This window comes from Vulpes vulpes, chromosome 13 (genome assembly GCF_048418805.1).
Source record: "Vulpes vulpes isolate BD-2025 chromosome 13, VulVul3, whole genome shotgun sequence".
Lineage (NCBI taxonomy): Eukaryota > Metazoa > Chordata > Mammalia > Carnivora > Canidae > Vulpes > Vulpes vulpes.
Window position 1 is genome coordinate 34,955,857 of NC_132792.1, and position 105,725 is coordinate 35,061,581.

General features: G+C 37.4%; 1 protein-coding gene and 2 pseudogenes across 5 annotated transcripts; 2 read left to right on the plus strand and 1 right to left on the minus strand.

Moving 5' to 3' along the window:
• Positions 1-28,468: 28,468 nt before the first annotated feature.
• On the plus strand, positions 28,469-29,035 carry LOC112916928 (large ribosomal subunit protein eL20 pseudogene; annotated as a pseudogene).
• A 9,961-nt stretch (positions 29,036-38,996) lies between these two features.
• On the plus strand, positions 38,997-91,349 carry RNF19A (ring finger protein 19A, RBR E3 ubiquitin protein ligase). 5 transcript variants are annotated; one of them, XM_072734174.1, is made up of 12 exons: positions 39,046-39,332; positions 48,091-48,288; positions 63,571-63,740; positions 64,153-64,920; positions 75,210-75,418; positions 79,411-79,555; positions 80,515-80,677; positions 83,277-83,391; positions 83,885-84,046; positions 86,478-86,691; positions 87,893-88,036; positions 89,162-91,349. In XM_072734174.1, the coding sequence occupies exons 4-12, from the start codon at positions 64,247-64,249 to the stop codon at positions 89,850-89,852; spliced, it is 2,517 nt and encodes an 838-aa protein (XP_072590275.1). In that variant the 5' UTR covers positions 39,046-39,332; positions 48,091-48,288; positions 63,571-63,740; positions 64,153-64,246; the 3' UTR covers positions 89,853-91,349. The 5 variants fall into 5 exon arrangements, with proteins under 5 accessions (XP_025850556.1, XP_072590274.1, XP_072590275.1 ...); XM_072734176.1 differs by lacking the exon at positions 39,046-39,332 and adding an exon at positions 42,701-42,833; XM_072734173.1 differs by lacking the exon at positions 63,571-63,740 and having other exon boundaries at positions 39,008-39,332.
• LOC112917181 (U4 spliceosomal RNA) lies at positions 88,523-88,653 on the minus strand (annotated as a pseudogene).
• Positions 91,350-105,725: the final 14,376 nt, after the last annotated feature.

Consider the following 105,725-nt stretch of genomic DNA (forward strand, 5'->3'; position numbering starts at 1 on the left):
TACAGAAACCAACTGATGCACAGCAAAACATAATGATTTCTGGAGTAAGAGATGTAGAAGGAGGAAGTAACCCTATGGCCATTATCTTGGGATCTTGAGTTTGATTTTTGATGGAAATTTAAACCAGAGATCACTAACAGGAGAATGGGAAAACAACCCCATTTCAAGAGTGCAAGCAACTTTCAATTTCATAAGCAAGGAGATGTAAAGGGCAGTCAGGACCAACTACATAATTTGTAGAGCCCAGTGCAAAATAAAAATGTGGGACCATTGTTCATAAAGTCATAAGACATCCAAAATGATGACAGCAAAGCATTGAGACAAACATCCCTTCTAAGCATGGGACCCTGAGGTTGCAGGCCCATGAAAGTGGCCATGAGGCCATTTAATCATTCAAATGTGGAGCACCGTCCCTCTTCTAATGTGAACATGGTTGAGGTATGACTCCAAAGAGCTGAACTGCTCCATTGAACAATATGACTTTCATGAAAGCAGGAATGTGAGCAGTTGGGTTACCACCAAATCACCAGAGTGCAGAGCACGTGCTCAATCAATATTTCTTGGGGAGAAAAGGAATAAATGAACATGAAATTATTGGTATGCAATAAGCAGCTACATCATTACAGACTTTACTTATGTTTGCTTTTGGGTTTTCTGTGTAGGAAACTGACCTGTAAGTGTGGTTAAACCATTGCCTGTGCTTACAGAAACATGAATATTCCTTAGGAAGCATTTACTCAAGAAAACCAAAGAATTGTTTCCATCAACGTGTTTGAGAGAATCTGAGGACAGTTGGTGCCTGGGGTTGAGATAACCAAGTGTAGCCCACTTGGGGTTTGCGCCTTTCTGATCACTAATGAAAGGGGCCCAGAGCCATTCATTTTCCTCAACTGTTAGAAGCCTTGGGAACATGTTTTAGAACATGAGCAATACACCCGTGTGCTTAAGACCAAGAGCACTGAAGTCAGACTAGCTTCATTGTTATCTGCTACTTGACCTTGAACAAGTCACTTAGCCTTTCCATTGCCTCAGTTTCCTTATCTATAAAAGGAAGGGATAACACAATATCTACCTCACCAGGCTGTTTAGAGGATCAAATGAATTACATGTGCCAAGCCCTTAGAACAGTGTCTGGAACATGTTGAGTACTATACAAGTATTTGCTGCTTATTATAACACTCTTTGGAAGACACCATGGTCTGAGACCATCATGAGGTACCTTTAAGCACCTTCCCAAGACAGTAAATATTGATGATGGGAATAGGAATGGAAGAGGAGGAATAGGCAATTATATGAACACTAACTCCCTCCCCATCCTTACTTAGCAAATTGCTGAAAACAGCCAGGGAAGAAGGGTTCTTTAGGGAGGGAGGCAGACAACAAGCACAAGAAATTTAGGGCACCAGGGCTATCGTGTGATTTGACTTGTAAATTTAGGTTGGAAGCAGAGCTGCACAGTGGAGTCCACACACCTCGACAGTTATGACCAAGGGTCTTGGGGTCAGACTGAGTTCAAGTCCCAGCTCACCTATGGGGTCAAAGCCAATTTGGTGGTATAACTAGAACCCCGCCCTGAGTGATAAGCCTTCCTCTGAAAGGCAAACACTGAACTAGAACTTGGCATTCTATGTTTTTTTAAGTTCTCACAGAAGACCGAACCTCTGTTTGGGAAACCAAAAGGACTACCAGCCCAACTGGCCATTACATGCAAAGCAAGAGAAGTCTTTCTTTTCTGAGCCTCACAAGGCTCAGGCTGGACTTAACTTCCAATTCACCACCTTTGCCAGGAGCCCTTGTCAGGGCATAAGCTTAACACAAATACTCAAAGCACAGTTACCAAATCAGTTACTATTTTAGTGTAAAAATAATAATAATAATAATAAAACTTGGAAGAAAAATGTCATTTAATTAAAAAAAAATGACAAAGTCCATGAATTTTACATACATTTTGCAACTATTGAAGACCAACGAGACTGAATCTGAAGGCTCTGGCCAGTCATACTTTTTAAGAGAGTTAGGATCCTAGCAGAAAACAAAACATTTCTTAGAAATGTTAAGAAAGTATTTGTCAAACAGAAATTGGAATTGAAAAATGGGGGGTCACTTCCACCAATCATAGATGAAGTTTAAAAAAATAGTAAGAAAAACAATTTTCCCGTGACATCTTTAAGCAAAAAAAAAAAAAAAAAAAACATGAAAGTAATTTGCAACAGTTGTACAGTAAATTATCTCTGTGGTTTTAAAGTGGGAAAAAAGTAGATATATTAAAATATCTTCTATATGTAATTTAGATACAATTTACAATTTAGATGCAAGTTATAATTAAGTCAATAGTAAGACATGTGAAATCTTTGCATTAGGAAAGTAGAAATGATTTAAGATTTTCATAATTACCACCAATTGTATCTATTTTCCTGACATATTCTCCAGATTCCTGTCAAGAATCTTCCCAAGACCAAAGATTTCTTTCCCTGCAGTATGGATAGATGAGTGCTAGCCTGGGTTAGCGTCCAAGGGGTTTAGACTGTATTGAGCCACCAACCAGCTGGACCATTCCTGCCTGGAATGATCTTCCTCTCATTCTCCTTTGGCAAACACCCGCTCATTTTTCGAGACTCAGCCCAAATGCCAGCTCCTCTGGGAAGCCTTTAAGGACTCCCCCAGAGAGTCTCTGGGTTCTCATGCATTTTGCTCATATATCTTTTATGGGTTTTTAGCTGTTTCATAGTTGTGTTTGTTTTCCTACACCTGGTACAATACGTGACTAAATGAATGATTAAATTATGAACAAGCTGTGTGACCTCGGCAGTTCATATAACCTCTCTGGTACTGCATTTTCTTCATCTGCAAAAGAAAGACATCGGGCTATTCCTCAAGGTCTCATCTGGTTTGAATGCCCCCTGAATACAGATTTAGTCACCAACATTCTGCCCAGCCCTTTCCAGGGGTAGGTGGTCAGAGCTGCCTCTGAGATTCTGCTATATCTCCTTTGTACCCTCTCCATTCATCTGATTTGGCTATGACTTTTCCACATATCCTGGCTATGACTTTTCCACAGGCCCTTGCACACACCTACTTGTCGATACTGGATTAAGACACAGAGCCTAGAGACAGACTGTCTGAGTTCAAACACTGGCTCTAGCACCAACTAGCTATATGGCTCTCAGAATGTTATTTAACCTCTCAATTCCCTAATTCTAAAATAGGGATGATAATAAAAACAATGACTCTACTCCCTAGTATGTCTACAACAGGCTCTGACCAATCCAGCCTCAAACAATGTGCACAGCTTTACTGAATACGGGATGCCTCTCCTACCCCCTTCTCCTTCCATTGCTGAGTCTGTTGCAACCATTGACTGTTCTTTTTTTGAGAATGGCTCAAATAAGGGCTTAATAAAAGATGCCCTCTCCCTAAAAACTTTAAATAAGGCCTTGGGAGTGGGGCGATTCAGGTAGTTGAAGTCCAGTCCTGAGAAGGCTCGCCTTAAGACAGGTTTCCGAGCTCGGTTGATTTCACCTTGACAATGAGTGACCAGGCTTTGGAACCTACTCCTCCTGGTTTGTGAACAGAATATATGTCTACTGTTTATCAGAAAATAATATCGTGTGGTTTCTCAAGATTTATAATTCTCTGATCATATGTGTAACTTAAGAAACTGTTATTTTTAATAACAGTATTTAGCGTTCGATAACATGTCATACATTTTCCTGTAAATTACCTCATAAGATTCTCACAAGCCTCAACCGAGATGGGTAGGGCAATCTTATCTGTCCCATTAAAAGAGTCATCACTAAAAAATAAAATAAAATAAAATAAAATAAAATAAAATAAAATAAATAGTCATCACTAATTTGTTGTATCTGGAAGCATCTAACTCATGCGATTTGGGGCAATTCTTTGGAAATTCACATAAATATTAATGAACTGGTAGTGTTCCCTGGGAAAGTAAGAGAATAACTCAGATTTTCTTCATCAATTTCCTGGAATCTAATTGTAAATGTTGGATGATGTGAGAGTCTGAGGATAATAACTTATAGTAAATGGATCTGTAGCTTAGAAATTGCTGCTGTCACAGATAATATATTACTTCACTTATTCCAAGAATAAAGTAAGTGACTTTTGTAATTCACAGAGCAAAGTAGAAATAGAGGCATACCAAGCACACAGATTAGTTGTAAAATAACAAAGTAGAATCCCTCTGAAATACAAAGCTATTAGCTCTGTAGACCATCTTTCCTATATGGAGATGAGCAAGGTTTGGTCACAAATTACAATTCTACTTGAATTGACAGACTACATGGTGCAGAAAGAATAATTTTCATCCAGCAATTCACAATTGTAGTCCCAAGCCTCTCTCACTATCCATTAAATTAATATGCCCTTGACTTTTAAGAGAATGCTTAACAATAATTAAAGCTGATGCCTTAAAAATGTAGGTTTGGGTATAGACATAGGCCTATAGACTAGATATTAATATATAAAAGCTGGATCTTCTGTCTTCGATTCTAGACAAGTATTCATTCACTGGCAATCTCACTTGATAAGTCCAAAGGAAAAGAATTGTGTCAACTCATCACTAAATGCAATTCCTGTGAAGCTTTCTTATTCCTGAGAGCAAGTGAGGTAAGCAATCTTTGTTTATTGAACAGATTGATGGAGTAATGTTTTGGAAAATTTATAGGAGTAAGCAGATGGGAAATGGGAGAAAAGCCTCATGGGTAAGAAAACTCATGAGTTTTCACTGTGTAACTATAAAATATAAAGGAAAATTCTTTGGGGAACCTCATGGATCACTTGATTCAACAACAGTGATTTATCTTCCATTCAGCAAGGGTTCTAAACTTTGGGAGTACAGGGAGTTTTATGACATATGGCTCTCAGCACCAGCTGTGACAGGAAGAAAAAGGGCTGTTGATAGAATAATTCTGACTAAGATAATGAGATCCTTAGCTGGCTGCATCTAATAGCCTCACAGGAAATTTTAAGATGGAAGTCAGCCAACAAGCCCATCTTCATTTGCCCTTTCCTTTGAGTTGGCACAAACAGTAGACATTTATTTCTCTGAAAAATTAATTCCTTTAAAAAAATTTAATGGAGTCCTTTCACATGATAGTCCAGCCTATATTTCAAACTAGATAAAAGCTTCAAAATAACTTTCTGTCTTGCTGGCTTATTCCATCTCATCCTTGGCCTCATTATGTTATCCTGGGTGCTATGTCATGACTACTGAAGGTAGAGAGACTGATCATATTGGAGCCATTTGAGATGGGAGAGCAGGAGAGAAATAGCCCACAAGGAGCTCTGTATCCATGTAGAGAAGGATCTTGTACAGCAGGCTAAGAGTAAGCAATACAAACCACAGATGCTTTCTTTAATTAGGTTGTTATAGGTTGAATCTTTGTGTCCTCCCCTCTCCCCCAATTCTGTATGTTAAAATCCTAAACCCCAACATAATGGTATCAGAAGGCGGTGCCTTTAGGAGGTGGTCCAAGTCCTCATGAATGGGATTAGTGCCCTTATAAAGGAGGCCAAGAAAGCTCCGTCACCTCTTCTGCCATATGCAATTATGGGGAAAAGACAGTCCTCAATGAGGAAACAGGCTCTCACCAGGCACTCAATCTGCTGGCACTATGATCTTGGACTTCCAGCCTCCAGAACTTTGAGAAATTAATGTATGTTGTTCATAAACCATTCAGTTTATAGCACTTTTGTTATAGCAGCCTAAATGGACAAAGACAAGGACTATGGCATGATCAGACCTATGCTTCAAAAAAAAATCACTCTGGTGGCAATATGGAGGACAGATCACAAGAGAAAGACAATGGACTTTGTTATATCACTTGGAAAATTCTATAAAAAGGCTGAGGGGAGAAATGCTGAGAACCTGACCTAAGACAATGACTCTGGAGACAGACAAAAAAAAAAAAAAAAATATATATATATATATATATATATATATATATATATATATAGTCATCAGATCCTGTTCATTTTCCCTCTGAAATCGCTCCACCTTTAATCAAATTGTCCCAGTAATGTCCTTTATAGCATTTTGTTTTCCTGCAGTACAAGATGCAGTTCAGAATCATGAATTGCATTTGGTTGTTATGGCTCTTTAGTCACTTTTAATCCAGAACAGTTCATCAGCTTTTCATTATCTTTCATGATATCGACATTTTTTTCTAAAGTACAGGTCAGTTCTTTAATAGATTGCTTCTTAATTTTTATTTGTCTGATGTTTTCTCATGATTAGATTCAGGCTGTGCATTTCCAGCTGGAATACCACATGAGCAATGTCATGTCCTTCACAGGGTCACATCTGGAGGCCACATGACGTCTGGCTGCTCCTAACTGGTTATGTTCATTTTGATCACCCAGTCTGGTTTCTCCACTGTGTAGTTACTATTTCCCCCTCTGTAGCCAATAAGCAATCTGTGGGGAAATACTTTAAGACCATACAAATGTTCTACTCTTCAGCAAACTTTCCTCCCCAGACTGAACATTCTCGGATGGTGCTTGCTCAGATCAATATTTACTGTGATGGCTACAGTGTGGTGATTTTTCCAGCACTTCCGTTTTTAGCTGGACATATTACTGCCAGAAATAAGAGGCCCTATATCCCAGTCTAGCTGTGATTTTGTGACTAAATTCTCATTGTAGGTGGGACTTCCAAGAAGCATCCTTAAAAGCACAGGGGTGAGGGGCCAGTGCTCACTCCACCTCCACTTCCTGATGCCTCAAGGTTGAAGGTCTGTCAGTTTAGACCATCTTGGACCTTGCAAATAAAATTCTCAAATAAAGGATACCAGAGCAGAAAGATAGAGACTTGTGTCCCTGTTGACACCATGAAGCTTCTGCACCAGCCTCAGACTGTTTATGTACAGACTTGTACCTGGTTTAAGCCACTATTTTGGGGAATCTCTGTTACAGATGAACAAACATTTCTAGCTAGATACATATATAGCAGTTGAATCCTTGAGAAAGTATGGGCAGCTTCCTAAGAAGTACAAGGTGGAAGAAGAGAGAAGACCCTAAGGGCACCTGGGTGGCTCAGTCAGTTAAGTGTCTGACTCGATCTCAGCTTGGGTCCTGATTCCAGGGTTGTAAGTTCAGGCCCCATGTGGAACCTACCTCAAAGAAAAGAAGGAGGAGGAGGAGGAGGAGGAGGAGGAGGAGGAGGAGGAGGAGGAGGAGAGAGAAGAAAAAGGAAGAGCCTAAGAGATTAGGGCGCTGGGAAACACTGAAAATTACTGAGTAGAAGAGTAGCCATTGTAGAAGTTTGTGAAAAATCAAACACCAGGACAGAGTGGTACCTCCAAAATCAAGGAAAGAAAGAGTTTGCAGGGAAGATGGAATGAACAATTCAAATATCATAAGAATGTCAAATAAAGTAAAAACTGAAGAGCCTCCATTGAACTGGCCATAAGAAGCCTTTGGTCACCGACCAAAAGGAATTTTATTAAAATGGAGGGAGGGAAACCTAGACTTAACAGGAAGATGAAATATGAGCATACTTTTAGTTAACTTTTCCATAAAGCTTGCTAGAAAACAAAAGGAATAGGACCAGGCTGTAACTAACCCTTAAACTAAAATACTGAAGACAAAGACAAATTTGCCTTGATCACCCTGGTCTCGAGCAATTCATGCACACTTGGCATAAAACAAGAAGTAAATAAATATTATCTGAATGCAAACTACACAGAAAAAGTTTCTTATCTCAGACACCTTTGAGAGCAAGATGTATGGCAGAGGGGTTTTATTTTTTTAGGATATATATTTACACTACATATTTTTTCAGGTTTATTGTATTAGGCATATGGCTTTATGAGATTTGAAAAACATACACAATGAGTCACATATTAACCACAACAAAATTTTAAAGTTCCCTGTGTCCCCTGCTCTGCCAGCCAGTTTTTGGCAACCACTGATGTAATTTCTATCTCCATAAACTGACTTTTTCAGGATATCATGTAATAGACTCAAACAGGAGCCTTTCGGGCTGGGTTATTTCAGTTAGTATAATATACTGCTTTTGAGATTCATCTATGCTTTTGCATGTATTAGTAGTTTATTCCTTTTTATTGGTGAATAGTAACCCATTTTATAAATGTATCACAATTTGTCCATTTATTTCTCAGTTGATGGATATCAGGTTATTGCTGTTTAGGGCATTTATAAATAGAATGCTATAAACATCTGTGTACAGATCTTCATGTGAACATATATTTCTGTTTATTTTGGTAAATTCTTGGGAGTGGGATTTCCAGGTATAAGTTTAACTATAAGAAACTGCCAAATTTTTCCAAAGTAGTGGCATCATTTTGCATAAATGCAACATGAGAGGTCTTGTTGCTTTGCATCATCCCTAGCGCTTCATACTGTCAGTTTTTAAAAGTTTTAAAATTTTTTAAATTTTGACATCTCATTTTGGTTTTAGTTTACATTTCCCATCACATTTGTATTCTGCTAGTTACACTGAGCATCTTTTCATATGTTAATTTGTCATCTATACCTCTTCTTTGGTGAAGTGCCTTTTCAAAACTTTTGCTAATTTTATTTTTTTGCAACTTTTATTGAGATATAACTGACATATAATATTGTGTAAATTTAAGGAACATGTTGATTTAATGCACTTCCATAATTTGAAAGGATTACCACCATAGTGTTAGCTGACACTTCGACCACCTCACATAATTACCATTTCTTTTTTGTGGTAAGAATATTTTAGATCGGGCAGTCCGGGTGGCTCAGCGGTTTAGCGCCGTCTTCAGTCCAGGGCGTGATCCTGGAGACCCGGGATTGAGTCGCACGACAGGCTCCTTGCATGGAGCCTGCTTCTCCCTCTGCCTGTGTCTCTGTCTCTGTCTCTCTCCTTTCTGTGTTTCTCATGAATAAATAAACTAAATCTTAAAAAAAAAAAAAAAAAAGAATATTTTAGATCTACTCCCTTAACAATTTTTAAGTATATATAATATAGTATTGTTAATGATAATCGCCATATTGTACGTTAGATCCCCAGAACTTGTTCATCTTGTAACGGAAGTTTGTACCCTTTGAACAATATCTCCTCATGTCCTTTACTCCCCCAACCCCTGGTAACCACCATTCTACTCACTCATTCTATGACTTCTGCCCTTTTAGATTCTATACATATATGATAACATACATAATGTTTGTCTTTCTCCGATTTATTTCACTTATCATAATGCCCTCAAGGTTCATCCATGTTATTGCAAATGAAAAAATTTTCTTCTTTCTCACTGATGAATAATATCACATTGTTTATATATACCACATCTTCTTTATCCATTCATCCATTGATAGATACCTCAGTTGTTTCCATATCTTGGCTATTGTAAATAACATTACAATGAACATGGGAATGCAGATGTCCTTTTAGGATTCTGATTTCATTTCCTTTGTATATATATATATATACCCACAGATAAGACTGTAAGAATTATATGATAATTTAATTTTTAATTGTTTAAGGAGATTCTATATTTTCCATAGTGGCTAAACCAATTTACATTCCCACCAATAGTGCACAAGTGTTACCTTTTCTCTGCATTCTCACCAACACTTGTTATCTCTTATCTTTTTGATAATAGCCAGTATAACAGGTATGAGATAATGTATCATTGTGGTTTTGATTTGCCTTTCCCTGATGAATAGTAATGCTGAGCACCTTTTCATGTTCATCACAGCATTATTGTTTTCTTCATGTACCCATTGGCCATTTGTACACTCTCTTTGGAAAATCATCTAATTGTTTCCTCTGCCCATTTTTTAATTGGATTTTTTGGCTTTGTTTTTTGGTTTGGTTCAGTTGTTGTTCTTGTTTATTGTTGTTGTTTGTTATTGAGTTGTATGAGTTCCTCTTATATGTATGTGATATTAACCCCTTATCAGATATATGATTTGAAAATATTTTTCCCATTCAGTAGGTTGCCTTTTCATTTTGTTAATTATTTATTTTGCTGTGCAGAAGGTTTTTAGTTTGAGGTAGTCTCATTTGTTAATTTTTGCTTTTGTTGCTTCTGCAAATTTTGGTGTCCTATCCAAAAAAATCATTGCCTAGACCAATGTCAAGGAGCTGTTCCCCTATGTTTTCTTGTAGAAGTTTTATGGCTTCAGGTTTTGTGTTTAAGTCTTAAATTCATTTTGAGTTAAGTTTTGTGAGTTGAGACTGCTGTTGGATTCAGTTTGCAGATATCTGTTGAGAATTTTTGCATTTATGTTCATCAGAGATATTGGCCTATAGTTTTTTTTTCTTGTAACATTTTGCTAATTTTAAAAATTAGGTTCCATGTTGGTTGTTTTTTTTTTCCCTTTGTGTTATGAAAGTATATGTTCTGGATTCAAATATGTTAACAGATATATGTTTTTCAAATATTTTTTCCAAGTCTGTGGTTTGCCTTTTCATTTTCTTAATGTTTTTGAAAAGCAAAAGTTTTAGATTTTAACAAAGTCCTTATTTATCAACTTTTTCTTTTATGGTTCATGCTTTTGTTTCCTATCTAAGAAATCTTTTTCTAATTCAAAGTCTATGTTTTCTTTCAGAAAGTTTATAGTTTTGTATTTTGCAGTTAGGTCTATGATACACTTAGAGGAAGATTTTATGTCTGTGGAGAGGACAGAAGATTTAAACATATATATAACGAGGGAGAGGGAGAGATGGGAGGTATGTAATATACCAGAAAGATGGCAAAGAGAGGTCAGAGATTAGAAAAAGGAGTTTACAATGACAGAAATGAATCCATTCTCCCGCTAAAACAGAAAGGAAGAATGTTAAAACAAAGTTTGTAAGTGAAAGCATGGGGAGTTGAGAAGTTGTCTACATCTTAATTTCCATTTTCTTGGAGAAAGAGACAAGATCATCTGTTTAAAGGAGAGACATGGGGCTCCATAATAGGTTGGAGAAGAACTGCTAAGATCTGCAACATATGTTATGAAGAATGGAGAAGAGACCAGTGACAAATAAGAGAGAACCAGTGTTAACAGGTTAAGAGTGCTGAAGGTCAGCACAAGGAAGGAATTGCAGAAGAAAGAGGAGGAATTCCCTGAGAAACTGTTGAGAAGTTGGAGTTCTGGTTAGACAGAAAAGGAAATGAGTCCACCAGAGATTGATGGAATGAGACAAAAAGGAAAGGTTGCAGGAACTAGAGGTCTGCGTGAGGTTGAAGAGAAGAACGCAAACCCAATAATGATGTTGTGCTTTTTGTTTGTGGGATCAAATTACAATATCCTGTATATCAGTTATGATGCATCTTATTGTAAGTAAATCTGACCCAAAAGAAAATTACTTGAATAATGGAAGTATAGATTCCTCCTCCCCTCCAATTTCTCACATAACAAGAAGCCTAAGGGTAGGAAGCTCTGGGAATGTTTAGGTAAGGGGCACAACAATATTAGAATTCCAGGGCGATAGTTCCGCCATGTCTTGGCTTACCCTCATGATTGCAAAATGACTACCAGAGCTCCAAGCATTGCATCTTTTCATGGCCACATTAAAAGGTTAAGAAGGAAGAAAAGTGTTTACCCTCACATGTCTCTCTCTTATCATGGAGGAAAATCCTTCCTAGACATTTTCCCCCTGCTAGATTTGCCTCAGTGCCCATTGGCCAGGCCTGAGTCATATACCATACTACATGTCAGGCTGGAAAGACAAGGAACAGAGTTTCCAGTTTTGATAATAGGTGATGGTTTTGCCAACTAGGTTAAAGGTCTTTTGAGTATTAAACTAGTAGTGTCTGTCCTCTCGTGCTTCTAGAAAAGTACCTTAGGAGGACAAAAACCTACAGTCATGAAAAGGACCTCAGATACAGTTCCTAGCCTTCAAGAGTGGCTATACCTTAGTCACTTGCCATGTACATAGTTTCAATCATCTATCGATGGTTTCCAGGGGGAAAATTTTTCAAAGGTGAATAAAAAGCTGCCTGCTTTTAGGGAGCTTACAGTCTAGATAGGAACAGAAATTCATTATCACAATATACAGCATATAATAGAACTTAAAGGTGGCATATATAGGAGCAATGAAGGAGGCAACTAATTCCAGCTTGACATAGTCATCAGAGGATATATGGTTTGAGTTGACCTTTGGCAGATGATCAGAATTTCACCCAGGAAAAGAACATTCTAGACTAAGAAAACAGAAAGCAGAAAAAGTGAAGATTCAGAAGTCATAAAGGACAGGATTTATTCTTGAAACATCTCCTTTTACATGTGGCAGTAGGGTTTTAGAGGCAAGTGTGAGGCAATAGAGTTGCAGAGGTGGGCAGGGAGCCTCATTGTAGAAGGCAGAATAAAACAGCAAGGAAGATGGACTTCATTCTGTACTCAATGGAGAGCTATCATAGGTTCTTGAGGCAAGTGAATAATAAATCAGTTTTGAAAGAATCTGACTAGAGGCTATGGGTAGAGGGAAGAGTTTAGAGACAGGGATTAGTTAGAAGATTTTGCCATGGTGATGGCTAAAGAGTATGAACATCAGTATGGGTCGTGGCAGTAAGCAGGGAAAAAAGAGGATGAACATAAGAGCCATTTCACAGAGCGGTGAAGGGAAAGGGCTTTGAAAATATTACTACCATAAAAGTCTTGACTTTGCAAAATATTACCCGTAAACCAGCCTTTGCAGAAGTAAATCATGGAGTAACTCCTGCTGTTATTGGTGTTATTGGTGTGATTTTTCCCCAATGCCAATCAGAGTAGCCTTCTGCTATGGTCAGTCCATGATCATCAGAATTTACTATTATTCCTTAAAATATCCATCTAATAAAAAAAGCTACCATTTATTAAGTATCTGCAATGTGTCAGTCACTGTACTGGTGTTTTGTGTATTTTTCCTGCAGATATTCACACCAATCCAGTAAGGAATAATTTTCTTATTTGTCAGGTGTGGAAAATGAAGCCCATTGGAGGGAAATGAATTGCCAGGCATCTCTCAAGACTTCCAAAGTCCAAGGCACCTAGCCCAATGGAGATTATGATGAAAATGCCCCAAATCCTTTGAACTTTTACTAATACCATTTGTCTTTTCAGAACAGTTAAATTTCTACTATATTTTCCCTTTATTTTAAAAAATATCTTCCTTCTATCTAATCTCTTGGCTTTTCTTTATTAATGCATATCCAAATACATTGGAAATATCCCTGAAAAAGTAATTTCAGCATTAGACCTTTCACTTGATTTCCCTGACTTCGTTCCACAGTTATATATTAGATGATGCCTCTAAATTGCCTCCAAAATGTGAACCACAATCCTTTGCATTTCAGGTTCATTGTTTTAAATGATTATTTGTGGTCAGTTCGGGGAGTTGGCTGGTAGGCAACAGATCTATTTCAAACACACTGCCATCTTTCTCTGCTTCAGTGTTTGGATAACACATTTGAACATTTATTGCATTTTGTCTTTATTTTATTTTAAAAAGTATTTTTAATAAATAAAATTAAAAAAATAAAATGCTAAATTAATAAAATTCAATAAATAAAAAGTATTTTATTTAAAAAGTATAAAGTAAAAGTGTTACTAATAGGAATAAGAAGCATTGGTCTTATAAACTTAATACAACCATAACTATGAGAATGGTTACAAATTTTCAGGTTCACCAAATGTGTTTTAGACTTCAATTGGTTAATTTTTATTTGGTTGTAATGGAAAAATACAAGATCAAGAATGTGAGTAAAATGCCAGAACCTCATTACCAAAGATTATATCTAAGAAGTTATATATATAGGTATAAATACAAATTTTATGTCTCTCTATAGATAGAGACATAGATATAGTTATAGACACACATAATTTAAATTTATACTCTGGAATAAAAGTCTCTCTTCAAACATATAATTCTATTGTCTAGCTTTGACATATTTAATTTTAATTCACATTTCCACAAACTCATATGTAAAAAGGAGACTATTTACTTTCTTACATTCGAAGTTTTCCACTGTAGTGGTCTTATTTAAATTGCCTCACATTTCTTCCTAACATGTACCTTAAATCTTTTCAGTCTAAACAGAAATCTTTTTTTTTAATGTATATTTTTTTACTGGAGTTCGATTTGCCAACATATAGTATAACATCCAGTGCTCATCCCGTCAAGTGCCCCCCTCAGTGCCTGTCACCCAGTCACCCCATTCTCCCCACCCAACTCCCTTTCCACTACCCCTTGTTCGTTTTCCAGAGTTAGGAGTCTCTCATGTTTTGTCACCCTCTCTGATTTTTCCCACTCATTTTCCTCTCCTTTCTCTTATAATCCCTTTCACTATTTTTTATATTCCCTGTATTAGTGAAACCATATAATGATTGTCCTTGTCTGATTGACTTACTTCACTCAGCATAATACCCTCCAGTTCCATTCACATCAAAGCAAATGGTGGGTATTAGTCCTTTCTAATGGCTGAGTAATATCCCATTGTATATATAGACCACATCTTCTTTTTCCATTCATCTTTCGATGGACACCAAGGCTCCTTCATAGTTTGTCTATTAAGGACATTGCTGCTATAAACATTGGGGGGCAGGTGTCTCGGCTTTTCACTGCATCTGTATCTTTGGGGTAAATGCAATTGCTGGGTTGTAGGGTAGCTCTATTTTTAACTCTTTGAGGAAATAACAAATGCTGGAGAGGATATGGAGAAAGGGGAACCCTCTTGCACTGTTGGTGGGAATGTGAACTGGTACAGCCAATCTAAACAGAAATCTAAATAAATAAATAAATAAATAAATAAATAAATAAATAAATAAAATAAACAGAAATCTAATGCTGTGTTGTTCTATGTTTATCTCTCACTTTCCTCTCTGTTCTGAACTGCAGCCCTCAGCCTTTCAGCGCTTTCCCTCAGCTATCTCTGCTTACCTTTCTCCTAAAATGTTGCCTAAGTGTCTAGATCATTTTTGTTCCTCAAGTAATCCTGAATGTCTCTAAGCAAACAGATTAGGAATGGAGTCAATGCAGAGTAGTAGGGATTTGAAATAAAAATAACTCATGTGTTGGCAGGTGCCCCTCTTTTTCTTAGCATTTCATTACATGTGGGTTATTTCTTGCTCATACTCCATAAACCATAAGAACTATTAAAATTCTTCTACTTGGCACAGTCCTGAGAAATCTGTGATAAGCACCAAATGTGATATTAACAAATACAATTTAGTGAATCATGAATACAGAGGACCTAAATTCCAATCTAATGTCTGCCTTTTGGATAATAATAAATGGAGCAATAGAGAGGAAAACAAATCTAAATTCACAAAAAGTCTGAATTAGATATTTTAAGAAGCTGCATCATTATACTACTTTTGCATACCAAGAATGAATGATTTGAACAGCTAAGGAGGGTTTTCTAATTTAGAAGCCCTATTTACCTTAGTGATAATAACCCTTTGGGCAGTTAATAGGATCTATTTACATATAAATAGCAAATGCATGTATCTCCTTAAAAAAGATTTCTTCTTTTAAGTAGGCTAACATCCTAGCCACCAATAACACACAATCACAGTCTCATCTTGGAAACTGATCTGCTCCTTTAAATAGCATTGACAGTTATTGCAAGGATGGTTCCATTAGAGATTTACATTTTATTTTAGTTTCCATAATTAGGGTTATATCCCTGACAAAGTTAGAGAGAGTTAGAAAGGGATACACTAGTTTTACAATTAAAAGAGCATGTGTGATTTCAATTGGGAGGGACCTGTCTAACATTTTAGGCTGTGGCAACCTTCAATCCAACACTCTTAATTTAGCATGAATAATGAAGTGGTAGTTTTGTTATAATATAAAGTGTATGGGCTTTGGAATTTGAGAAACCAAAGGAGATTATACAGAGAAGTTTATATTAAGAATCTGCAGATTTGAAATAGTTAAGTGGTGCCCCTTCCCCCAAGTACTGTTAGGGATAAAGTAAAGGGAAGGCAAAATGCCATGCAAAATCCACAAGATTTAGAGTAAAAAGACTTTAGTGTTTATCTGGCACATGGAACTTCTCTGACCCTGTTTTCCAGCTACAAAATGATACTACAGTACTAACCTCAGAACATTATTTTGAGTATTAAGTTCAATCACATGTAAAAAAATGTTTTGTAAACCATTCAATGCTCGATTAAAAATGGAAAAACATTTAATTTGCATTTTACTGCTTTTGAAATAGAACTGTTCCTGCCTTGGCCTGGGAGAAAAAATTCCTCTAACACTTGGCATCTTTTGAAAAGCTAATAATAAACTCTTCCACCAGTATTTGACTCGTAATTATTTTGTACATTTGTGAAGGGAAAGGAGCATGATAAAAAAAAAAAGTAGTGATTTTAGACAAACTGTCAAAACATCCTTACAACAGTGACAACCTTTTGGTCAGGAAAGCATGCCCATGCAGATGCAATGTGGAGTGTAAAGCGGTTTTTCACTGAAACATCATTAACAGCTCATAGCTATGTTGTTAACAATGAAATATGCATTACATATAGTTTAACATGAACTAAGGTTTTCCAAAGATAGTTGAGTAGTAGGATTCTAGGAGATAAGAAAGAACTGAAGAGAATTGTCCTATTCCCCTCAAAATTTTTCTGATTTGTACATGAATGAAAATCAAGGTAATGGACTAATTCTAGATAGTGACAGGTAACACCGCCAACGATTTGTTATTGTTAGCAGGACTGAATCAGATGGTGTTGGCGATGAAGATGCAAGGTCATGAAGAGTCATTGCCAAAACGGGCAGCATGGCAACCCAAAGTCCTGAGCTAGGCAGTGTCAGGAGGGGAAAAAAAAACTAAAATTCTTACAGAAAAGCAGAATAGCTAGTTGGCAGAGAGGAAAATGGAAGATGTGAAACAAGGACAAAGAGAGAATAGGAAACCAAACAGCTACTGGGAGAGAGGGAAAGTAAGAGACAGAATGGGAGAGAATCTGTCCAACCATGCATACTTTCTTCAGCTGGGTTCTGTATAATGTCTTAAAATAAACCTCCTTTCCTTTACTTGTGCTTGGCTCCAGTGTGTTTGGTTCCCCAGAACCAAAGGATATTTTAGTAAGACATTCACTGATTGGACTAGAGCCAAAAGTATAAAAGTAAACAAGAAAGACATCTGAACAAATTGCATTTCCAAAACATATATTAAAGCTCACGTGACACTAAAAGTCTTTCACTGCTTATTTAATTTTGTATAACAGCTTTATTGAGATGTAATTGACATACTATAAAGTTCACCCTTTATATATCTAATTGCCAGCTTACTTAAAAAAATTTTTTTTTCATTCCATCACACCTCCAGATCCAGTGTCCAAGTCTACAAGTAGCCTTAATAACAAAGACAGAATAGAATGGCTAGTACAAGCAAGCACGTTGTGGCAATAAAAAGTGACAGTTGACAGCCCAGCAGCATAGGAGAAACAGAAAAACTATAAATAGGAGAACAATAATTCCAAGGGGGAAAAAAGAGCAATCTGGGGCCATGTAGAGTGTTTTCCTTAGGCCCTTTTAGTTCCAAGGAACAGCTCAAGTTACAGCTAATATTAGGGGAAGGAGTTATAAGGAATGAAGAAAACAGGGATCTCAGCCCCACAGGGCCTCGTGGGAACCACGAAAGGCCAGATCACCAAGCCTCTGGAAAAACAGGCACTGTCACAGAGCCAAACCTCAGGAAGACTGGAACCAGGACATCATCAAGACTCCAAGGTTACCCCAGGACTTTAGCATCAGGAGCTCGCACATCATCACCTCAGTGATCAGTTATTTATGTGACTCAGCTGTCCCCTCGGGCTGCGGCTGGCAGTATCTGACTTCCTCATCCTCTCTTTGGGATGTGCGAACGACCAGTTCTTGACCTATTTCAACCCACAGACTCATTTTATTTGGCCAGCATGGTGCCTCCACGTTGTTGAGAATTTCTTTGGGTGGGATGTGAACTTGGGAGTCGCTGGAACCTTACCCCTCCCCCTGACCTTCGCCACACCCTCTTCCCTCGCTCTGCTGGTGACACCTGCGGTGGTGACTCCCGAGCTCTCTTTTCTACCGCACAGTTTCAGCTTACCATCCTATCTGGTTCCTCATAACGTTTGCTCTTTCTCCCGCCATCGACTCTCTCTCATTCTCTCTCTCTATCCTTTTAGCTCTCTCTGCTAACTAGCAATTCCCAGTTCCAATTCCCAACAGGGGGGATGCCCAAGAGGCTCAGTGGTTGAGCAGCTACCTTTGGCTCAGGTCCTGATCCCAAGGTCCTGGGATGGAGTCCTGGGTTGGGCTCCCTGTAAGGAGCCTGCTTCTCCCTCTGCCTATGTCTCTGTGTTTCTCATGAATAAACAAATAAAATCTTAAAAAAAGAAAATACTCCTAAGGGAGAATCTGGACCACGTCACCTTTTTTTTTTTTTTTTTTAAGATATCATTTATTTATTCATGAGAGACACAGAGAGAGAGGCAGAGACACACAGGCAGAGGGAGAAGCAGACTCCATGCAGGGAGCCCGATGTGGGACTCGATCCTGGGTCTCCAGGACCATGCCCTGGGCCGAAGGCAGGTGCTAAACTGCTGAGCCACCCAGGGATCCCCATATGTCACCCATTTTTGGTTAGATTTTCCCCACTGGTCCATACTGTAGAATTCTGGCCAGCTTAGAGCATGGCTGCTTTAGGTCAGGTGTCCAACTCCAAGTCATCAGCTGTGGCTGAGGAGCTGCAAGGCCTTTGCAGAACAGAACACAGCCCTCTGGAGCTACTGCCTCAGCAAGATCTGTAAGCAGTGTAACTAGTTACCTTTAGAAGGTACTGAGGGAAAAGGTGGCCATCGCAATTGTTCAGTGCAGTAGGTCGAAATGACCTGATTCTGTGAGCTTTAAAAAACCTGAGAGAAAAATTAAGCTCCATCTAGCCTCCCCCAAATAATTAAAGTCTATGATGCTAGCATGGAGTCTGTAAGAAAGGTTAAATTGTGCTCACTTTATTTAAGAAGCAGTGATGTGTATTGTATACTTTGGAATAATTTACAATGAAAATTAGAAGAGAAAAATAATGGAAGGTATTTAATACGTACTCAGATAATTGAGAAACTTTGAATATTAAAAAATAAAACTCTCATTTTCCTTTGAAATAGAAATTAGTCTTAGAAAGCTGTTAGGAACAGAAGCCCTGAAAGTTTTTTAATCCCGACTCTGATACATACGAGCCAGAAAATTCTTTAGTAATTCAGTGCCTCAATTTCCTCATCTGTATGAGGATAATAATAATACCTACCTCATAGGGTTGTCAGATTAATGAAATAATCCCCCCCAAAAAACCCCTTAGAACATGTAGTTGGTGCATAGAGAGTGCTAAAAAATGTTATCGTTGCTTTTGTTAGTATATAAATAAGCAGGCTGTGTACTAATACATTAATCAGGTTTTTATAATAGTTGATAATGATTGAGATTTCCTCTTTGTACATATATATTCTCTTTTCTTTGATATTATGTACTAGCTCTGTCACACAAATCATGTACTGCGTTTCCATATGAACCAAACTGCTTCCATCAGATTGCTGTACCATCTAACAATAGTGTTTTGTTTAGGGAGGGTCTGAGTTTATTTTAACCCTGGTCTATCCATTTGCTGCTTTTGGTGCCTGGACTGAAAGGCAACTGATACAAGGCAATCTTCAGAGCAGGATCCAATGCAGACAGTTGTCAATTTGAAAGTAAACACCTCTGAAAAACAACAAAGGCTATAGCTGATGCCAGAGCATTTATCTAAAGACAGTCTCTTTGGAGTCTCTGGCCAGTTCTGAGATGACTTCCTGCCTGGAAACAAGACAGGAAAGTGCTGGAACGGGTGTATGCCAAAAGGGCTGGGGCCTGAAAGCAGTAGGGCTCAGTTAGTGAAACCATTAGAGTTAGCTAGGGAGCTTTAGAAAACACATCAGTGCTGTCCCGCCTTAGACCAATTAAATTCTAAACCTCTGAGCAGGGGGCAGGAGCAGGAAGAGAGCAAGCGGTTATATTTTTTAAAGCTCCCCAAATGCTTATAATATGTAGCTAGGGTTGACAACCCCATTCCAGGGCTTCCTCTAATTTGCTTCTGCCACTGGGCCGGGCCTCCTCGGAAGAAAGGCTTCCAGGAAAGAATAGGAGAAAGTGGAGGACATCGTCCATGAATCTGCTCCTCATAGCAGCCTCCTTGGGCATTGGCCAGGGCTTTTCCCCTGCTCAGCACTTTGCAGAAACCAAGTGGGAAGAAAAAAGAGGATTATGATTGGCGTTGCCTGCCCTTACAGCGCTCTCAAAACAGCTGGGGAGTCAATATTAGCCCATGAGGAATGACAGCAGAACTGTGCAACGTTATGCTGCAGCTGAGATGAAAAGGACATGCTCTGAGAGGTCCCCCAAGGTGGGCTAGGGGTCGACATGGAGGAGATGGCACTTCCTGAGGGTATGTAAGGCCTGGGCACAACAGGAGCGTGAGGAAGGCAGTTATGAGAACAGTGCCCAGAAGGAGCAGAGTCCAGGAAAAGGCATGGGAGGGAGAGTGACACGACAATGCTAGGGTGCAGGATGTCTCTGGGGAGCAGCAGGAAGTCCACTTGGATAACTTAGAGTAGAGCCAAATTATGGGGGGGCTAATGTACTCATCTGAGTAATGTAAACATCATATAGTAGGGAGTAGGAAGATCTGTGGGGGTCTTGAGTAGTGATTTTGCTTGCCAATAACCTAGTCTAGTGTTGGAGAAGACCAGAGATGGCACGGCTGGGTAATATGGATTGTTACAACAATCCCAATGTGAAAGACAAATAAATAAAGGCCTCTGTGGTCACTGTAGAAACATGAAGGAAAGGAATCAATCCTAGAAATAGGTTTACATTCCTTTTATGTGTGCTTATTTTGACTTTGATTTTTTATCAGACTATACAATATGTGCATGTTATAAAATTTGAGAACAGAGAAGTAAAAAGGAGAACAATTTCATGCATAATCTCTCTAAACACAAGTAACCACTGCTTTGATATTTCTTCCCAGTTTTTCATGTATTTCAATGCAGTTGTTATCTCACTGTCTAAGCAATGTCTAAGCATGTAATAGTGTGGGAATTCTCCCACTTCATTAATAGCTTTGAGCTTTAATTTTGTAGCTGTGTGGCCTTCACTGGTATGGGTACACACTGTGATTTACTTGTAGGACAACAACTTACGAATTGCTTCTATTCTTCCTTGTGTTAAAATAGTGCTGGGTAGAAGTACATCTCAGGCATTAATCGTTGTCCATCTTGATGGTACATCTACCGAGTAAATTTCCAGATGAGCCATTACTGAATAAAGAATTTTCAAAAATTTAAAGCTCTTTCTACTTACTGAGAATTTACTTTCCAAAAGTACTGAACTAATTTGCACTCCTGCCAACTGAGTATAGCAATGCTGGTTTCACTCTAATTATGTTTGCTAATTTGCTAAAGTAAAAAACAAAACAAATTTGGTTTTTTGTTATTGTTTATGAGGATTTACTTTTTATGTGCTATCATTAGCCACTTGTACTTCCTCACTAATAAATGGTCTGCTCATTTTCCCCCATCACAGAATGTTAAGAAGAAACAAATTTTAAGACTTAGCAATATACAGAGGATGAAAAAGAGAAGATTAAAAGTTGTCACGTTCTTCGCAAAAATAAACATGACAAAGCAGAAAAAGAAACATATAAATGAAATCAAAGGTTAAATCTAGAAAAAAGTTGCAAGAATATGGAAGAAAAGGAGCTAGTTTCCATAAAATATAAGGTGCATATACCAATCAATAGGTCAGGAATCTAATAGAAAAATAGACAAAGAACGTGAACAAATAGTTTCAGGAAAGGAAATACAAGTGAATATTAGCACAGATACTCAACCTCACAATAAAATATGTAAGTTAGAATGAAAATGAGATAGCATTTTCACTTAACAGATTTGCAAAGACCAAAATGTTTAATAATAGACTTTGTCAAAGAGATTGTTGGAAAACGGCATTCATCCACTGTTGATAGACTTAATTTATGAGATCACTTTGAAAGATAAGTGAACAATAGATGTAAATATGGAAAATTAGACCTATCCTTTGACCCAATGATTCAACTTTGAGTAATTTATTGTACAGATAATTCACAATCTGAATAAAGCAATAAATAACTCATTGCAAATTTGTTTGTAGGAGTATAATATTGGAAACAACATAAGGGATATCAATAGGGGATCATTTAAGTAATGTAGGCTGTCTCTATAGAGTTGAATATTATACATCTATTAAAAAGAACAGTGTAGGGGATCCCTGGGTGGCGCAGCGGTTTGGCGCCTGCCTTTGGCCCAGGGTGCGATCCTGGAGACCCGGGATCGAATCCCACGTCGGGCTCCCGGTGCATGGAGCCTGCTTCTCCCTCTGCCTGTGTCTCTGCCTCTCTCTCTCTCTGTGTGACTATCATAAATAATAAAAATTTTAAAAAAAAAAAGAACAGTGTATCTTTGTAGGTACTCATATTGCATTTCTCCAAGTTACATTGTTCCTTTTGAATTCTGTATCATACATCTGCAATGGGAAACTCTAACTCAAGTGTATGATGATGACTTTTCTACATTGTGTGAAATCGGGGTTCAAAAGGGCAGCTGCTTGGATTCTCTCCCAGTTGTGATTTGGATACAGCTGCATCAGTTAGAGTTCTCCCCTGGATGGTAAGTGCAAGATGACAGGAGCTATGTACATTGACTTCCCTGTTGAATCACCAGCTTCTAGCCCAGATGGGAGGGGCTTAATAAGTATGTCTCAGATGACCTGACATATTCTAACCTAAAGAATAGAAAAATGGAAGGGCCATAGAGAGAAACAGATTAATGTGAAAGGAAGACTCAGAGACATTTGAGTCTTCACAAATGCACTCAAAGCATTTAGGAGTGAAAAGAAGGTTCCCTGCAAAAATGTTGCAAGGGAATCAGCCTTCAGAAAGACTGGCACAGAGCCAGCTTGCCCCTCCTGCACCAGCACTGAGTATCTACAGCGGTGTCAAAGCCGGCTGGGAGAGATGCAGCTGGAGAGGCAGGCGGAGCAGGTTGCCATGGGCCTCTAACACCACGTAAGGATGTAAGAACGAGAGAAGGAAAGGGAGAGACCAAACATATTGTTCCGACTATTTTGGCTTCAATGGACAGACATGTAAACCAAAGAGGGAGTTTATTGGCTTGAGTAACTGGAAAGTCCAGAGATTTGACAATATCATCAGGATATTATTTCTCTTTTTCCACCTCCACATCTACTCTTCTGTGCTGGCTTCATTCTCTTGCAGACTCTTTCCACATGCTGGCTTCTGGCAACTCCAGTTTTACAATGAACAAACAAGTGGTCCCAGCAGTTCCTAATAGTTCCAGTAAAAACCTTAGAACTGATTCTTACTGGACAGCTTAGGTCACATGCCCATCCCTGAATTAATCACTGTCTGAAACACTAATAGGCCATACAAAGGTCATATGATCCCCCCTAAGAATGGTGGTAGTTAACATCACTCTAATCTTATGACCCAAGAGTGAGGGGAGGGGGTGCTCATCCAAAGAAATTGGGATGCTATTTCCAAAAAAAAAGATGCTGAACAGATAAAAGCAATAATAGCACGCCACTCTAAGCAAAAACAAAAGATCAAATGAAGACTGTTCCCTTCTTTAAAAATAAAAATTGGAAAGGATTTTTTGAAGGAGAAAATGTTAAGATATAGATGAGGGGGGAAGATTACAGGAGCAAACTCTGGAAGAAATGGGAAGGAATGGTGTTCAAATGGAAAGACTGGTGGTGGAGAGTAATTATGAATTCCTAAGGCTAATCCCGCCCCCCTTACTCCTCTTATGTGGCCTCCTCTGCCCATTCCACATACACAAAATTAGGATCCCTTAACAGGACCATTTGAATTTGACTTGAACATACTCAGTAACAGATAGTTCATGACTACGGAAGGTAGTTTTATCATCCGTCATAAAGGCTTACCTCCCTAAAATGTCTGCTTGTCAGTGAGCTGAAACCTGATTCTCAGCCTTTCCTCTGGATTAACAAACCTTCAAACTTCTCCTCCCATCAGACAATCCTTGACGTGTTGGAGGACACATTCCTGCCTCAGTTTTTTCTCTTTTGGCCAAGCACAACCAGTTCTTTTGATCATATATCAGATGACATGGTTTCTAGATTTTTCTATGGCCTAATTGTCTCTCTCTGGATTCATGCTGCTTTCTATGTGTCTATCTTTAGAAGGTGCTTAGATAGAAGCCTCCAGAAGAAGCCTTACCACTGCTGAGTTCAATGGGACCATTGCTTCCCTTTAGCTGGACACTATATTTTGCTGATGCAATTGAAGATTTCATTGTTTTTTGTTTTTGTTTTTGTTTTTTGTTTTTGCAATGCTATATTACAACTCACTCATGTTGAGCTTGTTACCAACAAAATCCCCAGGTCTTTATTCTCATGAATGGCTGTGAAGTTAGTTTTTTTGTAATTATGCAAGTGGTACTCTTTTGAGCCAACAAAATAGAACTTTATAATTTTTTTCTGTTAAATTTTTTCTTGTTGTTTCCTTTTGGCTCCATCCTCTTACTTGCCCTGCCAAAATGTGACCTTTTATAACCAGGTGGTATAAGTCCTGTAGATCTTGCTGCAAAAGAAGGGAGCCCTCTGGTATTCCATTTACCCAACTGGTTCTTGGCTTTTGCATGGGCCAGTGCTCAGGCCTATTTCTGAATAATCTGGTTTCTGTTCCTTGCTAATGTCTTGGTCATATGTCATACTACTAATAACTAGGCAGCCTTCTAGACTATGGCTGTTGTGTATGTATGTGCACGTGTGTATCAGATGATAAGCTTTGACCTGTGGTTTCAGGTCAGTTACTGCCAAACTTTGCCCCTACTTTAGCCTCATGCCTGCTGTTCCAAATGAGCAGACACTGGTGCCAGTAAGCTGTTCCACCCCTCTCCCATGGCCAATGAAAGATCAGCCAGGACAGCTTCAGAGGCATTTGGAATTGGTCAAATTTAGTCTGTGCTTTACAGCAGGGCTGTCAGAGCTCTAACTCTCACCATGTAGCCAAACGGTCTGATGAGCTTTTGACCCAAGTCCCAGATTCCAGATGACCCCCACCCCACATCCTTACTGGAACTAAAAAGCCTCCATACTTCAAGCCATGTCATCTAGGATCTTGATTCCCTTATGACTCCCTCATCTGGTTCACAGAAGACCCTTTTCATGGGGCTATTCATCTGGTTCCAGAATCTGGAAGGGGCTCTCTGATCTAAGATTTGCGTACCCACTTACTATCTTAAGATGTTCATACCCAGAAGCTTCTACACATAGCCCTGGGCCCCTTGGACTAAATCCTTTGCATATAGACACACTACAAAGTGAACTGAAATTTACTTTGTCGCTTTGACTTGATTTTAACTACTGATCTCTCCTGATAGGAGCTAGCTCCTTTGCTTCAATTCACCTCCACTGCTTTCTCAGCCCCCAAGGCTGCTCTCCTATTAGCTTGAGGCTGCTTCTATACCAGGATGTCCTAGGTACTTGAGGCTCTGGGAAAGTGCCAATTATGATCATTAAAGAAAATGTGCAACTAGGATATGGAGGATGTGGTCAAAAGTGGAGCCTCTTCCCAGACCCAGAAAAGGAAGGTATGTTGGGCCAGGGGAAGATACCCACTGCCCTTGCATCCTGTCTCTTGTAATACGTGCACTCTTAAAGAAGGACTGGGATCTGAGATGCTCTCTATAGTGTAGGACCCATACCTCAAATATTTGAAGGGCCTACCTCTTTGGCAGGATTTAATTCTCAGTTTTCCCACAAATTTCTACAATAGCACACTGTCAGATTGTGTCAATAGCCATAAAAAGATAATATATTAGTGCTTCTTGGTCTACATATTCTGTATCCCTGAAGAAGAAATGCTGGCCTGAACAGCAATGTTGAAATAAAATCATCAATGATGTTCTCATCACCTTTCCAAACTTGTTTTGTGGGATGCCCTTTTTAAAAAATAGTATTTTAGGGGTGCCTGGGTGCTGGCTCAGTTGGTTAAGTGTCTGCCTTCAACTCAGGTCAGGATGTCAGGACCCCACATTGGGCTCCCTGTTCCATGGGGAGCCTCCTTCTTCATTTCTCCCTCTCCCTGCCATTCCCCCTGTTTGTTCTCTCTCTCTCTCTCTGTCAAATAAATACATGAAATATTTTTAAAATCCCACACAAATAAAGTCATATTTTAAAAAGAGAAGCCAGATATTTTCCTAAGGAGAAATTTTTGACACCCTCTCTCTGAAAAAATAAGGCATTGGAATTGAAAGACTGTACACTCAGGATTTTCCAGGTTATGATCACAGTAAAGTAGTGAGTGACATCACCTACGGGAGAGAGGTTTTCATGAATTGATGTAGTAAACAGTGTATGAGAAGTAATTACTAAATCTAACAGGAAATTTTTATAAGAATTCCTAAATACTGAAATACTTTTCCTACGAATCCAAAATTAGTGGATAAGAAAGGGAAAATAATTTTTCTTGTATTTGTTAGCCAATCTAAGATTAAAAACTGAAAAACCAAGCCTATGTGGGTGGGGCTTTTTTTGTAGCAAAATAGAAAGTACCTGGAAGGCAATCCAAATAAAATCATTTAAAAAGAAGGGATCCTGACATATCTCCTGAGGAACTATTCATTAGAATGTTTAGACCAGATCCAAGAATGTTACTGGCTCCTATGCTGATTATCTTGGGACAGAACACAGATTTCAAGAAGAAAAAAACATAAGATAACACTCAAAGAAACTGCCAATTCTGAATTTGAAGATATTAACAAATGTACTCAGCATTCCTTTCATCAGAGAAAATAAAAATATAGCTTTGTATTTAATACAGACTGTCTAAAGGATTTAATATAATATCATTTTCTTCAGAATAAAAAGTATTAAAAACCATAAGGAGTAAGGTGTTGTAAGAGGGGAAAAGGGACTGAGTAAATAAGATTGGCTCTTCCTCTGAAATAAGAGGAAAGATAGAAACAAAGAAGCAGCAGACAGGGATGATATAGAGAAAGGGAAGACAAAGAGGTTGATGCCCCCCAAAGGACTGAAATGTTTCCAGCAAAGCAGAATGGGTGGGAAGCTATCTTTGTTTTTTCCCTCACTAAATGGATCTGTCAGGGCAGAGATTGGATCTGTTTTGTCTTCTACCTTACTGCCCATTGTCTAGCACAGCAGGTGGCATATTGTTGATTCTCAATTTGTATTTGTTGAATAAAATGAATGAGAGAGCAAGGACTTTAAGAACTTAGAAGGACAGGAAATTCTGGGAATAGCTATGTTAGAAATCAGTAAGAAATGAACAATGGGGTTGCAAATTTGAGGTTAGCTGGTATGCAAAGTTCAGTAGCAAGAATGGAAAAGCAGACAGATTGGAATTGGTGTGACCAAGAGAGTGGGATGGAAAAAGAGTGAGAGGGTTCAATATGCATGCAAGAGTGATGGAAGCCAAGTTGGAAATGGGGTCAGAGATGAAGACCTACTGGAAGCAGCAATAGACTGTCAAGGTCACATGATGACAAGCACTTCTGAGGGCTTTAGGCAGTGAGCCCTTGTAAAAAAAACAGTGTAGCATATAATTGTCACAGGCTAAGTAAGCATCCAACTCAAAGTTTTACTCTCACTTCTGTGAGTGTTCAGACATGGACTGTGTCTGATTTGTTTTCCCTCATCACCCAGTAAGGTGTTTTTTAAAAAAAATTGTATTTAAATTCAATTTAATTAATATATAGTGTATTATTAGCTTCAGGGGTGGAATTTAGAGATTCATCAGTTGCATATAACACCCAATGCTCATTCCATCAAGTGTCCTCCTTAATGCCCATCACCTACTTAGCTAATCTCCTCACCATCACTCCTCCAGTGGCCTTCAGTTTGTTTGCCTATAGCTAAGAGTCTCTTATGGTTTGTTTCCCTCTCTGTCTTACTTTCTTTCCTTCTCTTCTCCTATGCTCATCAGTTTTGTTTCTTTTTTTTTTTTTTTTTAAGATTTTATTTATTTATTCATGAGAGACACAGAGAAAGAGAGAGGCAGAGACACAGGCAGAGGGAGGAGAAGCAGGCTCCATGCAGGGAGCCCGACATGGGACTCAATCCCGGGTCTCCAGGATTATGTCCTGGGCTGAAGGCAGCACTAAACCGCTGAGCCACCCAGGCTGCCCATCAGTTTTGTTTCTTAAACTCCACATATGAGTGAAATCATATGATATTTGTCTTTTTCTGATTGACTTATTTCACTTTGCATAATATCCTCTAGTTCCAGCCACACTTCATTGCAAATAGCAAGATTTCATTCTTTTGGATGGCTAAGTAATATTCCATTGTATTTATATATATGCCACATTTTCTTTATCTGTTCGTCTGGCAATGAATGTCTGTCACTCCATATGTTAATCAAATGAATAAAAAAAACGGAGGAAAGAAGAAAGGAAATTAAAGACATGATTGACATGTGTCATGTCTATTAAAATTATGAGCTATTCTAGTCCTTCCTTGGGTGGCAGGGAGAGCAGAGAAAGCTCCCTGAAGGCCTCGGGCACACACAAGGCATTGGGGAGCTGCCCGCCCACTCCAAATCCCACACTCTGACCCTCTATCGAATGCAAATCTTTGCACCTAATTATGTTGTCATCACATCCTGCTTCTGGCACTTTGTGTCTCAGCTGATGAAGTCTTCAGGGGGAAATTGTCAACCGTGGACAGGGATTGGAGAAATCTCCTTTGTGAGTAAAGAAGGTCAGCATCCCGCTGTGCTATGACTCCCACAGGGACTCGTACAACACAGACTGGTTGCTGACCACTGCAGGCGCTGTCACCCAGTGCTGCTGAGATGTGGGCACTGGCACCACACTAGGCCCACTCAATCCAGATCATGAAAATGAAAGAGACTGTAGCCAGCAAGTGCTGCCTACCAGCAGTCAAGCAGTTCTAGGACTTCAAGATCAAGTTCCTGCTGCCTCACCAGGTCCTGCATCACCAGTACAAGCCAACATCACCACCAAAAGGTCCAATACCCTCTATTAGATGCAGAACCTCCCTGTCCCCAGGTCACCCTAAATAAAGCCTTGGGAAAACCAGGGTGCTCAGAAAAAATTTTTAATTATGAGCTATCCTAACTTTTCTCTCTGTATCATTATATATATATATATATATATATATATATATATATATATATTTGCATATGTGTATATAATACTCACAAATACACCATCATAAACAGCCACAGATATTTTCTGCGATATTGGGGTTGATAACAACAATTGGAAAAATCTGTCAGTTAGTTATGTTCTATCTTCTGTGCTGTAGGATGGAGACAAGATCTGGTAAACACTGGGCTTGGGGACTCCAGAGACAGGCTGGAGATTTGGAGCTGCAGAGGGCAGCAAAGTAGAACCAAATTCCTGGGTATAGGCATCTTGTCCAGAGGGTTACTGAAAGGAAATGACCTAGAGATGACACATTTTGACCAGAATCAAAGACCATGGAACAGGCAGCCCCGGTGGCTTAGTGGTTTAGCGCTGCGTTCAGCCCAGGGCGTGATCCTGGAGACCCGGGATTGAGTCCCACGTCTGGTTCTCTGCATGGAGCTTGCTTCTCCCTCTGCCTGTGTCTCTGCCCCTCTGTCTCTCAGTCTCTCTCTCTCTCTCTCTAATAAATAAATAAAATCTTAAAAAAAAAAAAAAAAACCATGGAACTTGTCAAGCAAACAGAGAGACAAATAAGCAAATAGCATATAGGAAATCAAAATCCAGAATGATTGTGTGTTTGCTTCTTTGGGAGACCCGAAAATCAAACCCACTGCTAAGACCCTCTAGTTTTAAGTTCTCTGTTTTGATAGCAAACATATTTTCTTTTCTAGGATTTTCCATTCAAAATATGAATATTTTGAATTAGTTTTCTTATCACCTCTTTGAAATGTCATTTTACAAGGTTCTTTCTATTGTATTTGTTTAAAAATTTTTATGACATTATGCAAATACATATATTCATATATTTAGGTTTCTCAGGTTGGAAATTCTTCACTTGTGAAAAATCAGTGCAAAGGTACATTAGAAGCCTAATTAAAGGAAAACAGTGCTCATGGTTAGATAAGAGTGAGATGGGAGTGGGCCTGGAAGGACAAGAGAATGAAAGGAATGTCCTCTCTCCTCCAGACTTCCTGTGCAAGTCTTCTAAATGTAATATTTTAAGGGAATCCATTGTTCATTTTAAAGAAAAAGAAAAACTACACTTGTTTTCCTATTGGGTCTATAAATCAGTAAAACAGTAAGGTGGAAACAAAAGAAATACTTCTTGGCAACTGACCATCTACTTTAGTCATCTGTCCTTGAATTTGATTGTGCTGCAGATTTGTCCTTCTGAAAATAGAATGATGTCTCAAGTATTGGTTCTAAATCCTCAAATACTTACTCCCAAATTGTTTCTCTTCTATTCAACACTGAAATACAAAGATCATTTAAAAGAGTTCCTGTGATGTACAAAACCAGCATTGTACAAAATCTGGATCGGGCACTCTCCTATTCTTGGTAAAAAATCAATTATAATACAACTTTAGCATGTGGGGATCTTTATTTGAACAAAACCATCTCAAAATAACAGTATTGTAGTAATTATTCAGTTTTCCCCTTATGTCCTTGAGATATATTGTTTAAAAGTTTAAATTTTATCACAGGATATAAAACCCCTAAAAACAATTTGAAATTGAAAAAAGATTACTAGCCCTGAGACTTCAGACATTTTCTCCCTTGCTTAGTTATTCAACTGTTTAAAAATCTTATTCTTTTTGATCACTGATAGGAATGTTGGCATGGCACAGTCATTTTGGCTTCAAACTTGTGGTGTGTTGTATTAAAAAAAAAAAAAAGCCAAAAAAACCACACAACTCCCAAGTGTGAATTTCAGCAAGGTAACAAATTCTCCCCTCAGCCCCAAATATCAGTTGATGTATTCAAGGCACTACATGTCATCTCTTGTCCACCTTTTTACATCACACAGACTTCTAATTAGTCATTTTGGATTCTGACCACATTTGCCAGGAAATGACTGTTTAAATATGTCTTCTCACACATTTCTGATGGGATTCCCCTGGCAAAGGTAGATGAGATGTTTAAAATCAGAACCATACTATGAACAGATTGCTGATCATTGCTGATGAGTTTCCTGACTAGCATACATGGAGCTAAAGTGACAATACTATTGAACAGAAGGGACAGCAAAAAAAAGGGGAGGGAGTAGGATGGCACCTGCAAAAATAGGCTATCCACTGCCAGCAGGGGTTAATTTGTGCCTACTTGCCTTTCCCACTGTTTTCTCCCTCCTTAAATGTTTTGTATGTTCTAACTTTTCAGTGAGAGGCTCTGCCAAAAATATTAAACACAACTTGACACACTTAAAGCCGCTGGATCCAATATCCACTCATCTTAAAATAACACTATTGATAATAGCTCATTTTACTGAGCTATTACTAAGTGCCAGGTGCTTATTTACTTTGTCTAAATCTCACAGAAACTCTAAGAAGGTGGCACTTTTATGACCCTCATTATGAAGATGAGGAGACAGGCACATACAGGGACCTTGATTTATGGATGTTCATCTCTTTCTATTAGTAATTTTAGATCTTTTACTAGAATAGCTCTAACAATCCAAATACACGTGTATTTTTTTTTCACCCACTGAATACTAACACCTACAGGTATAATCAGAGTAAAGGACAGCCACAAGACAAGTTCCAGTATTTTTCAAATTTTAAACAAGTGTCTTCAGCAATTCTGCTTCTAGGTGTTTACTCTAGAGAAACTCTCCCATGTGTGCAAAAAGAGACATGTATAAGAAAGCTCATTTATATGGCAGTTAAAATGAATAAACTAGGTTTCCATGTATCAACATGGGTAGATCTTGACAACAACGCTGAGTAAAAAAGGAGGCTGCAGTAGAATGATACATTGGTACAGTATCATTTATGTAAAAATGTTGTTTAGTAAAAACTATGTTTAGAACACGAAACAACAAAATATGTTATTTGCAAATATGTACTTATATCATAAAAGGCTAAATATATGAACCAGAAGGGTAAAACTTTCAGGATAACAGTTACCTCGGGAGGAGAGAAATGGGACTGGGGAGTGGGAGGTACAAAGGAGGTTTCAACTCTATAATGCTTCATTTCTTTTGCTTTTAAAAATAATACAAATATGAAAAAATTGTTAACATTTGTTCTTTCAGGAGCTACAAGGGTTTGTTCCCTTATTTTCTGAAAGTTTTGTGTTTTAAGAAAGATAGATGGGTATATTCATGGTGATAAGGGGCAGAAACTGTTCATTCAGCATGATCTCCGTAAATTTAGGGTGACATTTTTTTGAAGCAGATTTAACTAGATGCCCAATTTATCCATAAAATAACTCAGTATACTTTCCATAGAATATCTAGTTTTGAGTCTCATAAGTTTCAGTCCAACCCCGCAAATAAACTAGTTGTACAATGTATTTCTCAGTAACTTCATTAAGGTGAATTTCTTCATGTGACTTTATGTTATCTGAAAACCACAGGGAGCTGGCCTTCCCCTCTGTTGACTCCTGCAATATCATTGAGGCCAACAGTAAGAATAATTGTCTGGAGACTGTTACAGGCCACATCTGGCCAAAGATGACTTCTCATGGGTCATCATTATTAACTGGACTGCACATTCTCAAATCTGATTCCCTGACCTGCCCCCTTCCTCTCCCTTTCATCATGTCCAACAGCATAAGATTTCATTACGAAGATAACGACCCCTGCATGCTATCTAATTAGGTTTCTGCAGTGAGTGTTCCTCATTCCATTATTTGGTATAAGGTTCTAGGTCATATTTAAAAATATTACAGCTTGAAAATTAATCTGTTTGTTTGCTTGCTTTTGTTTGAATCTTTTCACTTTCTAGATAATGAGGTAGTTGAAGAATGCTAAATCCAGCATTACTTAAATGCTATTCATTTTGTTAGTACTATATTTTGAAGTGAGGAAATTATTCATTGTATACATTTTAAAATAATCCCTTTCAGTTACATAACTAGCAGTCAGTACCAGTTTGTTTGTGGGTATGTGTTCATACACATTTTTTTTATACCTGCCTTGTTTCAAAAAGGTTAAGAGGCAAGTTACAGATAGATACACATACACTCTGAAGTTAGTGAAGAAATGGCAACAGTCACTCTTCACTTAAGTAGGTAAAGTGTATCCTGTTCAATCTTTTATATAGGCCAGAAGGAGGCCACATATACAGCTCTAAACTTCCTCATAGCCAAGAGAAATACTGTCAGTTCCACAATTAGGTATCCAGAAGACAAAACAATTGAGGATAATAAACAAGGGAAACAAGGAGAAAACAACTATACCAGGTGCTAAAACCAAAGAAAAACATTTTCCAGATACTGTCAGAGAACGTAAATACAGCAACAATTTTCATGGTGCTTTCTTATAAATCCCTTGATTTAAGTCCTAAGTATTACATCAAAATAAATTCATTAAGGAAATCTGAAAGGAAGGAGCTGTGGCATGGGATTGGAGACTGGGAGGGTAGGAAGGGGGTGGGCTGACACAGTCCAAGGGCTAAAGGGTTGAACTGTTGGTATTGATGTGAGGCTCATTACCAGACTGATGATATACTGTGTCTAACCCAGGACCTTTTGAGAGTGAAAGGTGTGCTATTAATAAAGTCCCACAACACGTATAATCCAGGACTCCCCAAATTAGGACATATGGTCATTCTAAGTCCTTGCTTATCACCCACTGACATCCTGCTTTCAGTGCTACCCACAACTGTGGACCCTGTCAGCCAAACCACCCTGTCCAATATGGAATGAGTCTAATCATCTCTAGTTTTAGGGGGCTTTGGGGATTTCTAGCCCAGGTAACCAACTCAGGGTAGGCTAACTCATGAATCAAATAGTGAAGGTAATTAAGAAAGACTAGAATAAGCAATGAGTAATGGTGACCTAAGATCCAGTCTCCATCAAGAGAAGGTTAAAGGAGATATCACTTCTGATAATGGGTGGGAGGGAGAATGAACAAGACTGTAGGTAATTGGATGGGTCTCATGAAGAGGAATGAGATGCCCTTCCTTCCTAAAGAGCCTGCTTAAAGGCTTAAACTGCTTAAAGTTGGGATATTATCATAATGGCTGAAGCACTTAAGCTGTAGGTCTCAAATGTGTGGTATGAATTACCTGGAGAGTTTGTTAACAACTAGATTCCAGGACCCCAACCTCACAGATGATGATTCTGTAAGTCTGAGATGGAACCCAGGAATCTGTTTTAACAAGTGCTCCAGGTGATGCTGGCAATGATGGTTCCAGCCTACACTTTGAGAAATACCACCCTAAAGGCTGATTAATAGCTCTTTGAGGAGTCTAATCTTCCCACAAGAAAGAATACATTGGGCTGGCTTTGGGGAGGATATGGTGCCATTTCACCCTGGTGGCAGGTGGTGAGTGAGAGATGGAGCAGGAGAATAGGTGGATCAGAGCAACTCAGCTGTCAGCCACCTGAAGGATTTTTCTATTGAGGGGCCTAGATTCTCAATTTGGAAGAGAAAAGTCTCCATATTCCTTATATGGTCCTAACAATGAAGAGAACCAGCAGGGATGTGGATGACCCCATTTAAAAAATCCTAGCTGGATTAACTCACACTCTAGCCAGCTTCCCTTTACCTAGTAATAGCAGCTAATGTTTATTGATAGTTTACTATATGCCAAGCCTAAGAGCTGTATCTGCTTTTACTCATTTAGTCCTGAGAACAGCCCAGTGGGGTAGGTACTATTTCCCCCCCCCCTGTTTTATGAGGGGTTCTGTGGAGGAGAGCACACCAATGGGACGCCGTGCATAGTGTGGTCTATGTCAGTGGCACCCCTTGTGATAAATGCAGGGCAAAACCCTCAAACCTTGCACACTGGGCCCAACACTGGGTGTCATGAGAGTTCCATAATTTTCCTAAGGTCCCACAGCTAGAACCCAAGTTCTGAAACCTCATACATAAGATAAAGGAGAGACGTGTAGAAGAAGAAATGTCTATGACCCTACCAGGTAGGGAACTGAAGCAACTTGAGATCAATACACTTATCCACATCGATACAGGTAAAAGTGAGAAGTCAGGAAGTAGCACATTCCAGTGAATCAATTGTGGCAACTGAGAATCTCCCAAGTCTTCCTGGATGAGGTCCCAAGATTGCCTCACCAAGCCATAGTAAATGATGGTGAAGAATATAGCCCCCAAGCTCCCATTTTTGCTTTCATTTTTTTTCCAGTGAAACAACACTTAGGCCAAGTTTCTTGCCTCCAATGTCCTATTTTATAACATGTTGTTTCTATGACACCTTTGTATTAGAATGATTTTTTACATGTCTGTTTCCCTGTTAAATTTACAAGCTTCTTGCTAAGACAATGCTTTACCACATTTGTGTCTCTTAATGCCCAGAGAAGACCGCCAGTCCCCCTTGCTCTCTCCCTTATGTGTTAGGCATTAAGCTACCTGCCTTCAAAATTTAGTGGGGGAAGACCTACAAATAATAATGAAGTGCTTTACATAAAAAAATTTGGAGGTAAGCACAGAGAAGATAAATTTGACATAGCCTCAAATCTGATTCCCTGACCTGCCCCCTTCCTCTCCCTTTCATCATGTCCAACAGCGTAAGATTTCATTACGAAGATAACGACCCCTGCATGCTATCTAATTAGGTTTCTGCAGTGAGTGTTCCTCATTCCATTATTTGGTATAAGGGTCATACCTTGCAGGTATAGCCAGCAAGGCTCAGCATGTACAAAGAAAAGTAAATTCTCATGCTGTCTACTCTGCCTAGAATGCCCTCTTCCTTTCTCTGCCTGGATCAATCTAGCAACCTTCACTGATTCTTGCAAGGGGAGGGTGGTAGAAAAAGGAGAGAAAGGGAGAAAGGAGAAAGGATTCTCGGTATTGTAGTTTAATGTGGCTGAAAGTTTCACTTTCACCACCGGAGGGGGGCTATGTTTGGGGTGTAAAAAAGCTATGAGCTGTATGGCCCGACTACCTTGCCTGATGGTCCAAATCCCAGCTCTGCCATTTACCAGCTATGTAACTTTGGGCAAATTACCCTCTCAAGCCTCAGATCCTAATTTGTTAATGGGGTAAAAACAGTACCTATCTTTTGGGACTCTTATAATAATTAAATGGCTTAATATCTATAAAGCATTTAGAGCAGTAGATCTACATGTTACCTGTCAGGTAACATGTATTCAGTAAAGAGTAGCTGTTATTGTAACCCCATTGTTCTCTTTCTCTCATTCCCTGTTTTTACTCCATTCCAAGCAAGTCTTACCAATTCTTCCTCTAAAACAAATACCAAAACCATCCTCCTCTGTCTTCACCATAATGCAAAGAACTGATTCCTTTCCTAACTGATCTCCCTGCTTCCACTCTTACTCTGCCACAATCTGATCCCCAGAGCAACCAGAGTGATCCTTTCCAGAGGTAAGTCAGTTGTGTCACTCCACTTAAAATACTATTGTGTCTAACCGTATATTATACCAACCATTTAGAATTCTCCTTTTCATGACCTCAAAATGTCTTAAATAATCGGGCTTCCTTCTATCTCTCTACTCCCATGTGGTACTCTTACTATGCTTCAGCCTCTAGCTATCTTGAACGTGGCCCGTTTGTCTTGTGAGGACCTTTGCATCTACTGTTCCGTCTGCCTTCCCCACCTCTTGTTCGCCTCCTTCTTGTCCTGTAGAAACCAGCTCAAATGTCAGAGGAATAGACTTTGAGATACCAAACTAAAGTCACAGCCTCCTGGTTTCTGTATGTTACACAGGTAAATTTATTTCCCTTATTTCTTCATTGTTTTTCTGCTTCCCCCAACTGTGCCACTTCACCCCTTTACTTGCTGTAAGCTCTATGAGATCAGATATAAGGGCTCTTTTTCATTGTTGTATTCGCAGTTTCTGGGAAACCCTCCCCCCCTACACACGCATACTAGGCACTCAATAAATTTTTATTGAATTAATTCTGAATGAATTAGAATAGGGAAAGATGGGAGAATGCTGCCAAAAATCAAGGCACCTGGGGCCAATTATTATGCTTTTGCAGTAACCTGGTGAGAAATGATGAGGCCCCAGTTGTGGTTTTCAACCATGGCTATGCATTGGAATCACCTGGAGAGTTTCTTTTTTAAATCCTGATGCCAGAGTGCCATCCTCAGAGATTCTGACTTAATTGGTGGAGGCAGCCTGGACATCAGGATTTTTTTTTTTTTTTAAAGCTCCTCAGGGAATTGTGATGCAAAGTGGAAATCACTGCCCCAAAGGCAGAGGGGGATACAGAAGAGAATAAGGTTAATTATGAATTGGAAGTGACTGAACAAGGGGGTGGCTGGGAAGAATCCTACATATCTGGCTTGGGCCTGGGTGAATGAGAGACACAAGTTTTGAGGAAAAGAGAAGTTCTGTTTTGGAGAGGCTGAGTTGGAGGTACCTGTGGGGATCCAAGTGGAGCTGTTCAATAGATATTTGGCTATATATATATATATATATATATATATATATATATATCAATATTGCCTTAGTGAAGAGTAGGAAATCCCTCCAGTTTTCAAGAAGACAAGCATCTCTGGAAAATACGACAATTATACAGAGTATAAGACCATTTCCACTTTGCAGAGCCTCTTTCCTCAAAACTTCTTTCCACACCAATGCACCATCTGTTCTGAAATGTTCAACATGTTGATATATTCTTAAGGATTATATTATGTATGAGTACTATTCCATAAATCCATTTATACTATTCTTGTACTACTTGTGCAAAGTATCCCATTGATTAAATTGTAGGCAGCCTTCAAATAGTACTTAAAGGAGTATCTAACAGCTTTAAACTTCCAATAAATGAAAATGAACATACTCATCATTATTTCCTTTAAGATTTGTGGTAAAAACAAAAACAAAAACAAAAACAAAAACAAACCTTGGACCTAAACTGCTTAGCTTGTTTAGTTTTCTAATTGGTAAACATTTACTGGGTCACCAAAAATACCAAGTACCGTCTGATAGGCCATGGCTCCTTGGTTTGTTTCTAATTTAGACACACTAAAACAAGGATCGATAGTGATATAGTCAAGTAACAGATGGTGAATGGACATTCTGTCCAGCGTCCATCACGTTGTTTCTCAGTACTCCAAAGAAGAATGACTCTAACTTTTGAAATCGACTATGAAGGAAAGGACCAGGTCTGTAGTGAATGGTTTATTCAACTAAAAAGAACTGATACTAAGCCATATGCAGGTTTAAAATAAAAAGAAAAAATCGAAGTGGGGTGTGTGTGCTGTGACTGGCATAAAGGGTAAGAGGGGATGGGACAGAGAAGGCCGGATTAAAATAACTGAGAATGTATCAGTAAGTACTGAAGTACGAAGTCCGAATACTTGAGTGACTGTGAAATCCAGAGATGTGGGAGCAGCGAGGGGCGAGCGGCAGCTGCCCTCGGCGCCCTCACACGGGTGTTCCGCTGTGGCCACCGCCGCCGGCAGCCCCCACGAAGAGCTGGGGAAGACGTTTCCACGCGGAGAGCCGCAGAAACTCGCAGCAATGTCCCGGCCTTGCTGTCCCCCGGGCTGCCCTCTAACAGGTGCACCGTGAGAGCACAAAGGAACGAATCCTGAACTGCGCGCGCAATACCAGGGCCGCGGAGCTCAGGTCCAGCATCTACCAGCACGTCGACAGGACTCCAGCCACGCCATCCAGCCTCGGAGGCGACGCCTGCGCCACAGCCCCGCCCGCCCGGGGCGAAGCGCCACGGCCGAGGGGCAGAGGGCGGCCGACTGGCCGTCGCCGGGGACGAGCGGGAAGGCCGCCCCCCAGCCGCCCGGCCGCAGGGCGAACGCGTTAAGCCGGCCCCGGCGAACGTGCGTGAGCGCACCGCCGGGTCCCAGCGCCGCCCGCGGCTGGCCGGGTGGGCGTGACGCCATGACGCACGGCACGCGGGCGGCGCAGCGCGGCGGGGCGGGGCGCAGCGGGCCGGGGCCGGAGCCGGAGGAAGGAGTGGGAGGTGGAGGCGGGGACAGCGGGGGCTGAAGGAGGGGGAGAATGGCAGTTGGGGCGCTGGTTCCCGGGAACAGCCGTCAAGACAGAACTGCGGAGGAGGAGTTCGGGAAAGCGGCCGTCGGGACCCCTGTTCTGCGTTCCCCCCGCCCCAGCTGAGAGGCGTCTGGGCGGCTCTGAGGAACCCTCCTCGGTACCTCCTTCGGCCTCCGCCGCCGCCGCCGCCGAGGGATGGGCCTGCTCACCCGCACTCTGGCGCCCGCCGCCGCCCCGAGGAGTTGAAGGTACTGGCGGCTCGGAGGAGGTCGCGCCTGGGCGCGGGAGGGCCGGGGCGGCTCCCGTTTCCGACTCCGGGCGCCCGGGCACGACTGCTGCCCTCGCGCCCCTCCCCGGGACGGAAATGGATTCAGAAATCCCCCGGGAAAGGCGCCCCCTCTCGGGCTCAGCCGCGGGAGCGGGGCCAGTCCTGGGGTCGGCCGCGGGCTGGTTGCGCGTCCCCCGCCCGGCCGCGGCGCTGGCGCCCCCCTGGTGGCGCAGGCTGAGGCTGAGCGTGGGATCCGCCCCGCGCTCTGCCCTCCCGGCCGGGCAGTCGGTCTGTGGAGTCGGCGCCCGACCCAGCCGTGCTGCGACGGGCGGAGGGCGCTCCCCTGCAGGACTGCCCGGGCCGCCGGAGCCGCCGACTCGGGGGAGGAGCGCATTCCTGACGGGTGAAATCGGCTGTAACGGGACCGATTTCCGGGCCTCGCTGCGAATCCAGAGCTGGGGCGAGAGCCGCCGACCCCGGCGGCAGGAGGCTCCCGGGAGGGGCGGCTGGTACCGGGAAGGTTCACCCGCGGAACTGCCAACCCTTTCAAAGGCAGAAATTACACATGTGGAAAAATGGTGTTTCCTTGAGTTAAAGTGTGTGTTAATAAGGGGTCTCCCGGGATTGTCGCCCTCTTACTAAACCTTCAGGGAGTACCCGGCAAGGAACGCCACTGTTTTTAATTTCTAGTTTTCTGTGTCATCTGGGTTTCCCTCTCGTTGCTCTTTCCCCCCATTTCCGTTAAGGGGAAGAAGAAAAAGAAATTGAGGGTTCATTAACCCCGCGACAAGGGTAGTAAATAAAAGAGGAGAGAAAGGGGCTAAGGCTATATATGGGAGAAAGAAAGGTCGCAAGTTTTCCCATTGGTCATTAAAGGTGGAAATACGCGAACGATGCTTTATTCGGGTTAATATTTACTCAAAACGTTGCAGAATGTTCTGTTGGGTTTACGTCGGAAAGGACAGCGTTTCCGTGCTGCTGCGATTTTCAGACCCGGGTGTTGACTAGAACTGCTAGTAAATAAATAGTAGAGGCATAAAGCAGTCTTTCACCACGGTTGCCTTAGAATGTTTGCGATCTCTTTCTGTTCCACCTTTTTTTTTTTTATATATAAGAACATGGCTGTCTTACTCATTTTTTAAAAAAAATATTTTAACCTAGATTCCTTGACTCTTGGCTATGTGAAGGATGACGGTATGCTTTATTTTCATTTTCAGTTTGCCAATTAACCATCTTAACAGGCAGCTTTCCACTTGTTTATAATTCAAGCTATTACCGTATTTGCCTTTTTGTGCTTCTTTAACACCCAACTGACTGAAATGAATTAAAACGTAAACACTTCTCTCTCAGTGGAAAATGGTGAGGATCTATTGTTAACTCTTACTTTCAAATGTTCTTCCCTCACTACTTGGAATTCCATGATAAAGATTTGGAATTAAGGCTTGGGACTTAATCAAATTATGTAATAACAGCAACAAACCTTTTTTCTTTAATATTCTTTCTTATTATTGTATACAATGTAACTGAAGTTTAAATTTCATGCCTCCATGGAAACTATTTTGATGTCATCACAAAGTGTCTTAGGGGAAAAAAATTACACTTGGCAACTAATGGTAAAGTGTTTTTTCCAATATTGTTGACTTCCAGGAGGATTCCAGTAAGATTAACTTTTAAAACGGCAGCATGTTTTAGGAGTTGAAACACAACCCAAGTCTCCAGACAGTAGCTACTTAAAATTTTGTTTCATTTGGGGAAGGCCTGGATTGATCATCAATTAGTTTATATAAGGAAGAGTCCCTTTTACTATCATCTAACCAGTGTTAAAATTTCTTTTTAAAATTTTCATGGTGATTTGTAGAATTTGGGGTGCCTCTTTACTTGACTGAAAGAAACCATATATAATGGTTTTTTCTATGTAATGTACGAGACTAAGATTAGTATCTTTTTAAAGACACTTTAGCATCTTAATGGAAAAGAAATGCATTTCATAAATTTGAAGTAGGAAAAGTAATAAAGTAATATTTTTGCAGTTGTGAATGTAAGACACCGGGGCCATTCTCTTTAATGGGATCAGATTGAAAGATACTATTTGTTCTTCGTGGGGTTGGTAGATAGAATTAAATATAGGTGATTTGAAGCAAACTTTTTAAACATTTGAATCTCAGGTATTTTGGCAGATTCCTATTTTATCTTAGACAATTTAGATTCATCACAGAAATTCTTTGGTTTGTAATCATCTCCCACCCTCCCAGCTTTGCATTGCTTTGCTTTTTTAATCTGAAGGGCACTGAGGATTGGAAAATGCAGCTTTCTGAGTTTATCAAGGGGGAGGAGGGAGAACAAATAATTGTGATAACGCGTTAAAGTTCCTAGTCTAGTGCTGGGCACAGAGTAAGCTGGGAATAAATTTTGTTATATTTACATCTGAATTGCCTCTTTATATTCTCTCTTTAGGTTATAAAGGAGATTTTAGGAAATTATTTGTTTTCCTGATGCTACTAACAAGTGACGATTGTAAAATGCAGACTGACTTTGCACTAAGCTTTATGCTCTTTAATTGCTTGAGGCCCATATGAAAAATAGGCCATTTTGGGTTGAAGACCAAAGAAAAGTTGAATTATAAACTTAATACTTTCATTGTATTGGCCTTGTTAGCACTAATAGTTTAATGATTGAAAGGACTCATGATCATATAACCCAAAAATAGGCCATTTGGGGTTGAAGACCAAAGAAAAGTTGAATTATAAACTTAATACTTTCATTGTATTGGGCTTGTTAGCACTAGTAGTTTAATGATTGAAAGGACTCATGATCATATAAGAAGTACTTTAGCTTGAAGATTTTGGTTTGACTTCTTTTTAGCAAAATGCTGATCTGATTACTTACGGAGAATAGCTATATTTTTGTTAGGCAAAAATATTTTTTCCAGTCAGGAGTAGTATTTTTTTTCTGCCTTTTTTTTTTTTTTTTTTGTAACAATTTTTTGTTTGCTGGTAGATGTATAACATTGAAACAACTATGTTTATAACCACACCTGCACAGTTAAAGACTGAGGAATAATATTACTTTGCTTAACACATCTGTATTTCAGATGGTGGTAGACTTCAAAAAAGGCAATGAAATCATTTTGGGTGTTTAAAACTTGGGTACTTCATTTGTTTCTCAATAGCTATCGTATGTCAGTAATACTTGCTCTATGAGGGGGGGAATTTACCACCTTTCGATAAAGTTTTGTTGGTATCACTTTCTTTGTAGCTGTCCATAAAACCTGAACATTTAGTTTATTGGTAAGTTTTTTTTTTTTTAAGATTTTATTTATTTATTCATAAGAGAGACAGAGAGTGAGGCAGACACAGGCAGAGGGAGAAGCAGGCTCCATGCAGGGAGCCTGATGTGTGGGACTCTATTCCAGGACCCCAGGATCACGCCCTGGGCCGAAGGCAGGTGCCCAACTGCTGAGCCACCCAGGGTTCCCCTATTGGTAAGTTTCTTGAAAGCAATCCCGTTAGCCTTAAAAACATATATTCTTGACCTATTGATGTTACCTAGTATTTTATTTTAAAAATCATTTGCTAAAGAAATACTACTAGTTAATTTGTTTTAGAAGTCCTATTTGGAATAGTTTTCTTATGTGAAAGCTTCAGTAGGACAAAACTGAGGCTTTGTTTTAGTTCTTAAGTTTGTGCATTGAAGTATGAAGCAAAACCCTACAGAAATCACCAAGTTTAAGCCCAAAAGAAACTTCAAAACCTCAGTCTTGGGTCCGAAAATTGGAATTGGCTGCCTAATATTATATATACTTTACATTTTCAACCTCTTTCCTTCTTTGGAGACCCTTGAAAGTCTAAATAGCCCTGCTGTAATGTGAATAGCAGGCGAGTTGCCAGTTGAAGAGACAGTGTGGGAGAGGTGAGCCATACAGAGGGAACAAACTGGGATGCCTGGGGTAGCTCAGCGGTTGAGCATCTGCCTTTGGCTTAGGGCGTGATCCCAAAGTTCTGGGATCAAGTCCTGCAGCCTGCTTCCTGCCTGGAGCCTACTTCTCCCTCTGCCTATGTCTCTGCCTTTCTCTGTCTCTCATGAATAAATAAATGAAATCTTTAAAAAAGGGGGGGATGGGGGATCCCTGGGTGGCTCAGCGGTTTTGCGCCTGCCTTTGGCCCAGGGCACGATCCTGGAGTCCCGGGATGGAGTCCCGCGTCGGGCTTCCAGCATGGAGCCTGCTTTTCCCTCTCCTCTGCCTGTGTCTCTGCCTCTCTCTCTCTATGTCTATCATAAATAAATAAAAATAAAATTTAAAAAAGGGGGGGGAGCAAACTAGTTAGAAGGAGGGATCAAAAAACCAGGAAAAGCTATTGGGAATGTGATTAGGCTTCCAGATAAACACTATGTAGCATAATAATGTATCACAAAAATAGATACCAATTAATATTAGTTCTTTATATTTTATGATTTCTAAGTCAAGTATTGGCATTTGCTCCCCCAAACGATATTCTAAAATTATCCTTATGCATTACCATAAATGCGATAATATATGTGAAATGTGCATTAGAAGTGTAGGAGATAATTTAAATTACAATGATAGAGACCAATGTGTTCACTGTTAAGGTCTCAGCACTTAGTATATAAAGATTGACAGTAATATGTCCTAACTGAATAAAGTATGTATACTGTAAGGTATCTATTTCATCACTTTCTCTACAACAGCGCTGTCTGATAGAGTCTAATGTGAGTCATAAAAGTAGTTTGAGATTTTTTTATTGGCTAAATTAAAGTGAAAAGAAACAGGTGAAACTAATTTCATAATACAACCCAGTGTATCCAAAATATTATCATTTTAACATGGGTTAATGAATGACTTTATATTCTTTTATTCATACTAAGTCTTTGATCCAGTGTGTGTTTACACTGGACAGTGTGACTCTAGGGGCATTTTGCATGAAATATATATTTCTTTCCACAGAAATTCTGTTAAATTAGATGCATTAGATATTTAACTATAGATTCCTGGGAAACATCAACCTAAAGACCAGTTTGAAAAATCACTAATCAAGAGACAGATTGGGTCTCTTAAATTAATCACAGAGATAAAGAGTGAAATGAAAAGGCTATAGATCTGGAACTGTTCGAGTCATGCTCAGGTACACCTGCTTGAATACCCATTTACTTTTCTCAGAATGTTGCACTAACTTTATTTGGCTGTGGAACTTATCCTAGTGACACTAGTGTTCTAATTTAACCTCTGCATTTTATAAATGAGAAAACTATAGTCTGGAGCTACTCAGTCCAATGTATCATCACTAGCCACATGAGGCTATTTAAGTTTAAATTAGTTAACATTTAAAAACATTCAAGTTTCAGTTCCTCAGTTGCACCAGTCACATTTCAGACGCTCTATAGCCATATGTGGCTACTGGCTACCGTACTGGACAGTGCAGGTCTAGAATATTTCCATCATTTCAGAAAGTGCTGTTGGATAGTGCTGGTCTAAAGACACAGCTAATGTGGTACAAAGTTTCAGACCACTTTCTCTTGTCTTCTCGGGCTGAAATTTCATTAATGACCTGGTTTCTGAATGATCATGTTATTCTTTTTGTTTACAAATCTCCATTTGCTTCCCACAGATAAATTTCAAATTTTCATGGCATTGAAAGCCTTCCACAATCTAACCTTTAGTGTCTCACCATTGTCCTACAAAAGAATCCATACTAAGTCAGTTGATCTATTTAGTAAATACATTAAAAAAACATCGATAGTTTTGCCCCCATGACTTTTCCTATGCCTTTGTCTCTGCCTGGAATACTCTTTTCCACTTTCTCTCTTTATCTAAGGTCCTCTCTTCTTTCAAGACCTGACTCCTGTCTTATCTCCACAAATCATTCCAGGTTGGCGATTATAAATAAAGTGCTAAAAATTTTTCTAAGTGAGATATTAACAAGTTCCAGACATTAGGATGGGAACGTATATTTTGAGGGCCACTGTTCAACCTACTACATGATTCCAGAAAGTTTTGATAAGAACATTAGTAAAGTGTATTATGTTTATGTAAAAAGCCAAAGGATATTATTCATCCATAATAAGGTTCTTAATTTTTTTTTTTTAATTAAAGGGTGTTCCTTGCTATAGGGAGACGTCTTTTTGATTTGGCTATATTTGACTATGTTTAACTATTTATCAGGTAACCACTACCATGCTTGATTTGGATGAAAGAATTAGTCATTGTGGTATACATAATGTATCTTGTGATGATAGGCTTTTCTAAATGGTTGTTTTATTTTCTGCCTTCACACCCACTTATCAGTCCACAATTTTACAAATGCCTATTTAAGAAGTGTTGGTTGCTCATAAACAGAAATTGAAGGGTAGATTAGTTCACGCACTATTTATGTAGGTCAGAGATTTAAAATCTGGTGCTGCAATGGAACTAGTCACTTTTCCAGACATTTTATATTACAAGAGCCTTTTGTATTGATTTCTTTTCATTGTAACTGATTCCAATGTGTGAGGTAACAGGACTTCCCTATGCAGTAGTCTCACGGGAACTTTTGTTTTTATACTTAGACTTGCTATGACAAGTTACTAATAATGAAAAAAATTTCTTCTGTAACAATCTTGTCTGAGTTGTTCAGAGTGTTTCAAGACATACTTTAGTACTAATCCAATGAAACATTTATTTTATGGGCAGAGAAAAAGAGTGAAGCACAGTCATTCTGGGAGAATTGTAAAGCCAAGAGGTCTTATATCCTGACTTTCAGTTCAGCTTAGCAATTCCGGTTCAGTGACATATGTGCTTCTGTATTTGGTCTCAAAAGACATGTCAATCAGTTAGGAGAAGACTATCGGAAAGGCAAAGATTATACTTATTCCACTGGATTTACTAAAACAAAAGAGTATACTAACATTTTAGAGAATTTGGAGCTATTTTGAAAACAAAAATTATTTATCTCAGAAAAATCTTAATTATCCACTTTTAACCCTAGAGTATGCTATATATTAAAACTATGCAGTATATTTAAATTGTCTTTTAGAACTAATGGACTTTTTTTTAAAATTTTTATTTATTTATGATAGTCACAGAGAGAGAGAGAGAGAGAGAGAGAGAGAGAGGCAGAGACATAGGCAGAGGGAGAAGCAGGCTCCATGCACCGGGAGCCCGACGTGGGATTCGATCCTGGGTCTCCAGGATCGCGCCCTGGGCCAAAGGCAGGCGCTAAACCGCTGCGCCACCCAGGGATCCCTGGACTTTTGACATTACCTGGTCCAGTCACTTCAACTTTCAGATGAGGAAATTGAAATTCAAAAAAGTAGGCAGACCTGGCTAAGTTTTCAGACAAGGTTAGAATTTCCCTTCTATTACTCTGTAGCAATGAGTATTTTAACCAGTTCAAAACTCTTTTGACAACTAGATCTTTTTTTTTTTAATAACCTATTTTAAAACTTTCTTTTTTTAACTTTTTAATGCCTCCAAGCATTCCATCATGCCTGGCATTTTTAGTGTTTCTGGGCACTTCGTCCTGCCCAGGATATCCTAACTATTTCCTATTGGTTTGCCCTTCTGAACAAAGAGGGTCTGAAATAAGCCAGCTAAAATGTTTTAATTTTTTTTTATTGGAAAAATAGAATGAATAGTACTTTCTCCTTGTGCAACAGCTTGCTTTTTTTAATCGATTAATTAATATTATTTGTAATGAGTATTATTAAAACCACAAAGTACTATTCCATTCTACCTCCTAAACAAGAATAGGCTTCAATAGGTAAATGTGGCAGGTGTATGTTTGTGAAGCTGTTTAAGAACTCTCTTTGGAGAGGCTTTGTGGAATGTGGGAACAGTTTACTCTGAACTTTCAGTTTCTTTTTCTGTGAAATTGTAGAAACTAATTAAAGGACAGAGCTTAAAGTAGCATAGTTGAGTCTTTCTAAAAAACTTGCTGAAAACTGAAACTTGCGTATGCTAATAATCTGTTTGAATTACCCCCATTTATAAGTAGTTGAATCAAAATTATCTAATTTTTAATATTAGAACACTGAGGTAGGTTTGTAGCTGTATAAACATGAGACTAAAAACATTATTTATATTTACCTTAAAGAAATTAATGTACTATAATGATGCATTCCAAACTTCCAAATGGCTAACTTTTCTGATTACATTAGATGAGCCCTTTCTGAGCCAGCAGTTTATTTTTAACCTTAAAGTGTGACATTCCAAATTTTATTCTGTAGGTGGTTTAGTTACATTTGTGCCATCTAGATATTTATAATAGTTTGGCTAATATTTGTTAAGTGGTTAATATGTACCATAGCCTATGCTGCATTTTTTTGTATATGTTATTTCACTTAATCCTAATAATCTTGTGGACTGTAGATATTATCATTACTCCTATTTTATAGTTGAAGAAACTGTCTTAGTAATTTAACCCAATTATCACACAGCTAGACAATAAGTGTTAGAGGCTGAACTTGAACTCGGACTGTGACTCCAAAGTCCATACTTTACTCTCTGGATAAAAAGTTGCTGTCATTACCCCACATTTGTGTAGTATTTAAAAATCCCTGCCACCTCCACCCCAGGTATTCTAAATTTTTATTTCATTTCCCCCCACTGAGGTAGCTTAAGATAGTTGTTTCTGAAACAACCCCAAAATCTCAAGAGCACAATAAAAGTTTATTGCCCACTCACACAAAGAACCATGTGGATGACTCAACTCCGGTATGCACATTTCTTCTGTTTTGTAACTCAGCTGCCCCTATGGCCTGCTTGGAGTTACCACTAGGATTACTACATTCATCAAGCCAGTGACGGATGATTTAGGGACCAGTTCTGGAAGGGGCATACATCATTGCATTGGTCAGGACAAGACACATGACTACTGTAGCAGCAAGTGGAATGGAAAATGTGGTCCTCCTATGTGCTTGGGAGGAAAATGAAAATGAAACAGGTAAGTATATATTATCTTCTCTGCCACAGTTATGTTTTTCCCTGTTTTACAGATGATACAAACGGGTTGTTACTGAACCAAAGCCACAAAACCACTTGATAGCAATAAATAGAACCCAGATTTCCGTAGAGCTGCATATAATATGCTCATGTTTCTGAAGAGACATTCAAATAATATAAAGGCATTTAGATTGTATTTCTAGCATCATTGCTAATTCTTTCTCAGTGGACATCAAATATTTTACCTCTTTGTCCATTACATTTTAAATAGAGATAGTCATTGACTTTTTGAAGAATGATAAAAACATTTTCCAGTGGTAATTGCCATTTTAGGTGAAGATGACATAATAGCATTAAAAATATCTTCAATATACATCTTTATAATCAGTTGTCCTGTGCATATATAATATTGATTACCTTTATTTGTATTATTTTATTTTTTAAATGTGATTATTTTAGGCCATATACATACCTCATGTTTATTCTTGCATTATGAACCTGAGACATTTGTTTTAGGGATGAAAGTGATTTTTTAACCTTCCCCCAAACTTAACTCTTTTGGAAAGAACTGTAACTTCAAATCTTAATGGGGGATATAAGTGTGTTTTAACTGAGCTACCAATTAACACAGATACAAATAAAATACTAACATAAATTACTGAGGGCAGAAAATTTACAGAAACTGATGTTAACTTTTACTGGCAAATTATATTCCAATATCTCAGCAGTAGCTGTTAACCTTGTGTTATACTTTAGACTCCTTGGAGAATCTCTTGAAAGCTATGGATTCTGTCCCTAGAACACTTATTCATGATTTAGGATACCATTTTAGAGATTTTTGTGGATTTCTTTGAAGTCTATCCATGTATTAGCTGTTATTTTTAAGCATTTTTATGCTACTCCAAAAATTTATTACTGTGGCTATTATATTTTTAACAGATTGTGTAGGGGATCTCTGGGTGGCTCAGCGGTTTGGCGCCTGCCTTTGGTCCAGGGTGCAATCCTGGAGTCCTGGGATTGGGTCCCACGTTGGGCTCCTGGTGTATGGAGCCTGCTTCTCCCTCCTCCTGTGTCTCTGCCTCTCTCTATCTCTCTCTGTGTCTATCACAAATAAATAAATAAATAAATCTTTAAAAAAAAAAAAGAAATATTTACTAGTTCAGAGTTTTTATGAGAGAGTCTGTCTTACTATCATTTGGACAGTAAGAATTATGCCCAGAGCCTGCGCTGCTATGATAGCTAAATTTGGCAGCTATATTGGGGGATAGATTTATTGAAGAAAATATAGTATTTTCAGATTTGAGGTTGGCAAAATGAATTATATAACTTAAAAACTTTAAACATTTAAATAATCTTTTCAATAATACCAAACCTTATTATAATAAACTTCAGTGATTTATCTCTGTTTAGAGAAAGCCATATATGAAAATCCAAAAAAATTAAATGCCTCAGACTTCTCTTAATGAGATAATTCACGTTTACAAAAGCTCTATTTACTTTGGGCCAAAATTAGCTTATGTATGGACACATCATTTTTACTGCATCACTTTTAGTTGTGGCCTGATGAAAAGATGGTTTATGATAATTCTAGTTTTTAGTAGTCAGTTACTACATTAAATTGTATCTAGCCATACTTAAATTTGATAGGCTATTGTTTGCAACTCTCTGTATAGGAGATAGTATGGAAAGATATTTCTTTTCTCACTGCCTTGGGAACTTTTTTTTTTTTTTTAAGATTTTTATTTCTTTATCAGAGAGCGCACACACGCACAAGCAGGGAGAGGTGCACGCACAAGCAGGGAGAGGGAGAAGCAGACTCCCTGCTGAGCAAGGAGCCTAACGTGGGGTTTGATCCCAGGACCCTGGGATCATGACCTGAGCGGAGGACAACGCTTAACCACTTGAGCCACCCACGTGTCCCAGAAATCTTTATTTAATATTGGAGGAAGTGCAGAGCTAAATTTACCCCATTGTTTATTTACCAGTATTGATTCCTAAAGTTATGCACAGTGACCCAAATGAATGTTCTCTATACGAGATTGTTTGGTCAGATAACCAGTGATTCCTTTTTGTATAACTTAAATTGTCAGCTATTCATGGTGTCAGAAAACCATTCTTAACAATGAAAAACAGTTGCCATCAAGGGTATATATAGTCTTTTAAAAAGAAAGCTTTATTTTGGGGCAGCGCAGGTGACTCAGTGGTTTAGCACCGCCTTCAGCCCCGGGCATGATCCTGGAGACCTAGATCGAGTCCCACATTGATAAAAATAAAGCTTTATTTATTTTTTTTTAAGATTTTATTTTATTTTATTTATTCATGAGAGTCACAGAGAGAGAGGCAGAGACGTAGGCAGAGAGAGAAGCAGGCTCCATGCAGGGAGCCTGAAGTGGGACCCAATCCTGGGACTCCAGGATCAAGCCCTGGGCCGGAGGCAGGCGCTAAACCTCTGAGCCACCCAGGGATCCCCCTTTATTTTATTTTTAAAGATTTTATTTATTTATTCAAGAGACACAGAGAGAGGCAGAGACATCGGCAGAGAGAGAAACAGGCTCAATGTAGGGAGCCTAATATGGGACTTGATCCTGGAACCCCAGGATCATGCCTGAGGCCAAAGGCAGGCACTCAGCCACTGAGGCACCCAGGTGTGCCTAAAAAGAAAGCTTTAAAATGGATTTTGATTAGTATTCGTTTAGATTATGGAACTACCATATATACCCAAATATGAAATTAATTTTTCTTTAAAAATTATGCTTATGAAGAAAAGGGCATCATGTTATTATAATTTAAGTCCTTGCAAAGTCACCCATATCATTCTTTGGAAAGACATGGTCTAAAATGTCTTTGTTCAGTTTTTTAGATGTACTAGAATGAAGATTCCACAGAATAGGAGCCTTGCCTATTTCTTTTTTGGTACTATGTATCTACCACCTAGTAGAATATCTGGCACCTGATACACATTGGTTATATTTATTGAAAGACTAAATGAATTAATACTTATACAAGTTACCTTATAGTAAAAGACAAAAAGTTTAGCATATTTAGTTATTCCTAGAAGCCATTACAGTTCCAAGTATTGGATAATGCAAAAATACCTTTTAACGATCAGTTTTTAAAAGCAGTACAGTAACTCTATTTTAGAGATAATGTATACTTTATGTTAGGCTAAGCTTTCCTATGACAACATCACATGCAGATTCAAGAATACTATATCTCAGAACTTAGTTGAAGATATCCTTTTGAAAACTGCCAGGTGTTTAAAAAAATTTTTTTATACAGCTTTCCTCTTGAGGAAAAGTCGATGCAGCACAAGGCAACTGGAAAGCAGGCAGAAAACCAGGGTCTTACTGGTTTGAGTTGTCAAGGAGTAGAGTTTGGGAGTGAGAATGGCTGGAAATTGATAAATTCCAGAAAGGAGGGAGTTACAGGATGATAGCCTTAAAATCTATGAAAAAACTCCCCATCCTCTCCCAGAATACCTAGATGACCCTTGAATTGTTGATGGAAGATACCGTAATAGCTGTAAGACTGAAGATGCTAACTACAAATGTTACAGGTATCTTTAGCAAGGGGAGACAGAATTTGGTTTTTGATTCCTGCCAAATTAAAGGGGCTTAGTAAACAATTGGTTCTTCAAGACTCATTCTAAAAAAGTGTAACCAGGCCTCCAGAAGTCCAACTTAATTAGCCATTGATTTAACTGCCTGATATAATGCAAATCCTCACTCTTCTGGAGATAAGAGACTCTGAAAGTCTCTACAACATATATCATGCACGATATCCATTATAATAAGCAGTTACTAGAATCAGGAAAATATGACCTAATGTCAACACCATCTCCCTCAAATGGTAGCAAGCCCTAATATTAGCAGAATTCACAGACTTTAAAGCAACTATAATATTTTCAATGACTTAAAGGAAGAAGCATGATAATGACTCAACAAATGGATAATCTCAGTGGAGAAGTGGAAACTATAAAAAAGGATAGACATTCTAGAACTAAAAAGTCCAATATCTGAAGTGAAAATTTCACTGACTGGATTTAACAGATTGGGGATGATAGAGGTAGAAGTTGGTGAACTTGAAGACCAATAAAAATTTGTCAGTCTAAAGAATGGAGAAGAAGCTTTACAAAAAATGAACAGAGCCAATGGGAACAGTATTGAACTAACATATGAATGGAGAGATGAAACGGTAAAAAATATTTGACGAAGTAATTGCTAGAAAATTTACTTATACGATTTAAATAAATTTCAAATCCAAGAAGTTAAGTGAATCCCAAGCAGGATAAATATAAGGAAAACCACATCTAGGCACATCTTAAACTACTGAACATCAAAGGTAGAAAGCAAAAATGGAATGCAGCCAAAGGGGAAAAAAAAGACTCACAATGCAGAGGAATTAAAATATCAATGAAGGATGACTTATCAGAAATGATGGAGGTTAGGAAACAATAGAATGACCTATTTAAAGTTCCAAAAGGATAAAGCTGTCAACCTGGAATTTTAAATTCAGAAATATCCATAAAACATGAAGGTAATAAAAATGTTTTATCTGAACATTTTTCAGATAAAAATTAGAGAATTCATTGCAAGGAGACCTGCATACCAAGAAATGCTGTAGGACACTCTTCAGACTGAAGAGAAATGACCTCAGGTGAAATTTGGATCCTGGATTAAGAAGGAATGAATACCAAAATGGTAGATGTATTGATAAATAGATTTCGTCCTCTGAAAAGATTTTGTAAGCATTAAAAAAAGATTTACAGAAGAGCTTGGTAGATGGGGCTAAATACAAATTTTCACCCTCTTCAAAATATTACAAAATTAGAGAGCAAATGTTAGTAAGTAAATATTGAATGTTTAAAATCAAAGAGGAACATTAATGTTCTGGTGTGAAAATGGACCAAAAATATGAACAGATAAATAATTGAAGACATAAAGACAGTGTGAACAAATGTTTGCTTTATTTACTAATCAAATAAATGGAAATTGAAGTACTTACTGTTTTTTGCCACTCTGAAAAAGCTATTGAAATAATGTAGAATGTTGGTAAAGAATTCAGGGAAATAAGCACCTTTCTGACTGGTGGGAGTACAAATTGAAACAAAACGGTTTGGTAGTTTATTTCAAGAGTTTATTTTAGAAGTCCATACCATCTAGATAGTAAGAATTCATACACCAAAATGTAGCTTATTTAAATAGAGATTGTGGGTGAAAAAGAGATCATTATTCAACAACTGGTGTTGAGGTAACTGACTAGCTATTTAGATAACATCAAATTTTGATCTCACCTATTCCTAACATTAAAATGAATTGAAATGGATGAAAGATTTAAGCAAAAAGATAAACTATAGAAGTAACAGAAAACATTAAGAGAATTTTTAAAATATACTCTTGGAGTAAGCAATATTCTTCCAAGACAGGTATAGAGCCCAAGACTCATAAAGAGAAAGATAAGTGATTTTGAACTCATTAAGAAAATTTGAAATACCTGTATTGGAAAATTGCCATACAATCAAGTACAATTTTTTAAAGTTTTGACACATAAAAGCAAGTGTTCTTTATATATAAGTAAGTTTACACATCAGTAAGGAATATACCAACAGTGGGATATGAGCATGTGGTTAGGCCACAGAAAGTGAAATACAAATGACTTGTAAACATGTGAGAAATACTAAAAATATCTTTGCCACCAAAGCAAATATCCCTCTTTGTCTCCTGGTCTCACATATAATACCAAATATATAGCTATTTAAATTAAAAAGTTTTTTATTCCTTATTTTCTCCCAACTTTACAACCTAAATATATATTGCTACGAAGAAGCTTAATAGCCTGTTATGCTTTTTAATACAGAATACAATATTTAAAATAGAAAGTTTTGTTTATCTTCTTTCTTGACTCTTCCCCTTGAATGTAAGATAGCTCAGGCTTCACTAGCAACCAAAATTAGTGAGCACTAGATGGGGCTCTTGTTTATTTCCTCCTCACTTAAAAACAAACAAACAAAAAATGACTTTGTACTTGACTGTTCTTTTCAACAACGCTAGTCATGTTGTTCCGTGCTACTTTTATTACATGCAAGTTTTTAGAGATGCTGAACATCTGGGTGTCAGACATTGAAAAGAAAAAAATTGAAATTAGAAGTTGTAGATACTTTTTGCTCTTATACTTATAGACCATCAACACAAAATCATTGGATTTTCTCTATATTTTAACCTTCTGAGAAGTAACAGAAGAAGCCTAATTTTAGCTGAATAACAGAGGCAAAAACAGATCAAGAGTATAATGGAATTTTCTCTTGGGAAGTGATTGTCTGTAAACTTTTTTTGCCCAGCCTTCTGCATTTCCAGAATACTCTCTCATTCATTTTAAATCATTTAGCATGTGGGTGACAGTTGGGTGCTATTGAAGTGTTTGTGGTTAGGAGATGTTTACAATTGGGAGAAATCTTAAATCTATAGTTCTTGAGGTGACATGGTGTCAGGATACTTAACATGTTTTTTTTTTCTCCTCTAGCACTCCTGGGATAAAGGTTCTTATCTTTTCACAGTGTAAAAAGCTGAATATAGTAAGATTGTATTCCTTAATAAGGATTGTACAGTGATAGCAAACCAAAAGTAAAAATATAAACAGAATCCTCTCAGTTCCTCATTTTCACTTATGTGTGTTCTACATCATAATTTAACCAGAGTTTATTGGGAATCTGCTATAAATTACACATTGTTAGGCACCTGGATACAAAGTTTGTCTTATATTTCATCTCAGCTAACATTTAATATAGTGCTGTTTTGTTAGGTATTTAGCACATGTCAGCTTCACTTTGTTCCCCTAATATCTGTCTGAATAGTATGGTATGGTATCATCCATATTTTGTAGTTAGAGATCACAGACTCAGTGATATTCTTTATACAGGGATTTTGTAACTTAATGTAGCTAAACCAGGTCTTGACTCCCAAATTCTCCTCTTTTTTTTTACATCCAGTATTGGATTTCTTTTTTTATTTGCCCCTTCAGATCCTCTCTTAACCCTTCTCTGCCTTGCTCTGAGCCCCAGAGGTAGTTGACTTGAACTGCCTCATTTGGTCTCCTTTGTTGGACTTAAGCAGTGTGAGGCATTGGCAGGGTATTGGAGAGCGACAGAGAGAAGCTGGATGTTATTCTTCCAGTTGCTATTGCACAGCTTCTCTTCAGTAATTGCTCCCTCCTGCCCCTTCATTCCAAAGGGTGGCAGTGGGTTCCTGAGTACTTTGCCATCCCTGTTTGGTTCCTTTAACCCTGCCCACACTTTTTAAAATGTGCTCCTCAGTTACCTCTTTGAGAATACTTTGGTTTTTGCCAGGACCCTGACTGACACATACCACTTTTCTTAAACAATAGATATAGTACTATTTGTATGGATTTGAGCCTTCTGACTGTTCTTGTGTATCCTGTGTTTATAAATTGAGTGTTTAAAATCTGGTACATATTTTCATTTAAAACAGTATTGTAATTGTTGATCAAATGCTTCAGCTAGAATGCTCAATTTCTGTAATTTTTACAAAGTATTAAAAATAGTGTGTCAAATTAGATGTATTTAATGAGTCAGCACAAAGTTACCAGTACTTTTACTAAATTTTTAGTCTACAAAGTTTTGACACATATTAGTAGAAATACCTTTGTTTTTGGCCATTCCTATTTCATAATTCCTTAAATATTCTCAAGAGGTAGAAAAAAGTAGGGGCACCTCAGTTAAGCAAGCATCCAACTCTTGATCTCAGCTCAGGTCACGATGTCAAGGTTGTGAGATTGAGCCCCGTGGCTGGTACTGCACTGGGTGTGAAGGCTGCTTTAAGATTCTCTTTCTCTCTCTCTTCCCCCTTTCCTTCCCCTCCTCCCCCCAAAAAAGGTAGAAAAAGGTAAGAACCAAGAGATCTTGATATTAAGGGATATGAACACTGAACTGAAGGTTAACACTGAAGGTTAGATGAGCAGATGTGAGTCTGTCCTTCTCAATACCAGACTTAAGTGCTGTTCTTGAAGTCCATTGAAGGTCAGGAATTGGGCTCCTTTGCCAGCAATAAAACTAATTTCCCTAACCATTTTCTTTAGGGGCATGAGTGTGTAGCAGCAATTTGCAGTCTTGGTTACTTGTTGGAGTTACGCTAGACTGAGAAAGAGGGAAAGGAGAGACCTTTCTCATAGCTTAATTAACAAGTGACTGGAATACGTTGTGACATTGGTGTGACAATGATTATAATTGTAGATACTTAGTTGAAAATACATACTTTAGGATCTGCTTGTGTTTTATTTTCTATTTCAGTAACTAAACTCTTCTAGTATCTCTGATTACATCCCTGCTTTTATTTTGGGCATTCCCACTAAACCAATGACCATAACATTATGGAGCCCAACCCTCATTACTTTATATTATCAATGCATTACATACAGCCTGACAAATCCTTGTGCTAGGACATCAGTTTATTTTTTATTTTTTTTAATAATAAATTTATTTTTTATTGGTGTTCAATTGCCAACATACAGAATAACACCCAGTGCTTGTCCCGTGAAGTGCCCCCCTCAGTGCCCGTCACCCATTCACCCCCACCCCCCGCCCTCCTCCCCTTCCACCACCCCTAGTTCATTTCCCAGAGTTAGGAGTCTTTATGTTCTGTCTCCCTTTCTGATATTTCCTACCCATTTCTTCTCCCTTCCCTTCTATTCTTATATTCCCCAAATGAATGAGAACATACAATGTTTGTCCTTCTCCGATTGACTCATTTCACTCAGCATGATACCCTCCAGTTCCATCCACGTCGAAGCAAATGGTGGGTATTTGTCGTTTCTAATGGCTGAGTAATATTCCATTTTATACATAAACCACATCTTCTTTACCCATTCATCTTTCTATGGACACCAAGGTTCCTTCCACAGTTTGGCTATTGTGGACATTGCTGCTATAAACATCGGAGTGCAGGTGTCCCAGCGTTTCATTGCATCTGTATCTTTGGGGTAAATCCCCAACAGTGCAATTGCTGGGTCGTAGGGCAGGTCTATTTTTAACTCTTTGAGGAACCTCCACACAGTTTTCCAGAGTGGCTGCACCAGTTCACATTCCCACCAACAGTGTAAGAGGGTTCCCTTTTCTCCGCATCCTCTCCAACATTTGTTGTTTCCTGCCTTATTAATTTGCCCCATTCTCACTGGTGTGAGGTGGTATCTCATTGTGGTTTTGATGTGTATTTCCCTGATGGCAAGTGATGCAGAGCATTTTCTCATGTGCGTGTTGGCCATGTCTATGTCTTCCTCTGTGAGATTTCTGTTCATGTCTTTTGCCCATTTCATGATTGGATTGTTTGTTTCTATGATGTTGAGTTTAATAAGTTCTTTATAGATCTTGGAAACTAGCCCTTTATCTGATACGTCATTTGCAAATATCTTCTCCCATTCTGTAGGTTGTCTTTGAGTTTTGTTGACTGTATCCTTTGCTGTGCAAAAGCTTCTTATCTTGATGAAGTCCCAATAGTTCATTTTTGCTTTTGTTTCTTTTGCCTTCGTGGATGTATCTTGTAAGACGTTACTGTGGCCGAGTTCAAAAAGGGTGTTGCTCTCCCTCTGCCTGTGTCTCTGCCTCTCTCTCTCTCTCTCTCTGTGACTATCATAAATAAATAAAAATTAAAAAAAAAAATAGGGATCCCTGGGTGGCGCAGTGGTTTGGCGCTTGCCTTTGGCCCAGGGCGCGATCCTGGAGACCTGGGATCGAATCCCACATCAGGCTCCGGGTGCATGGAGCCTGCTTCTCCCTCTGCCTGTGTCTCTGCCTCTCTCTCTCTCTCTCTCTGTGACTATCATAAATAAATAAAAATTAAAAAAAAAAAAAAAGGGTGTTGCCTGTGCTCTCCTCTAGGATTTTGATGGAATCTTGTAGGACATCAATTTAAAGAGCTTCCAAGATTGGGGATTATTACAAATTGGAGATAATTCAAATTGTCACTAATACATTTACTGCCTTTCATCATCTCTTCCTTCTCTGAAATGATATGTACATTCTATCATATAAATATCTAAGCTTTTGTGTATAATATCATCTTAATACAGTGGACTGATATTTCTTTTTGTGGCGCTGGTGGCGCAGCAGTTTGGCACCGCTTGCAGCCTGGAATGTGATCCTGGAGACCCAGGATCGAGTCCCACATCGGGCTCCCTGCATGGAGCCTGCTTCTCCCTCTGCCTGTGTCTCTGCCTCTCTCTGTGTCTATGAATAAATAAATAAAATGTTTAAAAAATAAAAAAAATAAAAAAAATAAAAGTTGAATACATATGTTCCTAGGAGGTATGACAGTGGAATAACAAGACTGATACTTTCTTGTGGCTAAGGAATAGTATCACTTCAGTAACAGTGTGTCATTTTAAGAAATACTCATTTGGCATTTGTTCATTATGTTTTATGTTCATGACACCATCTTGGCTCTATTGTATTAAAGAAATCACAAATATTCAAGTTCTACCTTAAAAACCTTATTAAAAAATTAAAGATAATTGGGAAAAAAGTGAACAAAATGAAGTTTCATCTGAGTTATAAAAGTTGAGTATAGTTTGGTTAGGAGGAGAGAAAAGGAGTGGCATTTCAGACAGGAGGAATGGCTTGAGTGAGATAATGGAGTTGAAGGATAGTTAAGACTAGCCCTAGATGATGTGCAAGATGTTATTGTCTTATTTTCTGAGATAATTTTTGAAATGCTGATAGTGACTAGAGAAGTTGTTTTATGAAGATAACTGTAGGCAGATGATGGTACTGAGGCTGAGGTATCAGAACACCTGAATTTGACTCCTAATCCTATCATTTACTAACCTCGCAATATTTACTCTCTCTGAACTTCAGCTTTCCTATCAAATAAGATTAATAATACCTATTTTAGAGTAGTGAGGTTTGAATTAAGGCACAGATAAAAAGGACTTCTAAACTCTAATATATAGTGGTATTATTATATGCAATATTTTTCCATTCTTTTTCCAACCTGTAGCCCAGACATTTTTTTTTTAAAATTTTTTTTTTCAGACATTTGTTTTAAAACTCAAATAGTAGGGGCAGCCCAGGTGGCTCAGCAGTTTAGTGCAGCCTTCAGCCCAGGGCCTGATCCTGGAGACCGGGAATCGAGTCCCCGCATCAGGCTCCCTGTATGGAGCCTGCTTCTTCCTCTCCCTGTGTCTCTGCCTCTCTCTCTCTGTGTCTCTCATGAATAAATAAATAAAATCTTAAAAAAAAAAAACCCTCAAATAATATTTTTATCTTAATGGTGTGAACATTTCTGAGGCAGAACATAATACAAATTCATATAGTTGATAATTGATAGTTTACTTCAAAAAAGTTGAGGTCAGAAAGAATAGTACTATATTAAATCATGCAAATAATAGATTTTTATTTTTCACTGGAGAATGAAGTCAACTTTTTCTAAAAATAAGTTCTTGAATCATTGAAAGTTTTTTTTTTTTAATTTCACACATTTTGTCATCTGTTCAAATTGGCAGAATTTCTGTAGTACTTTTTTTTTTTAAGCGGTTTAGGATGTAGTCTCAGAAATCCTAAGTTAGCCAAAGTTCCCTTGATTGAGACATTCCTAATACTCTTCAGTTACATGCCTTATAGATAGTTCCATGGATTATTTTTGCAGAAGGGTAGTCATTAAATTATGTGGATTTTTAAGTCTTTCATCATCCCTATGCCATAGGTTATGAGATACCTCACCGTAATCCTTTTAGTTTGACAATGACTAATAAGCTGAGTTGTTTTTGTTGGAACTTTTATTTTTTGTACCTAGAGTAATGAAAAAACAAGGAGCCTTGTTTCAGAGGCAAAGCCCATGTATTTTTTTTAAGTGAGAGTGTTTTAAGTCTCCTTAGTATTAGTGGTTCTTAATCAGAGTCTGCCACTAAATGACTGACCTAAATATAAAACACACAAACTCTGGAACCCATCCTTATTATGATTGGTTAGCTTTAGGGCAAAATATGTTTCTTGTTAATTGTGGAGTTCAATTAGTTTTTGTTTTTTTAAGTCTAGTAGATGCTTATGATACAGTTTTAAACTCTGCAGAAGGCAGAAAGTCAATACTAGATTGTATTCCCCAAGGTAGCCATTGTCAATGATTTAACATTTTTCCTGAAATTGCATATGTATATGTAAGCCTGAGTAGATATGTTTTTTTCCATAAATGCCTTCATACACACTATTTTGCAGTTATTTTCTCAGCATTATGTAGAGAGTGCTTTCCATATCATTACACATAAATTGTGGTTGGTTTATTTATTTTTACCAGTCCCCTGTTAGACACTTAGTTATTTTCAGGTTGTGTGTGTGTTTTTTGGTCTTGTTTGTTTCCATCAAATAGGCTGCAGTGAATTTCCTTGCACGTTGTCTTTGCACACCTGTGTCCTTATATTTTCTGAAGGATAAGTTTTACACGTAGAATTGCTGGCTAAAGAATATTTCCATTTTGGGGTACCTGGGTGGCTCAGTGGTTGACTGTCTGCCTTGGGCTTAGGTCGTGATCCTGGGGTCCTGGGATTGAGTCCTGCATCAGGCTCCCCTCATGGAGCCTGCTTCTCTCTTAGCCTAGGTCTCTGCCTCTCAGCGTCTCTCATGAATAAATAAATAAAATCATTAAAAAAAATTTTCCATTTTATATTTAATAGATAATGCCAAATTGGTTTCCCCAAATAATGCTGATTTATACTCCCAACAGTATATGAGATGTATGTTTCCGTACACTCTCACCAACCCTTCACAATCTTTGCAATCTAATATGCACAAAGAGGGTATATAATGTCTGAATTTTCATTTCTTTAGTTGTGATTGTTGTTAAAAACTGTATCCCTGTTAAAAACTGTATCCTATCTTTCTCATTTTTGTAATTCTTTTCTCCAAACATTGTCCTTGTATCTTATGTGTGAAAGCAGTTTGTATAGTAGGGAAATCTGTTCGTTGTTATACATGTTTTTATAATTTATCATTGTCTTTCTGTGTTATAGGTTTGGTGCGGTTTTTTTTTTTTTTTTTTAAGATTTTATTTATTCATGAGAAACAGAGAGAGGCAGAGAGAGAAGCAGGCTTCTTGCAGGGATCTCGATGCGGGACTTGATCCCCTGGGATCATGTCCTGAACCAAAGGCAGACACTCAACCACTGAGCCACCCAGGTGCCCCAGTGTGTTATTTTTTACAGTAGAGAAATATTAAAGTTTTAGTTTTCAGATTTATCTTTACTTTGAGGCATATTTGTATATATGCACAATATTTTAGGAGTATTTCCTAAATAGGATGTCACAGTTTGCCCATGTTATCCTACTTTAAGTATTAAGAGTAAGTATTAAGAGTACTTCTAGAGGAGCCTGGGTGGCTCAGTTGGTGGAGCATCTGACTCTTGATTTTGGCTCAGGTCATGGGAATCAAGCCCCATGTCAGGCGCTATGCTCAGCTGGGAGTCTGCTTGAGATTCTTTCTCCCTTTCCTTCTGTCCCTCACCCCCCACCTCTGGGCATGTGTGCATGATCTCTCTCTCTCTCTCTCTCTTTAATCTTTTTCTTTTTCTTTCTTTCTTTCTTTTTTTTTTTTTTAAGTACTTCACTCTCACAGGGTTCTCCTTTAGAGAAAAAAAAATATATGGCGATCTTAAAGTGTGTAGTTTGAAAAATTTCCCAGGTGATACTGTCAAAGTACCATTAGTTTACTACTTTAAGTGACAAATTCTTTTTTTTTTAATATTTTATTTATTTATTCATGAGAGACACAGAAAGAGACAGAGACATAGGCAGAGGGAGGAGAAGCAGGCTCCATGCAGGAGCCCGATGTGGGACTCGATACCGAAACTCTGGATCACGGCCTGAGCTGAAGGCAGACGCTCAACTGCTGAGCCACCCAGGTGTCCCGACAAATTCTTATGATAAGTTCCCCAAAATAGATTCCCTCTGTAGTTCCCATCTATGATAAATATATTGCACTGTAGAGTAAAGAAGCTATTTTAAGTTGCAAGATAAAATAAAAACATGGAAGAAAATATGCAGAAAATTTTAGTAAAACCTGTTACACCCTATATTTTCCTCAGACTTAACAGAGACTGTTGCAAATAATGGAAAAATATAAACTGATGTTTACCTGAGTGAAATGTTTTTCTAGATTTTGTTTGGGAAATCAGTATGACATTCTCAAGGATATGTGTAGATACCAGCTCAAGAAGCTTTTTTTTTTTTTGTGATATAACAATCATTCAGTAAAGTGTATTAAACATGAGTTTGTAGGTCAGCGATTTATCACAAAGTGAACATACCTTTGTAACTACTACATATGTCCAAGTGCCCTTTGTGCATCCCCACAAAAGTTAGCTATACTTCTTACTTCTATCATCATAGATTAGTTCTGCCTGGTTTTAACTTTATTTAAATAGAGTTATACATACAGTGTGCCGTCTTCTGTGTGAGATTCGTTCTTGTTTTGTGTGAAGCAGTATTTTGTTTATTTTCATTGATTTCTAGTATACTAGAATGTGAATTTATACAATTCTGTTGTTGGAAGAGTGTGGGTTGCATCTAGTATTTTGGTTTGTTAGACCTAATGCTGCTATTAATATTGTTATGTATCTCTTTTGGTGCATGTATGCATTCATTTCTCTTAGCAGTTACTTCTAGTAGTGTAATTGGGTGATGGAGTATCTATGTGTTCAAATTTGGTAAATACTGTTAAACAGTTTTCCAAAGTAGTCATGTCATTTTATGCTCTGACCGGCAATCCATATCTTTGCTAATACCTAGAAATATCGGTCTGAATTTTAGCCATCCTGCTGGGTGTGTATCTCAACATGGCTTTAATGTATACCCCTCTGATGAAAACATTATTGAGCACTTTTTCATATCCTTTGTTAAGTGCCTGTTAAATCCTTTGCCCATTTTGATTGTTTTGTCTTACTGATTTGTCAATGTTCTTTCCGTATTCTGGGTACTTGGTCCTTTATTAGTTAGTAATATGTAGCAAATGTATTGTTCCACTCCCTTAATACTGTCTGGTGAGTTTATTATACTCCAATTTGTCAGTCTTTTCTTTTATGGTTAGTACTTTTGTATATTTAAGAAATCTTTCACAGAAATATTCTCTTCTTTTGACTTCTGGAAGCTTCATGATTTTACTTTTAGTACATAAATCTGTGAACCAGTTGGAATTGACTTTATACATGAGGTGAGCTTTAGGTTAAGTTCCTTTTCTCAGATGGTAACCAGTTAAATAGTATTATGCTGTTTGTTTTGTTTTTGAAAAAGCCATTCTTCGTGCTCAGTAATATCACCTTTGACCTAACTCAAGTATCCGCATATATGTGGGACTTTTTTCTGGACTGTATCCTGCTCCACTGGTCTTTGTATCCAGCCTTGTGATATATCATTATGTTGTATTAATTCCTGTAACTTGACAAGTCATCACATCTGTCAAAGTAAGAGCTCACACACACTTTGCTCTTAACGATTGTATAAGCTATACTTAATAATCCTTCATATTTGCATGTATATTTATTGTCAGTTAAAAAAAGAACTCTTAAAAGCAGCAGGGAATCATTGAGGTCTCAGTGAAAATGATCAAAATTTTTTATGAGATTTTAATAAGGTCAGCTCAAATCTAGAGTTTTTTTAAATTAAGATTAAGGAATATCCTTGTTTTAGTGCTCACTGTATATATACTCTTACATTCTCATGTAGTCTAAGTAAATTGGTCTTATTAAAAAAAAAAACCCACCTAATTAAAGAACATACTGGTTTGAAGTTGCATAGTAAGGTTTAAGTTTATTTTAAATACATGCAGATTAAGAATACAATAAAATGATCTTGGTGTTGTGTTTTGTTTTTCAGACCATCTATGATAATAGTCTTCTGTGAGTCAAGCTTTTTCAAGAATTCTCTGAAAGAACCAAGTAGGATTTTCTTACATCATGGCTTAATCTGAATGCAAGAGCAAGAAATAGGTTTTATCTCTAAATATAATGAAGGGCTGTGTATAAACACGGATCCTGACTCAATTCTAATGAGCATTTTAGACATGAGTTTACATCGGCAAATGGGTTCAGATCGTGATCTTCAGTCTTCTGCTTCATCTGTAAGCTTGCCTTCAGTGAAAAAGGCACCCAAAAAAAGAAGAATTTCAATAGGCTCTCTGTTTCGGAGGAAAAAGGATAACAAACGTAAATCCAGGGAGCTAAATGGCGGGGTGGATGGAATTGCAAGCATTGAAAGTATACATTCTGAAATGTGTACTGATAAGAACTCCATTTTCTCTACAAATACCTCTTCTGACAATGGATTAACTTCTATCAGCAAACAAATTGGAGACTTTATAGAGTGCCCTTTGTGCCTTTTGCGGCATTCTAAAGACAGATTTCCTGAGATAATGACTTGTCATCATAGATCTTGTGTGGATTGCTTACGACAATATCTAAGGATAGAAATTTCTGAAAGTAGAGTTAATATCAGTTGCCCAGAATGTACTGAACGGTTTAATCCCCATGATATTCGCTTGATATTAAGTGATGATGTCTTGATGGAAAAATATGAAGAATTTATGCTTAGACGGTGGCTTGTTGCAGATCCTGATTGTAGGTGGTGTCCAGCTCCAGACTGTGGGTAAGATTTTGTTTGGTTTTTCTTGAGTTAATATTTTTTCTGTGGATAGAAAAAGAACTAGCTATTAGAAGAAAAATCTTAACGTGTCAGGTGATTCAGTCATCATTCATTCGGTAGACAAACATACATTGAGTGCATACTACATGCCTGGCACAGTGTTAGATACTAATGGCAAGAATATTATCTTATTCATTTCTATATTGTGTCTCATCACATACTCAATTAAGGACATTTTCTCAAGAAAAAGTAAGATGGTAAGAGTACAGGATCTAGTTGTGGGCAAAACTGATTTTCCCTATTCATTTGGAAAATTGTTATTTTGGTGTAGCAGATGAAATGATTAGGGGTTTGTTTGGTTTTGGTTTTGAAGGGTTTTGGTTGTATAAACTCAGATGACCTTTTCAAAAGACCCCTTAATGTGTACCACACAGTATCATGTGTACATGTTGGTATGACCTAAGTATTGCTAAGTCTCCGGATTTAAAATAATTTTGCTTATGTATTTGATTATTATGTTAACAGCATCTTTTGTTTGTAGAGCATTTGCTGTGTAGGGTTGTCATAACTAGGAATAAACAGTCCTATGCTTTTCAAGAATAACAAAAGCTGAATGTTATTTAGCATACTATTAGAGGCTGTGTATAAATAAGACTTGGGGAAAACCCACAACTTCCAAGATTAACTGGATATAATCAGAAACGGATGGAATATGACGTTAATTTCTCAGATGAAGTTTCAGGATTCATTGTCTGAATCAAAACTATTATTAAAAGCTTGTTGAGTAGCAAATTTTCAGATTGTATCTGGTCTATGTTCTTTAATTTTATGTGAGAAAATTAATAATATGTTTCCAGCCTTTGCAAATCCCAGTTTTCCCAGGTATAACTAGCACTTACCTATCCACCAAGGATTTCAGTGTAAATAAAGCATTTAAAAATATTAACTGATAATTTAACATTTTTATGAATTCATTAGTTGTGTGAAGGACTCAGAAATACTATTCATTATCACGTTTGAACTGTGTTCTCAATGCATGGAGCTTGTACTAGAACATAAATAATAAACTCTCAAGAAGATGATGAGAAGAAAATAGGGATAATGAGCAATACCTTTAAATAACTTGAATAGGAGACAGTATTCTGTAAGAACAGCTTGGGTACAGTTGTATCACTCTTTGTCCCATGGACCCTTGCACATTTTCACTGGTGCAAGCGTACACACAGGAAATTTTATATTAACACTTCTTGCAAATCATTATAGCAAATATTCCTTTAGTGGGAGTTCAGATAGTGAGGAATATGCCTATATATTGTGTTTTGTCTGGAGAAAGAGTGTGGTTTTTTATCTTTATGGAACCCCAGGATAAATAGTGCATCACAAGTTCCTTCAAGCATTTAATAGTTTTGAAAGAAAAAGTTTGAAAATGATGGAATGAATTAAAAGGCTTAAGTGTCATAACCTATGGCCCTGAAAATAAATAATGAGAAAATAAATCCTGGACACAAATATTCTGATCACTAAATATTTTCTTGAACTGTGTTGATTGCTCATGTGGTCCTAATGGGTATCAACTGTATCAGCCTAATAGAACACAGTAGCTGACACGGACTTTTGTTTGTATAAGAACTTGGTTTTAGGGGAAATATAATAAGCCAACTGGGAAAGGATTGATTTTTCAATGTACAGAATTGTGAACAGTAGTTATTAGAGGGGAAAAAAATTAGGTTTTCCTTACACATAACACACCAAAACAAAACAGATTATAAAGGAAAGTTTTATAAATAAAAGGGACAAAACTAAACGAAAATAGATGTGTAAGATTAGCTCACCTACTGCCATATTATTAAAATTGAATACACACTGCCCTGTAACTTAGAAGATCCACTCCTTGTGAAATACCTTGAAGAAACAAACTCTTGTGTGCCAGGAGGCATCTAGTTAGGAGACATGTTTAAGAATATTCATAGTAGGGGCACCTAAGTGGCACATCCAACTCTTGGTTTCAGCTCATGTAGTGATCTCAGTGTCCTGAGATCAAGCCCTGGCTCTGCTCTGCTCTTAATGGGAAGTGTGCTTGAGATTGTCTCTCCCTCTCATGCTGCCCTTCCCGCTCATGCAGTCTCTCTCTCTAAAATAAATAAATGTTTTTTTAAAAAAAGTTCATAATAGCAAACAAGGAAAAAATATTCATTAATAGTAAGATGGATGAATATATTTAGTTTCATGGTTACTTACTGAGAGGATGTGAACTTGAAGGAGCAATCAAGGGGCTTCTAAAGCCACTGATAAATGAGGTAAAACCATAGGTTCTGACTTGCTGGAGATAGTTTCAGTTTATGCTTATGGTGCTGCTGTAATTTTTAATAGCTTTACCCTTCTCACGTGTTCCAGTTTAGGTTGTTAATTATATGATCACCTTACTGATACTTTTCTTAGTTTGTGCGGTAGATACAGGGGTATTTGTTCATAAATCTTTTTTGTATATGTGACATTTTTCAGTAAAATTTAAAATGTTTCAGAAAGTCATACTTTGGGTTATTTTTGCCTATTTTCTTCTTATTGAGACTTTATTGTTAAAAAGTAAAATGGTTTAGGGCACCTGGGTGGCTTGATGGGTTAAGCATCTGACTTGATATCTGCTAAGGTCATAATCTGAGGATCATGGGATTGAGCCCTGCACTCGGCTGTACTTGTATGGAGTCTGCTTGTCCCTCTCCCTCTGCTCCTCCCCTGGCGCGTGCTCGCTCTCTCTCAAAAAATAAATAAATCTTTAAAAAGAAAAAAGTGAAATGGCTTAATACTCTAAATATTTTGGAGACTATAACTTAAAGGTTAACTCAAGTATAAAATGTTATAATAGAAACACCTACAGATCCTGTTATTATTGAAAATAACCACTTGATTGTTTAACAAAGAATTAGCCTTGATTAATTTGACTATAAATTAACTGTTGGTTTTGTTTGTGGTTGTCAGTAGTCTTACCCACAAAGGACAAAACATGTTAACATACTTTTATTTATGTATTTGATTTATATTGTCTCTCTAGATTAAGAGCATCTTTTATATACTTGATTACATTGTAGGCTTTATGGTTGCATTATGTAGAAACCGTCATCCAGTAACATAATTTTTTTTTTTTTAAGATTTTCTTTATTTATTTGACAGAGCGAGAGAGCTCTAGTACAAGCCTGGGGAGCGGCAGGCAGAGGGAGAGGGAGAAACAGGCTCCCCGCTGAGCAGAGAGCTTGACAGGGGCTAAATTCCAGGACCCTGGGATCATGACCTGAGCCAAAGGCAGTTGCTTAACCAGTTGAGCCACCAGGCAACCCAGTAATATAAAATTTATATGTGTATATGTGTACTTTGAAAATATGGAATACTACATATGCCTTCATTAAAAGGTTTAAATTTTACTTAGCATGAGCACATACAGACCTGATTTTGAAACTCTGTCCTATCATTGTTATAAGGATTGGGATAGATCTAGTAATTTTATTACTAGCATAATTCCTAGCACACAGCAAATTTTTTATAACTCTCATTTATCATTCCTTGTGTCCATTTCTTAAGTTTCAATCAAATATTTAATGCACCTGTATGCCAGGTACTAGAAATTTAATGAGGAACAGAAGACAAAACTCTCTGCCCTCTTGGAACTTATTAAAATCTTTGGATCCATAGAAAGACATTTTTCATTTAGAATTCATTTATTATTTAAATCTGACATAAGTAATATTGGTAAATATCTGATTGTTTGGCAGCGGGTAATAGAAATACTTAGCCAGTTAGAATCATTGGCATGTATGTAGTATTTAAGCCGTTTTGTTGTACAACACACTTGAAAGGCTTTTTTCTAGAAATGCTATATGTGAAATGATTTTTTTTTGTATTTGATACTTATCAATATGACCATTTTCTGTGTCTGACACTAATTTTACTTAAACATGTAGTTTAATACACTTTGAGAAATGTTGCCCTTAGCTTAGAGTAGAAAGAAAAGGATTTCTGACTTAATATTCTTTCCACTCTCTTGAGGGCCACGACAAATTAAGCTTTTTTAAAAGGCAGTGTGTTGAAAAAAAAAAAAAAGGGCAGTATGTTGGAAAAGTCCTCTTGAGAAGGAGCCCAACCTGTGTGCTATGATTTAACCAGGGTGAATTTAGCTAGACTGCTTCTAAAACATGCAGTTTACACAGGTTCAGAGAAGAATCTGGCTAGGGAGAAGTGTTGGAGTGAAAGACACATAGGAAGGTAAGTATAAAACCTGTCTTGAGTAAAAATACCTGATTACCTTCTACCCAGGAAGCCCACTTTATACATTGTAGGCAGATAGCAAAAAAGTGGGCATTTAGTTTTTATCATCACTTGTTTCAATTGGCCAGGCCACCATTCTACCAGCACACATTATCCTTGTTATCTCATGTGAGTGTTTCTGACTTTGCTGGGGAGCTTTGAATATATAAAAACATTTATTATACTAGAATAATGTCTGTGAGCCTCTCAAGGGCAAAAAAGAAAAAAGTATTTGATTTTTCTTTGTAAATGCTGGTTAACCTCATGTTCAATAGAGTTGTTGAATGAATCAATCTGATTGTATGCCACTAACATAAGTCATATATCTTAGAAACTGTCAAGCCATTTTATTTTACTTTTTTTTCTCAGTATGCCATTTTAAAGTAATGTGATCTTTTTAAAGCAGTGTAATCAGGTTTGTATAGTGTCAAACTGGCTGACATTTAAATGACTCTAATAATTTATTAAGGTGGAGGATACTATTCATAATAGATTTTTAAAAAATGGGTCCATAGGCTTACAAACTAAATAATATATATTTTAAAAATATAGTTAATCTCTGTATAACTCTTATTTCCATCCTACAAAGAAGGGTTTTAGCCATAACTTGACCATCTTTTGACATGCTGGAAATGTTTTGTGTAGGCTGACCTTTTAGAAATTTTATACAGAAAACAGATCCAACCTGTGGTTTTCTCCAGAGGAAACAAATACATGTGACTTAGAAAACAGCAGGTTTTGTGTATAGGGAGCCATAAAGAGTAAACTGTGGGGCAGCCCAGGTGGCTCAGCGGTTTAGCGCCACCCTCAGCCCAGGGCCTGATCCCGGAGTCCCCGGATCAAGTCCCACATTAGGCTCCCCTGTGTGGAGCCTGCTTCTCCCTCTGTCTGTGTCTCTGTCTCTCTCTCTCTCCTCTCTCTCTCTGTCTCTCGTGAATAAATAAATAAAATCTTTAAAAATAAATATTTTTTAAAAAAGAGTAAACTGTGTTTCAGGGAATTTGCAATTCGTAACTAGTGATAAATTGTATTTGTTAGATATTCCTAAAAGTATTCTGAGAGTTTGAGCTTAGAGTTTGAAGATAGCTTGAGCTGAGAGTTTGTTCTTTGTAGTTTATTCTTCCTAACCATAAAATTGATCTAGATATATTTTAATGCTGTGTAATTCAGTATATACTGCTGTTACACCAGGCATTGTTAATTGATACTAAAATTTTTGGTGGTTTTAAGGGAATCAAAAATAACATTCCCTAAAACCCTCATTCAGAACCAGGTTGATATGACAAGAGACATGTCAGCTTTCTCTTACTGATTAGTTTACTAAAGAATGTGGCTTTAGATATGCAGGCAGAATGGCTTGCTGACACTGTCCCTAAATGAGACTGACTTCTCCAAATAGTCTAGGCAATTCTCGATAACTGTAGGCCTCACCTGTAGCATGTAGCGGAAAGCACTGAAGAAGGCATCCTCTGTAGAAAGCAGCTCCTGAAAGAGGGAACAGGAGGTGAGCCTCACATATCTAGACCTCCCAAACATTTTAAGCGAGTGAATCCTTTTCCATCAAATAATAGCAACTTCTAGCAAGTAGAAACATAAGCCTATTGATTTTGATACAAAATTTGACTTTCCTCCGTAACTGGATCAAATAGTTTGGGTATTTGTGATTATATTTTCTTTGTTCTCTAAAAGTTGTGTTAAAGCTTTACTTTTGGGGGGAAAAAGTACCTTTGACTCCTGGGTAATCTTTCTTCATTCTTTTTTCTCATTTTTTAATTAAAATTTTTATTGGGGACTGGTATGTCTTTCTTAGGATTGGATTTCATGTTAGATATAGTTTGACCTTTTTACTTGTTCCTTCATAAGGAATTTGCTGTAGACCCTAGCTGGTATCCCTCCTTCCTCTGTTATCAGTAGTGTAATTTGTAGAACTTTACTACTATGAAACTCTCCCAGGAAATAGACGTCATGGTGAAATGAATTCTGAAAATAATGCATACTATAAAATGATCATTAGTATGTTAAAAATTCTTTTCGAAAATCCTATAATTAAAAAAGAAAAAAAATGAAAAAGTACTTTAGTTTTGCTTAGCATTCTTATAACTTGACCATTGAGTACTTTCTTAGTATAGACGTCCTTTTGGCAATCCAGTGAACAGAAAATATTTCTGGAAGGACTGCCTATTTCAGTCCTTATGTCTTATAAATCTTAACCACTTTCTTCCTGTCCCTCCACTCCTGCTAAATAGGTAGGTTTAAACAGTTTTAAGTAGATAGAAATGGAAAAATAGAGATGAAAAGTAAGACTTGAGTTAAATAATGGATCTTAAAAGGACGTGGAGCCATCTCTTAAACCAAGATTTTGATACTGTTCAAGCCAAAGATGTTAGGTTAGCTAGTATTACTCAGTTGTCTCTGACCTACTGAGTGTTCTTTTCCCATATAACACTTAATGCACTGGCACAGAGAGACTCCTGAAATTTTTCTTTAAAGGGAGCATTTTATATTTAATTTAGTTTTACCATTTGCTTTCTATTTGACAGCTGTTTTCCAATGGAAAATGTTTGGCCCACACACAATGAAAATCATCTTCAAAAGGCCTAACATTCTGTTTTCAAAATACATGAATGCAAGTTAGTTATATTATAGAATAGAATATGCCTAGCAAAGTTATTAGGATTGAATGTTTACGAACATAAACATTTACATAGCACTCAATAACTGTTAGCATAGGGAAAAACTGATAGACGAACCTTCTTTCCCCTGCCTTTTTCTCTCTCCACAACATACACACACGGTTTTATTTAAATATCACAACTCCTTTTGTTATTATATCCTAATTTCTGCAATGCATCAAACCTACATTTATTTTCAACAAATGCTAAATGACCAGATGTTAAATTAATATTCCTCTGAGGCCAAAGTCAAATATCACTAATTAAGGTGTGATGAACTTATAGGATACAAAAGTAATTGTAAAATTTTAAGAAGTAATTTTTAAAAATAATTTAAAAAATAATCAAATGTTAAATGCTTGGTGTTGTCATGCAGGAATGCTAGTCTATATGTCAGCTTTTTAGTTTGCTCCAAATAATTATACTGCATATTTTTAAAATTCCAAGTAAGTATTCCCTATTTATAAGCAGTTATTCTCTACAAGCTTAAGTCCCTAGACTCAAAACTGTAAGGGATTTTTATCTTAAAGCAATAAGTGAGGCTCTTTTGAAGTTTGATTATTGAGAATAAAATATGTTTTGAGACCTCAGGTTTTTCTCCATACTCTTTTATCTTTTCATGGATATTGTACCAGGTTGTGGAAATTCTTTTGTCATGAGATTTTAAAATGGCAAAGTTGACATTTTGCTTTTCATTCTTGTCAAAATGTGAAGAATTTCCTAATAGGACTTTTTCTTAAAAGACTCACAGCTTAAAATCATTAATTAAAAATTAAGTCAATTCTAAGATGAAATCAGAGAGGGAGACAAACCATAAGAGACTTTTAATCATAGGAAACCACCCGAGGGTCGCTGGAAGGGCGGTGGATGGGGGGGTAGGTAACTGGGTGATGGCCTTAAGGAGGGCACGTGATATAATGAGCACTGGTATATAAGACTGATGAAGCACTGAGCTCTACCTCTGAAATTAATAATACATTATATGCTAATTGGCTGGCTTTAAAATTTTTTTAAAAGGAAAAAAAATTAAGTCCCGTTTTTAAGTTTTGTTTAGTGATATGGTAATATACTAAACAACCTTCTATAAAGGTTAGAATCATGACATAACGTAATTTCTAAGGTTATTTCTACCTTGTATATTTTTATTAAATATGTATTCAGAAAATCTCTATTATTATTAAATTTAGTTATAGCACTCTCAATGTTCATAGTAAGTGTAAATCTATGTCCCTGTTGAATGTTTTGAAAGTTTGTATCTAAATTTGGCTTTCACAGTTCTCACTAATATTGCTGCAATTTATTCTTCCAACACAGTGCACATTTATACTTCAGTTTTCCAGTAAAGTTTCACCATATAAAGCAGTAAGATTTTTATTCTGTATCTAGAATGCCTACCAATGTTTATTTATTTTTTTAAGATTTATTTCAGAGAGAGAGAGTGTGTGTCATACAGACTCCACAGTGAGCCCAGAGCCCAACAAACCCAATGCAGAGCTCTATCTCATGTCCCTGAAATGACCTGAGCCAAAACTGACAGTCGGACACTTGACTGCTCTACTCAGGCACCCTCCATATGTTATTTATGTTGATATAGAAAGGATAGTAACTTTATGTCATATGGTCATTAATCAAGCACAGGTACAGAGGTACTGGCACTGTTATTGAAATGATGAATTGCTTGTTTGGCATTCTAAAGATTAAGGCTAAAGCTGAAGCTGATTTTGGCTGAACACTGAGGTTAAGCCAAACTTTGTTGAATGCCTGTTTTATGTTTTGGGAAGACTTACTTGTAGGGAGATTATGCAATTTACATGAAACTATACAGAGAATAAGTGGTAGAAGTGGAATTTTGACCAGGTTGCCTAAACTTTTCTTCTGCCTTAATAAATTGTGACTGACCTTAAAAAATAGTTGATCTTAGCATCATTGTCCCCTGCACACAAACAGATTTCCCCTCTTCTTCCCTCCTTCCTTCCTTCAAGAAAAGCTAGGATAGAAAAGAGTTTTAGAAGATAGTGTCATTTCCTTTTCAGTGAAATTACTATTTTAAAGACTGTTTAGGATTATAATTTGATAGAAAATGGAAGTGTAGAGTTTTTGAGGACTTTTTTTTTTTATTGATAACTGTAGTGAATAAGCCCTCAGGGAAATTAAACGTTCCTAAATAACCCCTTGTTGATATATCATTTGCCTTTAATTTAATCATGCTTGAACATATTTGTGATAGCAGTGGTAATTGGAGAATTGGTCTATGAAAAATAAAATGGAATTTAAGATGTAAAATTTAAGTTTAAAAGATACTAAGGGAGCAACACGGCTAAAAGTGGAGGAACTTCCTGACTTAAAATTTTATAATTTTACAGATTATCTTAAAATTTAATAAAAATATTGGTTACAGTTACCATTTAAATTTTATTGCCAATAACAAGAGGAACCCTGAAAGCTCATCTAAATTTCCAGGCAAAAGGAAATGTTTGATACTTACAAAAGCTTCTTGTACGTAGATAAGACTTACTTGTGTCTCTTTTAAAGAAGATCAGGGCAGCCTGGGTGGCTCAGTGGTTTAGTGCTGCCTTCAGCCCAGGGCGTTATCCTGGGGCCCAGGGTGTTATCCTGGGGACCTGGGGTTGAGCCCCACGTCGGGTTTCCTGCATGGAGCCTGCTTCTCCCTCTTCCTATACCTCTACCACCCCCCCATGAATAAATAAATAAAATATTTTTTTTAAAAAAAGGATCATAGTCCCCTAGACATTTATTAATTATAAGTTTTATTTATCACGAAATTTTATTAATTTATCACAAAGTTTATGAATTTTTTGCCGTTAACTAATAGAGGTAGCTGATTCACAGTGATATTTTTAAGTAGGTAACGTTTTAATCTTTGTGATTTTAAAAGTAATAGGTAATTATAAAAATCAGAAATGTATAAATATATAAAGAAGAGAATTAGAACTCTAGTACCAGCAAAAGTACTATTAAGATTTTTGGTGTAAATCCTTTCTAGTTTTTTCTGGCTGCACATAATACTAATTTAATATAACTTTATATAAAGTTGGGATTAGGTTATCTATATAGTTCGGCATCTTAGTTAAAAATTGAAAGTTAAAAGTTGAACATTGAACCTTGTTTAGCCATTTATGTGTCTTCATTTGTGAATTATTCATTTTTTCCCCATTTTTATATTGATGAGATAGTATTAGGGTTTATGACCATTTGCTCACGCATAAATAGAAAACTTTTTCAGGAATGCATTTAAGTTGGATAATTGTTTTTACTTAATATCTTTTATGTACCATTTTAAATCATTTTTCTTATTCTTCGAAGATATGCTGTGATAGCATTTGGATGTGCTAGCTGTCCAAAATTAACTTGTGGGCGAGAAGGCTGTGGAACAGAGTTTTGCTACCATTGTAAACAGATTTGGCACCCCAATCAGACCTGTGATGCTGCTCGACAAGAGAGAGCCCAGAGTTTACGTCTGAGAACTATACGTTCTTCATCCATTAGTTATAGTCAGGAATCTGGAGCAGCAGGTATTTATGTCTAACTTTTTCTAATAAAATATTTGACATATACAGAGCACTATAGTTATCTTAATAAGAAAAATGCAGTATTCACTTCCTGTTACTACCTTTTCTCCCTTCAGCTTTCAGAAGTGTTTAATGTGTTATTATTATTTCTGTCCCAAAAGTACTCGTCATTTACTATGGAAGAGAAAATGGTATTGAGGTTGGAAAGATTTTATTGTTAAAAAAAAAAAAGAAAAGAAAAAAGGGAAGTGCCATGGTGATTTATATAATTGATAGCTGAGGATAGTCTGAACTATTGTTCATAAAGGTATGTTATGCAAAGCGTAGCAAAGATTTTTAATAAAAACTTGGAAAATACAGAAATTTGTCAAGAAAATAATTTACATTCCTACACAGTATATTGAAATAGTCATGTTCTTTATGCTATTAAGGTCTTATTCAATACAATCAAATTTAAAATTAAATAAACTTCAACATTTAATACTTTATACAATGTACACAGATTTTCTTGCTTATTTGCTCATTGACTTGTTTCTGTTGCTTTTTCTGAAGATTTGAGGTGGAACTGAAAAGTATTAATAATAATTTGTAAGTATGGGTCCAGAAGCAATTCAGAGGAGACCTGATATACCTAAACCCTGTAGAGTCAACTGTAGCCATGGAATGGTCCACTTGGAAATGATATCCCTCTTCTCTGTGTGGGCATGGATATTTATTACCAGACATACGTAATGAGTAGGAGCCTGGACTCTGGAATCAGTCTGTCTGGATTTGAATCCTAGCTTTTCCACTAATTCTGTGTGAGCGAGTTGTCTTATCTGTAAAATGAAGATACTAATATGTTTCTGTAAGATTGAAACTTTTCTTGACACATAGTAGGTGTTCTGACTATTTGAGGTAAAGAAACTATAAAAAAGTCACCTGCTAGAGATTTGCATTTATTAATTTTAAAATAAACATCATAATGTAGTCCTCAAATGAATGTTGATCTTTCTCACAATATTCACTGTGGGAGATGTTATGTTTATTTCAGCAATGCTAACCTGGAATGCCTTATTGGTCATAACCTTTAGATCCCAATACAGCTGCTTAGATTATCTTAATGTCAATTTGATTTCTGGAAATGACCAAAAGTTCTTTTGGAGCTAAGTCTAACAACTAGAATATCATACCAAGTTGAATCACTGGTTTAGGGTGGATCCAAAGTAAGATGTCACTATATGATCGAGAGTGATTTTTTTTTTTTAAATAATAAGTAGCTTTGAAAGCAGTTCTGAAAGAAGAACTTCTCAAATGATTTGAGCCAAATAGTAAAATTGTTGGAATAAATCTAGCCTTCCAAGGTGATTATTTTAAAAACTTCATTTGGAATTTTTCCATGTTCAAAAATCTTTTAATTCTGAAAACTTAAAGTACATGCATTTTTACCTCCAATGCTCTAAAAATCAAAGCTCTCAGAACAAATGCTTGTGTTAGAGTATTTTTTGATGTAATCTCTAAAAAACTTGAACTTGGCTACTCATTGACTTGTGGGGAAAAAAAAGGGGAACTACCATCTAAAATGATTTTGTTTATTCCCCTTGTTCCAGATATCTTGGTATTTTTTGTCTCCTGCTATCATGATACAGTGAAAAATTGGCTGCACTTGTAATAATAATTGCTTGGCATGATAATAATTAATTGGCTCTTTCTTTCTGGTCAATCAGCTGAAGATAAAGAAATATGCTTAATCATCTGGTACATTAAATAATTTGTATTATGATATAATTATCTTTAAACTGTGACAGTATTACATCTACATGAGACACTTTATTATAGCTAGGAAGTTTATGCACTTGGAGTTAACATTTTAAATGAACTACATGTTTTTTATTTTTGTTACTATATTTTCCCCTTTATTAAAAATATGTTTTATTGGCTTTCCATCTTCATCTCTGACTCCTACTACTAACAGCCCAAAAGATAACCACTGTTAACATTTTGTTATAAGTCCTTACAGGTAATATGGTTGGAGTGGGAAAGTTTTTAAACAGATTTTGAGAACTGTATGTTTTGTAATTTGTTGGGTCCCCCCCCCCAACATGACAATAGCCCATATTTTAACAGTAAGTAAAAATATAATGATTTAAAAACAAAACAAAACAAAACCTTTGTCAAGCACACCTTAAATAGAAATGGGAAACTTTTTCTTAATATGAAGTTGCTGTGGATTTCTGCTCAGAGAAGGGGGCATCAATTGACCATCTAATTAGTAAAACAGCCCCTATTTTGGATTTTTGCATTTGAGAATATCTTGAGAGAGATATATAATTTCTAATTTAAGAGACAGACAAAACAGCCTTTTATAGATAAATAAGTACACAGTGGAAACATGCAGGTACGGATCTATAAAGAGACATCAAAAATACATTGCTTATGGTGTTAGTTCTTTAATATGTAATCTTAGCATATTAAAAGGCTGTTTTGTGGTTTAGAACCATAGAATGAATGAATGTTATCTTTCATTTTATTCTGAAGATTGCATGTATCAGAGCCAAAGTGGGGTCTCTTTACTCTAACCTCTAATTCAGATATTTACTGGTATACTCTGGAATGAGGAAGTTTATTGATTAATATGCCACTTAAGCAGATAGTATTAGCATTTCTTAAATTTGAAGTACTAGACATTATATCTGCTGTGAAAGCCAGCTTTTTTAAATTCATGCTTTAATTCATGCTGCGTTAAAAATGTTAAAAAATTTTTAATGCAGGGGATCCCTGGGTGGCTCAGCAGTTTAGTGCCTGCCTTCGGTCCAGGGCATGATTCTGGAGTCCTGGGATCGAGTCCCACATCAGGCTCCTTGCATGGAGCCTGCTTCTCCCTCTGTCTGTGTCTCTGCCTCTCTCTCTCATGAATAAATAAATAAAATATTAAAAAAAATTTTTAATGAAGATTTTATGTTCTTTGGGTCATTTAAATCATGACTTATGAATATTTTTAATTTTTATATTCTAGTATTTATCATTTGTCTTGGTCTTGCTGCGTAGAGTTATCAGTTTGCTCAAAATTGTTTGAAATTGTTAAAATACTAATTGTGAGCTTTGACCAGTTCTTAAGTTAAAAAACAGCTTTGGCCCTAAAAGAAGCACTAAAGAAACCTGAATTCACTGATAAAGCACAGGTGAAATTTGACTGTAAAACTTTTAGAAAGGAAAATATAGTTTAATGCTTATCATGTAAGAAAATGGAACAAATACTTGAATTCAGCAGCTAGTACTACCCATATCTTTTAATTGTGTGTAATTGGAAAATATAACTGGCTACCAATAATAGTAAAATAATTTACTGTTTGCTATTAAATAGATGGCAAGGTTCAAAATAGTTGTAGAATTTGAAATAACTCTTATTCTGTCAGTGATTTCGAAATGTGCCATTTGATTTTAACGTGGCACCTGTGTGCATTGTAACCATATTATTATATACAAAAAGAGTACAGCAACAGCATTTGAATAAATTATTTTTTAAAAGACAAAGATAACTATTCTGCAATATAAAGAATATCTAGATTTTAATAAAGTAGAGATGATTTGAAAAGTTTTAGAATACAAAGTGCCACTCAGAGAAGATAGCAGTGGGATAGGAACAAAGAAACTTCATGTAGTTTGTTTGGAGTTCGCCTAGGGGCTGTCCTTGGTTCTCCTGTCTCTTTTTATTATTTTGTTACTATTTGTTCTCATTGTTCCACTATTTTTGAAAATGTTTACAATTTGAAAATTTAATGTAAAACATGTTCCTTTTCTGAGAAAAGAAGAAAAATACTTTTTTTAAAAAAGTTATATAGATGTTCTTTGTAGCATTTCTTTTGGAAAAATATATGCTAAAAATAGTTGGCTTAAAGCTATCAGTTAACAAACTATGTAAAGATTTTTTGGCATTGCTACAATTGATTATCTATTAGACATTGTTATTTTTAGACCGGTTTTATGTAATAAACATCTCTTTATTTTCCTAATAGCTGATGATATAAAGCCATGTCCACGATGTGCGGCTTATATAATAAAGATGAACGATGGGAGCTGTAATCACATGACATGTGCTGTCTGTGGTTGTGAGTTTTGTTGGTTATGTATGAAAGAAATCTCAGATTTACATTATCTAAGGTAAGTGTATAAAAGGAGCTATTTAGTCTGTGGTCATACCACCCTGAATGTGCCCTGTCTTGTCTGATACTGGAAGCTAAGCAGGGTTGGGCCTAGTTAGTACTTGGGGGGAAGGGAGAAAGAGCTCTTTATATCTAAATCTTTTATATATTTATTTTAGATAATTGGAAAGAATATTAAAGATTTTTAAACATGATGCTTATAAGATACTGAGAAGAATGTGTTTTATTCTAGTTACATAAATTTAAAAGGAACCAAATTATTGTGTTAGTCACTCAGGATTAATTAGTCAAAAATAGCAAACATAGATTTCTTCTTTTTTTGTTTGTTTTGTTAAACTTAGAAGCTAGTATTTTATACTCCTATGTAGCTTATACTAGGTCATAAATATTTCCATATGATTGTCTTATATATAAATTCCCTCATTTAGTCCACAAAGAGAATTGTGTGCCTAAAAATAAGCATGTTTTGCATTAATTTATTCTTCAAAAGCTAACCTAACATTTTTAGGATAATAGAGGACTCAGGATAAATATTTAACTTGAATACCAGTTATCACTTTCTTTTTAAAATAACTGATGGTGGACAGCCCGGGTGTCTCAGCAGTTTAGGACTGCGCCTTCAGTCCAGGGCCTGATCCTGGAGACCTGGGATCAAGTCCCACGTCAGGCTCCGTGCATAGAGCCTGCTTCTCCCTCTGCCTATGTCTCTGCTTCTCTCTCTGTCTGTCATAAATAAATAAAAAATCTTTAAAAAATAAAATAACTGATGGTAGTTCTTACATTGATATTTGGGGGAGGGGTGGTTGTGGAGGGCTTTAATGAATTCAGAATTCAAGGAAAGGAAAAAATAAAACCTCACTCCTGAGTATGAGAATTCTTCTTTAGAATCATTGCTTTAATGTAATATAGTCATCGGTTATGTTTTAGAGCAGTTACAGTTATAATTTTTTCAATTAGTCCATCAGGATGTACTTTTTGGGGGAAGAAACCCTGGAGCAGAAAGAAGAAGATACTGTGGCAGCTGGGAACACTTGTTGGTGCTCCCGTAGGAATTGCTTTAATAGCTGGCATTGCTATCCCTGCAATGATTATTGGCATTCCTGTATATGTGGGCCGTAAGGTAAAATGCTTATTAATTCTTTATTGGTTTAAAATCTTCAGGTTTAAGATTGATATTGATGATTTTTGTTTTTTGTTTTGAAAGATCATTTTTATGATCATTTTTATACTGAAATATCTTCAGTATAAAACTATTTTTTCATAAGGTAATAAATTGTCAGTGTTTGGCAAACTTGTATGTATCCATAAAAAGTAGACTTGCTTTAAAATTATCTGAATCTGAAAACTTTAGTACATTTCCTTTCTAACTTTAAGTATTGAAGGACACACCTGCTATTTTTCTCATGGGTATATCCTTGTAAAGTTAGGTCTATAAAATGTTAATAGCTAAGTAACATATGCCCTCAAGGCAAAGAATAATTAGCCAGTTCCTGAATTATTTTGAACTTTAGTTCAAAGGTTTTATTTTCTTAGATTACTGCTATTAATATGCTGTTCTGTAGATTATAACAGTCTTGTGAAAGTCCAGATACCAATAATTGCCACTGGCCTATGAGTGATGAATTCTACTTCATTAGCTAAGCAATCTCTTTTGAAAGTTTAAAGGACCATTTATGAAGTGGCTAAGAATTCTGTCTGTGTTAATGGAATCTCAGAATTGAGAAGTAACTTTAGAAATTATCTGAGGGGCTCCTGGATGGCTCAGTGGTTGAGTGTTTGCCTTCGGCTCAGGTCGTGATCCTGGGGTCCCGGGATCGATTGAGTCCCACATCAAGCTCCCTGCAGGGATCCTGCTTCTCCCTCTGCCTGTCTCTCTCTCTCTCTCTCTCTCTCTCTCTCTCTCTCTCTCGTGAATAAATAAAAATCTTTTAAAAAACAAACTCCCTAAACTTATTTAAGGTCCCAAACATAGTAGCTGATTATAATAATCCTTCATGTAGTTACCCAAAACAAGGCTTTGCTAAAAGCAAGACTATTCAGATACTTGGAAATAGAAGTAGAAGGGAAGGAGAGACTGCACACATCTACAAATAATTCATAGAGGAGAGATCTCATTGTTCATGTCTTAGGTGCAGTTTTAAGTCCTCCTTTTTTCAAACGTATACTGAAAGGGTTGAAAGTTGTTGAATTAGTTTCCCATTGAAACAATGCTCTCTGTGCTATTTAGGGATATAAGTCAGCCCAGGAAAACTTGTTAAGTTGATAAAGCAGCTAAAAGCTTAGTCTTTATTTACAATAACAAATAGAAAATGTGGCACAAGACAGTAAAACAAAAAATTAAGTTGAACCAGAGATAGAATAATATGATCACTGTGATTGAACATTGGTGCTTAAGGATGCAAAATTTTCTGGAAGATTCCTATCTACTCTGTCAGTTTTTAGCTTTGGCTTTTCTCTGCTTCATTGCTAAGTTTTTCAGGAATGGTAGTGGGGAGAGGAACAAGAATTAACTGCAGTACTGAAGGTTGATGAAAGATGCCTTGGGGAGGGTCTGCCATTTCTGCGTGCATGGACTATTTAGGGAAGTATAGAGACTCATTTCCTAGGAACTTAGTTAATGCTGGCAGGATTCTCACTAGGAAATGTGAATGCTTCTCGTCTCATGCATGCTTCATCCACCTTCCCGCCCCAGCTTTCTCACTGTTTCCTATCTCCTACAAGGCTCATTGTACAAGACAACCACATAATAGATTATTTTATTAAATCTCACCTGTAACATTGTGCATAAGTCAAGTATTTTAGAGACTACCCATACATTTTTGGGGGCTATTTTGAATCTCTCTTGAAACAGAGGAGAAATATACTTTATTAGCTTTAGCCCTTGCAAACCATGAAACCAAAGAGACTGAGCTGTTCTTGAAGTTCAAATATCTTACAGACCACTTTCAATGTGATACTAAATTCTATTTATTAATTCTATTTAAAATTGTTTATTATCTCACAAGCCACTTCTAATGTGATATTAAATTCTATTAATCTAAGTTCATATATCTCACAAGCCACTTTCAATGTGATATTAAATTCTATTTATTATAATACAGTACCTATACTGTACAAAGATGCGAAGAGATCTAACTCCTGTCCTCTGGAAGCATTATTTATTCTTTTTTTCCTCTTTCTGCCTTTTACTTTGAACTATAAATGAGATCCCAGGATTCTGAGTCATTTGATATTTTTCTTTATAAAAAGGGATTCAAGAAAAAAATTGACTAATTTAGTGATATTTGCTTCTTAGTACTGCTTGTTAAGGTCAATTTAAAAAAAAGTGTGGCAGTCTCCCCTAGAAACCAACTTTTATCATTTAGGGATGCCTATTTAGAAAGAAACCCATGGAATGCTAAATTTATTAGAAGTAATCCTATTAGTCAAGCATCCAATTCATGACTATATTGAAGATAATATTCTTAATGCCTTTTTCTTTGCTCAAAACATGATTTTACCCTTCTTGAATAAGATTATACATTTACTCAAGACTGTTTAAAAGTAAACACAAAGTAAAATCTATTAAATCGCTGTCTTATTTAAGCAAATTATTAATTTGCTTAATTATTAAGGACTTAATACTTAATTACTAGCAAATGTAGATCTATTTCATTTAAATTAAATATATAACGTGTTTTCTCTTTAAACCCCCACCCCATTTTTATTTTTAATTCAAGATTCACAATCGATATGAAGGCAAAGACGTTTCAAAGCACAAACGGAATTTGGCCATAACAGGTGGTGTAACATTGTCTGTAATAGTATCTCCAGTTGTAGCTGCAGTAACTGTAGGTAAGAAAATGCTTAAAAATACTGATTACCTCAAATTTTATAAAATTTAAGTTTTACAGAAGGATTTTTTTCAAAACATAGCATTATATTGCAGAAGATTAAGAGAGTTTTTTTTTTTTATTAAGGACAATATAAGCTAAGCCTGCAGAAAGCCTCTCATTGAGTGACTGTATTGGTTAAAAGTATTATAGACTCAGAAACCTAGAGTTAGGATAATTGGCAAATTCTTATTGGCTCATACCCACCTTTACCACTTTCTCAAGCCTTGGCTCTGAAAAATAAAAAGGTTTACATCTTTTTTTCTCATGCGTGTCACCTAAGAGGTTAGAAGCTTTTAATTTGTCTCTTCACAGCTAGATAAATCCATTTTGGGCAAGGATTGGAAAACAGCAGCACTTTTCTCCTATACACTTTCTCTTGAAAAGGCTTTCTGAGAACTAATGTTTCTGTGATTATTTTTTAACTTACAATTACTAATTTAATTCCTCTTTAGGTATTGGTGTCCCTATTATGTTAGCCTATGTCTATGGTGTTGTTCCAATTTCTCTCTGTCGAAGTGGAGGTTGTGGAGTCTCTGCAGGCAATGGAAAAGGAGTCAGGATTGAATTTGATGATGAAAATGATATAAATGTTGGTGGAACTAACACAGCTGTAGGTAAGTCTTTTAAGCAAAGGAAGAGGATGTACTTATTAATAGTTTTAGTTGGGAGAATAGGTAACATGCAAATTAGAATTTCCATTGCCCTCCTTTCACTAGGCCTAATAGCGTTCATCCTGAAGTACATCAGTGAAATGAACTGCCTGGGAAAGGTGAATGGATGAAAGAGGTTGGAAGAGTCCTGGGTACCTAACCTATACTCGAAATGTAATGTTGTAGAAATTCTAGACTTTTAATCTTAAACTTTACCTGAAATAATACAAATCGGTAAAACAGGATATGCAGAGAAAGGTAGTTCATAAAAGAAGTATAGATAGCTAGTGAAGAGAGAATATCTTTAACCCAATGTTATTCAAAGAAATATTAATTAGAACAATAACTGGAGAGTGAAAAGGCCCTCATAGACTGCTAGTAGGAGTAAATCTTAAGAAATGTGTGTGTTCTATCTTCTGGTAATTCTTATTATAGAAATTTGTCTTCAGGAAATAATCAGGCAGATGTGCAAAAATAATGTCCACTTTCTTACCTCCCATTCTCTATTGAACCCACTCCAATCAAATTTGGTCCCTACCACTCCATAGTTTTATCTCGACCACTCCACCAGAGCAGAGTCACGAATGACCTCTGTGTTACCAGATAAAATGGTCAACTCTTGGTTTTCATCTTAATATAACAATACACCTGACATGGTAGACCATGCCCTCCTTCTTGAAACATTTTCTTATCTTCAGAGAAACCATTTCTCATTTCATCATATCTCCTAATCATTCCTTCTTTGTCTTCATCTACACTCATTCCCTGAGTCATCTCACCTATGAAATAACATGTAGCCTGACCACTCATACATTTGTATCTAGGCTAGAACTCGCCTCTGAACTTCATGTTTGTATATCTAACTCTCCTCGTTAATCTAAATATCTAACAAGAATTTCAAGGTTAACTTGTCTGTAACTAAACTCTTCACTCTAAAACCTGTTCTCTCTAGTCATCATCCACTCCTCATTTGGTAGCCTCTCCATTCTTGCTGTTTGGACCAAAACCCCTCACTTAGAGTGATTCCTCCTGTTCCCTTCTTACCTTACATGTGATCTGACAGCAAAATCTGGTGCTCCCTTCAATATTTAGCCATAATCCAACCATTTCTCATCCTCTCCACTTTAGTCCAAGCTACTATCCTTTTTTTTGGATTTTTCAGTCCAAGCTACCATCTCTATCCTTTTAATAGCCTATTATAATATAGCCTCTTTAGCTGATCCATCAGTTTCTCATCTTTCTGCTCACTATTTTACAGTGTGTCTTTCTTATGCTCAGAACTCTCTTAGTGCTTCCAACTGTCATGGAGAAAAAATCCACAATCCTTATCTTGGACTATATGGCCCCACATGATCTGTCCTGGGTTGCATCTCTGAACTCCTCTCTTGTCACTCTTCTATTTAATACCACCCCTTCCTTGATGTTTTTGAGGATGCCAATTACACCGCCACTTGCAGGCTTTTAAATTGGCCTTTCTCTCTGCCTGGTATAGTCTTACCCCAGATAATTTTATGGAATATAGTGGTATCAGGTCTTGTAATAGCTTTTATACAATTCAGTCTGTAGAACATACCAAGAAATCAGCTTGTGGTGCACTTTATTGACCTGGAGAATAATAAGCTCTTTAAATGAAACCCTTATTGAAAACACATATTTTCCTCCAACAGTCAGCTAAATTTTTCAACAGATTTTTTATAGAATTCCTAAATCTTCTGGATTTTTCAAAAGAAGTGGTGAGCTTTTTTTTTTTTTTTTTTTTTTGAGGATTTCAAGCCAGTTTATTTTAGATTGAAGGTAAAAGTTTGATTCCTTAAAAGCACTTATTCACAGTCTGTAATAAGTTGTTTTTTGTTTACTTGGCTTCTTAGGGATGGGGGCTATACCTGTCTTCTTTGATATTGTATTTTTAGAACCTGGTGCTTGATTTCACCATCTTTATTTATTTCCATTAGCATACAAAAATCCCAAAAGGAGAAAGCCAGTTTTCTCCTCACATTTCTTCTCCATCCTCATTTCCTTTCTCTTCCTTCTTAATATGAGTATAGTTGACACAAACGTTACATTAATTTCAAGTGTACAACATAACAATTTAACAAGTTTCTACATAATGCTGTGCTCGCCACAAGTGTAGCTACCACCTATCATCATAGAAAGCTATTACAGTAAAAAAAGTGGTAACCATGTAGTACTGAGAGTCAGTCCCTAATCCAGTTTTACACTCTGAGATAGCTCCCTGTCCTTTTACCCCATAGTTATGTGTTCCTGACTCTAGATGTCTTTCCTATTCCTGTGTATGTTGTATAATGAAAGGTCCTTTCTGAAATCATGGAGGAATTTAAGAAGAGGGAAATTAATAATCACACTTATGTAATTTCTTTAAAATATTTACATTTAGACACAACTTCAGTAGCAGAAGCAAGACACAACCCTAGCATAGGGGAGGGAAGTGTTGGTGGTCTGACTGGCAGTTTGAGTGCAAGTGGAAGCCACATGGATCGAATAGGAGCCATTCGAGACAACCTGAGTGAAACAGCTAGTACCATGGCCCTAGCTGGAGCCAGTATAACAGGGAGTCTGTCAGGAAGTGCCATGGTGAACTGTTTCAACAGGTAAGAAAAATGTCCTTTCTTTGTTTTGTTTTTTGTTTTTTGCTTTTGTTTTTACTTCTGTTATCTCAGGTGTGAATTAGATGAGAATTTTGAATGATTATGTAATTATGTAATCATTATGATTATTTGTAATCCTTTGTCAGGGCTGAAAACAGCAATATTAAGAATGAAATTTAGTGGTAAACAGTAAAATTTTTACTTGTTTGAATTTTCTGTCTATATACCCATGCTGTGATAAAAACCAAGTCTAAGGCATAGCATTCTATTTTTCCCTGCATTTGTCAGATTTGATATGAATCTGTGTTGGATCTGCTTTGGTGGACACAGTAAAGGTAGTGCTTAAGCCTGGACCTTACCTCTGGTGGTGGCAGCGGCTAGATGTTAGAAAAGGAAATACTGGCTGAGGCTTGGGGGGAGCAGGTGGAGTCAGGATGTGTGAGAATGTGTCAGCTGAGGCCAGGGTAGTCTAGTCCCTCGGAATCATTTTGTGTGTTAGTGCTTATTTTGTTCTCATCAAGTCTTTTAAAACAGCCATACATATAAGTAGGAAAAATTAAAGCATTTTTATCTTCCTTTGTTTTTCTCTAAGTCACTATTCTTGACTTCTGTTTATTAGCTTTGTTGTTTTTCTCTTAATGTAGGATAGTATACATGAATTAAAAAATAAATGGTCATATTAATCTTATTTTTGGGTAGCTTTTATTTTTTTTTAGGTAGCTTGCTTTTATACTTTTAAACACAAACTTAAAAGTTATAGTAGTGTTTATTATGACTTTTTTTTAAAGAATTGGGTATTAAATTTATAGGATCATTTTTAATATATAGATGCTCCAGATGTTTTGATCCACTGATCTGTCATGTAGACTGGTTTTTAATGTATTCAGATATTGTTTCACACTCAAACATGGCAAATAGAGATTTAATTAAAATCCTTTATGTCCTTTCTATGTCACTCTGTTACTACCTTACTTGGCAGACAGCTAATTTTTCCTATTTTATTTGGATGGCTGGTACTGTTTATTTGCTGCAGTAGAATTTGAATAATCAAATAAAAGGAAACTAATAGAAAATGCTGATAGTTGTTTCTAAAATAGTTTTTGTTACTAGGGTTCTTATCTGAATGATTTGAAGATACAATATATATTATAGTAGTCTGATATTATATGTTATTTCAGTTTTTATCTTCTCCCTGCTCTTTAAGGTTGGAAGTACAAGCAGATGTCCAGAAGGAACGGTACAGTCTAAGTGGGGAATCTGGCACAGTCAGCTTGGGGACAGTTAGTGATAATGCCAGCACCAAAGCAATGGCAGGATCTATTCTGAATTCCTACATCCCATTGGACAAGTAAGGAAAGAACTATTAAAGAGTTAAAGTAGTTTTCAGATTGTTTTTTGTTTCTTTATTAAAGATTTTATTTATTTTAGAGAGAACACGAGTAGGGAGAGGGGTGGAGGGAAGAGGGAGAGAGATATCCCAAGCTGACTCTGCACTGAGCACAGAGGACAACTCCAGGCTCGATCCCACGACCCTGAGATCATGACCAGAGTCCAAATCCAGAGTTGGAAACTAAACTGACTGAGCCACCCAGGCACCCCTTAAAATTAATTTTAAAAGATTATTCCTATCGGACAAAATTATCATAAATAATGGTTACCAGCTATTAGGTTCTCCAGGAAGAGAAAATGATGACATGTCCAGAGTAGGCAAATCCAGAAAGTAGATTAGTGGTTACCAGAGGCTGGGGGCAGGGAGGCATGGCAGCAGACTGCTAGTGGATAGAGGGTTTCTTTTGGGAATGATGAAAATGTTCTGAAGTTAGTTGGTGGTGATAGTTGCACAACTATGAATATACTAAATAAAAACCATTGAATTGTGCACCTTTAAACAAGTGAACTTTCAATTAGCAATAATCATGCCTCGGATAAATTTCATTGGCTATGATACTGCCACTGCGCAAAGCTAGGTGAGTTTTGTGACATGTAAATTATATCTCAGTAAAATTCTGGAAAAAAATGGAGAAGGTAACATAGTACCTGGAATAGCATAAGCAGTAAATGTAGCTACTTCTATTTTTTTTTAATTGAAATATTATTATAAATACAGTCCTTGGGGTACCTGGGTAGCTCAGTCAGTTAAGCATCTGCCTTCAGGTCAGGTCATGATCCCAGAGTCCTGGGATCAAGCCCCACATTGGGCTCCCTGCTCAGTGGGGAGTCTGCTGCCCCCTCTCCCTCTGCTCCCTCCACCCCTGCTTGTGCTATGTCAAATAAATAAAATCTTAAATCAATGAATAAATACAATTCTCTTATTTCAAGTAACATTTTAATAGAACATATCCTGCATTAATTTGTTCTGATAGTTTTATGAAGTCATTGAATTTTTCACACAGAAATCTCTCTCCCTTTGCTATTACCTGAAGAAAAATAAAAAATTAGAAAGTTATTTACATGTGTTACTCTTATGTTCCAGAGAAGGCAACAGTATGGAGGTACAAGTAGATATTGAATCAAAGCCATCCAAATTCAGGCACAACAGTGGAAGCAGTAGTGTGGAGGATGGCAGTGCCACCCGAAGTCATCCTGGTGGTTCATCCAGTGGCTTTCCTGAAGGTAAATCCGGTGCCACCAAGTGGTCCAAAGAAGCAACAGCAGGGAAGAAAGCAAAAAGTGGTAAATTGAGGAAAAAGAGTAACATGAAGATAAATGAGACCAGAGAGGACATGGATGCACAGTTGTTAGAACAACAAAGCACGAACTCAAGTGAATTTGAGGCTCCATCCCTCAGTGACAGTATGCCATCTGTAGCAGATTCTCACTCTAGTCATTTTTCTGAATTTAGTTGTTCTGACCTAGAAAGCATGAAAACTTCTTGCAGTCATGGTTCCAATGATTATCATGCCCGCTTTGCTACTGTTAACATTCTTCCTGAGGTAGAAAACGATCGTCTGGAAAATTCCCCACATCAGTGTAGCATTTCTGTGCTTACCAAAACCGCTTCATGTTCAGAAGTTCCACAATTGAATCATATTGCTGAAGAACATGGTAACAATGGAATAAAACCCAATGTTGATTTATATTTTGGTGATGTACTAAAAGAAACAAATAACAACCACTCACATCAGACAATGGAATTAAAAGTTGCAATTCAGACTGAAATTTAGGCCTGTAAATGCTGCAAATTAATTACCATTGAACAACCTTGTTTGGAGCTGGTTGAACTACATGTGACTACTTTAAGTTTCAAGTTACTAGCAAATGCCAGGTTATATAATCTAATGCAGATACGTTTTCTGTGTTCAGCAAAGCATTGTGTTTCATGTGGATCTTAATTACCAAACTTTGAAATGAAGGCTTTAAAAGTGCATTATTGTAAGGACAATAATTCTTAAGAGAAGTATGTTTTGTGTGTTGCCACAAAACATTACTTGAAGCACATACTTGTGTATTTAGATAGAGATTTGGCTTAATTTATAATCAATATAAAATACTAATACAGTTAGAAACATTCTTACAAAGAAAACTTGAGGTTGAGAGATAAGTGGTTAGTGACATTTTATTGAAACCACTAAGGGATACTGTTTAAAGAACCTTGCAGGTTACTCTCAGTATATGATACTCTTTGTAACATTTCTATTCATAACTGGGCATAAATTTCTTTTTTTTCATATGCAATGTGGATATATAAAGCTTAATGCAGCCCATTTGCTACCATTTGGATACTTAGACACTTTGAGCAAGATTGTGGCAGAATTTCTTTGAAATAGAAATATCTGGTACTCTATATATCTTGTGTATTGTTGATGCCATCTTAGAAGTAAAATGTAAAGGTAGGTTATTATGTATACTGATAGCACCAAATAAGATGTATAAAACTACAAAATAAAATTCCATTAGTTTGTAAGTATTACAAAAAAGTCACGTGACCTTCTACCAAGAGGAAGTTTGCACCCCATTGATTCTTGGTGCCTTTGAAATAGGCTGGATCTTAAGGACCTAGTTGTTTGAGGATTTTGCTCTGTTGTTTTCCATAATGTCCTCTCTAGACACCTTGGATTATGTACACAAATACAAGATAAATAAACATAAATATGATTAATAATAACAATGCTGAAAAAGTATTGGCCTACCAAAGACACACTCAGGCTTTAGTGAATACATAACCTCAGTTTTAAGACATGCGTATCTTCTCCAATCATGAAATCAAAGCACAGTGCAGAGTTTGTACCAAGTACTAAGGAGGGATCTACGTATGGCTGGCTTTATTTTCTTTTGCTTTTGTTTATGGAAGGTGTTCAGCTGACATAAACAGAAGTTGGCCAAAATACTGCCTGTACTGTTAATTTCCTATATAATTTACTTAAATAAATCAGGTTAACCTCAATGATAGTAGTTGAAATGTTCCATCTTACGTGTTTCTGTTAAGTATTACCATTATGGTGCTACTGAGCGTTTTCTTTTATAAAAAGAAAAATGCCATGGGCTGCAGTCTTCTTCCACCATTTTTTCTCACACGGTCCATTAATATGCTTATAACACTAGTGCCAGTTATTTTAGTTGATAATGCTTATTATGATATTTGTATATTTGTTTGCATTCCAATTTTGTTCAATAGTGAGTGTATAAACTGCATATATTAAATAAATGTAAATACTAATGTATTGTTGCCTTATGGTTTGTGTGCAGGTATTTTTATAAGAATAAGAATAGTCATTTGGCACATGACAATTATAAATATTTCAAGCTTTTGAGATGATTCTATATATTGATCTCAGCCCAAAAGGAAGCATTTACTGAACTTCTCAACAAAGTGTTGACACACAAAGAATCCTTTCTTCATGTCTAATACCTGTCTTTCTTCTAGAAATAAGCTGTTTTATTATCAGCATATTTCATTTTTTAAAGTGAATTGGTTGGAAAGTAAATAGATCTATCCTTAAATTGTGAAGAGAAGTATTGTAAGTCAGAAAAATAAAAAAATCTTAGAAGACTGTTCTAAGAAATTCTACTCTGGCAACATTAGATCATGAAACCAGAGCCATTTAAATTGAAGGTAGTAATTGTAATCAAATGCTTTCTATCCTCATGGCCTTTATATAATACATCAGTGATTTTTCTGATTTCCTGTTACATAGTTAATACTTAATGAAAATAATATGTATGAATTTGTTGATTACCTTGACATTTCTGTAAAAGGCTAAAGATTAAATGGAAAGCTAAATGACTTTTGGAGGAATACAACAAAAAGGGTGCCATATAGGAGGTCAGTTCCTCTTCTGTTTGTACCCTCAACCTGTACCACCCTGGTCTCACTTGAAAAAAATGATATAAACCTTTCAGCTGGCTTCAGAAGTTCCTTCATCTCTCAGGAGTCATTCAAACTTGAATTTATTTAGTACCAAACCAAATTCCCCTGGAGCTCAACTCTAGGACTAGCCTAGATAGAACAAGAGAAGACTCCAGGGTTCAAGGCCTTATTAACTCACCAAAATCTTTGAAAGACCCTTTGTACGTTGCTTTCTTTAAGGTCTGTGTGTGTCGGGGGGGACATCACATAGTAGTGGGAGATAATACAAAAATTATAATGGTATACCCTACTGTTAATTATATAGACTACATCTTAACTGGATTCTCTTAAATGTACAAATTCATAGCTTCAGAGCACTGAATTAGCTTTTATGTTAAATTCACACAATCCTCGGTCTTATTTTTGGCAAAAATTGGGTTAATTTGTAAATATGTAAGACTTTCTATAGCATATTATCTAGTTAAATATAACTTTGATCACCAAAGGACTAAGTATATGTTAAAAACCATCATAGCTATTAATTCCTACATGAGCAAAATCCCTAAACTCCTGTTCCTCTGACCATTTTGCCTTTCTAATCAGAGTCATCAGGATTTTAGGATTGTGTTTTATATGGTTCCTTTTTATGGGCTTATTTCATTTATTTACCTTAGAGTATGAGATATTGCTAAAAGCCAATGTTTACACACTGGTCAATATTTATTTGTTTATTTTTAAAGATTTTATTTATTTATTCATGAGAGACACACAGAGAGAGAGAGGCAGAGACACAGGCAGAGAGAGAAGCTGGCTTCTTGCAAGGAGCCCGATGTAGAATTTGATCTTCGGACCTGGGATCACACCTTGAGCTGAACACAGTTGCTCAACTGCTGAGCCACCCACACATCCCCCACACTGGTCAGGTTTTTTTTTTGTGTTTTTTTTTTTTTCTTTTTCCCCACACTGGTCAGTTTTAAATGCTCAAAATAGTATTCTAAATTTGAGAGAGTTACAGTGTTTTGGTAGCCAATATTTTATAGATGAATAGTGAAGAAGTTTGCAGTTTTTAAATTTAGTTCAAATTTAATCACTATACCTCATATGCCAGTTAGAATTTTTGTGATTTCTGCCAATTTATTCATTCAACAAGATAAACTATCTGGAGATAGAGCATTGTATCAAATAAACAGACACGGTGCCTTCAATTAGCTTATATTATACTTGGGAGAGAGTCATAAAAAATATATATGTACACATAGTCTGGTGATGGGTGCTTTAAGAAAAATACAGAATGTGGAATAAAGTGATTAGAGTATTGGATAGTGCTGTTTTATATAGAGCAAACCAGAAAGATCTCTTTTTAGATAACATTAGTTCAAAGATCTAAAAGAAGTGGAGGAGAAACGGGTAGATATACCAAATGGATGAGAATTACAGAAAGAGATCTTCTCAGGTGAGTTAACAGACTTGGGAGTTTGATATCTATCTGCCTCCTTGTTTTTCTTGGAGAGTATCTTGACTGTTCTTGACCCTTTACATTTCATAACCATTTCGGAATAACCCTATTGAATTTTACCAGCTTTAGTTGGAATTTTTTATTGAGTCTATAATTATCCCTGTAGAGATCTTTTGTGTCTTTTGTTAATTTTATTCACAAGTACTTGATACTTTTTGGATGCCATTTTCTGTTTGTTACTAACAGTATATAGAAATACAACTGATTTTCATGTAATGATTTTGTATCTGGGAAATATTACTCTCTTAATTCCAGTGGTTTAGCTTCTTTGAAATTTCTATGTGCACAATCATCTTGGAATAATGTATTTTTTATTTAACACTTGTACAGTCCTTTGACAAGTCAAACACTTTCTGTGTACTTCTAAAATATTATTTTCAGAATAACTCTGTGAAGGAGGTATTCATTATCCCCATTTTATAGATGAAGAAAGAGAGACACAGAGTTAAGTACTTTGTCCAGGTTGCATGGCTGGTAAGTGGCAAAGCCAGGATTCAAACTGTTTTGTTTCTTCCTCTTTGATCTTTTGATCATGTATTTCTTTTTCTAGCCCATTTGCGCTGGTTGGTACTTCAGTGTAAAGTGCTAAATAGCAGTGGCTGTGGGGGCATTGTTTACTTCTTAATAATCTCAAAGGAAAACCTTTCAGTGATACTAAGGTTTCAGTTAAGGGAAACCTTAATATCTGATATTTGTGCAGATATATTTGTAGGTGCCCTTTATAAAATTTATTGTCTTCTGACTCTTAGTTTGCCAAGACTTTTTACCCTGGGAAATATGTTGAATTTCATTGGCTACTTTTGGTGAGGGACATCTGTCTTATAATTGTGATTTATCCCTTTAATGTAATTATGTAATATAAATGTGATTTATCCCTTTAACCAGGATTAATATGGTTATGGTTAATATGGTTAAAATATGAATTTGACTTTTCAAAAATTAAACCAACCTCCTGGGATAAACTTCAGTATCAGAGCTCATAAGGTTAGAATTATGTCTTTTATGAATGCTTTGGTAGAAATTGATGTTAAGGCTATGTGGGCTTTGTGAATTGTTTTTTTTTTTTTTTAATTAATTTTTATTGGTGTTCAATTTACCAACATACAGTAAAACACCCAGTGCTCATCCCGTCAAGTGTCCACCTCAGTGCCCGTCACCCATTCCCCTCCAACACCCGCCCTCCTCCCCTTCCACCACCTCTAGTTTGTTTCCCCGAGTTAGGAGTCTTTATGTTCTGTCTCCCTTCCTGATATTTCCCAACATTTCTTTTCCCTTCCTTTATATTCCCTTTCACTAGTGAATTGTCTTTTAATATTATGGTAAGCCAGGTTTTCAGGATTGAGAAGCAATTCTTCTTCATTGACTTAATACGACCTTACTGGAATAGCAGCCCCTCGCCTTTGTAAGAGTTTACTAATCCCATAGAATGTGTAAATTTCCCTGGCTTTATGGTGACACCATAGTTTTGCTTTTATTGTTTTTCTGTCCAGCATTTTGCCTAGTTATTGGAACACCTATTTCTGCTACCTTTTATCCAGCATGGAGAAGGCAAAACTTAGATATTTCATACCATGCGCACCAGGTGCCTCCGAAATCTGAATTCTGGGAAATTCAGGGGGATACTGGGAAAACAAATCTTAAAAAGAAAGAAACTATAGGTTCTTAAGGGCAAGGACCTTGTCTTTTTTTTTTTCTACACGTACTAGTAAGTATATATGAAGAAGAGATTGAGGACACCCTTGCTATGATGGAACAGAGTAACTGAACAACAGGAGTGGGAATGTTTGTGGACTTAGGCCTCAGAGTTGTGACCAGTGTCTTCATTGTACTATACACGAGAGCTGTTTGAAACAAGACAGTGACTGAAAAAGCAGTAACTTTTAATAAGGTTTTATACCACGTGTGTTAGGTCATAAATATTGTAGGATGTGTGACAGCCACTGGAACATCATTTTTTCAGGGTTGATTTAGCCAAGGCATTTTAATTTTGGTTTTAGGAGGCTTTTTGTTGTATGTTCATTTTAAGGAATTGGATACTTTCAGCTAGTAAAGAAATCTGTTGCTTTAGAGAGGTAATGTGTTTTGGAGACAATTACTTTTGAGAGTTTATAAATAAAATAGAATATACACAAAAGAATTTACTTTCCCTTTCCCCCTTTTTTCCTTTCTTTCCCTTTTTACTTTGCCCCACCTTTTCTCAGCCCCTCCTTCCAATATTCCCTTCCCCCAAACCAATGCAGATAAGCACATATGTATGTATGTATGTATGTAAACATAGTTTTCTCCTTGTTATATAGTGAAGCACAGTACATATATACCTTGATCATTTTCTCAACATCTTAGAGAAATTAGTTCAAATCAAGTGGTATAGCTCCAACTTATTCTTCTTAATTCCTGCATATGATGGGCATTCTCTTGGTGTCTCTTTTTTTTTTCTCCCACTACAACACTGCAGGAAATCTCATATGTAAGTCCTTATTTTCTAGTAGTGTTAATTATAGGAGATAGTTTCATGGATAACAGATGACTAGGTTGCAAAGTATATGTAGTTTTAAATTTAATAAGGTTATCAGATTGCCTTTTTTAAAAATATATTTTATTTAAATTCAATTTGCCAACATATAGTATAACACCCAGTGTTTATCTCATCATGTGCCCTCCTTAATGTCCGTCACTCAGATCAGGTTTCCTTTTAAAAAGGCTGTCAGGGAGCACCTGGGTGGCTCAGTGATTGAGCGTCTGCCTTTGGCTCAGGTTGTGATCCTAGGGTCCTGGGCTTGAGTCCCGCATCAGGCTCCCCACAGGGAGCCTGCTTCTCCCTCTGCCTGTCTCTGCCTCTCTCTCTCTCTGTGTCTCTCATGAATAAATAAATCTTTAAAAAAATATTAAATATCTTAGAAATCACTTTAACACTCTGCTGTAACTCATGATTAATTAATCTCTTTGCATACAACATAGCATCAGCCCGTAGTACTTCTTCCTGAGAAGTCCTCTGGTGAAGAGTACATCCTTTCTAACAGGTCACAAATTGGTCACATGAAGGGAGTTTTCAACAAAATGCATTTCAGAAGTGGAAATGAAAACTTTCTTGACAAACATCAAATTTTCAATATATCCATCATCATGTTGCAGTGTCAACTTACAGAGCCCTTTGCATTCTGAGACCTTGCAGGAGGTACTCTCTGAAATTGCCTAGATACGTCATTGAACGTTCTGAGCAATTCAGAACTAAAACAGCCAGTTTAGGTTCAGTCTTGGAGCTGCCCTCAAGGCTTTGCTGCTTTACCTTTCTTTTTTTCTTTTTTTTTTTTTCTAGCTTTACCTTTCAAACTTCATTTCCTTTGCTCACAATCTCAGTAAACGGGCAAAACCAGTATAGTCACAGTTTATTGGCATTTCTTACTGGGTAGTATTCTATTGTGTTCTCATTTGGGCTTCAAATATGAATAAAAGTAGTAGATTGAGATTAGATGATCTCTAAACAAATTTCTTCAGGCTACAGCATAACTCAATTCTATGACCAAGAAAAGGCTTCTGAATTTGACCAAGGTTGTTGAGAGTAGTTTGAATACTGATAGGAACTAGAGGCCAAATTTCTGTTCTTTTTTTTTTTTTTTTTTTTTTAAGATTTTATTTATTCATGAGAGACACAGAGAGGCAGAGACACAGGCAGAGGGAGAAGCAGGCTCCACGCAGGGAGCCCGATGCGGGATGTGGGATTCGATCCCAGGACTCCAGGATCACGCCCTGAGCCCAAGGCAGGCGCCAAACCGCTGAGCCACCCAGGGATCCCTGAGGCCAAATTTCTTAAAAAGAGAATGAGAGGTGGGAAAAATAGAAAAAGTTATCTATTTTTGAAAATATGGTGTAGGAAAAGATGGAAACTTGGAGATTGAAAGAGACTTTAAATGGGGAAGAGTTGAATGGGTTTGTAGGTGGAGAGGAAGGCGGTAATTGAAAGGGACTTATGCAGAAGATGGTATTATTGTTGGAGGAAAACCCTTGAAGAGGGTATGGGATGAGGGATCAGCACTGAAGAGGAGGAAGAAATTACTTTTTTTAAAGATTTTATTTATTCATGAGAGATACAAAGAGAGGCAGAGACACAGGCAGAGGGAGACACAGGCAGAGGGAGACGCAAGCTCCATGCAGGGAGCCTGACGTGGGACTCAATCCTGGGTCTCCAGGATCAGGCCCTAGGTTGAAGGTGGCACTAAACCAATGGCCCCACCAGGGTTGCCCGGAAATTACTTTCTGAAAGAGAAGAGGAGCAGGGGGAATGGTGATAAGTCAGAAGGAAGGGGGGTGCTGTTTGGAGCAGTTGTTAGGAGATAGCCAGTTGTCTCAGTTAAGGTCAGGAGCTGAGGGTGATCGCAGCTAGTGGGCCGACCACGGTCGTGGACCACAGGACAACATGGTAACAGCTGCAGAGACTAGACATTAACTGATGGGCCAGAGTTAATGTTCTATACACAGGGAGTTTTCATATTGTCCCCCAAAGAATCAGACTGATGCTGTTGTAGTTCTGGAACCCACTAACTGGAACATGAGGCCTCCGCAGTCCCTGGAGCAAGGGAAAAGACCGTGGAGCACCTGCACTGGCTCTTGTACCCCAGGGCACAGAAGGGACACACCACTTCCACCTCTACCCTATCAGCAGGATTAGTCACCTGACCCTAATCCATCACAGAAAGTTTGAAAGTTCCCATCTTGTGTATGACGAAGAGGGGAAGGAAACCAGGTGTTGGTTAAGAGTGGCAATGCCTGACTCACAAAGGAACTACTTGTATAGCTAAAATTCTGGTATTTTGCACCACACAGCTTTCTCTTTGATCCAACTATCATTCCTTCAGGCTTAGCACACAGAAGTTATGCTCCTCTAATACTAAGAGTACATGTAGTTCCTTAAACATTCCCAGTTACTTCACACTTTGATTCAGCAGGCACCTTCAGTATGCATCTTGCTGCCTCTGTGTCTCCCATTTCCTCTGCCTGGCACATCCTTTTCCCATCCAGATGACAAACTCAAACTGCAATGTTACCTCCTTAACACCTATCTTAACCTCATAGGCAGTACCTGGGCATTTCTCTTGCTCTGCGTAATCACTATCACACCTCTATTACTGTAAAAAGATTGGAATTTACATATTCATTGCCTCTACTAAACTGTGATGCTCAAAGGCCGGGCACTTTACTAATTCCATTATTTTTAATATTTTCCATTACACAGCAGGTGTTCAAAGACAGATTGCCCAGGTTTGAATATTGGATCAACCACTTGGAATATTTGTAATCCTTGTTAATATACAAGAATTTAAGTTTTCTCTATACTTTTTCTGTGCCATGGTTTCCTCACCTAGAACAGAATTGTTGTAAGGATTAGACAGTGTGATAAACTGCACAGCGCCTAGCACAAAGTGAAGCTCAGAACCACCCATAACTTTTTTTTTATTGGAACATATTTGACATATGTAAATTTAAGGTGTACATACTGGTTTTGTACATATATGGCAATATGATTGTTAATATAGGGGATCCCTGGGTGGCGCAGCGGTTTGGCGCCTGCCTTTGGCTCAGGGCACGATCCTGGAGACCCGGGATTGAATCCCACGTCGGGCTCCTGGTGCACGGAGCCTGCTTCTCCCTCTGCCTGTGTCTCTGCCTCTCTCTCTCTCTCTCTCTTTCTCTCTCTCTCTCTGTGACTATCGTAAATAAATAATAAAAAAAAATTAAAAATAAAAGATTGTTAATATAGTGTATCTTCATCACCTCACATAATTATTTTTTTGTGGCAGGACTAATTAGGATCGATCTCTTAGCAAGTTTGATGTTTATAATACAATATTATCTATAATCATGCTGTGCATTAGAGCTCTAGGATGTAGCTTATTTACTAGTTGCTAGTTTTTACACTTAAACATCTCTCCTATTCCCCCAACCTCCAGCCCCCTGGTAACCATTTTACTATTTTTAGGAGTTTGGCTTTAAGATTCCACATATAATTGATAACTATATACAGTATTTGTCTCTAACTTATGTCACTTAGCTGCCCTCAAGGTCCATCCATGTTACAAATGGCAGATAGACTTCTTATGACTGAATATTGCATCGTGTGTGTGTGTGTATAATCTTTATCCATTCATCAGTTGATGGGAATACTTGTTTCCATGTCTTGGCTATTGTGAATGATGCTGCAATAAACATGGGATTGCATATATCTCTTTAATATCCTGTTTTCATTTCCTTTGGGGATATACCCATAAGTGGAATTGCTGGATCATAGAGTAGTTCTCTTTTTATTTTGAGGAGCCTCCATACTGTTTTCCATAGTGGCTGTACCAATTTACACTCCCTCCTGTGTACAAGGGTTCCCTTTTCTCCACATCCTCACTAATGCTTATTTCTTGTCTTCTCGATGATAGTCATTCTAATAGGTGTGAGATGGTCTCATTGTGGGGGTTTTTGTTGTTTTCATTTCCCTGATGATTAGTGATGTTGAGCATCTTTCCATGTACCCATTGGCCATTTTGAGGTCTGCTTTGACAAAATGTCTAGTTCCTCTACCCATTTTTTAATTGGATTGGTTTTGTTGTTGAATAGTGTGAATTGTGTGTGGGGTGTGTGTGTATTCAATAGATTTTAATTCACTTTATTTTTCTTGTATAAAGCTACATACTGGCTGGAGCCTGGGTCCTCTGCATGGAGACTCTGATGTGAGTCTTTATAAGATAGTTGAATTCCTGATAGGGAGACTTGAACACAATCTCTTTCCAGAGGTCAGCACTAGGTCTTGGAAATGGCATCACAATTGGCCTTGGCAAAGCTGCCTTGGGTGGCAGTGCAGCCCCTGGCTGAGGCCATCATCAGTAGCTTCTTGGGCATAGGGGCTGAGAGAAAGCCAGTGATGCTGGGAGCAGTGATGAGGCACACCAGCACAGAGCCACAGCAGCCAGTCACCGTGCATGGCATGATGTGGGGCTTGCTGATTTTATTCCACAGTAGCCTCTCCACACAGGGATGGAAAGCTTGGCCAGGAGATGGCCCTATGGATGACTGTTGCTACCTTGGAGCACTTAACCCAGAACAATGTGTATGTTGTCATCTCTGATGGCAACAAATATCTTGAGCCTGGTCTGCTGGCCAGCATGGGTTTGTTTTTGAACAGGCATAATGTTCAAAACCTCATCCTTGACAGATACCTCCAGGAAAGTCGATCTGAGATTCAATGATGGGCTGGGACAAGAGATACTTTTACTCCAGGGACTTGATTTTCATGTCTTAACCAGGCAGCTCAGCTTGATCACAAGGACCTAGTTAGTTCTTGGCCTTGGCCCCAGCCTCATCAGGGCTGCAACCCCAGCCCTGCATGCCACTGCCAAACCTAAAAGAAGCCACCACTGCCTCCCATCCCAAGTCCCCCCAATCCCTCCAGACCTTCCTGCTGCACGAGTGCCATCTGCCATTTGGTGTTTACTTGGAGAACTGTTTATATATTTTGGATATTAACTTCTTATCTAGTATTTGCTTTGCAAATATTTCCTCCCATTCTGTACATTACCTTTCCATTATGTTGTTGCTTTTGCATTTTTTTTATTTTTATTTTTTATTTATTCATGACAGACAGAGAGAGAGAGAGAGAGGCAGAGACAGAGGGAGAGGCAGGCTCCATGCAGGGAGCCCGAGAGAGAGAGAGAGAGAGAGAGAGAGAGAGAGAGAGAGAGAGAGAGGCAGGCAGAGACAGAGGGAGAGGCAGGCTCCATGCAGGGAGCCTGCCGCGATCCCGGGCCTCCACTGAGCCACCGGGGCTGCCCAATGTGCAAAAGCTTTTTAATTTTTGCTTTTGTTTTTGCTTTTGGTGTCATACCCGTAAAATGTCATTGCCAACACCACCACGAAGGAACTTCTTTCCTTGTTTTTTTTTCTAGGAGTTTTTTGGTGTCAAGGCTTATATTTGTCGTTGATCTGCTTCAAGTTAATTTTTGTGAGTGGTATAGGATTAGGGGCCCAGTTTCACTTTTCTGTGTTTATCCAGCTTTCCCAGCACACTTTGTTGAAATACTATCTTTTCTCCACTGGGTGTTCTTGGCTGCCTTGTTGAATATTAGTTGACCATATATGTAGAGGTTTAATTTGGGGCTCTGTTCTGTTCTACTGGTCTGTGTGTCTTGTTTTTCTGCCAGTGCCATGTGGTTTTAATTACTAAAGCTTTATAGTTTAGTTTGAAATCAGGAAGTGTGATGCCTTTAAGCTTTGTTCTTTGTTCTCATAACTGCTTTGGTTATATGGGATCTTTTCTGGTTCCATACAAGTTTTAGGATTTTTTTTTTTTCTGTGTGAAAAATGCCATTGGAACTTTGATAGGGATTGCAGTCAATCTATATACAGATTGCTTAGAATAATAGGGACATTTTAACAATATTAATTCTTCCAATCCATAAGCATGGGACTCCTTTCCATTTGCCTGATTCATCTTTGGTTTCATTCAGTGAAGTCTTGTAGTTTTGCCTGTACAGATCTGTTACTTCCTTGGTTAAATATAGCTTGGGCATTTTGTTTTTGATGCTACTATGAATGGGATAGTTTTTCAGATGTTTCATTGTTCTAGAAATGCAACTGATTTCTCTATCGATTTTATATACTGTGACTTTATTGATTTGATTAGTTCCAACAATTTTTTAATCAAATCTTTGGGATCTTCTCTATATAAAATATCAAATGCAAAAAGAATTTACTTCTTCGTATCTGATTTTTATGCCTTTTATTTATCTTGCCTGTTTTAGATAGGCTCTCCAACACTTGTATTAAGAGTGGGCATCCTTGTCTTGTTCATAATCTTACAGGAAAAGCTTTTGATTTTTCACTGTTGAGTATGTTCATTTTCACCAGAGATATGGGTATTTAGTTTTCTTGTAGGCTCTTGTCTGGCTTACTATCAGGGTTAATGTTGGCCTCATGGAATCATCCTAGAAGTGATCCCTCCACAATTTTTTTGAAGAGTTTGAGGATTGTTAACTCTTCTTCAAACGTTTGGTACAATCTGCTAGTGAAGCCATCTGGTCCTGGAGTTTTCTGTTTGGAGGTTTTTTGATTATGATTCAGTCTCTTACTGGTCTTCTCAGATTTTGTTTCTTCCTGATTCAGTCTTGGTGAGTTCTGTGTTACTAAGCAATTCATCTATTCAAAGGTATCTAATTTGCTGGCGTGTAACTGTTCATGCCAAGCTCTTATGATCCTATGCATTTCTGTAATGTCTCCTCTTTCATTTCTGATTTTGAGTCTGTCTGGTGAAGCCTTGTCAATTTCATTTTTTGAAAAAAGTTTAGTTTTGTTGATCTGTTGTTTTTTTCTGGTCTCTATTTCTGCTCTGATCCCTATTTCCTTCCTTCTGTTTTGTTTGTTTTGTTTTTTTAAGATTTTATTTATTATTCCTGAGAGACAGAGAGAAAGAGGCAGAGACACAGGCAGAGGGAGAAGCAGGCTCCATGCAGGGAGCCCGACGTGGAACTCGATCCCGGGACTCCAGGATCACACCCTGAGCCAAAGGCGGGCGCTAAACCGCTGAGCCACCTGGGGATCCCCCCTTCCTTCTGTTAACTTTATTTTCATTTGATAAATTTTATTTCCCCTTTTGATTTCTTCTTTGACCCACTGGTTATTCAGAAGGGTGTTGTTGAATTTCCAGCTTTCCTCTTGTAGTTTCATACCATTGTGGTCAGAACATATGGTTGGTATTTCTGTCTTCTTAAACTTGATAAGCCTTGTCTTGTGTTCTATCATATAATCTATCCTCGAGAATGTTCCTTGTGTACTTGGGAATAATAGATTGTTGGTAATGGATGGAATATTCTGTCAGTTGGGTCCGTTTGGTTCAAACCCAGTATTTCATTGTTGATTTTGTCTGGATGATTTATTCAATGCTATTAAGGGTTAAAGCCCTCGACTGTTATTCTACGGTCTACTTCTCCATTCAGGTTTGTTAGTATTTGCTTCATCTGTTTAGGTGCTCCAATGTTGCGTGCATACACATTGTTCTGACTTCTTGCCGTATTGACCCCCTTTATCATTATTTAATGACCTTGTCTTGTTACCATTTTTGGCTTAAAGCTTTGTCTCATGTTAAGTACAGCTATCTTTGCTCTTCTGATTTTCATCTGCATATAATTTCTTTTTCCTTCCCTTTACATTGAGCCTGTGTTCTTTTTTTTTTTTTTTTTTTAATTTTTATTTATTTATGATAGTCACAGAGAGAGAGAGAGAGAGGCAGAGACACAGGCAGAGGGAGAAGCAGGCTCCATGCACCGGGAGCCTGATGTGGGATTCGATCCCGGGTCTCCAGGATCGCGCCCAGGACCAAAGGCAGGCGCCAAACCGCTGCGCCACCCAGGGATCCCGAGCCTGTGTTCTTAAAGCTGGTGAGTCTCTTGTACACAGCATAGAATTGGGTCTTTTTTTTTTTTTCTCCAGCCACTTGATTGGTGAATTCAATTCATATTGAGTAATTATTGATATATTGGGTTTTATAACTGCCATCTTACTGATTTCCATTGTTCCATTTTCCCCAGTTTTCCCCCCCTGTTCCTTTTCCCTTGTTTCACCTTTGTAAATTGGTGATTTTCCATGGTGGGTATACTGTACCATGCGTATATGTTTCCCTTTTTAAATCTTTCGTGAATCTAGATTTTTTTCTTTGTGGTTAACGTGAGGCTTACAGAAAACATTTCATTCATGTAACAGTCCATTTTATGCTGATAGCAACTGATCTTCATTTGCCTAGGAAGGCTCTACTCTTCTATTTTTATCACCTTTTAACTCTTTATATATCTCTAACAGCATTTCTTGTAAAGCAGATCTAATGGTGATAAATTCCCACAGTTTCTTGGGCAAGTCTTTATTTCTCCATTGCTGAAGGGAAACTCTGGCTGGCAATGCTTATCTTTTGACACTTTCGATATGTCATCCTACTCTCCTGGCCTATCAGGGTTTTTTGCCTAGAAATCAGATAGTCTAATGAGGGTTCCTTTGTAAGTTACACTTTTTACCCCTGGCTGCCTTTAGGATTCTCTGATTTTTGGTAGTTTCCTTGTAATGTGTCTGGGAGAAGGTATTCCCATTGAGATAATAGGGTAAACTTGAACTTTGAATTTGGATGTTCAAGTCTCTCCGCAGGTTTAGGGGAGCTATCGATTTCTAAAAAATAAACTTTCTGCCCTCTTCTCCCTCTTATCTTCTAGAGTGTGGATTATTTCAAAATTCCTATCCTCTAAGTCATTTATTCTTGCTTGCATCTGCTCTATTCTACTAGAGGCTGTTATAGTCTTCATCTCATTTACTAAATTCAATTCCAGAATTTGGTTTTTATGATTTTTATCTTTTTGATAAAGAGTTCTTTGTTCGATTGAGCATCTGACTCTTGGTTTTGACTCAAGCCATGATCTCAGGATCCTGCGATCAGTGGTTGGCTTCCTCTTGCCCTCTGCCCACACCCTCACTCATGCATGGTCTCTAAAATAATTATTTTAAAACGTTATTTTGTTCATATATTTTCCTTCCTAATATCATTGTATTGTTTTCTTACAACTAGTTGTGTTCTTCAAAACAGTTGTTCTGAATTTATCAGCTAGATCACAATATTGTCTTTGAGCGCAATTGTTGGAATTATCTTTTGGGGGTGAAATATTTTTTATTTTCATGTTTGTGTTTTTGCATTGCTGTTTTCACATTTGAAGTAGACTCATCCTGAGTCTTTACTGGCTGCCTTCCCATGGAGGGCAGATCACTGGTGTTGCTACGTCAGTTTTCCTAGGCTTTTGAATGGGTCAAGCTGCTCCGCTCTTCTTGCTCCCTCTAGAGGCAGAATTCTTAAAATTTTCTTTCCCATCTTGTAACTCGCTAGACTGGCTGCTGGACACTTTGCTTTTGTTTTCCAGAAGGTGGGGCTATTAGCTCCACAGCTCCAGTTTATGATTTCTCCCTTGCCCAGAGGTCATTTTTCTGAGACCACTCTTCACTGAATCTGTTCTCACTGCACGGGGATCAGGAGCATGCACAGGGATCTAGCCACATAGTGGGAGCTGATGTGAGTTCAGCACTTGGGGCTTTGAGGGTGCCACTGGACCCAGTGGGGGCAATCCAGTGGAAAGATTCTTGAGTGGGATACTCCCAAAGGTATGTGGGCAGGCATCCTGCTTAAGTTTTAAAGCAGTTACCAGGAACTCTATTCTTTTAATGCCCTTT

Excerpts from the sequence above, each read along its gene's own strand:
- RNF19A (XM_025994771.2), top strand. The coding sequence starts at position 64,247 with ATGCAAGAGCAAGAAATAGGTTTTATCTCTAAATATAATGAAGGGCTG. Across the intron at positions 80,678-83,276 it reads CTGTATATGTGGGCCGTAAG|ATTCACAATCGATATGAAGG; the intron begins GTAAAATGCTTA and ends TTTTAATTCAAG. Across the intron at positions 88,037-89,161 it reads TCCTACATCCCATTGGACAA|AGAAGGCAACAGTATGGAGG; the intron begins GTAAGGAAAGAA and ends CTTATGTTCCAG.